A 144179-nucleotide genomic window follows, 5' to 3' on the forward strand; every position below is an offset into this window, starting at 1 on the left:
TATCTTTACAATCACTTGGCCAAAAATCATTTGCAAATATTATCTAAAGAGTTCTACTAGATCAACAAAGTGTAAAATCCACTCTTCAAAGAGAGTTGTTCTACTTCATTCATCTTTTCTATTGATCTGTAAAGGGAAAATTGTTGTTCTCCTTGGTGGTCTGTGATTCTCAACATGAGGAAAGAGAATTCCTAGGTGTTGGAGAATTTGAGTCTTGTAAAGGTTACAAGCATAGTGAAAAATCTCAAGTGGGTGACTTGAGGACTGGATGTAGGCAAGGTTGGCCGAACCAGTATAAAATCAAGTTTGCAATTCTCTATCCCTATACTTTTAATTTTTTTGTGAAGTTTTTTGCATCATTACGTGCAAATTGTTTATGATATTGATTTTATAAGAAAGAAGTTAGAAAAACTAATAAAGAGAAGAAAAATTATATAACTTAATTCACCCCCCCTCTTAAGTTACACGAGGCTACTTGACTAACAAGTAATGATGGAGCAGCGAGAATGTGTGGGAAGGGAAAGTGAGGACTACGTCACGCTTTCTCTCTTTCTCTCTGTGATTGCGATTCTTCTTCTTTCTCACAACAACACAACTTGGATCTCTCAGATGGAAAGCGCTTCAGATCTTGTGGAATTTCCTCTGTTGCTTACGCCAATCGGTTCTAACTACAGAGCATGCACCATTCCCTATAGATTCCCCTCCGACAACCCCCGCAAGCCCATTCCCACCGAAATCTCTTGGATTGATGTCTTCCTCGCGAGGGTCCAGAAGTCCCTGGAGATCGTCTTGAGATCCAACAAAGTCTATGCCGCTCAGGTTGGTGAGCTCTAGGAACTCTCCTCCTTCTCTCAGAATCGAGCTCGCAATCTTGAAGACGAAGTTTCAGCGCTGAAGGCTGAACTGGGGCAGGCTGCCGAGAAGCGTCTCTACGACGAGGTGATTCTTAGTGGCAAGGAAGAGGAGGTCGTGGCGTTGAGGGTGGATCTTGACAAGATGGCCAATGCCAAGGCGGAGTTGGAGAGGAAGCTTGCGGAGACCGAGTGAGCTGTCTTGTTTGAGCATAAGAGAGGTTTGATCAAGGCAGCTCGTCAGGCGAGGTTGCTTACACCTGGGGTTAACCTCTCCGCTATGCATGTGGAAAAAGAGGTGCGCTTCGGGAGATTGGTGAAGGAAGACGACCTCCAGGACAGCTCGAGTGACAATACCTCTGCCTAGGCTGCTAGGCTTTGTAATAGTTTAGTTTATTTCGTTCTGTTTTCTTTTCCTATGTGTTGAACATACGAACTTGCTATGTATATATTATCTGTCATCTTGTGCTTTTGATGTGTCATTTTTTCCTTTGGTTTTGCGCTCGTGTTTGAGGCTTAGTATTCGCCCCGTTTGTGTGTTTTGAAAACACGTTTAAACTTGGCTTAACGTAGATTCGTATTATGGTTTAAACTCGACCTTCGCGTAAGATGAGAGAATTCGTTCCCAAGTTCGAACTCGACCTAAGGTGAAATTTAAACCTCAAGGTTCGGACTCGACCTCGGCGAAAGGTAATTTGCACCGAGGTTCGAACTCGTCCTCGGAGTGACATAAGGTAAATTGTACCAAGGTTTGAATTCGACTTCGGCTTAATATTAAGTAAATCGTACCAAGGTTCGAACTTGACCTTGGTTTAATATAGGGTAAATCGCACCAAGGTTCGAACCCGACCTCAGCTTAAAGTATAATGAATTGTACCAAGGTTCAAACTCGACCTCGGCTTAAAGTATAATGAATTGTACCAAGGTTCGAACTCGACCTCGACTTTAAGTAAAATGAATTGTACCAAGGTTTGAACTCGACCTCGGCTAAAAGTATAATGAATCGTACAGAGATTCAAACTCGATCTCGGCTTAGAGTAAAATGAATTGTACCAAGGTTCGAACTCGACCTCGGCTTTAAGTAAAATGGCTCGTGCCAAGGTTCGAACTCGACCCCGGCTTAACATATAGCATCTTATGATAAAATGATGTAGAGTTAAGGGAATATGAATAGAGAAAGAATGAGTTCTTTTATTAAGGTTATGGGTGTGCCTCGTTAAAAACCCTCTCAGCCAAAACCCATTTTTCTATTTTTTGGGACAAAAGACTGAGGCGGAAAAAGAGTGCACAACTCATTCTTACAATTTCAGCTAAAATAAAACTTGAGATGCGTGGCATTCCAAGTTCTTGGGATGGCTTTGCCGCTAAGCTTTTCTAGACGATACGCCCTGTTCTCTAGGTCTTCTATAACTCGAAATGGGCCATCCCAGTTGGGTGCAAGTTTTCCTTCCGATGGGTCCCTCCGTGCTTCGCCTAGGAGTCGCCACACCAGGTCGCCAATTCAGAAAGAGCGAGGTCGAACTCGCGTGTTGTATCTTCTGGAAGCTCAGAGTTTACAGGTTTCTTCATGGATTCGAGCTTCCTCTCTGAGCTCGTCAATCAGGTCAAGGTCGGCTGCTATCTCCTGAGCGTTCTGTTCACTGTCGAAAACTTGGCATTGATGAGATGTCTCCCCGACTTCCACTCGGATCATGGGTCAGCTCCGTAAGTTAGCCTATAAGGTGTTTCTTGCATCGTTAACTAGAGGGTGCAATGGTATGCCCAAAGGATGCTGGGGAGTCCATCGGCCCATTGTCCTTTGCTGGTCCCTAGCCGCTTCTTGAGCTTTCGGAGTATCACCTTGTTCACAACTTCGGCTTGGCCATTGGTATGGGGGTGCTCCACCGAGGTCGGGAGGTGTCTGATACCGAGCTCACGTAGGAAGTCCTCAAAGCTTTGTGCAATGAACTGCCTGCCATTATTGGTAACAAGGGAATGAGGGATGTCGAACCTGCATATGATGCTCTTCTAGGTGAATTTTTGTACATTTTCGGCGGTGATCTTGGCGAGTGGGCACGCCTCGATCCACTTGGTGAAGTAATCAATTGCCACCAGGAGGAATTTGAGTTGACCTTTTGCGAGGGGAATGGTCCAAGGATATCCATTTCCCACTGGGAAAAAGGCCAGGATGACATCATCTGGTGGAGGGCTTCGAGTGGTTGCCGATGTGCATTGCCGAACTGCTGGCATTCCTTACACCTTTGCACGTAGGCTTGGCAGTTCGACTTCAATGTGGGCTAGTACTACCCAGCTCGGAGTACCCTAGTCACCATTGAGCGCGCTCCGGAGTGCATACCACATATCCCTTGATGTATCTCCTCGATGACATACGTAGCTTGAGGCTCGGTTAGGCATTTGAACAATGGGGCGGAGAGGCCACGTTTGAACAGTTCGTCTCCGACAATGACGAACTTAGCTGACCGTACCCTCATCTTCTGAGCTTCATCTTTATCCTCGGGCAAAGTTCCCTCCTTTAAATAATTCCAAATACCTGTCATCCATCTGAGGTCTCCATTTTCGTTGGTGTTGACGACGTTGTCGTCTAAGCTGGGTGAATGCAGGGTCTCCTGGATGATGGTTCGATGTTGCCTAGGGCGTTTGGTACTGGCGAGCTTCGATAGGAGGTCGGCTCTGGCATTTTGTTCTCGTGGTACATGATGTACGGTGAACTCGTCGAAGGACGAGATCTTCTGTGATGCCATATGGAAGTACCTCTGCAGAAGGGTTTCGTTGGTCTGGTATGCCCTATTGAGCTGTTCTACCATGAGCTTTGAGTCGTTGTTGCAACTCACTCTCCGCGCTCCGAGGTCGTGAGCCAACCTTAGGCCTGTGAGAAGCGCTTCATATTCTGCTTGGTTGTTTGTCACTTTGAAGCCAAACGTGAGAGATTGCTCCAAGGTGACGTGATTTGGCCCTTCCAGAATAATACCTGCACCACCACCTTTAGAATTGGAGGACCCATCAACATGTAAAGTCCATACCTGTTGTTCGTCGACCGATGTTGGAGTTAGTTTGGCCACAAAGTCTGCTAGGCATTGGGCTTTGAGGGGACCTCGACTTTCATACATGATACCGAACTTAGACAGTTCTACTGACCAAGTTATCATTCGTCCGGCGAGCTCCGGCTTCCTTAGGATTTGTTTGATTGGGTAGTCAGTTTTGACGACCACCTAGTGGCTTTGAAAGTAAGGTCGGAGACGCCGAGCTGCGATGACGAGTGCTAGTGTGAGCTTTTCAATCATCTGATACCGTTTCTTCGTGTCTTGGAGAACTCAGTTGATAAAGTAGATCGGCGTCTGCACTTTTTGGTGCTCTTGTACTATAATCGCGTTGATTGCGCCTTCTGCCACGGCTAGGTAGAGGAGGAGGTTGGCGTGGTGATGCGGCCTCTAGAGGATTGACAGAGTCGTGAGGAAGGCTTTGAAGCTCCTAAAAGCCTCTTCGCACTAGTCCGTCCACTCGAAATTCTTCGGCTTTCGCAGCAGGGTGAAGATGGACCATGCCTTCTCTGCCAACCTGGGGATAAAACGGGAGAGGGAAACCAACCTTCCTGCCAGGCATTGGACTTCCTTCATAGTTTGAGCCTTTGAGGGCTCTGCATCTGGATGATGGCTTTGCACTTCTCCGGGTTGGCCTCAATCCCCCTGTTAGTGATCATGAAGCCAAGGAATTTACCTCCCTGGATGGTGAAGACGCACTTCTCTGGGTTGAGGCGCATGTTGTGTTTCCTGCATGTTTCGCCCGATCTACTGGTGGAAAACTTTGTCCATCAATCACTGGTAAGTGGCCCCTGCATTTTTGAGACCAAATGGCATCACTCGGTAGCAAAAGTTGGCGTGGTCGATGATGAACGATGTGTGCACCTCGTCTGGTGGGTACATCATGATCTGGTTGTACCTGGAGTAAGCTCGAGAAAGCTGAGGAGGGCGTGCCCGGGTGCTCCATCGACCAATCTGTCAATGCTTGGTAAGGGATATGAGTCCTTGGGGCACACTTTATTCAAATCAGTGTAGTCGACGCACATGTGCCACTTCCCCGAGCTCTTCTTTACTAGTACCACGTTAGCATCTATACCTGGCATGTTGGCGCTGGACCATGCAAAGAGGTCGATGTTCTTGTAGATTTCGGCTTCAAGCTATCGCCGTAGCTCCAGGTTTAGTTGCCTGCTTATTTTGGTGCACTGTCCAGGGAGTTTGCCAATCTGGAGGTCATCGAGCTCATCAATGGGGGTCAGCCGCTCTTCGTGGGAGTCCGACCTTGGATCTAGGTCGGTGATGTCCATGTGGGCGATATGAGCCACAGTAGGAGGGTCATTTTTGCGGCGCTCCTCAGATAGCGAGACCTTCAAAATTTCGGCATAACACTGCCGAGCTGTCTTCTGGTTCGCCTTGACGGAGATGACCCTACCACTGTTCTCTAGGAACTTCATTGTGAGGTGTGGGGTAGACACCACTACTCTAAGTTGGTTCAATGTCGACCTTCCAATGATTATGTTGTAAGACGTGTTGGCTTCTACGAGGAGGTATCAGACCATGATCCTCCTTGAGTCAGGAGAGGTCCCGAAGGTTGTTAGCAGGTCCACATACCCTCGAGTGTGAACTCGTTCTCCTGCAAAACTGACTAGGGGTTCCGTGTGAGGCTGGATGAGGGAATGAGGGATGTCTAACCTGAGAAACGTCAGCCAGTATAGGACATCAGCCGAGCTGCCTTGATCGATCAGCGTCTTGTGAACCTCCCAGTTGGCGACCTCGACCGTGATGACCATCGGGTCGTCTTGATTTGGACAGATGCCAGTGTAGTCATCGTTGGTGAAGGTGATTGATGGTGAGCTTTGGTGCGGGGCCGAGGTAGCAGAGTGGACGTTGTTGATATTACACAGGTGTCTTTTTCATGCTGAGCTGCTGGAGCCTCCCCCTGCGAAGCCTCCTACAATTGTGTTGATAACTCCCCGCAAGGGAGCTGACCCTGTTTCTTGGCTTACCTCCGCTCGCACTACGCCCCCAGCATTTTGTTGAGAGCTAGAGGGCTGGTCCGTGCGAGCTCCAGAACTGCGACCTTTGTCTCGTCCTCGTCCATTGTAGCCTCCTCGGTGGCCTTGTTGCCGTTGGACGTATTGTCCGAGGTGTCCCGCTTGGACGAGCTCCTCTATACGATCCCTAAGTGTACGACACTCCTCGGTTGTGTGACCATGATTCCTATGGTATCGGCAATGCTTAGATTTGTCTGCACTGTTGGGGCTGTGTCCTGGTGGTGGCAGGGTGAGCAGGTTGTTGTTGCTGGCCTCCTTTAGGATGTGTACTCGAGGCGCATTCAGGGGAGTGTAGAAGTCGTATCTCCCCCCTTTATTTGCCCTAGCAGTCTTCTTGAACTGACTATCGTTGGTGACCTTCACTTTATCTTTGTGGCCTTGGTTCGACTTTGTCTACGATTTACCCCGAACCTGGTCACAAAAAGCAAAGTGCTCTTCCATCTAGATGTAGCCTGCAGCCCGGGCGCGGAGTTCGTCCATGTCAACAGGGGGTCACCGACACAGGCTGTCGACAAACAGTCCTGGCTTTAGTGCCATAAGCATGGCATGTAGGGCAACCTCGAGATTCAAATTTTGAATCTTAACTGAGATGCTGGCAAAACGCTCCATGAACGTTCTTAGAGGTTCGTCGTCGCTCTGTTTGAGACTGGCCAGAGCAGCTGACGTAATATGATGAGGCCAGCTCGTTGCATATTGCATCGTAAACCTTCTGACCAGGGTGTCAAAGTTGTCAATCGATCCTGTCGACAATTGGGTATACTAGGCGAGCACTGCACCCTTAAGCGAGGTTGGAAAAACCCTGCACAGAACAACATCGTCATTAGTGTATAGGTTTACCTGTGTGACGTATAAGTCAATGTGCTCGTCTGGATCTGTCGTGCCGTCGTAGTGGTCGATGTGGAGGGGCTTCCAGCCAAAGGGTAGAGGCGTCTCCATGATGTCGTCCACAAAGGGGTGGCAACGAATGCTCGTCCGATTTCCAGGGACCGGGGCAGGAGCATTGTTGACTTCATGGTCTGACCTATTTGTTGGTGCGTGCGACCGATGTGTAGCAGGTCGGGGAATCGGTGCCCTAGGTGCAGTTGGGGGTTCAGAGACCAAGTGCCCCTCCTCTTCGTGTTGACTACTCGGTTGAGGGGGCTGATCAGAAGGGCGCCGAGGAAGCTAAGCGCGAATACGCTCGTTCTCGGCGCGTAGCGCCTCCAGGTCAGCCTCGTTTGCGGTACGCAGCGCCGCTAGGTCAGTTTCGTGCATGGCACAAATGTTTTGCAGATTAGCGGTGTGTTGCTACTGCATCTGCTCAACCTGTTCGATCAGTCTCCTTAATGCCGCTTCGTTGTCCATGTTCGTTGGGCGATTTAGGTCGTCTGTTGCTTGTCTACTATGGCTTCGGGTGAAAACCATAAGCGTGGCCGATAAGAGCTGTCTTGATCGGCCCCACGGTGGGCGCCAAATGTTCTTACCGGAGATCGGTCGTAGGGGACAATCCATTGGGTAAGATCGGTGAGCCTCCTTTACTGGGTACGCTTACTATTCCAAGGCGGGGGTGGTACCTACAAAAGAGACTCTGATGCTAAAGTTAGTGTTTGTGGGTGTATGAGTCTCGTATAAGTAATGCACGTACCTTGGTGTGAATTAGGGTTTCATTGGGCCTTGGGCCTGAGATCAGTTATGACCTATTTGGATGTCAGGCTGACGTCGCCTAACGCGTATTCGAAGTCACTCCACGCTGGGATGCCGAGCTCGAACTCGGTATAGTGGTACGGATAGTACACTTTCTAACACTTACTAATATCAAATTTGTCACAACATAAATTAATGTTAGGGGTTAAAGATTCAAATTGAACTTTTAATTCTTCATGAGTGGGGGTTTGAATCTCTCTAATGTTACTTGTTCCTGCGTAGAAACACTCCTCTTATCGTTCTTCCTTCTCGATCTTCTAAGTCTTTGGTGCCGACCAGATGTTGTCTCCGTGAGGTGGGGAGGGTACCTGCAAAGGCACTCCGACGATCAAGTAAGTATTCGGTGCAGAGCAATAAGTGCTTTTATATGGAATAAATCGTACCTTTTTATGTCACATCACTTGTGTATTTATAGTGACACAATTGGGCCTGGTGGGCCTTCATTCTTGGGAGATGGGTAACACTTGAGTTAGCCTTAATCTCCTCTTAATCTGGCATGGTAATTAGCGCATAATAAGTATCTAACCTGCCACGTGTTGTTTGTGATCTGCTCTTTGTTGAAGTCCTCGGCTAGGCATAAGGCCGAAAGGGTGTTCGGCCTCCCCCAAGGCCGAAAAGGTGTTCGGCCTAGGTCAATGACGAGGAGGTGTTCGGCTTAGGTCAAGGCCGAGGAGGTGTTCGGCTTAGGTCAAGGCCGAGGAGGTGTTTGACTCGTCCTTGATGGCAGTGTTGCTTGTGATCTGCTTTGTTGAAGTCCTCGGCTAGGCATGAGGCCGAAAGGGTGTTCGGCCTCCTCCAAGGTCGGAGCGTTGTTCGACTTAGGTCAATGCCGAGGAGGTGTTCGGCCTAGGTCAAGGCCGAGGAGGTGTTCGGCCCAGCTTAATACCGAGAGGTTTTGATGGGTGTTCTAGTGGTAAGGGAGTCCTGGGGTACCCCCTTTGGCCGAGAGGGTGTGTTCAGCGCATCCTCCAGCCGAAGAGGTGGTGTGTTTTCGACGGCTCGGGCACCCCTTTCGGCCTATTGCCTGACCGAAGGGGTGCCTCCTAGTACACTACCCCCCCAAGCCCCAGGATGAATGACGAAGGGGTTTGATGTGTTGAAATGGTTCGGGGTTATTTTAGGGTTTTGTTTTTGGGGAGACGTGTTCTTCGGGAGGTGTGTCGTGTGGATAGTGACTGTTGCATGCCATGGCCTCCTTTGGGTTTCGCGCCCTAGGGTTATGACTCTTCGCGTTCAGGCGCATTTATTACGAGCCTCTTGGGTTGCTTTGTGTGGTCTATATAAGGTGTGGGGATGGGACTCCATTCCTCATGCCTTCTTTGTAATTATACTGCCTCTATCATTTCGTGTGAGTCGAGTACTCCTAAAGATTCATTTTTTGTGTTTAGATTTTTTTTTGTTGATAATGGCCACCGAAGGTGTGACATTGTCATCAGGGTCGTCGGCTAGTGATAGGGTTTCAGCACAAGATGTCGAGGCCGAGATGTTAGCCTTCAACGCCGAAGTGGAAATGATTGGGGGTCATGCTGGGTCGGGCCCTGAGCGTAGTGGGGAGTCTGGGAGTTCTTCATCCGGGTCGGATTTGCCTGACGCCGAGATGAGCCCCGGGGATTATAGGCAGAAGTACCCTCTATGTGAAATCCGGGGGTATGATTGGGTCGATGGTGAGGTGGCGGCGTACTTCTCTCGTTTTCATGAGAGGGCTGCCGTGATACGTCTTCTTGGTCTTTGCACGTTAGGCCGATGGGAAGGTTGGGATCCTTATCCTATTCTGCTGCGTCGATGCCGGGCCGAAGGCCCGGGGGAGCTTGATCTGGTTTTTCTTGCGAAGCGGGAAGGAATCAGAGATTTTTTCTACATGTACGAGTGTTTCTTTCGAGAGCTCGGGATGTCGCTCCCCTTCGAAGATTTTCAGATGGGGGTCCTTCGTGTGTTGAACGTGGCCCCGACGCAGTTGCACCCAAACGCATGGGCTTATATGCAAGCGTTCCGGGTGCTTTGTAAATACCACTACATAGAAGTTGACGTTGGAGGCCGAGGTGGCTCGGTTAAGAGAGGCTTATGCTGAGATGGAAGGCCGGGCTCTTGTGGCGGAAGATGCCGAACGGATGAGGGTCCAAGAGGTGCAGGAACTTACGGCTCGGGAACAGCAAGTGAAGGCCGAGGCCAAGGCTGCCATGGCTACTTTCCGGGCCGAAGTTGAGGGCAAAATTATCAAGGAGCACGAGGAAGGGTTTTGGCATTGTGCTCGGCAAGCGACCCACTTCGGCATTTTTCCCCAAACTTTTCCTTCGAACTCAGCAAGGACTTCTTCCAGGGGGCGTATCTAGACTTTAATGATGCCCCCGACAACATTGAGCCGGATGAGGCGGCCCCACCTCGGTCGGCTCCCATGGAAGATCCTGGTGCGACTGTGAATGACGACGAGGAGACCGAGGAGACCATTCATGCTGACTGAGGTGTTTATTGAGTGATACATCTATTTTGTTGATGATGTATAGGAATAGGGTATTTTTTGCTTTCTTTTTGATTCTTTTGGGCCGAATGAGCCATACTTGTTTGTACCCTCCGGCCGATAGTGCCGTTTTGACTTCAATGAATCTACTTCTTTCCTATTTGGACTCTTATGTTTTTGCTCTTTAAGTGGACAACCTATGTTTATCGCGCGAATTGGTTCGGACTTATGTTGGAGAATGACTTGTTTTCTTTTGGCCGATAGGGCTGGAATTTCCTTTTTGGTGGGCAAAGTAACTTTGTTCGACCTTGGTCGAGTGAAGGGGTACTCGGGTGAGATACTGTAGTTTGACTTCGGTTGAGGGGGTTTCTCGGGAAGTAAACTTTGCTCACCGTTAACCAAATAGTAAGTACTTGGAAAAAGGCCAAGTTTTCTTCTCTAGCCAAGATAGTCTTGTAATTTTGTTCGACTTTGGCAGGTGAAGAATGCTCGGGGTGTTGTTCTTTGATCGATTGAGTTCGCGGGGGATTGACTTATTCGTCCTTGGCCGAGCTAATGTGCTCGGGAGGGAATAGTTCGTTCAACCTTGGCCGCGAGGACATCTCGGGAGGGATTACTTCGTTCAACCTTGGCCGAAAGGACATCTCGGGAGAGATTATTATGTTCAACCTTGGCCGAGAGGATGTCTCGGGAGGGATGATTACGTTCAACCTTGGCCGAGAGGATGTCTCGGGAGGGATTATTTTGCTCAACCTTGGCCGAGAGGATGTCTCGGGAGGGATTATTACGTTCAACCTTGGCCAAGAGGATGTCTCGGGAGGGATTATTACGTTCAACTTTGGCCGAGAGGATGTCTCGGGAGGGATTATGTCATTCAACCTTGGCCGAGCGAGAGTGCTCGGGAGGGATTATTTTATTCAACCTTGACCGAGAGGATGTCTCGGGAGGGATTATGTCATTCAACCTTGGCCGAGCGAGAGTGCTCGGGAGGGATTATTTTATTCAACCTTGACCGAGAGGATGTCTCGGGAGGGATTATTTAATTCAACCTTGGCCGAGCGAGAGTGCTCGGGAGGGATTTAAGTTTTGGCTTACGATTAGACTGAGCACAAAAGTTTTTTGAAGAATGGCTTGTTTCATTGATATGGTGTGATGGAACTAGTTGAAGTACATTGATGTTTCTTCAAGAGTTCCATGCTAAGGACCGAAATGCCTTGAGGTTTACTCTTTAAGATCTCTGAAATCTCCTTTGAAGAAGCTTCAATGGAGGTGAAGTCTATGAAGGAGGTTCGGCCACTCCTTAAGCTTGTGAAGGAAGCTTTAGGAACCAAGCCAAAAGTAGAAGCACTTTGAGAGAATCCTTAGAGTGAGGGTTCTCTTCGATTTTTGTGACTCTTGAGTGGGAGAGAAATTCAGATTATATTTCTCAAATTTGTCAAAAGTGAGTACAAGTGTAGGAAAATCAAATATATAGGAGAGGGTAGCTTGTAGGAGAAGTTATCCCTAACCATGGTTCACTAGGAACCATGGTAGGGTAAACTTTAACTCCCACAGTTTAGGTAGCTTGTGGGAGAAGCCAACCTTGACCATGGTTCATTTAAGAACCATGGTTAGGTTGCCTAAACCGTCCAAGGTTTGAGAAGCTTGCAAAGCAAGCTTCAAACCTTGGAGAGTAACAAGTTCAATTCGGCCAAAGAACAAGGATGAAGCTAGGCGGCCTTGGGTCCAATTTGCTCCTTGAATTAATTCAAAAATGTTTGATTTGGTTTAGTTAGGTTCATCATATGATGATGAAACCTAGCTAAATCAAATCTATGAAAAATTAGGAGCAAAATGAGTCCAATATGCAAAATTTTGCCTAGGCCCAGTTCTGGCCCAATTACTTGTTACACCCACAAGCATTGCTAAATGTCACCCCCTTTTCCCTACTGAAAAAATATAAAATGAATGTATCATCTAGGGAGGTTAAATGGAGCTAAACTCTCCAAGTAGCCTACCTTAAAAACAATATACAAACACTAGGAAAAAGCAAGTAAAGTGCCTCACAAATACAAAGGCAAAATAACCTATACAAGAGACTATTTACAAAATATATGAAAAAGGTCTTTAAGATCATCCCATTCCTCTTGGTTCTTTCAGTATATCACCTCTTGGATTCCTTGGCCTTGGCCATAGTCTATCATGGTGCCTCGTTAAAAACCTTTTTATCAGGAAAACCTCTTTTCACATTTTTCTAAGAGGAGAAAACCTGAAAAAGGAAAAGAGTGCACCGAAACAGAATTACATGGTGTATGCTAACTAAAGTAATGCTTCAAGTGTGTTGCATTCCACGTCCGAGGGATAGCCTTCCCTGTTAGTTCTTCTAACTTATATGCTCCGTTTTGTAAATTGTGCATTATGCAATAAGGGTCATCCCAGTTAGGTGCCAACTTTCCCTGGGATTTGTCCCGTCGCGCGTCTCTTGTAACTCGCCAGACCAAGTTGCCGGGTTGGAATTCGCGGGGTTTGATCTTCGTTTGGTGTTTCCTGATTAGCCTGGTTCGGCAAGCCTCCATATTGATGAGGGCTTGATCACGTGCTTCCTCAACTAAATCCAGTTCGATGTTTAGTGCTTCCCCATTGGTTCATTCATCGAATATTGTTCGTCTCAAGGAAGGTTCACCTACTTCCACTGGAATCATGGCATCCGTGCTGTAGGTTAACCGAAAAGGTGTTTCTCTAGTTGAGCTCTGTGGGGTACAATGGTAGGCCCATAAGAGTTCGGGCAAACAGTCGGGCCATGTTCCTTTAACTTGCCCGAGTCGTCGTTTCAACTCTTTGAGGATGACCTTGTTTGCTACTTCGGCTTGCATTGTTGAACAAAATTGACACAATCCGTGAGTAGGGTTGGCCAATAGTATCCGGCTCGGATGACTTTGGTGGCAAGGGTTCGACCGCCCGAGTGAGTTCCACATATGCCTTCGTGGATTTGCCTGACCACGTATTGTGCTTGTTCCGGTGCCAAACATTTCAATAATGGTGTCGACATCCCCCTCTTGTACAATTCCCCAGCAATTAGGGTGTATCGGGCCGCCACGATTTTCATCTTTTTTTCCTCCAAGGGATTAGTGGGTAATGATCCGGTTGTGAGATGCTCGACTATCCCGGTCATCCAATTGGGTGTTCCCTGCTGGACCTGCAAACATTCGGCTTGGGTGATGCTGGGCTTGTGTAGTTCTTGCTGCATCATGCTGCGCAAATGACTGATCTTCTTGCTGCTGGCTAGCTTAGCCAACTGATCAGCTCTCGTGTTGAGCTCTCGGGGCGTGTGTTTAACTTGGACATCTTCAAAGTCGCTCTTCAGCTTCTGGAAAGCGTGGAAGTATAACAACAGTGTTGGTTCCCTGATTTGGAAAGTACCGTTAACTTGGCCTGTCACCACCTGTGAATCACTCTAACATTGTATTTTGGTAACACCTAGGTCCTGCGCCAACCTCAGGCCTGCCAAAAGGGCTTCGTACTCGGCTTGGTTGTTGGACGTTTTGAAGCCGAATCGCAAGGACTGTTCGATTACTACCTGGCTAGGGCCTTCCAAAATAATGTCAGCGCCACTGCCTCGTTGGTTTGATGACCCGTCTACGTGTAAAGTCCAGAGGGGGGATTCGGGGGGTATTTGTGGCGTGAATTCGTTTACGAAATCGGCCATGCTTTGTGCTTTGACAGGCCCTCTTGGTTCGAAACGAATTTCGAACTGAGACAGCTCTATAGACTAGGCCACCATTCGTCCTGCCAGTTCCGGCTTGCGCAGGACCTTAGTTATGGGGCTATCTATTCGGACAAGCACCCGATGGCTCTGAAAATAGTGTCGAAGACGGCTGGCGGTATGTACAAGGGCCAAGACTATCTTTTCGAGATGTTGATACCTCGTCTCGGCGTCTTGTAGCGCTCGACTGACGAAGTACACCGGCGTCTGTTCCGTTTTTTCTTGCACCAAAACGGTACTGATGGCCTTGTCTGATACTGATATGTACACTATCATGTCGAGACCAGGGTCCGGTTTGGTCAACAATGGTGGGGTTGTGAGCATTGTCTTAAAGTTTTGAAAAGCCCACTCACATTCCTCGGTCCATTGGAATTTGGTGGCCTTTTTTAGCAAGGACATTATAGGTCTTGATTTTTCCGCCATGCATGGCAGGAAACGAGCTAAGGAAGCGATTCGTCCGGCCAACTGCTGGACTTCTTTTATGTTATGAGGGCTTTTCATACTGATGATAGCTTGGCACTTGTCACGGTTGGCCTCTATGCCCCTTTTCGACAACATGAATCCCAAGAATTTTCCGCCGGCTACCTTGAAGGTGCATTTTTTCGGGTTCAACCGCATGTGGTGTCGTCTAACTTCATCAAAAATGGTGCTGAGGTCTTTTAAGTGGTCACTGGACGAATTGGATTTGATTACCATATCATCCACATAAACTTCTAGGCAGGTTCCTATTTGGTGTCGGAAGATCTTGTCCATGAGTCTCTAGTAGGTGGCACCGGCATTCCTCAGGCCGAAGGGCATTACCTTGTAACAGAAATTTGCCGAGTCGGTGATGAACGCCGTTTTTTCTTCGTCCGGCGGGTACATGGGTATTTGATTATACCCCGAGTACGCGTCGAGGAAACTTAATCTTTTGTGGCCCGCCGCTCCGTCCACCAGTGCATCGATGTGAGGTAGTGGGTAAACGTCCTTTGGGCATGCCTTGTTCAAATCTGTGTAATCGGTGCACATCCTCCACTTACCATTCGATTTCTTGACCATAACGACGTTTGCCAGCCAGGTGGAATACTTCACTTCCCTTATAAATCCTGCCTGAAGTAACTTCATCGTTTCTTCCTTTACTGCTCGGGCTCTGTCTCCGCCCATTTTTCTTTTCTTTTGGGCAATCGGTTTGGCGTCGCGGCACACCGAGAGCCGATGACAGTGGAAATCTGGATCTATGCCCGGCATATCAGCTGCCATCCAGGCGAAAAGGTCCGAGTACTTCTGTAGGACTTGCCTAATGTCTTTTGCTTCCGTCTCAGACAATTGGGAGCTCAAATAAGTGACCTGCTCCTCACTTTTTCTGAGTTGGAAAGGAATCGTTGTTTCTACGGGTTCGACCCTATCCTCGTCCTCCATTCTTGGATCAAGCTCCAAGCCTTCCATCGATATTCGGTTGACGTCACCGATGACGTTGACGTCTAGTCTTGGTTTCGGGGTGGGAGGCACCTTCAGGCTAGCGAAGTAGCATTCTCGGGCAGTTTTTTGATCGGCGTGCAGAGTAATGATCGTACCCTCCTCTGAAGGAAACTTCATAGCCAAGTGGGGAGTGGAGACGATGGCTCGGAGCTTGTTCAGGGAGGGTCGGCCTAATAAGATGTTATACGATGTGTTTGCATGCACCACCACATAACGTACCTTGATCCTTCTTCTATACTGCTCTTCTCCAAAGTAAGTGTACAAATCTATTGTCCCCCGAGTGTCTACTCGTTCGCCCGAAAATCCTACCAAGGGCTCATCATAAGGCGTTAGCTCTTGTTCAGGGATGCCGAGCTGCTCGAATGTTTTCCAGTATAGGATATCCGTCGAGCTCCCCTGGTCAACAAGGGTTTTCTTTACTATGCAGTTGTTGATTTCCACGCTGATGACCATGGGGTCATCTTGCACGGGGTCAACACCTTGAAAGTCCTGATCAGTAAATGTAATAGGGGGCATATGAATCGGGGTTGCTCGGCCAATGGCGTTAACCGACTTGATTGCCCTCAGATGTCTCCTGCGGGCCGAGGACGAGCTTCCACCGCTCGCGAATCCTCCGGCGATGGTGTTGATTATTCGTCTAGGTTGATCTCGGTCTCGCTGTTGGTTCTTTTCTTGAGATCGGCTGCGTTCACGAGATCATTTCCGTGGAGGTGCTCGGTCCTGATTCTCCCTTTTGTACTAGGAGGCACCCCTTCGGTCAGGACGGTAGTCGTTCCTTCTATTATCTGTCGACCGGGTAAAGTTTTGAAGGTGGCCTGCTTTGATGAGATCCTCGATGCGATCCCGAAGCGCAGAGCACTCTTCAGTAGTGTGCCCCCTATTCCGGTGAAACTGACATGCTTTCGTCTTATCCGCGTGGGGCGGAGTCATAGCTCTCCGAGGAACTGCTAGGACTTTTGTGGCCAAGGCTTGTTCCAACACTTTGGTTGTGCTGGTGTTGAGCGGTGTATAGTGCATATATCTGGGACCCCTGGCATTCTTTTCTTGATCAATTACGTCTCGGGGCCGGGGCTTGGAAGGTTCCTTCTCACTTTCTTTTTTGGCGAGAAATAGGTCGGGCCGGTTCTGACTTCGAAATTCGGCCAATTCTTCCATCTGCATGTATTTCGTGGCTCTCTGCCTCAGGTCATCCAGGTCTCGGGGTGGTTTTTTGCACAGGCTGTTGACGAAGGGTCTGGGTCGCAGCGCCGTGGTCAAGTGATGCATTGCTACGGCCGGGTCCAAGTTACAAATGGATAATGTCATTTTTCCGAACCTTTCCATGAAAGTTCTAAGAGGTTCCTTCTTTTCTTGGCGGATGTTGACCAATGCGATTGACGTGAGCTGATGAGGACGGCTCGTGGCAAATTGTATCACGAACCGAGACGATAGGGCCGTGAATGAGTCTACTGATCTGGGGGGAAGCCTCGTGAACCAATTGAGTGTCGGCCCCTTCAGTGAGGTGGGAAAAACTTTACACATAATTGCGTCATCTTCGGTGTACAAACTGATCTGGGTAACGAACGCATCAAGGTGTTCCTCTGGATCGGTTGTTCCGTCGTACTTTTCCAGGGGTCAGATTCTTCCAATTGTCAGGTAGGTGGGCTCCGGCAATGTCCGGGGTGAATAGGGTCCTTCCCTGTCGTCGCTATTGATCAAGGGTAGTGGTCGTCACTCCTGCTGTAGGCCTAGGGTCCCTCGTTTCCTTGTACCATCCGGACGATTCCCCATGATCCCGGGTTGATTGGGTGTTGAGGATATCGTGGGACGGATGCCATGATCGGTTATCGCTTCTTAGCTCTGCATTCTCCTTTCTCAAGAGCGACAGCTCGTGGGCGTCCTTTTCTCGGAGCCTTTTGAGTTCCATCATTTCGGCCTTCAGTTGCTCGATGGCCGACGACGGGTTAGGCTGTTGAGACCGGTCCACGTACGACTCTTCCATTCCATCCTCATTCTGGTTAGTTTGCCGCCTAATGGTGTCTCGGGGCATCCCGAAAGGGTAGTCGGTTGTGTTCTCCTGCTGACTCCTGGTTGTTACCATCTTGCTTTAGGGTCGAGAACCGTTCTGGTTTCGGTCCCACGGTTGGCGCCAAAATGTTCCTGCGTAGAAACACTCCTCTTGTCGTTCTTCCTTCTCGATCTTCTAAGTCTTTGTTGCCGACCGGATGTTGTCTCCGTGAGGTGGGGAGGGTACCTGCAAAGGCACTCCGATGATCAAATAAGTATTCGGTGCAGAGCAATAAGTGCTTTTATATGGAATAAATCGTACCTTTTTATGTCACATCACCTGTGTATTTATAGTGACACAATTGGGCCTGGTGGGCCTTCAGTCTTGGGAGATGGGTAACACTTGAGTTAGCCTTAATCTCCTCTTAATCTGGCATGGTAATTAGCGCATAATAAGTATCTAACTTGCCACGTGTTGTTTGTGATCTGCTCTTTGTTGAAGTCCTCGGCTAGGCATAAGGCCGAAAGGGTGTTCAGCCTCCCCCAAGGCCGAAAAGGTGTTCGGCCTAGGTCAATGCCGAGGAGGTGTTCGGCTTAGGTCAAGGCCGAGGAGGTGTTTGACTCGTCCTTGATGGCAGTGTTGCTTGTGATCTGCTTTGTTGAAGTCTTCGGCTAGGCATGAGGCCTAAAAGGGTGTTCGGCCTCCTCCAAGGTCGGAGAGGTGTTCGGCTTAGGTCAATGCCGAGGAGGTGTTCGGCCTAGGTCAAGGCCGAGGAGGTGTTCGGCCCAGCTTAATACCGAGAGGTTTTGATGGGTGTTCTAGTGGTAAGGGAGTCCTAGGGTACCCCCTTTGGCCGAGAGGGTGTGTTCAGCGTATCCTCCAGCCGAAGGGGTGGTGTGTTTTCGTCGGCTCGGGCACCCCTTTCGGCCTATTGCCTGACCGAAGGAGTGCCTCCTAGTACATTACTTTTTTCACGGGGTGGGTAATCCTATGAGAGGATTTTAATGTCTGGGAGTTATTGAATAATTATAACTTGGTCTTTGAGTGAGTTTCTACTAGAAGCACCTGTCATTGATATCCTGTACTGTAGGTAATAATTTGAATTTTGAATGATATAAGCAATTAAGTTAACATTTAAACATATTTTTAGATCTTGAAAAAATGAATAGATTTTAATTTTAATCTTTGTAAATTTTTTAAATTTTTAATTTTTCTAAAATTTGAAATTATATTTTTAATCTTTATTATTATGTAATCATATTTAACTATTTATAAGATTATTTGTAAGTCAAGTAATCGTCTCAGATTGTATTTATAATTTACTTTGTCACCATATATTATTTTTAAAAAGTTTATAGATCCTTAAAATATATGTTTATTTATATATTTTAAAATGATTATCAAGAATAAATAATAATAATTTTAAATTTTAGGAGATGAAAATAAATAAAATAAATTACAAGGATCAAAATCAATTTTTTCATTTTATGAGGATAAAAAATAATGCTTATACATTTTATAAAAATGAAAAATAGAAAGAAGATTTAAAAAAAAATCATAATCAAAACTTGTTCATTTTAAAATAACTTAAAAATATATTTAAGTCTTAATTAAATAATTCAAAATATTAATTTGAGTTAACATGAGTGTTAGATGATTTACGTCACTTAATTAACTGATTGAGCTTTGATACAACCAATCTGCAACCCCAATTTAATAAATTTATTAAAAATTCATTTTTTTTTTGGTCAAATTGGTCTGAATTGGCTCACCTTTTTTTTTTTCTTCTTTGTTTACATTCTATTTATCTCGTTTTTGCTTTCTACATAACAATATATGTTTTTATTCATTCATTTAGTCATTTTGTGTATATAAACAAAGTAAGATTTTTTAATATTATTTAAAATTAAGCTCTATAATTTATTAATAAAAAATACAAATATTAAAATATTAAATAAAAAAATGATTAATTAATTGTAAGATTTTTTTAATTTTAAAGAGACAAATTTTAACAATTTAATCTCTTAAAACTCTCTTCTATAATGAAAAATGTTACAAGCAAAATTAAATTGTTATAAAAAAAATTAAAATGGTAAATAAAATTAGAATGCGATAGTAGATTGGTTTAAATATTCACCTCTAATTTTTATAACTATAAATTGTATCAGTTTAAAAATTTTAAAATTTAAAATATTCACACACAAATATTTTTATAATAGAGTTACGTAATCATGAAATTTTCTTTTTTCACAATAATAATAATAATAATAATAATAATAATACTTAATCTTCATAAAAAAATAAATAAATGTGTATAAATAAAGTAAATATATATTATGATTAATTTATAGTGAAATAAATATTTTAAAATTAATAATTATTTTATTTAACTAATTAGAGATAATTTTTTTTATGACAAATTCCTTCCCCCATAACAGACCTCAGAACTTTCTGTTTTTTTTTAGAAAGATTATTTTCTTTTCAAGAGCTTTTAATCATTTTCACAAAAAATAAATATTAGTAATGCTTTTTTTTTTTATTCCACTTCTATCATAGTCAGAACAAATTTTAATAGATTAAATTATGTTAGTGTCCATATATTTTTTTAAAAATTGTACTTAATACTTTTTCATAATTTAAATTTATAGTAAGATTCTTTAAAAAATAAATAAATGTTACATGGAACTGTCCTGAATCCAAAGATGCATGTCATAACCTGTACATGACTTCAGTGAATTTTTTTCTCTCTAAAATATCCTTATCTTCTCTAACTATTTCTCTTACCTCTCCCTCTCCTTAGTCTCCTTCAACTTCCTTAACTACACCATTGCCACTTACACCTCCATCCTCACGTGCTTCCTCCTCTTAAGAGGGATAGTTGGCTAATTTGCTTAATTTGTAAACCATCAAGGAATTAAAACATTTGCTTTATGTGTAGGAATTGCATTTTCATGGTCAATTTTTGCTACTGAATTAGTTGATGCATCTGCTTCGGCCTTTGCTTCAAGAGTAGGATTTTCTGACTTTGCTTTTGGTTTCACAACATTAGCAAGACAATAGAGAAAAATAATATACACATCATATTAGTACATGATAGCTTTTATTCACAACTTAATGCACAATCATGTCATGAGAGCAAACCTCGGGCATTATTGCTGATTGGCCTTTCAATTTTAATGTATCTCTTTCAACAAATTTCCCCCCTGAAATATACTCAATGCATGGGACAAACAGTGTCACAACAAGAAGTAAGTATGTTAAATTTAGATAGTTCATATAATTGAAGTTGTCAGTCATACCTATTGCATGGAATAACCAATTAATTTTCCATTTTTGTATATTCAGGATCTTTGCTACTCATTAAATGATTAGAAATTGTTAACCCGACCATCTATATATTGTTACTGAGAATGATTGGAGAAGATGAGAGCATTTTCGAGAAAGAAAAATTCATTAAAAATCATATGCATCTCACCTCACAAGCATTTTTGGGGTCAAGAGATTTGCGTAACATTTTTTTTTAATAGATCTTATCATATATCTAAATTATAAAAGGATATTGAATACAATTTTAAAAAAATATAGAGAATATAAGTGTATTTTTTTTTTCATATTATCATAGAAAATAAAAATCTATGCGTAGTTTTTATATTTTATTGTACAACATTATGTATATATAACTCATGAAAAAAAAAATGAAGGTTAAACAGTTGTGCATCATCCAAAAAGACCTTTCTACTAATAAAGACAATTGTGTATATATAAATACATGTCTTTGTTTGAATGATATGAGACTTTACTTACATCCTAACATAAACAACTTCAGCCATTCTAATATTTTTGTGATTCATAATCTTACTTTATGTAATGATAATCATTATTGTAGATTTACACACCATAATTCGTTGATGTTAATTAATTATTAATTATTTTTAACAAACAAATGTTTTAAAAAAAATCAAGGTTAAAACCCTATTTTGGTCCCTTATATTAATTGTTTGTTTTAATTTAGTCTCACTTTTATTTTTGGTTTCAATTTGGTCCCAAACTAATTAATTGGTTTTAATTTAGTCCCAAATTAATTAATTAGTTTCAATGTGGCACTTCCGTCCAAATTATTTAAACGGAGTTTACTTTTGGCCACGTGGATGCCACGTAGATGCATACGTGGATGTCACGTGGATGATAATTTTTTTGAAAACACCTGGACCCAGAATGGCTCGTTCTGAAACCGGATCATCGGGCCCAAGGCCCAACGCAACCCTAATTCACATCAAGGTACGTGCATTACTTATACGAGACTCATACTCATACAAACCCTAATTTTGGCATCAGAGTCTCTTTTGCAGGTACCACCCCCATCTTGGAGCACCAACGTACCAGTGAAGGAGGCTCACCGATCTTACTTGGCGGATCATCACTACAGCAGATCTCCGGTAAGAACACATATATATTTGACAGAGCTGGTACATAACTTTTGCATGAGATCAATTTTCAATTTTTCATATTTGACAGAGATGGATATATCCGGCATAAACCAACAAGAAGGTTAATTGGTGCTCAAAATTAAAAAAAAATGAACTTTAATTTGTTGTTTCCTGACGAGATTAGGAATAATGTTTAGCCTTTAAAAAGTGATAAAAAAAAATTACTTTTAAGAGATTTTTATACAAATAAAAGTTGATTTGTAATCAGTCACGATCATAAAATATATTTTTTCAATTTTTTTCTTTTTTTTTTCTTCTTCTCATAATTAATAAGTAATTCGTGCTTACGCACAACTATTTTTCTTTTTCTATTACTTATGAAATAAACATTATTTAAAAATTTATATATTAGAATTGGACTTCTAAATAAAAATATATTTTTTTCTAGATATATATTTCTATCCCATGTAAAAAAAAATTAAATAAAAGTTAAAAAAATTCTTATAAACCCTTGAAGAATTTTTTTAAAAAACATTCTTGTACAAGATAGATGTTTGTATCTAATATATAGGGACTGATTATTTTTTATTAAGCGGCATTTTTAAGTTTTAAAAAAGAATTTGGTGACATTAGAGTTTAGATTAAAGATTTAATTATAAAATAAAATATTCTTTTTTATTATAATTTCTTTTGAGTTTCAAAAAAGATTATTTTTTAAAATTAAAAAAAGTTTTAAAAAAAAACTAAAGAGAAAATGTTACTAAAAAGACTTTAGCAACCTCAACATTTACATGTGATAAAATATAGAGAAATCTAATTATGTAAATTTGCCTATTTCATTTATATCTATACTATTAATAAAAGAGATATTCTAATTTTATATACACAAATTTTGAGCTAATTTATCCTTATAACTAATTCTAAATTACTTTTTCTTTTATTATCTTTAATCTTTTTATTTATTATCTCTTTTTTCTACTTCAAAGATATTTGGTTTCCAAATCTCTGTCTAAATAATCACTCATTATTTTATTTTTTATAACTAGAGAGTACCTCTTTTTTTCTAATATGTATAGTAGTTATTAAAATAACTTTAGTAACACACAGAGATATATAGTAGATTAAAAACTGGTTGAAATGTCTTTTTATTTTTATAGTTTCACTTTATTTTATCTTTTTAGTTTCTATAATTAAAAATATGTTAAAATATTATTTAGTCTCTATAATATCACTTACATTACCTTTTAGTTTGTATACTTTTAAGTCTCTATACTTATAATTTTTTAATTTTTTAATCTCTGTCATTAATTTTTTGTTGTTGTAATGTTGTCCTTTTCGTATTGATGTAACCAAGATATTAATTTAAAATTTTTTGTGTATTTGATGTCAATTTTATTTTGTTAGAGTTATTCTAAATTAGATTTCTTGACACTTCATGTCTTTTTTGTACCCTCATATGTAACACTTATAGTTGAAACACTTTTTTATTCTCACGAAATTAAAGTTTTTTTTATCACATCAACACAAAGTTATAAAAATATTAACGATATAAACTAAAAACATCTACCTTTAACTATAGGGACTAATTCAATTGTCTCTGATGCAGATTTTATTTTGTTAAAATTACTCTAAATTAGGTTTCTCGATATTTTATGTTACTTTCGTACGTACCTTCACCTATGACGTTAATTATTGAGACACTTTTTTTTTTATTCTCACAAAATTGAAAACTTTAACCACATCAACCCAACATTAGAAGATAATTATCAATATGGATTAAAAGGATTTACCTTAAACTATATAAACTAAAAAATATTGAAAAGGATAAATATAAAGAATAAAAAGTTTGTTTTAAACTATAAAAACTATAAAATAAGATAAGTAAAAGTATACATATTAAAAAATATATGTTAATCCTTGGAATAAATGTTTTTAGTGTTAGTACTTATCTATGATTTGTTTGCTTTGGTAAACATACTTGTTCTCATGCATCCGTTATGGTGTTAAATTCATAATTTGGCTCGTGTCTTCTATGCTTTGACCATGATTTTATTATTATGTTGTAAACCTGTAAATGACAAATCTATTGTGGATAAACAATACATCAGAGGTGTCATTTATGAGGATTTTAGTCTATATATGTTTAAAAGAAATTAGTTTATTTCATGAATAAGTTTATCTAAACTTATCTCATTCAATAACTCACATTTTACATCAAATTTTAATAATTCAACTGTTAAATTTAAAGTTCTTAATGTATACATTAAGTATGCAACTCTTTAAAAAAATTTAAAAATTATTTGATACTTTATTTCATTGATTCAAATGGTCGGATAATCATAAAATCATTTTATACGTTGATTTGAATTAATAAAATGAAGTATCAAATGATTTTCAAAATTTTTAAAAATTTGTAGACTTGATCTATGCATTAAGAACTTTGAATTCAACAGCTGGATTATTAAAATTTAATGAAGAACATGAATTATTAAATGAAGTAAATTTAGGTAAACTTACTCATAGAATAAACGAATCCCTTCTTTTATATATATATATATATATATATATATATACACACGTTATTAATGTGAAGTATTTATTGATTTTATGGATGATTATCACTAAAAAAATTCAACTCTCCATTTTTGTTGAAGTCTTGTATTTCAATTACATTTTTTTATTCATAATATTCAAACATGAGATCATATATTTTTTTTTTAAAAAATTGAATCTAATTTTACTTAAATTAATGACTTATTAATTTTTTTATAAAATATTTAATTATACACATGATCAACCATTGAACCAAATATTAAACATAATATATATGACATATGTTCTTTAACTATAGATCCTGATTTGATCTTCAATTTAAGCATGAAGTTGTGACTAAAAATACTATTCTATCCTTATAACATTAATCTAGCAAGAATGAGTTATACCTTTTTATTAGACAAAAATAATTAAATTATGTAATTTTTTTAAATTATCAATAATTAAAAATAGTTTTATTGTATCTCAATATAAATTTTTTATTATCATTTTATAATATAATAAAATATTTATTTATAATAATTTTTAATTATAATATAATTTATATATTAAAAAAATTATTATAAAATATAAATTTAAGGGAAAATTCCACTAATCTCTCCTAAAATTTCTTTATATTACTCACACATCTTCTCTAATTTTTAAGTGAATACTAATCTCTCTTATTTATTTATTTAAATAACACATATACCTCTTTATAAAATAACATTAATTATACATTATTAATAAAAAATAAATTATTCAAAATAACAGTGTGTACTTTAATCATTAAAAACTGTAGTAGTGTATTATAAAACACTACCCTTAACCACATGAAGTATCACTACCCATGCCCCAATATCTTTTTTTCTTTTTTTATGCTATTTCATTTACTTAGTTCATCCTACAACGGTGTAGTTACTTTTTCAACAAAATGAACTAAGAGATGCAACATCCTATATTAGGCTTATCATACTCACAATTCTCTATTTTTGACTCCTTCACATGTAAAATACCAACAAAATAAAATAAAAAAAAGTCACTAAATGAGTATGTAATGCAGACATAGAGATATATTTTTTTCAAAAAAAATATTCAGAAACATATCATAACTAACGGGGTGAGATTTTTTTAAAAAAAAAATTAAAGAATCATGAACATAATGCAGAAATAAAGAATAAACACATTAGTGTATTCTGAATCCATTTCTATTTTTTTTTTCTTTTTCACATGTTATCATAGAAATGAGTAGATTTTAAAAACTAGGTGAACAACTTTTTTCTGAATTTTAATTATATAAATCGTGTTTCTATTTAAACTAATATGATATGAAAGTATCTGTAAGGAGTATATTCAGCAGTTAGAAAACTGAATCAAAGGTAAATTGGGTGAATATGAATGTTGTTTTCCTTCAAAAATCAGCAGCTATTTTCTCTTTCTTAAAAAGTTGTTGTTGAATAAATATATGAATGTTCTGTTTTCATTCATAAATTAGCAGATAGCTCTTAGGGTTTGTGTAGGAGTTCACTGCAAAGCCTTGCCTAACCGCTGCAGTTTTCTCAGGTCGGGTTGAGGGCTACCGTCGAAGCCGGAACCTGTGCTATCGGAGGGCTACTCCTTCTCCGCCGTTGACTGATCCGATGACCTTAAATGCCTGGCTTCCTCCAATGTCTTTGTCAGTATTAAGGTTTAGGTTTCCAAAGTTTCTTCCTTTTTATGCAAATGCAACCTTCCACTCTCAATCTCTCAATCACGACGATGCCGTTGCCTCATTCAATCGCATGCTCCATATGCATCCTTCCCCACCCATCTTCCATTTTAACCACATTTTGGGATCCCTTGTCAAGATGAACCATTACCCAACTGCTATTTCCCTTTCCAAACAATTGGAATTCAAAGGTATTACACCAGACCTTGTTACTTTGAGCATCCTCATCAATTGCTTCTGCCACCTCGGTCACATCAATTTTGCCTTTTCTGTGTTCGCCAAGATTCTCAAAATGGGATATAAGCCAAATGCAATTACCTTCAATACACTCATCAAAGGCTTCTGTCTTTGTGGTCAGCTTAGGAAAGCACTGCAATTTCATGATTGCGTTAAAGCTCAAGGATTTCAGTTGAACCATGTTAGTTATGGGACTTTGATCAATGGTCTTTGTAAATCAGGAGAAACAAAGGCTGGCATAGAGTTACTCAAAAGGATTGAAGGGCATTCAATTAAACCTAATGTGGTAATGTATAACACACTCATTGACAGCTTATGCAAAAATAAACTTGTTGCTGATGCCTGTAATTTGTATTCTGAAATGCTTATCAAAAAGATTTCTCCGAATGTTGTCACTTTCAATAGTTTAATGTATGGCTTTTGCATTATGGGTCATTTCAAAGAAGCAATTGCTTTTTTAAATAATATGAAATTGAAAAACATCAACCCAGATATTGTTACCTTTAACATATTGGTTGATGCGTCATGTAAGGAAGGAAAGATAAAAGAAGCTAAAATTGTGATAGCTTCGATGGTAAAAGCAGGTGTGGAATTTGATGTTATTACTTATAGTACATTAATAGAGGGATACTGCATGGTTAATGAAGTGAAAAAAGCAAAGCATGTATTCAACTCTATGTCCCAAATAGGAGTGGCACCTGATGTTTATAGCTATACTATCATGATTGATGGATTATGTAAGAAGAAAATGATAGATGAAGCCATCAATCTTTTTGAAGACATGCAACGCAAAAATATGATTCCTAATACAGTAACTTATAGTTCACTTATTGATGGTCTGTGCAAATCGGGAAGGATAGCTGATGTTTGGAATCTTGTTGATGAGATGCATGATAGAGGTCAACCTGCCAATATAATTACCTACAGTTCCTTATTGGATGCTTTATGCAAAAATGGTCATCTAGATAGAGCAATTGCATTATTCAAGAAAATGATTAGTTGGAGAATTCAGCCAAATAAGTACACGTACACAATACTTATCGATGCACTGTGCAAAGGTGGAAGACTTGAGAAAGCACAAGAAGCTTTTCAGTATCTTTTGATTAAAGGCCATCATCTGGATGTCGTGACATATAATGCTATGATCAATGGACTTTGTAAAGTGGGGTTGTTTGATGAAGCATTGGCCTTGCAGTCAAAAATGGAAGAGAAAGGTTGCATCCCTGATGCTATAACTTTTGAAATAATTATTTCTTCTCTATTTGAAAAAGACGAGAATGATAAGGCAGAGGAACTTCTCCAAGAAATGATTACTAGAGGCTTATTGTAAGTGTTAAATCAGGTGAGATGCTTTCTAGTTACTAAAGAATAACTAGGTCATTTGATTTGTGGCAAAAAATAGTTAGTCATTGATTCTCTTGATTCATATTAACTATACGTAACCTATTTTCAATCACTTATATATGCAAATGTGTTCCAATGTGTCAGCAGTCGGCTTCTCTAATCTGCCGATGGTTATTTCAATTTATTTTCATTCCAATTCCATCTAATGTGCTTCATCCTATGGATATGCAAACTGCACTATGATTTTCTCTTCTCTTCTCTATATTTGTTTGCAACTGTTCTCTCTCATTAATGAGCCTCTCACTCTCAACTCTAATTTGACCTTTCTCACTTGGTTAAATAAGACATAAATAACTTATACATTTGGGCCTATTTTCCACGTATGAAGGGGGCCCAAAACCCAAGGGTGAAAATTTTCAATTAAATCAGTTTCTACTCTTATTAGTTTGCTTTTTCTATCATTCTATACTGGGACAATAACGAGGTAGATGAACCTTGTCGAATTACAAAATGATCATGGCTTCTAGATTTGGGAGATTTTCTTTTTGTATTGCTTTTGTTTTTTAATTTTAAGAGTTGGAATGTGAAAGGGTAATGATGTGCTTGTGTTATATTTTTGTATCAATTGATCCTTCAAGAAGAAAACGAAAGTTGATTCTTTGTGCTCTGAGTGAGTTGGATATTGAATTTGAAGTTAATGAGTGAATACAAAAAGTAAAATAATTCTATGTATAAATGTTCATATCGTTTATGTGATGCAGTTTGGTTGTTTCTACGTGCGTATTGTTAGTTATCCATGTGAGCTAAGAGATAAACATTGTGCAATTTGCACATGGAAATTCCCCCTTCACATTTTGTTTCCACCCAAATGAGTTTACAGAAACTTGTTCTGTTTTGTGAGTCACAACAAGAACAAACTTTGAATGTCAAGTAACATATTATAGAGGGGGTAGCATTTCTATTTTGGACTTGTTAATTCTTGAATGAACCAAGTGTGTTCATTTCTGTGATAAATCTTCTGATGCATTTTGTAATGTTGAACTAGGTTCCTCTGCCAGAGTAAAATTCTTTGGTGCAAGTGATATACCAAATGTGGAAAACCTTGATCTCCAGATGTATACACAAATGGCTGAACTCTTCATATGCAAGCTCATAATATATTCACCACCACCAACCAACAGAACTACAAGTAGGACTGATTTCTTCCCTGTACTGTTTCCATAGTTTGTGTCTTTGTTTTAATTTAAGTTACAAGGTTTGCTCTTTATGTTAATTATGTTTTGGAAAAATGATAGAAGAAGATACCAAACCCAGACTACACATTAGTCACTTGCTGTCTGTAAGGCCGGTGCTGCAGTGAAGAAAATTCAACTGTACAAGGTATGTGAGGTTTCACTAATAATAGTTCCTATTTGTGTATCTTGTATTCTCATGGTCTGCTTTCTATTTTTAATTTTTAGCGCATCGCCAATCTGGCTGGTAACAAGAATTTGGTACTGCCTGTGCCTTCATTCAATGTTATTAATGGAGGCTCACATGCAGGAAATAAGCTAGCAATGCAGGTAATGTCTATTTAATATTGCAATTGAACACGTATATATATATATATATATATATATATTATTTATTTATTGAATTACTTACCCTATGTCTTCTACAGGAGTTTATGATTCTCCCTGTCGGGGCATCTTCCTTCAAAGAAGCAATGAAAATGGGTGTAGAAGTGTACCATCATCTTAAGGTTACTGTCCTTTTCATCAGTTTTCTTTTTAAAATTAAAAATATTTGGATGAAAGGAAAAATCATTGTTACTAGTGGTCATAATTTGAGATGTTGATCTGTTCATCTCGCAGGCGGTGATTAAAAAGAAGTACGGACAGGATGCTACCAACGTTGGTGATGAAGGTGGCTTTGCTCCTAATATCCAGGTCCTTACCTGCTCCTTTTGGTTTGAGAGATCTAAGCATTATTTAAAAGAAATATAAATAATTTTTAACTGAGCTATTTATATTCTCTGCATATCAATATCTTTATTCAATAATCCAAAAATATATAAAAGATTATCATGTTTTTCTGCTGTTACTGTACAGTGTACACCGAGCATTAACTATCTATATCTGCTGGTTCAATATAATTTTATCACCCCACATTGTATGTTTTTTCTGTTAAATTTACAGGAAAACAAAGAAGGTCTCGAGCTTCTGAAGACTGCCATTGCCAAAGCTGGTTACACTGGAAAGGTTGAGTCTTCATCTACTAAATCTGTTTTAGCATCTTAATATATGGCTAATTAATTACTATTACCACAGGTTGTAATTGGGATGGACGTTGCTGCTTCAGAATTTTATGGCAGCAAGGACAAAACATATGACTTGAATTTTAAGGAAGAGGTTGAAAAATTACAAATTTTTCCCCATTTTTTCCTTAAATTTTCATCTTCCTCAGTTGAGAAGTATTTCTTTGTCAAATGCTTTAACTATAAAATTGACTACCTTATTGCAGAACAAGGATGGATCACAAAAAATCTCAGGAGACAGCTTGAAGAATGTGTACAAATCATATGTGACAGATTATCCAATTGTGTCCATTGAGGATCCATTTGACCAGGATGACTGGGAGCACTATGCAAAATTAACGGCTGAAGTTGGTCAGCAGGTGCAAATTGTTGGTGATGATCTCCTTGTCACCAATCCAAAGGAATGCTATATTAACTTCAAAACCTGTGGGCTATGTTCTGCAAACATGCATCATTTTGACAATATTCTGTCTATTATTAACTCTGCAGCGTGTGGAGAAAGCAATTCAGGAGAAGGCTTGCAATGCCCTTCTGTTGAAGGTAAATTAACTTTTTCCTTTTCCATGTTAATTAGGTTATGTTTTTAATCTGAAGTTCTCTATCAACTATAACTAGGAAATTTATTTATTTATTTATATGAATGTCAGGTGAATCAAATTGGTAGTGTAACTGAAAGTATTGAAGCTGTGAGAATGTCTAAAAAAGCTGGTTGGGGTGTCATGACTAGCCACAGGAGGTACTTGATGTCTAAAAATGTTTCATTGTTTTTCTTTATCCCCTTGTATCCATTTGTTCTGTTTTCCAACATTATATTATTCTTTGCATGTGCTTACTTGATGTCTAAAAAAGTTTCATTGTTTTTCTTTATCCCCTTGTATCCATTTGTTCTGTTTTCCGACATTGTATTATTCTTTGCATGTGCTTACTAATGTGTTCCATCTTGGTTTTTGTAGTGGTGAAACTGAGGATACGTTCATCGCTGACCTCGCAGTTGGGTTAGCAACTGTAAGTTGCTAGAAGCTTGTTTAATCGTATCATCTTCTCTTTTTGGTTCCAGTGGTGCCTTTTCGGACAAATTGTGTATATATTTTGAAACACGAATTTTTTACTTTAAGCTGATAGCTGATATAATTTGATCATCTTTTGTGGATTATTTAACAGGGGCAAATCAAAACTGGAGCTCCCTGCCGATCTGAAAGGCTTGCCTAGTACAACCAGGTAAAAACCGCCAAGATTATCATTTCTTTTTTCTTTTTCAGATGAACTGAGTTACTTGAATACCTTGGAAACAATTGTCACTTACCCTTCTCTGGGCTGTGTTATTGCAGCTTCTGAGGATTGAGGAGGAACTTGGTTCTGCTGCTGTGTATGCTGGTTCCAAATTCACCAAATTCAGAGCCCCAGTGGAACCCTACTGATTGTTGTTTAGCACAGGATCACTAAGTAGCATTTGAATAAGATTCCGTGGGGCTTTTGTATTTTTGCCAAAATTAAACTAGTCTTCTTTTAAGAGAATATAGGTTTTTTGAGCGTGGGATTTTGAAGCGAGAAAATAGGGCACTATATTTTTCTCTATGGTTTGGCTTGTTGGAATATTATCAACTATTAATACAAATCCTTATGAATTATGTCTAAACTGGTTTTCCTGCAATCACACTATGTTATCTATCAAATTTGGTTTCCATAACTTCAAATGGTAATAACTCTCGAATAAGTAACTTCTTCAACAAGATTTTAATCAACAAACATACTTTTATTAATGGAACTTTAAATTTATTAACTTGAATTCTTTAGTTTTTAATATAAACTAGCAACTTGGTTTTTAACTTGAGAATTTATTTATACCATGATTTTTACTAACTTTTGTTACTATTTTGCAACAATATGACATATATTGAACATCTTGAATTACAATTACTAACATGTTATATGTGTTCATTTGATGTTGATGTAAGAATGTAAATGTTTAATCGAAAAGAACACTAATTAAAACATGAATAAGATTATATAGAATACAGTTTTAATTAATAGAATTTTAAATGAAAAAAGATGAGAAATATAAATTGGGTTAGAAAGATGCGAATGATATATCGAGAGAAAGGAAGAAAGAAAGAAAATTAAAAGAAGAAATTTATTTGACAAATGAGTATTGAATAAAAAATTGGACAATAACATACACTTTATTCTTGGAAAAAAAACACGGTAACTATGTGTTTATTTTTGGGTTGGATGAAGAAAAAAAAAAGTAATATTCTAATAAAACAAAAAAAAATTATACTTCTAAATTTTTTTATGAATAACTAAATTAATTTTAACTATTCTCAAAATCATGATTTTTTTATCATGATTTCTAATCTTTACAAAAAAAAAATAAAAAATCATGATTTCTAAATATGTTATTTTCAAGTATCATGATTCAAAAGAAAAAAAAAACTTCTCTATTCTATTGGATAAATTTTAAATTTTGTCTCTCTCCATTGTTCCTTCAATCAAAATTTCAATTTTTTCCTTCACCCTCCAATTTCTTTCCTTCATTTCAAATTGGTCATTTGAATTCAATGTTAATGTCCTTTCACCGTAGAATAATTTTATAACAACATTCAAATCATTATATAAATACTATTTTACAAGCATAATCATTAAACTGTTTATTAAGATAATTTCCACAGATAAAAAACTACATATTAAAAAGTTATAAATTGTATAATTAACCGGTACTAAATTCAGTGTAAATGTTTAGGTTTATACTGTATCGACAATTTTATTTATTTATTTTTCAAGATAATTAGGTGGTAGAAATTCTTTTTTTTTTCTATTAATACATTTTAAGGACAAAGCAATGCATCTAAAACACTATATAAGTATTAATATGTTACTGGATTTTGAATTTCTTTATAGTTTATAATTAGATCACTAAACTAAACATTTGAAATTAGACTTTAATTTTCTAAAAGTTTTGCAACTTGTGTTAAGTTATTCAATTATAATTTTTTGTAATTACGGACCTAATCTGGTGTAAAATAATAATAATTAAGAACCTAATTTTAATTTTTAAAAAAATAAATAACTTGCTAACGTATTAAAACTTCTCGTTAAATTCGCATAAAATCTCTTCCATGAATATTCTTAAAAAAAATTTTCTTGACCCCTTAGATCTTTCGGTCTATTTTTTTTTATAAATCAAATCAAATTTTAATATTTTTAAAATGTGAATAGTTAAAAATTTGTTGTGATTTTATAGAAATTAAAGTTATTCAATTATAATTTTTGTAATTACGGACCTAATCTGGTGTCAAAAAAATTAAGGACCTAATTTTAAATTTTTTTAAAAATCAATAACATACTAATGCATTAAAACCTCTCATTAAATTCGCATAAAATCTCTTCCATGGGAATATTCTTAGAATTTTTTTCTTGACACCTTGGATCTTTTGGTCTATTTTTTAAAATTAAGTTTTAATATTTTAAAAATATGAATAGTTAAAAATAACTTTATATTAAAAATATAAGTTATTCATTATAAATTTAAAATATAATTCATATGATAAATTTTTTTTTATCATTATAAATTTTAATAATAATAATAATATACTTTATATTTAAAAATAAGCATTTATAATAAATTTTAATTATATAAAGTAAAATTTTATTATATGTATTGAACCAACAAAAATATTCAGAAACATATCATAACTAACGGGGTGAGATTTTTTTAAAAAAAAAATATTAAAGAATCATGAACATAATGCAGAAATAAAGAATAAACACATTAGTATATTCTGAATCCATTTCTATTTTTTTTTTCTTTTTCACATATTATCATAGAAGAAATGAGTAGATTTTAAAAACTAGGTGAACAACTTTTTTCTAAATTTTAATTATATTAATCGTGTTTCTATTTAAACTAATATAATATGAAACTATCTGTAAAGAGTATATTCAGCAGTTAGAAAACTGAATCAAACGTAAATTGCGTGAATATGAATGTTGTTTTCCTTCAAAAATCAGCGGCTATTTTCTCTTTCTTAAAAAGTTGTTGTTGAATAAATATATGATTGTTCTGTTTTCATTCATAAATTAGCAGATAGCTCTTTCGGTTTGTGTAGGAGTTCACTGCAAAGCCTTGCCTAACCGCTGCAGTTTTCTCAGGTCGGGTTGAGGGCTACCGTCGAAGCCGGAACCTGTGCTATCGGAGGGCTACTCCTTCTCCGCCGTTGACTGATCCGATGACCTTAAATGCCTGGCTTCCTCCAATGTCTTTGTCAGTATTAAGGTTTAGGTTTCCAAAGTTTCTTCCTTTTTATGCAAATGCAACCTTCCACTCTCAATCTCTCAATCACGACGATGCCGTTGCCTCATTCAATCGCATGCTCCATATGCATCCTTCCCCACCCATCTTCCATTTTGGCCACATTTTGGGATCCCTTGTCAAGATGAACCATTACCCAACTGCTATTTCCCTTTCCAAACAATTGGAATTCAAAGGTATTACACCAAATATTGTTACTTTGAGCATCCTCATCAATTGCTTCTGCCACCTCGGTCACATCAATTTTGCCTTTTCTGTGTTTGCCAAGATTCTCAAAATGGGATATAAGCCAGATGCAATAACCCACACAACACTCATCAAAGGTTTATGTCTTTGTGGTCAGCTTAGGAAAGCACTGCACTTTCATGATTGCGTTAAAGCTCAAGGATTTCAGTTGGACCATGTTAGTTATGGGACTTTGATCAATGGTCTATGTAAATCAGGAGAAACAAAGGCCGCCATACAGTTGCTCAAAAGGATTGAAGGGCATTCAATTAAGCCTGATGTGGTAATGTATAACACAATCATTGACGGCTTATGCAAAAATAAACTTGTTGCTGATGCCTGTAATTTGTATTCTAAAATGCTTATCAAAAAGATTTCTCCGGATGTTGTCACTTTCAATAGTTTAATGTATGGCTTTTGTATTATGGGTCATTTCAAAGAAGCAATTGCTTTGTTAAATGATATGAAATTAAAAAATATCAACCCAGATATTTATACCTTCAACATATTGGTTGATGCGTCATGTAAGCAAGGAAAGATAAAAGAAGCTAAAATTGTGATAGCTTCGATGGTAAAATCAGATGTGGAACCTAATGTTATTACTTATAATACATTAATGGATGGATACTGCATGGTTAATGAAGTGAGAAAAGCAAAGCATGTATTCAACACTATGTCCGAAATAAGAGTGGCACCTGATGTTTATAGCTATACTATCATGATTGATGGATTATGTAAGAAGAAAATGGTAGATGAAGCCATCAATCTTTTTGAAGACATGCAACGCAAAAATATGATTCCTGATACAGTAACTTATACTTCACTTATTGATGGTCTGTGCAAATCGGGAAGGATAGCTGATGTTTGGGATCTTGTTGATGAGATGCATTGTAGAGGTCAACCTGCCAATATAATTACCTACAGTTCCTTATTGGATGCTTTATTCAAAAATGGTCATCTAGACAGAGCAATTGCATTATTCAAGAAAATGATTAGTTGGAGAATTCAGCCAAATAAGTACATATACACAATACTTATTGATGGACTGTGCAAAGGTGGAAGACTCAAGAAAGCACAAGAAGTTTTTCGGTATCTTTTGATTAAAGGCCATAATCTGAATGTCGTGACATATAATTCTATGATCAATGGACTTTGTAAAGTGGGGTTGTTTGATGAAGCATTGGCCTTGCAGTCAAAAATGGAAGAGAAAGGTTGCATCCCTGATGCTATAACTTTTGAAATAATTATTTCTGCTCTATTTGAAAAAGACGAGAATGATAAGGCAGAGGAACTTCTCCGAGAAATGATTGCTAGAGGCTTATTGTAAGTGTTAAATCAGGTGAGATGCTTTCTAGTTACTAATAAATAACTCATTGAAAGCAAAAAGTAGTCAATCATTCATTATAACTCATTGAAAGCAAAAAGTAGTCAATCATTCATTCTCTTTATTCGTATTTACTATTCCTTACCTACTTTCAATTGTTTATATATGCAATTGTGTTCCAATGAATCAGCTTCTTTAATCTACTGATGGTCATTATGTTAACTATTTTCAATCCAATTCTGACTAATCTGTGTTTCATCTTGGGTTTAGGGTGAAATTTTTCAGTCAGTTTAATTTCGTCTCTTATTTTACTAGGATATTTTTCTATCATTCTGTTGTGTTTTACATTTTTCTCAACAAAATTGTTAAAGCTTTTTAAAGGACCAATTCATTTTTTTTCCACACTCTACCACTGATAGGATGAAAACTAAAGACTCTATTATTTTGACAATATCTTATAGAACTACCATTACATTCCTCACAGGGTAGTTAATTTGTCCATGTTAACAATGTGGGGTAAATAATTTATTTCTGTTTATGCAGGAGATAGTTGGATTCTAAGGAGCAGCTGCACTAAGGCAATATCTATAGTAGATGCGGACAGGTTAATTAGCAAAAAGCACTAGTGTTTGTTCTTGTCAATAAAAGCTAGGAGCCTAACATTGAAAATTTGATGGTTAAATTTTGCATATATTCAATAACCAGTAGATTTTTTTCATCTAACAATCAAATGATTGTATTGAATTTCAGTAAAATTTCCATTTTGCAAGTGATTTTTCATTTCAATTACCATGGAATGCATCATGCCAATTTGTGCTTTAAGCTACCTGGCTTTGTGAATTTGGAGGAAAGGGCTATGATTGAACTACTTGTTGGAGACAAGCTTGTTGTGGCCATGCAAATATCAATCTAGACAGAAACCAGAAGGCTGTGTTTCACTCTGTTCTTCTGTGTGGGGAGTGCTTATGACTTATTAGCTCTTTGGTTTTTGTTATTTTCCTGGTTTGTGTAAGCTACCTTTGTTGTTAGGCAATGAAAGGTGCTGATTGCATTTTCAAAAAACCTGTGGTCTAGGGTCATGAGTCTTCTGGAATTGTAGATGACATAGCATTCAAGTTAAATCTCTTAAGTAGGGACAGGGTGGCTCGAGCCTCAATTCAGTTGTCAAATATTCAATTTTTGCAAAGATGGCTGCTAGAATCTCTGTCACCTGATGGAATCTTTTGGTTTTGCTGCCTCTACATTAAACTACAGTTATCTTGCCAATAAGGTAAAGTTTTTTTTAACTCAAGAGCCATTCTTTTTATACTGTTAAATGTTGCCCGAAGATAACTTATTTGTAAAATGAAGTGCATAAATAATGTTGTATATACACTTAGGTTTCATATACACAAACCCTTGTTTCTAGCTGTGGTATATACAAGTATACAGTTGAAAAGACCTTCATTTCTAGAATTACAGTCAGTAGGTTTAATAAACATTGAGTTCACAATTGTATCAAATTAATATATTATAATAATGCTTGGCCAACTTAAGTTATGCCTCCGCTAGTGTAGATGTTAGCAACACAACCTATGAGTCCAGACCCAAAAGAGAAACTAAGCGGCCCATGAAATTGCAAGACTGTATCTAATATCATGAGGAGTATCAAATAGGATAATAGCTATATAATTTCTGCATTTCTTTGTTTTATTGCATTTTTTTATTATATTCCTCTGTTACTACACTTTATATTCTTTTTTGTTACAGAATTTTGTGGAAAGCCACATATTGACTCACTGTACTGGTTATATAGTACCAATGATTGGGAATGAATGGACCGAAAAGATAATCAATCCGTAGCCTATTCTAGAATAGTTTTAGATATTTATCAGATCATAGCAGTATCTTATCAATTGGTCTGACCTGCCTTCCCTCCAGCCGTTTATTTCATGCTTGTGCAGAAACCCTTTTTGTAGCATAGCTGGCTTCTTCACGTAAACATTGCAAGATACAAATTTAAAATCAAGGCTTTAACGTAAAATATGCTTATTGTTGCTCACAGTTACTTGCATAAAGTTGGATAGATCTTGTATTGCTGCAAAATCTATAGAGATTGTTGAGACACATCAAAGTACAAGTGGCCAGAATATTTTGATATGAAGATATTTGATTCATTGGAAAGCAATATTGACTATGACTGTCATCTGCAAGGTACCTCGTGGTGAAATTGATGCTTTTTGCTGACCCGTGTAACACAGTCTTCTTGGTAAGTGATCACTTAAGAGGATTCTGAACTGGTGAATGCCTAGTTCTATGTCTAACCTCATACGATTCATTGGTATATTTTACCAAAATGATTTTCTCACGGTTAGTTCCCAAGTTTTCATTTTTAAATTTGTCCCCCGTGGATAACAATTAGACTTCACTTAAACCTTCTTGATTGTTTCGCCTATCGAACAAAACAATATCGGTCTCCATGTGTAAGGATTTTGATTCATATTTCCCCTTGAAATGGATGTTCAATTTCAAAGAACTTGTATAGTCTTTATAAATCAACTCGAGATGGTGTAGTTGAGCTTGTGCACTGTGGAACCAAAGATCAAGTAGCTGATTTGGTGACAAAACAACTCAAACTGGAAGCTTTTCAAAAAATGTGAGATCGCCTAGGTGTATGTTTCAAAGCAACTACTTTAATCTTTATGTTATGTTCTGATTAAGATAATTATCTCGTGATTCCTGATAAATGTTAATCTTAAATTTTGATATTTTTGTTCCTTAGGCTTACCCTGTTATTGGGTGATCTTTCTTATTTGTGTCCTAGTTCTGGAACACATATTTCGTCTCTCTTGTTAGATAGATCATTAAGTAATAGTATGGCAACGTAACAAAACTAGACTAATGGACAAAATTTTAGGTATTTACAAAATGCAGAGGGGAAAAGTGAGGATTTTAAAAGTCAAGAGGAAAAATAAAAGTTGACAATTTTATTGAAACGAAAGACACCGTTAACTCAAGAAAAAATAGTAATGTTGCACAACTAAAATACAAAAAGCTAAAGTTGCCAAAGCTGGTTACACTGGAAAGGTTGAGTCTTCATCTACTAAATCTGTTTTAGCATCTTAATATATGGCTAATTAATTACTATTACCACAGGTTGTAATTGGGATGGACGTTGCTGCTTCAGAATTTTATGGCAGCAAGGACAAAACATATGACTTGAATTTTAAGGAAGAGGTTGAAAGATTACAAATTTTTTCCCATTTTTTCCTTAAATTTTCATCTTCCTCAGTTGAGAAGTATTTCTTTGTCAAATGCTTTAACTATAAAATTGACTACCTTATTGCAGAACAATGATGGATCACAAAAAATCTCAGGAGACAGCTTGAAGAATGTGTACAAATCATATGTGACAGATTATCCAATTGTGTCCATTGAGGATTCATTTGACCAGGATGACTGGGAGCACTATGCAAAATTAACGGCTGAAGTTGGTCAGCAGGTGCAAATTGTTGGTGATGATCTCCTTGTCACCAATCCAAAGGTATGATATATTAACTTCAAAACCTGTGGGCTATGTTCTGCAAACATGCATCATTTTGACAATATTCTGTCTATTATTAACTCTGCAGCGTGTGGAGAAAGCAATTCAGGAGAAGGCTTGCAATGCCCTTCTGTTGAAGGTAAATTAACTTTTGCCTTTTCCATGTTAATTAGGTTATGATTTTAATCTGAAGTTCTCTATCAACTATAACTAGGAAATTTATTTATTTATTTATATGAATGTCAGGTGAATCAAATTGGTAGTGTAACTGAAAGTATTGAAGCTGTGAGAATGTCTAAAAAAGCTGGTTGGGGTGTCATGACTAGCCACAGGAGGTACTTGATGTCTAAAAATGTTTCATTGTTTTTCTTTATCCCCTTCTATCCATTTGTTCTGTTTTCCGACATTGTATTATTCTTTGCATGTGCTTACTAATGTGTTCCATCTTGGTTTTTGTAGCGGTGAAACTGAGGATACGTTCATCGCTGACCTCGCAGTTGGGTTAGCAACTGTAAGTTGCTAGAAGCTTGTTTAATCGTATCATCTTCTCTTTTTGGTTCCAGTGGTGCCTTTTCGGATAAATTGTGTATATATTTTGAAACACGAATTTTTTACTTTAAGCTGATAGCTGATATAATTTGATCATCTTTTGTGGATTATTTAACAGGGGCAAATCAAAACTGGAGCTCCCTGCCGATTTGAAAGGATGGCCAAGTACAACCAGGTAAAAACCGCCAAGATTATCATTTCTTTTTTCTTTTTCAGATGAACTGAGTTACTTGAATACCTTGGAAACAATTGTCACTTACCCTTCTCTGGGCTGTGTTATTGCAGCTTCTGAGGATTGAGGAGGAACTTGGTTCTGCTGCTGTGTATGCTGGTTCCAAATTCAGAGCCCCAGTGGAACCCTACTGATTGTTGTTTAGCACAGGATCACTAAGCAGCATTTGAATAAGATTCTGTGGGGCTTTTGTATTTTTGCCAAAATTAAACTAGTCTTCTTTTAAGAGAATATAGGTTTTTTGAGCGTGGGATTTTGAAGCGAGAAAATAGGGCACTATATTTTTCTCTATGGTTTGGCTTGTTGGAATATTATCAACTATTAATACAAATCCTTATGAATTATGTCTAAACTGGTTTTCCTGCAATCACACTATGTTATCTATCAAATTTGGTTTCCATAACTTCAAATGGTAATAACTCTCGAATAAGTAACTTCTTCAACAAGATTTTAATCAACAAACATACTTTTATTAATGGGACTTTAAATTTATTAACTTGAATTCTTTAGTTTTTAATATAAACTAGCAACTTGGTTTTTAACTTGAGAATTTATTTATACCATGATTTTTACTAACTTTTGTTACTATTTTGCAACAATATGACATGTATTGAACATCTTGAATTACAATTACTAACATGTTATATGTATTCATTTGATGTTGATGTAAGAATGTAAATGTTTAATCGAAAATAACACTAATTAAAACATGTATAAGATTATATAGAATACAGTTTTAATTAATAGAATTTTAAATGAAAAAAGATGAGAAATATAAATTGGGTTAGAAAGATGAGAATTTTAATCGAGAGAAAGGAAGAAAGAAAGAAAATTAAAAGAAGAAATTTATTTGACAAATGAGTATTGAATAAAAAATTGGACAATAACATACACTTCATTCTTGGAAAAAGACACGGTAACTATGTGTTTATTTTTGGTTTGGATGAAGAAAAAAAAAGTAATATTCTAATAAAACATAAAAAATTTATACTTCTAAATTTTTTTATGAATAACTAAATTAATTTTAACTATTCTCAAAATCATGATTTTTTATCATGATTTCTAATCTTTACCCAAAAAAAATAAAAAATCATGATTTCTAAATATGTTATTTTCAAGTATCATGATTCTAAAAAAAAAAAAAACTTCTCTATTCTGTTGGATAAATTTTAAATTTTGTCTCTCTCCATTGTTCCTTCAATCAAAATTTCAATTTTTTCTTTGACTCTCCAATTTCTTTCCTTCATTTCAAATTGGTCATTTGAAATTCAATGTTAATGTCCTTTCACCGTAGAATAATTTTATAACAACATTCAAATCATTATATAAATACTATTTTTCATGCATAATCATTAAACTGTTTATTAAGATAATTTCGATAGATAAAAAACTACATATTAAAAAGTTATAAATTGTATAATTAACAGGTACTAAATTCAGTGTAAATGTTTAGGTTTATACTGTATCGACAATTTTATTTATTTATTTTTCAAGATAATTAGGTGGTAGAAATTCTTTTTTTCTATTAATACATTTTAAGGACAAAGCAATGCATCTAAAACACTATATAAGTATTAATATGTTACTGGATTTTGAATTTCTTTATAGTTTATAATTAGATCACTAAACTAAACATTTATAATTAGACTTTAATTTTCTACAAGTTTTGCAACTTGTGTTAAAAAATAAAAATTCGTGGTGGTTTTTATAGAAATTATAGTTATTCAATTATAATTTTTTGTAATTACGGACCTAATCTGGTGTAAAATAATAATAATTAAGAACCTAATTTTAATTTTTTAAAAAATAAATAACTTACTAACGTATTAAAACCTCTCGTTAAATTCGCATAAAATCTCTTCCATGCGAATATTCTTAGAATTTTTTTTCTTGACCCCTTAAATCCTTCGGTCTATTTTTTTTATAAATCAAATCAAATTTTAATATTTTTAAAATGTGAATAGTTAAAATTTTTTTGTGGTTTTATAGAAATTAAAGTTATTCAATTATAATTTTTGTAATTACGGACCTAATCTAGTGTCAAAAAAATTAAGGACCTAATTTTAAATTTTTTTAAAAATCAATAACATACTAATGCATTAAAACCTCTCATTAAATTCGCATAAAATCTCTTCCATGCGAATATTCTTAGAATTTTTTTTCTTGATACCTTGGATCTTTCGATCTATTTTTTTAAATTAAGTTTTAATATTTTAAAATACGAATAGTTAAAAATAACTTTATATTAAAAATATAAGGTATTCATTATAAATTTAAAATATAATTCATATGATAAATTTTTTTATCATTATAAATTTTAATAATAATAATAATATACTTTATATTTAAAAATAAGCATTTATAATAAATTTTAATTATATAAAGTAAAATTTTATTATATGTATTGAACCAACAAAAATACTGATCATAAAAAGGTTATAAAAATAAATAATTTATATAATAATCACAAATATTATGTATGTGTGTTTAAAACTTTATAATAAATAATTCAAATTCATATTAATATTAATTTTTAATTAATTAATGAATAGTGCAGTAATATTTAACATGATGTAGGGTTTAAGGTTTAATCATCAATCTAGTGAAATAATTTAACTAGTTCATTAATATTCAGTATATTAAAGTTATTTTATTTCTGAAGATGTAATAAATTGTATGTTATGAACATGTATTGGTATTACATTTATAGTATGTTTGGGGAAAAAGAACTTCCTGTAATTTCAGCTGTTTTTGAAAGGAAAAGTTGTTTGTGAAAAAAAGAAGAAAAAAAACAAAATGGTTAGGACAATAACTTAACTTTATAAGCAATTTTTTTTCTTCTAAAAAAATAAGTTGTTTTCTTTAATTAAAAAATATAAAGCTTGTAATTATTTTTTCAATTTTTTTTCTTTTACAAATAATTTACTATATAAAAGAGTTGTTTTTTTTTTTTCTTCTTTATGTACTTAAGTAAAATTAAACATTTCAAAATTATTTTCGAGTAAATTTGGTTAAACAAAAATATAATCGATAATTAAAATAAGAAAAATAAAATATTTACCTAATTTTGGTTATTTAGAAAATAATTGAATTTTTTGAGCAATGAAGGCAAAGGAAGGTGAAGATTTGGAGCAGCGAGAATGTGTGGGAAGGGAAAGTGAGGACTACGTCACGCTTTCTCTCTCTTTCTCTCTGTGATTGCGATTCTTGTTCTTTCTCACAACAACACAACTTGGATCTCTCTCTCAGATGGAAAGCGCTTCAGAGCTTGTGGAATTTCCTCTGTTGCTTACGCCAATCGATTCCAACTACAGAGCATGCACCATTCCCTACAGATTCCCCTCCGACAACCCCCGCAAGCCCACTCCCACCGAAATCTCTTGGATTGATCTCTTCCTCAACTCAATCCCCTCTTTCAAGTGCGTTACCACTTCTCTTTGCTCTAAAACTTTTTTTTTTTTTTTTTTTTGCTGCCCGATTCGCGGTTTTTCATCTTTCATAGCATACCCTTTTGCTCGTTTTAACCGCCAATGGCTTCTTTTGTTCTCGATTATGGTAAAAATTGGTGCTTTTTATTTTTTAGATTGATTAAAAAAAATGGGTCCTTTTGTTTTCTTCCCCCTGTGGGGTTTTGCTCAGGGTACTCATTTCGTGATATTTGATTATTCGTTTTTTTATTTTTATTTTATTTATTTAAGTAAGAAGGTATAACTCATTTTCACGCTAGGTAGGGTAAAGTGTTTCTCCAATTGTAGCTCCATGTCCAAACCAAAGATCGAATTTCGGTTTTTGGCTGACCGGCACATCTACTACCAAATCACTTGTGCTAACCACTTTTCGATGATTATGCAAATTTTATGATAATCAGAATTGTGCAGGGGACCATGATGAAACTCCAATTTCATTGCATACCAACTTCATAAGTACCTAAAGATCTTTACCTAAGTGCAAATTTTAATACTGCTATTACTGTTATAGTTACGACTTGTATTTGTTTATGTATGTTTATGGGTATGTATGTATACTAATTTATTTGATTTGTTTTCTAATTGCATTATAAATTAAGTCGAGCTTTCTAGTCTTGTAGTTGGATTTGGTTTTTAATTACGATTTTCATTTTTAACCGATATGTGTTTGGAATGGTTGTATATATGCTGGTGGTGACCGGTGAGGGATGAACAGCATTTTCAGGTGGCAACATTATTACCATTTGTTAGTTTCTTAGCTTTCAGAATAGCACCTTGAAATTATTTGTAAAATTTAACTTCTGCAGGGAGTTACTGCCAAAGTGGTTGGACAATTGGGGCTCCAGTTGTTCTTCCTATTTCTTATCACTGGGTTAGGGTTTGTTTTGTTCTTCTTGTGACTTTCTAGAGGTTGCAACCCAAAGTCCAAAACTTGCATATAAAGGCTGATGTTAGAGTTGTTATAAGATAAGTAATAGTAAAGATGCTTTATGAGCAGTTGAGTGTTTGGCGAACGTTAACTATGAGCGTCATTAATGTTAACAAAGGATCAAAATGTCCATGATCATAGTAAAGTCTATAGCAAATAAATGTTTCAATTGTTTTAAATTTTTAATAATAATTTGTGAATTTATTGATGTACTTTTCTTCTATTCTGAATCAACCTAAAACCACCAACTGGCCAATCGATTTGTCTGTCTCTCTTAACGCATATTTATTAGCCTGTCTTTGCTCAATTTACTAACTTTCGAGAGTTGCTTCTTTCTAATTAAGTCAATTAGAAGTACTCATAGATGGAAATATTAAAACAACCATCAATGGATTTTTTAGTGAAATATGTGATTTTTTTTTTCATATTATTGCAAGAATTTCATTATTGGTGTCTTTTGTGTTTACAATTTACATCATCATTTAGCCTTGATTTGACAGGAAGCGCGCAGAGAATGATACTTCTGTTCCTGATGCTGCAAGTAAAGCTGAAAAATTTGCTGAAAGGTGATTCCATTCTTCTTATTTCTATCACATAATAACTCATGGATTTAATAATTGTGTATTTTATTTTTGCATTCCCTACAAAAGATACACTGACATACTGGAAGATTTGAAGAAAGATCCTGAAAGTCATGGTGGGCCTCCTGATTGCATTGTATGTTCTATACTAAAGCTAAAATTATACCCTAATCCCCACTCCCCTGAAAAAGGAATTAGAAGAAAAAGCAGCAATTTGGTGGTGTGTTTAATTTCTTTCATTGTTTTTTTATTTTTATTTTTTTGTTGTCCTTTCTGGTTGGTGGTTGGGGCAATTTTCCAGCTTCTCTGCAGACTTCGTGAGCTAGTGCTAAGAGAATTGGGATTCAGAGATATTTTCAAAAAAGTCAAGGTAGATTTAACTGCTATTTGGGATGCCATTTGTTACTTCTATGCTGCTATGGATAAAAAAAAATGTTCAATAAAATTGTGTGCCTGTCTGATTGTAGTTTAATAAATTTAACATCTTGCATAAATTATGGAGGAAAATTTAATGGAATTGTTTTCAGATTTAGTTGGTTGAAAAGCTTTACAGATCATTAGCCAAAGTTGAGAAGAACTTAAACCTACGTTGTTATCAATTTTAATTAAGGAGGGCTGGGGTGGTAACATGACATTATTAATTCTCAATTTAGTTTTATTTCACCCAAGGTAGTTTACTCTTTTCTAATTGATTGCAATAGGATGAAGAAAATGCAAAAGCCATTTCACTATTTGAGAATGTTGTTCGTCTTAATGATGCCATTGAAGATGAAGGCAAGCGACTTGAGAATCTAGTTAGAGGAATTTTTGCTGGAAATATATTTGATCTTGGTTCTGCACAGGTAGGATGATCTATTATGCATTCTTTTGATAACTTTGCATGACTATATTAAGACTCTGCCAAACCAGACTACACCTACTTGTTCATTCAAAATTTCAAATGTCAATTATACTTGGTTAAGTTGCAATCTCTATCTGAATATTCTGTTATGTTGCATGTCACAGTACCAACCCCTTTATCCATTCCTTCCTCTTTCCCATCATTTGGTTTAGTTTAGTTCCTGTGATGTGTGAAGAATAAGGGCTAATTATCCTTAAAATAAAATATTCCTCATCTTTCCTTAGTTGGTTGCTGGTAGTAGTAGTACTACCACTGTCTATTTGTCACTGGTGTTATCCCATTTTCTGATATTATTTGGTTTAGTTCCTCATTGTTGTGTGAAGAATGGTGTGGCAAATTATCCTTAGTTAAAATACAATGTTCCTTATCAACTTCTCTTGGTTGCTGTAATTTTGCATGGGTATATTCTTAAAACTTTACTTTCATCTGAATTTATTTTCCTTCTAGAAGAAAACTGTTCTTCTATTTCTCACAATCATATGCATTAGTGTGTAAAAGTAAAACTTATCTATTTGTACTTTATGTATTACCTTATTGTTTTCACAATTTCTTGAAGCTTGCAGAGGTTTTCTCTAAGGATGGAATGTCCTTTTTGGCTAGTTGTCAAAATCTTGTTCCTCGACCTTGGGTTATTGATGATCTTGACACTTTCAAAATTAAATGGAGCAAGAAGCCATGGAAGAAGGCAAGTTTCATATGTATAAAGAGATACAATTTTATCATTACTTATTGAAATTTTGTCTTCTGGCATATTTTCTACTGTTGTAATATGTGCCTTTTTATCATGGCAGGTTATCATATTTGTAGATAACTCTGGTGCAGATATCATTTTGGGTATTATGCCATTTGCAAGAGAACTACTTCGGCGTGGGAGTCAGGTTTGCTGACATTTTATTTATTTATAAATGAAAAAAATCATTTAAATGAAGATAAAAATATGACAACGAGATGGATAAAAAGGAACCTTTATTAATACAAGAACAAAACATATAAAGCAGAAGAAAAAGAAAATCAACGTAGCAAAGCTGTCCAATCACTAACAAGGGTTTCCTCAATTACAAAGTGCCTTACTAAAAAATAGGACTCAAATGCATAAAATTTTACCAAATCAAGTTCTATGCCATTGAAATGTCTTTCAAAATACTAGAGTTATTGTCCACATGGACCAAACTGTAACATTGGTAGCGCACTGCCGCAAGTATTTTTGCATCTTTACATTTACCAAAGCCATTAAAGCAAATTTTTGTGATATTTTAATTCAAAATCAATCATTTGAATTCTAATATGTGAATAAAACGTGTCAATGATTGTCTTGTTGTAGATGTTCATTAGTCTTTTTCTTTTTTCATTTTAATTATATGTTTGAAATTGAAACTTCTTCTGATATGCTGTTCTTACAGCTGCCATCTTCAACGTATTTTATGTGATTCTCTATGAATGCAGGTTGTATTGGCTGCTAATGACTTACCATCCATCAATGATGTGACTTGTTCTGAGCTAGTTGAAATTATAGCAAAGGTAATGAAGATAAGTTTTATATAATGTTTTTTGAAATTGCCATATACTCTGCTAACTCTGTGGTGTTGGCTTCCACTTATCCAGTTAAAGGATGAAGAAGGACAGCTTGTGGGTGTCAGTACTTCAAATCTTTTAATTGCCAACTCTGGCAATGATTTACCTGTAAGAAAATGAGCAATGATTTTTGTTATTTATGAAAATTATGGTATTTGAACATTTGATATAAGATCATTAACCTGTATGATGATTACATCTTTCTTGATTTGTTGAATGTTGCAGGTTATTGATCTTACAAGAGTATCACAGGAGCTTGCTTACCTTGCCAGCGATGCAGATCTTGTCATCTTAGAAGGGATGGTAAGTTTTCCCCTCGATATTGTTGGAAACTTTTTCTCAATTGATGGATTAATTGATAGATGCATTGCTGAGCTTTGATACTCTAAGTTAGGCAACAAGGGAAATAGTATTAGCACTACTGAATGTCACAGGCTAGTGCTGGTCGTGGATTAAAAAATTGGCTCTGAAAAGTTAGAACACAACAGTTTTTGGACTTTGAGCAACACCTTCTGATGTTGACTTTAAAAATCTTATAAAATTGAGGGAAAGTTCTTGAAAGAATGCTGGTATGAATCATCTAACATTTCTGGTAAAAAAAAATGTAAAATCTTAGATGCTATGGAAACTCAGATTAGTTATTTTGCTCAATAGAAACATCCAATTAGAATGGAAGAAGTCTATTTACATATCATCTTGGATTTGTTAGGCATCAAATCATAGAATTTTTTGGACTACACAATTCAAGGAAAGCAAGTTTCATTCCTTTAAGGATTTAAAACTATTTTGCTAGTGTATGGAAACGGGGAAAAATGACAACTTATAAGTCTAAGATAACATAAAAGTGGTTCACAAATGGGATTAATTGCCTGTGTTAGAGATGTATTCTTGCTAATAATTGTTAGTTACACATTCTGTTAGTTTGCCGAGTCAACACCTTATTCTTATTTACACCTTCTGTTATTAGTGTGATGTGTCAGCACTATAATGTAACTTGCTTGAGACTATAAGACTCTCTATAGTCTGTATAAATGGAGCCCTCACTTTATTGTGAATAATACAATTTTACTTCAGATATATTTTAGTTTCTTTGAATCTTTTATGGCATCAGAGGAAGTTGAGGTAGAAAGATGATAAGATAATCTATGGGGCATTTTTCCTTGGCTTGCCACGGGAGATCCTTATGGCAAGACAAAAAAAAAGAAAAAGAAAAAAGAACTAACTGATCTTGAAGTTCCCGGGTGCAGTACTCGGAATTCTCTATTCCTTGGGTTTTTATAGGATAGAGAAAGGAATAGGATCAGTGTCTCAAGGCTAACAACAAAACAATACAATCAATGCGCCTTAAGCACAAGTTCAACTTGCTGCTTCCAAACAAGAAAATTCTTTTCATCAAACTTCTCCGAGATCACGTAAGAGAAGGTAACTGACAGCGTAAAACTCTAGTTAATTTCGGATAGCAAAGTAGGGCGGTCAACCTCAAAAATGGGATAACATTGTAGTTGGATATATATATATATATACAAAGTATTATATCGCTCAATAACTTTATATTAAATGTAAGTTTTATAAATCCAACCGTTAGATTGAAAATTCTTTACTCTTAGATCATATATATAAAATTTTATATTAATCTAAAATAATTTGATACTTCATTTTTATCAAATAAAATTGACGTAATATATACATTTTAAAATATAATAAAATATGAACACTTTTATTATCTTCAAATTGTTTTAATTTTAACAAAATTTTCAATGGTTGAATTTACAAAATTCACATTTAATATAAAGTTGTTAAGTGGTGTAATACTTAATAAAAATTACACTAGTGTCATTTGAATCCTCTTATATATATATAATTCAAAAATAGAAAAATAACTCAAAATTCATACATTAATTGTTTTTAATAATAAAAATTCATAGTACTTAAACAACACTTAATAGAAATAAAGTGTTTAAAGCCTTAAACCATCTAAAGTTAAAGCTTAAATTAACTAATTACTAAGTAATTGGAAAAATAAACATTAAAATTCAAATAGATAATTGTTTTTTACTTATTGTATCATATATTATTTTTAACTAATTTATTATATTTTATGTTTTACATAGCTTTTTTTTACTACATTATATGCTATGGTTATTTAAAAAACAATTAAAAAGTGTAACTTGTATATATGAAATTTATAAATAACTTATGTGAGATATAGAAAATTTAATTTTCTTAAAAAAATATAATGAGAGTATAGTTAGGTATTATCTAAAATTTATTGAGGTGATTTTGAAATTTGCAATTGTTTTTTTTTTCTTTCTATTCAATCAATAAATAAAATGCAGAAGAAATTTATTAAAAATAATGGAAAAAATTAATGTATAATAATTTTTAATAATTTTCTTTTGCCTAAGATTTTTATTTGATAAAGATGGTTTTAAAAAATCATTTTTAAATTAAAATGGATACACGTATCACGTATGGCCTCGTAATAGGTTCTATCTTAAAATGAGTTGAATGGATAATATTTGGCCGAAGATCAGACTACAACACTGGATTTGCCTTGCTTTTCGGTGAAGGAGGATCTGAGGCCATAAAAGGAGCTTCTCAAGTTATGGGTACCATAAAAGATTTAATGAAATTAAAATAGATCTGAAGAGGAAAAATATATTATTCACAATGAAGTGAGAAGGAATACATTTATATACTCTATAAAAAGTTGACACCACACACTTGAACATAAACCAAATAAATAACTGAAAGTGTAACTAACAATTATAAGCAAAACTACACCACTAACAAAGTTATAAATGTTCTTTTATCCTTCATTCTTTTAGACTAACTTCTAGAGTAGGTAGGTACGCAATAGATTTATTTCACAAAAAATTGTTAATAGCATGAAAGAAATGCATCATAAATATATTTGCACGATATTGTTGAATGCAGTTACATAACAAAATTAACTTCTATACAATTGTCTTGCATCATCATTGACATAACTTTCATCTTCCTTAACCAAATAAGTTTGACTAACTTTATCTTGACATCCATGCCAGTTTACTTGTTTCTTCTACCATGATTTGATTAAAATGAATCAAAAGTTACACAATTTTAAATCATGAACCAAAATTAAGAATATATGGTTGTTACCAAAATTTGATATTATACATTGCAATATATTATTTCATGTGCTTTCCTCACATTGCTCATGCCACCTTTAGCATTTGTTTTTAATTTTTTTGCAATTTTGTTTGTTTTTATTACTCAGTTCCTACAATTATAAAAGCAAACATCAACAAAATTGTACATAGTATAGCATATAAGAACAAGTTGAAGTAATTATTATGTAATTTCTTTGGTCATGTCGGTGTCAACAATGTTTGAACATTGACCAATGTCCTCGTTATAAAGAACATTTGTAATTATCTCCTCCTTATTTTTGTTTGGTTTGATGTGATTCCTTTTAAGCACACTCTTGTAGTCCTTCCATCTAGCTCCTAAGGTTTTTGTACCCCAAGGTTCGCCCTTGTCATAATCAAAATGGAGCTTTTCCTTAAAAAGATATCATTGAATCCAAATATGAATGTTACTAAAAAAATCATTCAGAAAAGTAGTGAGATTAAGGATTATGAAGTCTCATTGTTTATGTGTATCTAGTTTCATTGTTTGTTGTTTAATGATCTCAATATTTTAGGCCAATTATGAAGGTCAATAGAACAATATTTTGATCGTTTGGCGATCTTACTGACGAATGCATTGAACAATCATGAATTATTATTTATTCCTTATTCAATACAATTAAAGTCCACTATTATCTTAGTATCTTTTCCCAAATTTCAAACTTGATCAACATTAATATCTTGTGTTACTTCTCCAATACTAATGTATACGATAACTACGATGCAGACACCAAGTGATGTTAAACATGTGTATGAAGTAAATGCATCCACGATGCATTTAATTAATAAATATGTTCAACATCACTTGTGTTTCATCGTGTGTCAGCACCTTAGTTAGCTTGCTTGAGAGTCTATATATGCATTCCCTCTTACTTTATTGTGAATAATACAATTTTACATTTCATATCTATTTTAGTTTCTTTGAATCTTTTATCCTGTAATTACAAAATTTATATGAAAAATAAAACAAAACCGCAAAGTTATTTCTGTTCTTAGTACTTAATAGTGTGATACTGGAAAGACCTTTGAAAAAGCAATAAAATTCATTGTCAGGTCAAGCTGTTTTTTCATAGATTTGTTTAGTTTAGACTGTTAGGAGTGTCAAGTGTGAGCAGAAATCTAAATTTAGACAAAACGAGTTAATTAAGCAACATTTAAGTGTAAGGGCCCGCGTTTTTAATGTCTCAAGATTTTTGGTTGTGTGGTGTCCAGTTCATTTGTGTGTGGTTTTCACTTAGTCTATTGATAGAGATCATCTTCGTGTTTTGGACTCCTGTCACAATCCAACAGTGGTATATGATGTGAGCACGTGACTAGGTGACCGACTTTGACAAGTATTAAAAGGAAGCAGAATTGATAGTGAATTCATATAACGATTCTTGTGTCAAAAATCTTAACAACATGAAGTTTAGGAGGTGTGTCCCATTGATGATTAGCCAATGACATTACTAGCACAATGTGGCCATCAAATATCATGAATGCAAAAAACAGGCTCCTGCCCAATGGGGAGTACATGGATGGAGGTTCTCTTGCTCGATGGCGAAGATTGTTGGGACTTGGGAGTGTTAATAGTGTGAGTAAGAAGTTTTATGTAATTTGAGCCTGGGAACGTTGAATAATATTTAAATGGCGAAGACTTATACACTTAATGCCAAAGGTATAGGCTCCCTTATGTATCAACAGTTCAACACAAACACCCTTGTACCCTCTGTTTAGTGCTCCAGCATGTACATTATTTGAGTTATTTCATCTAGATTTTGACATCAACTCTTAAAAATAGTTTGGCACCATGTAGGTTATTCTAGGATATTTTCCACATTTGCAAAGACTGAAACTTATGGCCTGTTTACTTGATAAAATGTTTTCCATTTCTATTTCCTTATACAACACATTGAAAACAGAATAGAAAAAAAAAGGTAAAAATCAGGTAACGTTTGTTGGGATGCAAGCAAAGTCTCACATTATTCAAATAAGAGGATGAACATGGGTTTGTATACACACAATTGTCTCTATTGGTTGAGAGACCTTTATGGTAATGTCCAAAAGCAAAACTGTGAGGGCAGAAGGCCCAAAGCGGACAATATCTCACCAATGTGGAGACATGTGTATGCGTGTGGTAACCTCCGGTGCACAATAACGTTTTTGTTATCAAAATTAAAAATAGCCAAACAAGCAATTAGTTTCGTCATTGGTTGGATCAAAAAAGGTTTCCTCATTGGATTTCACAATTGCATTATATATCATAACCCCATCATACAAAGAAGGGTTTTCCAAATTCAAATATGAAATACTAATCTAATTCTTTTGACAGGGCCGTGGAATAGAAACAAATCTCTATGCTCAATTTAAATGTGATTCCCTCAAGATTGGAATGGTAATACACGTTACCATTCACTATTTTACCTGGCTACAATAATGAACATTTGATCTCTGATGATCCCTTATTTGTTTCTTAGGTGAAACATCCTGAGGTGGCTCAATTTCTTGGGGGGCGTTTGTATGACTGCGTATTCAAATACAATGAAGTTTCATCTTAACAAACAAGCCTTGTTCTTTTCTCTACTAAGGCTGCAATTTTTCTACCCTTAATCCTTCTACATGATACACCATTATATGCCTCTAGTTTGATACTTTTTAGAATGTCATTTTAGTGTTATAAAGGCGATATAACCCAAACTTTTAGTTGTAATAAAATTTATTCTACATGTCTTGTTATCACGCTAAAGGTAATATGCAGAAAGAAAAATGTTAACAATATACTATTTGACACCTTTTTAATGCATTTTTTTTAATTAATAGTTGAAATTCGCATAGAATTAATTAAATAGGGAATAAGGTATGCTAAAAAGGAAGTGAGACTTATTTCTTCTACTGGAGGTCATGAATTTTAACTAATAATAATAGTGTTATTACTAGTTTATAAGGAAAATTGCGTTAACTTTCCAATGTTCTTACTTTAATCCTTTATTTGTTTTTGGGTGATTTAGGAAGGTTATAACTTATAAGATATTTTCCTTGTTTGTATATTTGAGAATAGTGAAGGAGATGTAAGGAAAATCTGGGGGCTTCTCAATAATTCTTTTCCTTCTATCGTACCCGTGAATCGTGATTAGTAGTTGAGTTGAACACTTGGAAGTGTTTGTGTTTATTTGTTTTTACTTCTTTTTTGCAATCATATTTGCAGCTACAGTTCTATAATATTAGGCAGCCAATTTTATTTTAAGCCGAAGATAAATTAAAAATAAAAAAGTAGAGGATGCATTAAAGTAATTTTTTTAAAAATATGTATAAAACAAAATTATTAAGTATGTAACAGTTATCATGTATATTTCATCATAAATTAAATATTAAAAAAATTATTAAATAGAGAAAATTGTCTTTTCATAATATTTTTTTTATTTATTTTTCTTCCCTTTTTTGTATCACCAAACGAATAGAAATAAATCTTATATCATTATTTTCCAATTTCATCTATCCAAACAATATAAAATTTTGTTCCAGTCTTTTTTATAAGAAATAAACAATAATGTACTTTACGTTATCTCTTCCTGCTTTTACCTCATTTTTACTTCCTTCCTCTTTAATTCTCTCTTCTTCTTTATTTATTTATTTACTTTTAATCCGATTAAATTATAAAACACATGCAATTCTTCATGAATGGGAGCATACTTTCGAGTAATACATATGGCTTCTTACCCACAAACACGTGTGGCTTTTTATCAGAGTAATAGAAAGTTTTTTTTGTTTTTTGTTTTATACATACAAGACTATTTCAGGTAATTTGTGCATGTGAAATAGAATTACTATGATAAAACTTTTTTTCCTAAATATTTAATATACTTAAGGATTCATAGGACAATTAATTAAATTATAATAATTTAGTGTTAGTAGATAAGGTTAAATGATAAAATAATATAAAATCTAAAACAATTTATCAAAATGTATTACTTTCAGATCCAATTTTTTGTCAGTTAAACTAACAAAAATCACATCTTGCAAAAGCAAACTAGCTTTTAATGATCTGCATTGAGTCACTCCATAGATATCTATGAAGAAAAAAAACATAAATAAGATATAATTTAGCCATGAACCATTTTCCTAATGTAGAAGAATATGGAGATTGTGAGTTAGGAGAGGACAAGTGTTGATGGGCACAAGAAACAAGAAATGATCACATGTTGAGTATCTTATTTATGGCTCAACATCATCAGGAGCTGCTCTGTGGCATGCCACACCAACAACGTTCCCAATGTTTGGTGGCCGCAATAAACAAACATTCTCATATGTAATGTCAATTACGTATCATATGTATAATTGTTTTTCCTTTAACTAATGTATCACAATTCGATCTCAAATATTCATTTTTCTTTAAGAACCTCTCCTACTATAACTCAGTTTTGCTGGGTCTTTGACTGGTTGCTCAGTGTAGTTTGTATAAAAAATAACACATATTAAACAATTTTGAACCAAAATTTAATTAAGTGAATTTTATTTGATACTCTTAATTAAAAAATATCTCTAAAATAACAATTAAGAGCATAACGTATATTATATGTAAAATCATAAAAATTAAAATGTTTGTAATTAACTTTTCTGATATATGTAAAATTGGTATTTTTGTTTATATATGCATAGAAATCTTACGTAAAGTTTATGTAAGAACTAAGAAAAAGAAACCCTCTTTATCCTAATACTCGTTTTAAAGCATCACCAATTGATACCATTACTATTCACATGTGATTCAAAGCTTTTGTATATATTTATTTATAATAGTTTCCATGGAGTGCAGGTGCATATATTATTTAATAATTAGGCATTAGAAGACGTATTCCACAAGGAGTGGAATTCGTGTAAATGAATATGATTAAAGGAAGATATCCATTGAATTTAATTCTTTGATGGAAGTGTAGGACTTGAGTCTTGGCCATATTGGAGTGATGATGGGGTTATACATACAATTCTTTAATTCGTCAACTAAAACCTGTCACTACCAACAGAAAGTTGAGAGTTTATAATTTCATAATGTTCTTAAGTTGCATAAAGTTTATTACGGAATCTTCAAGAAATAACCACTAAGCTTCTATAATTAGAATTCAGCTTGTCATGTGACATGAATTAATATTTCAGTTTGTTGTTCTTCTTTCTTTTTTGGTATTTGACCATTTTGCAACCAAGAAAAGAAAACTCATTCACATTCTTCAGATCAGCTAGTAACTTGCATTTCAATTCAAATGCACATTTAATTGGATCGAGTACGATTAGTGAAAATGTATGGTTCAGACTCATTAAATTTATACGAGGTTTTTTATTTGTGTTTATGAATATGATTTATATATTTATAAAAAACAAGTAATGATTTTTTTTTTCATTATGCGTCCATGTACACAATAAAATAGATATTTTTTAGTGAGAATCTTTTCAACATAATCGAGTGAATTGCTCTTCCCAATGAATTTTTTTTTTTAAAAGAAATATATCGTTTTCACTTTTGACTCCAAAAATAAAATGAATTTGAATTTACTTTTGGAAAATTTTTACCGACCCTATAAAACTAGGGTTGGTTTGGAATCTGGATTAGATAATTGGTAAGGAAAGAGGGGACAATGGTGGGCCCAACTCCCTTCCTCAATTTTTTTTTGTCATAGAATTTTAGTTTATTTCTTTTATAACAAATGAATATAAAATGTAAATTAGTTTTATGGAATTATGATGATCACTGATCATTTAGGTGTTTAAAATTGCAAAAACAAATTGTGTAGTCCTTAAAAATGATAAGTATCATTTAGTTTACACCTGATATCAAGAACCACTCAATTTGATTTCATTTTTTTCCCTATCCTGTTCGTGAAAACTATTTATTAAATTTATTGATAATTAATTTTCATTTAAAAATTTGACTAACTATTTTTTAAGGGTGGAAAAGCACCATAACCTTCCAAAAATAGTAAAATAGGGACAAGACAGGTTGCTCCACCTGACACAAAGTGAGTTGAAAAATATAATTTGTTAAAAATTATACAAAAATAAAAATCAAGTAAAAAGAAAATAACAAAAATATTTTAAAACCACTAATTTAATTATTTTTAATACATCATTCTTTTATTCTATAAACTTGAATAAATCATGTTTTTTTTAATTATATAAAATATAAGCTTATTTATATATACATAAAATATCAGTGAATTAAACGGGTCAATCTAGCAAATTAACCTATCTCATCCTACTTTTAACCCATCTAATTAGTGAATTAAATGAAGAAGTTGTTGAATTAATTACCTAACTCATTCCAATATTTTTGTACAGGTTAGTTAAGTTAATTTAATAGATTCAACTCATTTTGTTACTCTTATTATATTTAGAAAAATCTTCATCTTTTAATCTTTTATCCACAAGCCTCAAATATAATACATTATTTAAAGAATCTAAATTCATATTATATTTGATGACATATTGGTAATTATTTTTATTTTTAATATATGTGATTATTCAATTTATTTTTATTTTAGTGTGCATTAATTAATTTAATTCCTAAATGTGTAGGGTCATATATGATTTTTAAATTCAGAGGTCAAATAAATGTTGAAGAACCGATTTATTTTTAAAATCATAATGGTTGGTCAAATTGATTCTTGGATTTAATAAATTAAATAGTTATTAAAATTGTAACTTATCAATTAATTTAATCAGTTTACCAAGTCTTTGATAAGAAAGAAATTGAATTTTATATTCTCACAAAATGTTTCGAATTTGAGACTTATATATGAAAAAAAAATAATTAAGAAAAAAAATCTCATTAAAAATAGTTAGTTAGATTTTTTGTTAAAAATTAATCATTGATAAAATTAATGAATATTTTGTATTAATAATATTATTAAAAAAATCAATCTAATTAGATTTTAAAATCACAATGATCCACTAAATTAATTATTGAAATTAAAAATAGCAACTAAAATTAAAAATTATCAATAAATTTAGTTCCTTCAATTAAAAAAAAAAAAAAAAAAGTTCTTTGTTGTTAGTTGGTGTTATTTAACACTATCAAAATGTTGTATTGGCGCATTAAGTGCTAGAGTGACAGTCAACTAAATATACGTAATTTTATTTTAGAAAAGACATACATATATGATTATAAAGTCATAATAATAAAAATGATTAAAATATTGATGAAACAATGATATATTTTTTTTCTGTCTTTCCTCAACCATTAATATTTCATTAGTCTTCTAATCTATCCGAGTGTCATAACATTAATTACTAAATTCAAGTTGTTTGAAATATACTTAATTAAATGGAGGAACGGTACCTTTTTTAAGACTAAAGAAAGGTTGAGTAATTTCATTTAATTAGGTCACATAATTTGATTTTGAAAGTTAATGTCATTGACATTTTTTTCGATAGATAGATCACAAGACTAATGAAAAATTAATTAAAAAAAAACAAAGACATAAAAGAAGGAAAATTTAAATACTATTCCACTAATATTTCAATTATTATCGTCATATATTACGTGACAACCACGTATATATGTGTGCTTAGTTAATTGTCATTCAAACACTTAACATTTACATTTTAACAGTGTTTTCTTTACACCTATTTTAACGTTGTTAGATAGTACCTACTAATAACGAATGGATTAAATGTATATCAATTATTTACTATCTTTGAAACTATTTTATAATTTTCTTTTAAAAAATAGAGAATAATTCAATCGAATATTATAATTTTAAGTATTGAATTTATTGATAGCTTATATGTTGAAATACCATTTTATCATTTGGTTCATTGGAAGAACTAATTTAATAGATTTTTGATGAAGTATATATATAATTTAGTTGGTGGAATGGTTAAAATAGTAATCTAAGCGCGTGAGAAGACAAAGCAAGTTTTTCTTTCCGCCTTTGTTTTCTTTTTGGGATATACATACCCTACCGTATCAACCTTTTCTTTGCTTCCCTATCATTCAATTATTATATACTATTCTTCACCATATATTTATCAATAATACTTCCACATTCACCTATAATTACTTCCTTCTTTAATCCTACTTCAATTCCAACAATAAACTACTTATCAACTCTTCTTAATTAATTTGTCAACTTTAGTTACAAGTTTATATTAATAAATCACTCCTCATTTGAAGTTTCCAAAGATCAAATTAGAGTTCATACTCCACCATTATTTAAGAATTACAATTAATTTTTAACTGTATCATAATAGTGTGAGTAATATATTACTCAAAATTAACATTCCTTGCGTATATATGGATTCAACTACTAAATTATGAACTCAAATAATTCTATTTTATAATAGCAACACAAGTTGTCGTGTCATTATCATTGGTCACAAGATGAAATTTTATATTGCTAGGTTCTCAATTCCTATCTAGATTATCTACGACTGTAATTCAAAAAAAAAAAAAAAAGATGGGGAAGGCCATGATAGGAATAATAACTGAAATAATTTCGAATTGCACTTTCGACTCAATAGGTTTTCAAACGCATGATTTGAAATAAAGGCCATACATGCATGACTACATGCAATACATCTCGAGGAAAAGAAAAAAAGAAAAAGAAATATCACTAAAAACCTTAATGTGATAATATGTTTTTATGAAAAAATATGATGACACCACGAGGGAGATATGAAACAATATATTTTGTTGGAAATTTGAATACATGTTGATGTTAGGAATTAAGTGTCATTATTGGTATGTGTTATGGGCGTTGATAAGTAAGGGATATCGTAGAATGAAAGACAGTTATTATTACAATATCGCAAAGCCGAATATACTGACAAGAAAGGAAAAGAAAGATTATTGATTGTGTGTTTGAACTTTTTGTGTACCCTACTTGTTGATAACAAATATAAGGCCAATATTTATAAGACACATGTGGTAATATGTATTATGTAATGATTAATCATAATGATAATTAATGATAGCTCCATATAATACGCTCTATAGAAAAAGAGAGATTGTCACATGGATGAATGAATGAATGAATATTGGATGTTGTTTAATTCACCTGCCTTAGTACGAAGCCCTAAAGTTCAAACATGAATTTCAAAAATGTGTGCGTTTGGTAAAACTAGGGCTATCTCCAAAAATAGCAACCCTAAAATTCACTCAAGGCAGTAAGTTTAACCATCATGTAATGACCAAATTAAATTAATGTAGCTTATTTATACATACTTCAGTTCAGAGTCCATCCATGATTAAATTTAGGTAATCGTTGCCCTATTATTTGTGTTTGAATGTAATATAATATTTTTGTGTGTACAATAATCACAAAAAAGTTAAAAATATAAGACCATATATTATCATACATTAAGTCTCTAGTGATTCGAAAATCCTAATGTGAATAGGGATTTTTGTTTTCAAGAATAGGAAGTATCGTGTACTGCAAACTTTGAGTGGTATAATTAAGTTTTAGATTAGTCATTGAGCCCTATAAAGGAATGAAGGATCTATATAGGTGGTTAGGACCATTCCAAACTTGGTATGTGAATTACAAGCGAGTTGTGCTAAGGTGAAAGGACTTTGAGTTAATGAAGAGCTTTTGTTGCAATTACCTAATTGTTTGTTAGTATATAGTTTAACAATATAATGGTGGTTAATTATTTGAATTGCTTGTTCAATTTTTTTTTTGAAGATTATGATGGTGTTAATAAAAAACAAATTTAAAATATTGTGTATATTATCTCAATTCTATCACCTAAAACTTAAGAACTATATGTGTGTGAGAGAGAGGTGGTATGTTAAGCCTAATAATAAAACTTGACACATAATATGTATATAAATGAAAAAATATAATTATGAAAAGTTAAAATGACACTTTTTTTTTTACATAACATTTATTATAAGACAAAGAAAGTACTTACAAAATTAATTATTTTACCATGTATATTAGGGTTTTTTCTCCATAACAATAATAACTTTATTTTAATTGGAACAAAATAGATCAATATTTTGTTAAAAAAAATAAGTCTTAAAACAAGTGTCACTTTATTTTTTTAATGTAGTATTAATTATATATTTTTATTTATATTTCTAATAATATTTTTTAAAAAAGTTGTTGTGTTTGCATATTTTTAATAAATAAATTAATTAATAATATGATTAAATTTATAAAAACATTATTAATTTTTGTTGATGCGTGGAAAACTATTTCGATGAATAATTATTTGTAAAGGATTGAAGGAGTATATTAATTGGTATCTATCTAAAAGCTTTCATCTATTATAAAGTTACTTTTAATTAGTTTTACTTTTTATAGGGCTAACCTTATATAGTTGTAACTATTTTATTATGAGTTGAGTTCGTTTGACATCAAGTATAAGTTTTAGTAAAATATTTATAGCAAATATTTACTTACATTTTAATAAAGTATTATATGTTAAAATAAAGTTTTATAATAAATAATTTATTAATTTAATTATATATTAGATCATATTTTGTATATTTAAACTATCTTATCACTAGTGCGAAAATTGGATTTAAAAGCAGAGTTTTAAGATCGGTTAAAAGGTAACCGATTTTAAAAGTGACGTGGTAGTAATTTTGTAAATAATATGAACACTTTTAAGATCGGTTAAATTTTAACCGATCTTAAAAGTACTTTTAAGATCGTTTATTTTATGACCGATCTTAAAAGGTATGTCTGACACAACTTTTAAGATCAGTTACAAAAGAACCGATCTTAAAAGTTGTATCAGACATAACTTTTAAAATCGGTCATAAAATAACCGATCTTAAAAGTACTTTTAAGATCAGTTATTTTATGACCGATTTTAAAAGTGTTACTTTTAAAGTCGGTTCTTAGATAACCGATTTTAAAAGTATCATCAGAAACCTTTTATCTTTCCCTCCATTCTCATTCTCTTTGATTTTTCCCTCTTTTCCTTTTTTTACTCTCTCGTGCTCTCATCTAAAGTCTCCAACTTTTCATTTTCTTTGCAAGACTACTATATCAAGGTAACATTCTCATGCTCTTCTCGTGTCTCTACTTTTGTTGTTGGTTTATTCTGGTAAATTTTGAATTTAGGGTTCTGCAATGAGAACGACCAATTCTGAAAGGAGAATGACCCGTTCTAAAAGAAGAATGGCCTGTTCTGCAAAGAGAATAGCCCGTTTTGCAAGGAGTAATTACCTTTTTTCTTGTAGTGTTCTCTCATCTCACACCCGACGTCACTTCTTTGGCGCTTGGTGCTAATACAAGCACAACCAATTCTCTTACCTCACACTTGGTATCATTCAAACCACGTTAAACACTAGTTCAACTTGAGGCAATTCTCTCTCTCTTCACGCTCGACGCCACTAATCTTATGTCTAACATGAGCAAGATAGAGTGTCCCTGATATTGAACCATGTTTGGCACTATAAAGATGCGCCTAACATAATGGTCAGTTCTACACTCAAAAAACCAACAAATTACGTCCATGTCACCTAAAAGTCTAAAACTCAAACAACCCAAGCATGCAACAATATAATCCACATATACCAATCATGAATCACTCATTTCCAACAAGAAATAATGCAGGCAACCCAAGATTATCTCAAATCACCAAAAGTCAATCCAACATGCTTCAATAACAACAAACTCAACATACTTTAGTCCATAACTGAAAATTCCACCATGCAATAACCATGAAAAATCATATCATCAACCAACATATGATGCAAATAATCCAACATCATACAAGTACTTTGAGTATTGGGAAACTTCCCACCACCATCCTTGATTTTTAGCTCCAAGTAGCTTTGAATCACAATTCTCTGATTCTCAAGGATCTCTTACACCATCAAGCAGCATAGAATGAAGAAGAAGGAACACTAGTTCTAGATTCTTTCTCTCTAGTTCATCTCTCTAGTTTCTTTGAGAATGAGGTTGAGGCACGAATATAAAAAGAAATCTTATATATTTTCCTCTTTCAAGATCAAATTGAACCTTTAATTAGAAAATCTTTAGAACTAATTAAATTCTTAAGAATTTCTTAACTTTCAGAGTCAATCACACCTCACATACAATTATTACAAAACCCAACAATTAATCAAAACATATAGTGTTACATACTTGATGAAAAAATTCAATTTAAATGATTGACTTGATAAAATTTGGTAATTGTATATTCTTTAAATTATCATCATTATTATTATTATTATATAATATTATTTAAATATTTTAATAATATTTTAAAAAGTTTTATATATTTCTAGTCTTTATAGTACCTAAAAATATTGTTGGTTTTAATATTTTTTTAATTAGTTTTAGTATTTATAAATTTTTTTTAAAATTTTCTATTATATAATTTAATGATGCAATACATGCATTTAATATGTTATGTCACATTTCATCTCAAAATAATTGATATAAAGGCTAAAATCAAAATCCATTATATATTTATAGGACGAAAACAAATTCAATCTTATTTTAAAAAATTCAAGTTATTGCCCCGTATATTTCTATATTGTACCCCACATTTTTTTTAGTACAATGTGGAATGAATATTTTTTTTACTAGGTTGTACAAAAAATTTATACTCCTTATTTATTGATCACTACAACAAAATTTGTTATTAATGATAATTATTTAATGGTAATAATTTAATTGCCACCATATATAAAAATATTAATGGCTAATATATAATAGTCATTAAAAATATATTTATATTACACTAAAGTTTACTATTAACGACAATTATTTATTAGAAAAAACTTAAGTCCCACATCGATTAGAGATAAGATAATTAAATAGTATATAAGTGAGTAATAACTATCACCTTACAGGTTCATTTTATAGGGTTGACTCCTAATTTACTATTCTAAATTAGTATCAAATTACCCATTGTTACCAAGTTCAATAGTACTATAAAACAATTAGAGAACAACTTTCACCTTATAAATCTCACATCTCTTAAAAGACAAGACAATTAAAAAAATAAATTTAAAAATATATAAATAAAAGATAACTCTCATCTTACAAATCTCACATCGAGTAGAGATAAAAAAGTATATAAGTTATGAATTTAGAAAAGGAAATTATAAGAATAAATTATTTAAAGTAAATGAGAATTAAAAAATAATAATTTTTAATAGCCTTTAAAATGGTTACTAGAATTGCCACTAAAAAAAATAAGTTTTTCCGACAATTTAGTAGATCTTTACCAGCATTTTATATAAATGCCGATAATAGTATTAGCGATACTGGATACACCAGTCATTATTTAAATGCTGGTAAAAAAAATAATGACTATTTATATGGCCGCTAAATAATAAATTAATTGCCACAAAAAACTAATTTTGATGTAGTGTGATAAAAATGCATGCATGGAGAAAACAAATTCTTTTTTTTTTAAATGGGGAACGATATTATAAAGTTTCTGTTCCCCATTGATTGTACCAAACAATCTCTATTTTTATTCAGAGTTTCCAGATTGAGAATTATTCTTATGGCGTCGTCATGGGAAAATTATAGCACTAGTCTTAAGTTCTACTCAACTAATTAACAATAAGTGATGAAAAAGGTCATATCTCAAGTGAAGGAATTAAAAAATAAAATGAAAACACGTCCAATTGTCTTGGTTGCTTCTCTCAGTACACATATAATTTGCAAAAGATGAGCCATTAATTATATGACATAAAATACTGTCCATGTTTACAAAAGTTCACATAAAAGAATCGATTACAATGTGTTGTTATGCCCCTTTTATTTTTCTCTTTTAAAAGGTGAATGAGACATAACACCTGATAATACATGTAAAGTCTATGCTTAACAACCACATGCTTTAGGTGAAATTATTTCATCACCCTCCTCACCAAAACCAAGTTTGTGTATACCTTTGACTTTTCATCCCAATCATATACACTGTTGATTTATTCATCCTCTCTCTCTCTCTCTTCTTTTCCCCACTTTTTTTTTTTTTTTACATAATATATACTTTAGTATTAATTATCACCAAATCATGATTTATGAGAGATTGCATTTGTGGGGTGTTTTCACTAATTAGATGATGTGAATTAAGACATATATGCCAGAAGTCATGTTGATCGTAGATTAGTAGTAAAGAAACGTATTGATTACTCCATTATATAGAAAGCAAAAACTGCTTATTTAACTCATTAACATATCGAAAATATTTTAGTTGGATGGATAATGATCAATCCTGTTCATCATTTTCCATCGATCATGACACAAATATTGCAGTAATGATAAAAAAAGATAGAGGCTTCTGATAGTTGTAACACGTCTATATGTTATTATAAATTATTATGACTAAACATTAATCAATCATGTACTGTCTCATTAAAGTGAATTTAGATTTAATTAAATCTTACAAAATTAATTTATTAGATGAAAATTCTCTTTATTTATATATTCTAGTTGATGTAGGATTGAAGTTATATTTTAATATACCCTTTCACACTAAATATTATTAGGTGTGATGCATTAATAAATAATGATGTTCGTTTTTGGAAAGATCTAAAATAATTATGGTATCATAATAATAAATTTCAAATTGAATGTAAAATATTATTGTATTCTAATAGTTATGTTTAGTAGGGGATCCAGAATCTTGAATCAATGGGGCAATTTGTTTTAAAGAATAAATTATATATATATATATATATATATATATATATATATATATATCATGACATGAATATTACATTAAAAAGGAAAAATACTCATTAAAAATAAAATAAAATGAGCTGAAAAGAGACCAAATATAAAAATGAAACTAGTCAATAAAAAAATAAAAATTTACAACAATTAAAAAATTAAAGACACTAAATTTAATATATAAATTTAAAGAAGGTAAAAACAAAATCTATAACTCAAAACACATACATCATTAGTTTTTAGAGTAGAGTGTAAATGCGTTGCCTAAGGCATATCTGTACTGCCACTTAAGTTATTACAAATGTGTTAGAATTATTGAAAATTCGTAATGGAAGTTCATTTGCTTATATATTATACAGTCAATAGTAAGGACGATACTCTAATAGTTAAATATAGAGGAAGGTAAATAAATAAATAAATTACGACATACTATGAAAATAGACTAGCTAGAGATGAATAACATATTTAATTGATCTCATTATAGGGGAAAAAATGAATAAGTAGTATATAGTGACAATGAAATTTTATTTATATAATCATCCGATTACAAATTGATTTTCATGACAAGTTTTTTTTAAAAGCATATTTCTGATAAATTTATTAACTTATAAAATAAAGGAAAATAATACTTTACTATAAATTATTTCACAAATTTTACAATGAAAGAGAGGAGAGAAAACAAAGTTTGAAATGTTATATAAATAATAGAGCAAAAGAGATATAGACACATAAATGATATTGTATAAATTGTTTTATAAATTATTATATTATTCTAAAATAAATACTTTTAAAGGCATGTCAAAATAATTTTTAATTAATTAATAATTTAAAAGTTTTTATGCTGATAATGGATATGTCTATTAAATTAAAAAAAGAATAGTGTAAAAAAAATGGTTTTACATGAGTGCCATGAGAGGAATTGATTCATTATAAAACAGATAAACCCTTAATTTGTCGTTGATATCACCAATTTCATTTAGTGGTGACATACTTTAATTCATTTTGGCAGGGTGAAAATAGAGGTAAGTATTTCGATTATAAATATCATGCAGGACAAAAAAAAATATTGTAATCTCATCTTGCTCGATCGATACATTCTTTCTCATCACCAAAAACTATATACAAGAAAAAAACAATTTTAAATGATAACAAAAAAAAATATGCTTCTTGTGAGACCCTAATTTTCTTTTCCTTCCTCCGCTCTCACTCACAACACTCTCTACTCTCACTTTGCTGATTCTCTCCTTCAATCTTGTGTTTCTTTGTTTGGATTCAAGGTGCTGATCCTTGAGGGTTTGGACTTGTTTGGTGCGGATATTCTTTTCTCTTCTTCTCTTCCCCGTTCTAGCTCGTTTCTTTCCTGGAAGCTCGGATTTCTTCACCGAGGTAAGGGAAGCTAGGTTCTTGCATATTGATTTGCTGAAATTGGGCTCAAGAAGCTCATTGTTGTTTGATGATTTGGTAATCTTGGCTGAAATGGAAGTAAACTTGACTTTGGGGTTTTCTGGGTTTTGGGTGAAATTTGGGTTTTTGATTTCTAATGGTTGCATGTGCGAAAAGATGGTATTTTTGAGATGTTTGATGAAAATGTGAACTTTTGGTTGGTTTGCATGTGCTAGATATGTCAATTTTTGCAGGATTTGGGCAAGATTTTCGAACTTGGTGAGTTGCTGCTGAGCTTCGTGCTGAGCGCCGTTCTTCGCGTCGGGCGCGTGACCACCAGGAGACTCTATTTGAGCAAGCCCGCCGGGCGCAATGGTGGGTGCGCCGGGCACGCTTGAGAATGTGGGTCTCTGGATGGCCCGCGCTGGGCGTGACTTGGACCGCGCTGGGCGCGATGCCAGTTGTAGCATGTTTTGGGGTTTTTGGTTCGGCGCTGAGCGCGACCCTTGTCGCGCTGGGCACGGGGACTCCTTGGGAGTCTCTGCCATGAGGGCGCTGGGCGCAATTCAAATTGCACTGGGCGCGAGACCAAGGGGAGGTCTCTGCCTTTCCCGCGACGGGCGCGGGTCTAGGCACGCTGGGCGCGTGAGACTCCATGGAGTCTCTGCCTGGGCATGCGCTGGGCGCAATCTGAATTGCGCCAGGCGCGTGACAGTCTTGGACTCTGGCTGGGTCACACCGGGCGCGAGCAGTCTTGTGCCAGGCGCGCTGGCCCTTGGTGCTCTCTGGTTGAGCCGCACTGGGCGCGACCATGAGTGTGCCGGGCGCGTATGATGATGTTGACTTATATGCTTATAGTTGTTAAATTTTGCTGAAATTGCTGAGAGATGTTGTTTTATGCTGAACTAAGCTGAAATAGATGTATATTACTGCGCTGAGCTGGACTGTGATTGAAGAATTTTAAATGCTAAATTATAATATTGATGTACTATAGAATGCTGAGCTAAGTTGTGAGTAGTAAGCTGTGTTGAATACTACTTAGTTGTGCCGTATGTTGATTTGCTGTGCTATATATTGCTGAGATGTTTGTTGTGTATGGACACTATTGTGGTGCTGTTATAGCCGTTATGTCAGTATCTTTATAGCCATTATTGTGGTGTTGTTATAGCCGTTAAGATGGTGTTGTTATTGCCGCCATGCGGTGCTGTTATAGCCACTAGAGTGGTGCTGTTATTGCTGCTATGCAGTGCTGATATTGTCGCTTTACGGTGCTGATATTGTCGAATGTTGTTGTATAGTATAAGCTGGTTGATGTGCTGATAGCTGTAGTTATTTACATTCATATATATTGTTATATATATATGTTGATTTCTTATCACTAGCTTACCCTTTGTTGTTTCCATGGTGTTTGAACTGCAATGATCATACTATGTATGGGAGCAGAGCAGGGATAGGTGGGTGGCTAGTGGCAGGACTGCAGAGGGTAGATTGTGCTGATGGCTGTTGATGTCTTTTTGTTGTTTTAGCTACTTGGTGTAGTAGTATTTGTTGTATTTTGTACACTTTAACTCTATCCAGACTTGGACCTTGTATATGTATATATTCTAGACCCTATATGTATACACTTGTTCCTTTCTGTGTGGTGTTTCTAGTGTGTTGTGCTGTGTGTAGTGAATAGCCGAGTCGTTACACTTCTACTTTGAAAAAAAATAATGATGAATATGATTTCTCAATTTTAAAGTTTTGGAATTTTTCCAGCACAAATTGTTAAAAGGTCTTGATATATATTGTTTTCATCTTTCTCTTTTTCTCGTTAGTCATTTCTCTTCTATATTTTTTCAGTTGTATTTTTCTTGTATATTTTTATTTTTATTTTTTAATTTAGTTTAGCCGTTGTTAGTAAAAGTTATAGTATGTTAAACGATACAAGTAACTATTATATATGGTTTTTGTTATAAAAAAAAAAGGAAGAAAGAAAAAAAAAACTCTTATATACGGCACATATTCCTGAATAGACAATTTATAAACTATATGATTTCAGTATTTATAGTATGTTGTTAGTAAAATTCACAGTATGTTAAAAGATACAAGTAACTCTTATATGTGGTTTTTTTTTAAGAAAAAAAAAACTCTTATATACGGCACATATTCCTGTATAGACAATTTATAAACAATATGATTTTAGTATTTATTAAATTTTTGAAGAAGATTGTCTCTCTACTTATAGAAAATACTAATAACCTTAAAAAAGAAAAAAACTAAACCGTATGATTTTATCTAATGCATAATTCATATGTAAAAAAAAACTAAATTTGAAAAAAGTGATTACCTTTATGATACTTGGAATCAAGGTCACGAGAGAAATTATCGATTATCATCCGCTATGCTTAATTAATTCAATTCAAAAGTTGGATTTATTTTATTTTATTGCTACTGGAATTTTTCTTTTGGAAGGAGTCCTATTTTGAGGTAAGGTAGTTTTTAAAAATATGTTAAATAATAATAAACTATACTTTATAAAGAGGATAATATATGTACAAAATATATCAAATTTATTGAATTTAAGTTGAAACACCATGTTTTAGATGTTGTAATTTAATTATATATGATATATGATTAAATGTTGTTTTAAAGCTTTGGGGTCAAGAGATTTTGAAGAGTTAAGTTGTTTTTAAGATAATTTCAAACAAAGTTAAGTTAGTTTACTTCTAGGGATGGTATAAAGGTTTTTCTTAAGACACGAATCTCATGAGTTCAAGTTTTAAGAAAAATCAGAGAAATATTCTCTAGAGCCTGAAGAAATTATCCTCTTCTTCTACTTGAAATCCTTTCTTTCTTCCTTCTTATAGTTGATCCACTTGCTTAGTAAGGGATTCTGTAACGACCCGGCTGGCCATTCCACTCATCAACAAAACACACCGGAAACACTAGACAGAATAGAACAAGTATATATATATAGAGTCTAGAATATAAGTATATACATATGTCCCGAATCCGACTAGAGTTAGGGTATGTAAAACAAGAATTACATCAGAAGTCACTATGCCTAGTGACTAAAACAAACAAAACATTCTTAGATGTCAGCTCCATCTATCAGTTGCCGACTCATCGCTATCCACCTTCTATCACTGCTCTGCTCCCGTACATAGTACGATCATAGCAGTCCAGCCACATGGAAACACAAAGGGTAAGCTAGCATAAAAAAAATAGCATATGGAAAGATTTTTAAGAAAAAAAAGAAACAAACACGACTATGTACACTTCATCAACATACATTCCATCAGTTTTCAACATTATCATCAATAAGAATGTAATGCGTCGTCACGCATATCAACTCAGAGATCTCCTACAACAACTCAGCCTTTCGGCCTACAACAACTCAGCCTTACGGCCTACAGCAACTCAGCCTTGCGGCCTACAACAACTCAACCTTGCGGCCTACAACAACTCACATCAATATTCCAACACAACATAACTTATACATCTCAACATATCAACTCACAACACAACACAAACGTACAACTCAACATATCAACTTCACAGTTCAACAAATCAGCTACAACATAACACCACTTCTCAACACATTCATCAGATACAATTTAATATCAATAATAACTTTATCTGCTAGACATCATTTCATAACCTTTTATTTCAATTCAAATCAGCACAAAACTTCATACATAATCATCCCATCTCCGCGCCCGGCGCACACGTGGCTGCGCCCAGCGCAGCGCAACCAGAGAGCACCAGGGGGCCAGTGCGCCCAGCGGGACTCAACCAGAGAACCCAAGACTATCTCGCGCTTAGCGCAATAGTCTTTGCGCCCAGCGCTGGCCGGGCAGAGACTCAAGGAGTCTCATGCGCCCGGCGCACCAAAACCCGCGCCCAGCGCAGGGAAGGCAGAGACCTCCCTTGGTCTCGTGCCTAGCGCAATTCAAATTGCGCCCAGCGCCCACAAGGCAGAGACTCTTAAAGAGTCTCACGCCCAGCGCGATAAAGGGCGCGCTCAGCGCCCAACAAAAAGACCAAAACCTGTCACAACTTGCATCGCGCCTAGCGCGGGCCAGCCAGAGAACCACATTCTCAAGCGCGCTCAGCGCACTCATCATTGCGCTCAGCGAGCTTAGCCAAATGGGGTCTCCTGGTGGCCGCGCGCCCAGGCGCGAAGAACCCCGCTCAGCGCGAAGCTCAGCAGCAACCTCACCATTTCGAAAACCTTAACCAAAACCTGCAAAAACAACCACAAATCCAACATACAAACCATCTGAAAGCTTCCTCTTTCATCAAATATCAATAAAAACGATCCATTTCCAACATGCAATCACAAAATCATCAAAAACCCTAAAATTTATCCAACCCCGGAAAAAACCCCAAAATCCCATTTTGTTCAGTAAATCTCAGCTCAAAGTCAGCGATCATTCAACCACAAATGAGCATATGCACTCATTCCTGGCCAAACACAGTAATTAACTAGCTTCCCTTACCTCGGGTGAAGATTCCGAGTTCTGGGAGCTTGAGCGGAGAAGAAGAAAGAGCTTGTCCGGAGTAGAATGTTAAACTTGAAAGGAAACACCACCCTCAACTTGCTCCACCTGCCCCTGGCTCAGCACCTAAAGCCACCAATTCAGAGAAAAGAGAATGAGAGGGAAGAAGAGAGAGTTGGAGTGGTTGGAAGTGAAGGAAGGGAAAAAGAGAGGGAAGGGGGGTCTTACAGATTCGAGCTCCTGAAGTTGGAAATTTCAAGTTAAAGTTGTACAAAGTTCTCTTCTTCTACTCCTCTTCTCAGTTGATTGACTAGAGATAAGGAAAACTTTGTGACTTGATTAACGGTGTTGAATGCTTACTATTGAATTGAATTTGTCGTTTGCATGATTGAATTAGTGAAGGTTGCAATTCAAAGGTGTTGTTAGGAGTGCTCTTGAAATGGTGTTCTTCAGTAACTTGAGTGATTTTGATTTTGGATACTTGCATGTGTTGTTTTGAGTTGGTTTGGTGTTATTTACGGTTCATATATGTTGTATGTTGGTTTGCATGTTTTCTTGGTTGGTTGGATTGCAAGTTTTGAGAATACATTTGGTGATTTTGCTATGTGTAGAAACAAGCATCGTGTTGGGCATGCCTTCATTGCACTGATTGTGGCTCAAGTTAAGGGACTCTCTACCTTGATCATGTCGGACATCAGATTAGTAGATTGGACGTGGATCAGTGATGAGTCCTCTAATTTAGTCATGTCAGGTGTGGAATGAGTGACGCCAAGCTTGAGAACTGAAGAATTCTCTATCTTGGTGACCCTAAGCCCTAGAGGCATGGTGCCCAGTGTGATCAAGTCAGTGGATCACATCAGGCGTAGGTTGAGTGGTGTGAGACATGAGTTAGGTGGAAACTCTCTCCTTGATTAAGGTCGAACGTGAGTTTTTTCTTGCTAAGCATGAGAGATTTAAAAGGTTTTATGCCTCACCCACAACGGACGCTAGAGGATTGACATTGGACATGGGAGAGGGGGACAAAAACCTCTTTATCTCAATAGTGTTGGGCGCGCTTAGAATGGCACTGGACGTGATATGTTGAAATGAAGTATGATGTTCTAAGTTGTTTACATGTTGAAGTATGATGAATTGTTTATTTTTGAATGATGATGGTTAAAGTTGTCTATGATGAGAATTGATGAAGTTGATTAAGTTGTAAGATGTATGATGTTTTAAGTTGCATTTGATGGATGATAAAATTGTAAAGTTGTATTGATGTTATAGTTAATTAAGTTGTTAAACATGTGGTATAGATACATGTCTTTGTTAAGATACTAAAAACTCGGGGAGAGTAAAAGATGTGTTAAAATGAAAATATCCCATTGTGTTGATATAAGTTGTGGTGCTTCGTAAGCCCAGTTGAGAACCCTATAATAAGTAAGCTAGTTTCTAAATGAATAGTTGTTTTAAGTTGTTTCTTCTAGTTTTATGTGAAATTTGTATGTGGGCAAAGTTGAGACATACATGTATATAGCAATCATTCAGGTAAAGTACAAGGTTGAGAACTTAGTTCCTAACTGAGTATTTGGAGGACTTAGTATTTGAAGGATAGTCGATGATTAATCTCATAGGAGACTTAGAGTTGCAAGTAGGGATGTCAAAAAATTTCAAACTTGCAAGTATCCACAAATAATATTTGTAACAGAAAGAAAATAGATATTATAAATAAATATCCATGGATAACGAGTATGAGTATTTTTTATATCCGCATGTTAATGTGGCGGGTACAAGTATCATAGTACCCATATCCACGGATATCCGTACTTGCTAATATTCAATTTACATAAATATCCTTATATATATATATATATATATATATATATATTGACTTTATTGTGTTGAGTTCTTTGAAGAGTTCTCGATCATAAGTCATATGTTTGTACAACCATTATCAATAATCTAAGCTTTTGAGTTTTTTTTTTGTCATAAATCATGACATTGAAAGTAGTTGTTCTTCTTCCTCTTCTTGTTGATCTTTAACAATGTTGGTTTCTTCTTGTTGTTCATGAGATTTGGATACATGTTTTAGGTGTCCAAATTGTCCGCACTTGTCACATTTTGAATCAGGTCTCCACCAACATCTCTGTTATGGATGATTAGTCTTTTTGCAATAAGGACATGATGGAAAATTTTAGTGCTATTATTTTGACTGTTCTCTTGGAACAATTCCTTCTTCTTATTTTTGGCACCATTGTTGTTCTTCCATTTGGCTAAATATACACCCTCCATAGATCCTTCTTCTCTCATAAGCCTTCTTTGTTCTAATGCTTGCAATGCATATAACACCTTTGTCAAAGTGATCTTACTTAGATTCTTTGTGTTCTCCAAAGCCGCTATTGAAGCTTCATATCTTTCAGGTATAGTTACTAGAATTTTTTCAACAATTCTAGAATCAAGAAATTGCATTCCTAGTAATCGTACCTTATTAGCAATGCCAAGCAGTTTGTCAGAGTATTGTTTGATTGTCTCAGTCTCCTTCATTCTCTGTATTTCAAATTCTCTCATTAAATTTAATACTTGCATGCTTCGAATCCTTTCATCTCTAACATATTCTTTCTTTAGATAATCCCAAATTATTTTTGCCGATTTGAGAGTCATAATCCTGGTGAAAACATTTTGTGAAACACAGGCAAAGATACAACTTTTTGCCTTTGCCTTCTTGATTTTCTTTTCCTTGTGAATTTTCATTTGGGCTACGGTAGGATTGTCTAGAAACGCGGAAACATCATAATCTTCTTCTACGGCTTCCTAGAGATCTAAAGCTTCTAGGTATGCTTCCATTCTCACTGTCCAAAGATCGTAACTTTCTCCATCAAAAATAGGTGGAAAAATTTGTGAAAAGTTTGTTTCTGCTTCCATATCCAAGATCGTAACCTTAGCTCTAGATACCAATGATGGAGTTATTTTATGGTATTTGTCTGAGGAGATATTTTATAAGAGTTATTTTTATCAGAGGAACATAATCTAGTTTTATTCATGAGTCTCTATTTATAGAGAAAATTTGTTATACAAAATCAAATATTAATATTATCCTATTCTAAAAATAAGGAAACAAATCCTAAAATAATCAAAACAGATTAAATATAAATATTTGAAATATAATTCTCCTACAGATATTTAGCCATATTCCCACATCAAGTAACAAAGTTAAAATTATATGTTTAGCTAAAAATATAACTTAATTCTTAAATTATCTATTTGTAAGTTATTTCTTATTCATTATTATTATATGTTATTTATATTATCATATAATTATTAACTTAAAATTTAATTTATTTAAAATGTATAAGAAAATTAAAATTATAAAAAAAAATATGATGGATTTTTCGTGAGTTTACTCAATCTCAACAAAATTTAATAGAGGATGAGAATGTATTTTGAAAACATAAATCCACATCTTCAAAATTTGAATCCAAACTTGTTTTGCCTTTTATGGAAAAAAATGGAGAAAATAAAACTTGTCCTTAACCTATCTTATTAACAATCTTACTAACAAACGAAATTATAACGATAACAATAGAGTTTGAATATAAAATTTTGTATATATCACTTCAACTCATCACATATCTATTACTACCCATTATCAATGTACAATAACAATTTTACAAGAAAAAAAAAGTTGTTTTTAACTGAAAAAAAAAATTGTGCTATCCTTTTTGCAAAAGTTTAATTAATTAAGGCCTTGATAGTGGAGCGCAATTAGAGTGGTAATGGGGGAATGAATCAAATAAGAAGACGACAAAAGTAAACAAGTAGCTTAATAATTGAAGTTAACCTTCAAAATTTTAAGAGCTTTTCTTTTCTTTTTGTTAGGGAAGAAAGTGATTTGAGAAAAGCTTTGAACCATAAATTCTTCTTCGGACGTTACTCTTGGAATAGGATCCTGTTGAAATGGAGACTAAGGTCTCCTCCATTTATAAAACCAATCAAAATCACCATATCCAACTCTTCCTCTTTCTTGGACTTTAGTTATTTCTTCATTTATGATGAAAACATCTCAGCCATTTGTTTGTATTTGTTAAAATAAAAGCTACATTTTTTAATTTAAAATTATATTTATTTTAAACATGTAATAGTTAAATAAATTTACGATGGTAAGAATAATATTAAAAAGCGTGTTAATATTCTTTTTAAGTAAATAAAAATTATATGTCATATATTTATTAAAATAATGTATAAGCACGTCTTAAGATTTTTTTTTTCTTAAAACAAAAAGGGAATGTTTTTCTTTTAATTTTGAAATATTAAATAAATTAATTGATTTAAATCTTCAACTATACTATATTATATCACTACCAACATTCATATTTCTTAAGTAAAGTCTTACGGTAAAAAAACTAACCTAGTAGTTAATATATGGTTAATCTAAAAAGTAAAAAAAAAAAAAAAAAGTTGCTTTAAAAATTGGGTAGGCTTTTGGTTGAGAAATAGAAATTTGGTTGAGTGAGTGAGAGAGTGAGTGAGTCGTAGTTGTAGTTGTAGTTGGTTGTTCCTGTTGAGCGTTGAGGTTGAGGTTGAGGTTGAGGAGGTGGAGGCTATAGTCTATAATTGTATATGGTATATGCAGGGTGTGGTGGTGTATGGCTAAATGTGAAGGCAGCGTCCTGAGCCTCCACCAGCTGCAAGCGATGAGCTCAGAAACAACAACAACAACAACAACGACGACGACAGACGCAGCCTCCCGCGCCGCCAGCAAGCGGTTCGAGGGCCTCCTGACAGTCCGCACGAAGGCCATCAAGGGGAAAGGGGCCTGGTACTGGGCCCACCTGGAGCCCATCCTCCTCCCCCACCCGGACACGGGCCTCCCCAAGTCCGTCAAACTCAAATGCTCCCTCTGCCACTCCCTCTTCTCCGCCTCCAACCCCTCCCGCACGGCCTCCGAACACCTCAAGCGCGGCACCTGCTCCAACTTCACCTCTTCGCTTCCCTCTCCCCTCCCCATTTCTTCCATCACCCCCTCCTCCAATCGCAAGCGCCCCTGCTCCTCCCCCTCCCCCTCCACCTCCCCCTCCCCCCCCCTCCTACCAGAATCACTCCTTGCCCATGATCGAGTACTCCCACCCCCTCACTCTCTCCGGCGGCAAAGACGACTTCTCCGCTCTCGCAATGTTCCAAGACAGTGTCAAAAAACTCAAAAGCCCCAAAACTTCTCCTGGCCCTGCTTTGTCCAAGGACCAGGTCAATTCCGCTTTCCACCTTCTTTTCGATTGGTTCTATGACTCCTTCGGCTCTGTCTCTCTCTCCGCCCTCCACCACCCCAAGTTTCAAGCTTTTCTCACCCAGGTTGGTTTGCCCACTCACTTGCGAAGGGAGCTTTCTGGGCCCAGGCTTCATTCTAGGTTCGGGGAGGCCAAGGCTGACTCCGAGGCTAGGATAAGGGATGCCATGTTTTTCCAGCTCGCCAGTGATGGATGGAAGAATGCTGCTGCTGCTGCTGCGGCTGCGACTCATTGCTTTCCTCTCTGTTGTGCTGAAGGAGAGGGTTTTGTCAAGTTTCTTGTTAATCTCCCCAATGGGACTAGTGTTTTTCAGAAGGCTTTCTTCACCGGGGGTGTCGACAATTCCAAGTATGCTGAGGAGGTTTTGTGGGAGACCGTTACGGCGGTTACGGGAACTGGGGTGCAACGCTGTGTGGGGATTGTGGCGGATAAGTTTAAGGCCAAGGCGTTGAGGAATTTGGAGGTGCAGCACCATTGGATGGTCAACACCTCTTGCCAGGTTCAGGGGTTCGCTAGTTTGATCAAGGATTTTAGCCGCCAGTTGCCCCTTTTCCGCTCTGTTGTGGAGGGCTGTTTGAAGGTGGGGAGGTTTGTGGATGGCGAGTGTCGTGTGAGGAGCGTGTTTCTCAAGTGCAGGGCGCAGGAGATGGACTGTGGTGGCGGCCTGATTCGCGTGCCTTCGCCCAAATGTGACCCTTTGAGGAACTTCCATGTGGTGTTACCATTGCTGGAGGATGTTTTGAGCTGTGCTAGGGTGATGCAGATGGTGGTGATGGAGGATGTGTTCAAGGTGGTGTGTATGGAGGATCCTTTGGCCAGGGAGGTCGCGGGGATGGTGCAGAGTGAGGGGTTTTGGAATGAGTTGGAGGCGGTTTATTCGCTTGTGAAGCTTGTTAGGGGGATGGTGCAGGATGTTGAGGCCGAGAGGCCGTTGATCGGCCGGTGTTTGCCTCTTTGGGAGGAGTTGAGGGGCAAGGTGAAGGAGTGGTGTGGGAAGTACAACATTGTGGAAGGACCTGTGGAGAAGATAGTGGACAAGAGGTTTAGGAAGAATTACCACCCCGCGTGGGCGGCGGCGTTTATACTTGATCCGCTTTACTTGATCAAGGATGCGAGTGGCAAGTATCTTCCACCGTTCAAGTGTTTGACAAGAGAACAGGAGAAGGATGTGGATAAGTTACTGACAAGGCTGGCTACGCGGGAAGAGGCTCATGTTGTGTTGATGGAGCTCATGAAGTGGAGGTCGGAGGGGCTTGATCCGCTTTATGCACAGGCTGTTCAGATGAAGCAAAGGGATCCGGTAACCGGGAAGATGAAGGTTGCCAATCCGTTGAGCAGTAGACTTGTGTGGGAAACTTGTTTGAGTGAGTTTAAATCCCTGGGGAAGATTGCAGTGAGGCTCATTTTTCTTCATGCGACTTCATGTGGGTTTAAGAGTAATTGGTCTTTTATGAGGAAAATTTCAGCTAATAAGCAGTCAAGAGTTGCCTTGGAGAGGGCTCAGAAAATGATATATATTGCAGCTCATGCAAAGCTTGAAAGGAGAGACTTCTCTAGTGAGGAAGAAAAGGATGCAGAGCTGTTTGCCATGTCTGGTAGTGAGGATGGCATGCTGGCTGAGGTCTATGCTGATGCTCCATTAGTGTAATGTGCTTTTTTTCAACTCTTATAGAATTGTGTAATTTTAGGATTTATTAGATTCTTTCCATAACTCTTCTATTATTCCCTTACATCTAGCGGGAAATTTTTCATGGCTTTGGGTTGAAACAGAAGGAATATTAGAGGGGCAAAAAAAAAGCATGTTGTTAGTGACTGTGTTATGATCAGCTTTGATTCTAATGAATCATCAATCTTTTTTTCCAGCAATATTTTGTAATTTTAGGGTTTGTAAAGGAAGAAGCCTTGCTCTTTTATCAGCATAACAACAATCCAGGAAAGGAGCAAGATGAATGTCACAAAAATTTTGCTTAGTGATTTTGTAATGAGAATGATTGTTGAGTCCTATTTCTAATATCAGTCTGCAACTTAAAAAGATGCGCTTCATCAATGCATGTCTAAAATTTGCCTTAACTAGCAATGCCATGTTTAATTCCTAATTCTTCTTCTACTTGTTCTTCTGCTTCACTTAGTGTAGCTCAAATACTGGAGTGGAAATAGCTTTCAGGATTTGATTAATTTTCTTTAAGACTCCGTGGTTCTCTTTTTTAGCTGTTGACATTGATATGATATAAAGCACTCGTGCAAAATATTTAAAAATTCAAAGCAAACTGAATTTTATGGTCTGAATGAAAAGTTTATTTATTTATTTATTTATTTAAAAAAAGAGGAAAGCTTTTATGTCTGGAGCAATTAATTAGTTAATTTATTTTAATGTTTTCTCAACGATAACTACGTTTAAATGACATCACGGGGTGTCATTAACATGATTTCTTCTCCCGAATGGGGAAAAGGACGCTACAAATAGTCCATGGAATTTTGATTATATATCTCAATTGATAGTTCATGTCTTGATATGCCATAACATAATACATAGTCTACAGATTCTGCTTGCCACGCTAATTTGTGTGACTGAATAGAATTGGATGAATTATCATACTGTTTGACCACCTGATTTCCATCACATCCAAAGACTTTAATGCTCCAGTTTAGTTCTAAACTGAGTTGACCAAAGAACAAAAGATGTCTCACTGCTTTCTGCAAACTGCCTGATGTGGAAGTTTCAGTTCCTCGTAGGGTCTAGCAAGATAAAGAGTTCTCTTCATGTTTCCTGATTTTTAAAACCACTTGGGTATGGACCATACTGTTGTTGGACTCACCCCAACTACTCTTAACTCTTATGTTATCCTAGGAGCCAAAAAATAAGAGAATTCTCAATTACTTGTTATATTTTCAATTGTTATCAACTATTAAGGTCCACCATACTGTGAGCCAGTAACTCAGCTTAAGTCCACTTTCAAGTAAATTTCTACTTCCAAGCTGTAAGGACAGCATTTCTATTCTAACGGTATATGTTGCTCCTTGGTCTCTCTCTCTTTCATAGGGAGGGCTATAGAAGCATGTGAGTGCCTTTAGAGGAAAGTGGAAACATATATCTGGCTGTTTTTTGGTCTCACCTTTGAAAATTGAGTCAAGATTTGGCGTCTTCTGTTCTCAACAGTTTATAAAATTGTCACAAGTCAAGCATGCCCCTTCATTTATTTTATTTTATTGTGAAAAAAGCATAGCTTTATCTATCTCTACATATGATCATAGTCATGTTTCACCACAACTAGAGACCGCATGATTGTTCATCACAAAAATGGGAACACTATACCTGAAAACCATATCAAATAAAAAATCTGATGAAATTCATTATATTCCTTCATGATGGAGGCAATCTCAAATGATGTGGTGTGGTGTGTACTCTTGTCACTAGATGCTCTCATGAATATGGAGTTGAGTTACTACAAATGTGACACAAAAATGGGGGGCTCCCAAAATTTGAATGTTACTTTTTGGTGCAGAATTGGAATGGCTTGAAGCAGTAGTAGGGTGGGGTGGCAAACACAACATGGTTTTGACGTGTGTCAACCTCGGAAGAAGATAAGAATTTTTGTATCCGAAGAAGCATTACGCATAGTCATAGATAATCTGGCATATCTCCTGGTGTGTTTGTTACTACAAAATGAGTAGGCCCACAATGGAGAGTGGATATCCATGTCAATGGTGTCATGGTCAAAGGAGAGTGAGGTATGAGTATGAGTGGCCTTCCTTCACATCGATCCACATACTGTTTCTCTCTCTCTCTCTCTCTATGTATATGTGAATGTTATTATTGTTTTTGTTTAGCTAATGTCCCACAACCTTTGGTAACTTTCGTTTGAAACATTTATTTTTGTGATAATATATTTGTTAATGGGGCCTTATGTGCCATGTTTATCTCAATGTTGAAAATTGGAATTTTGCAGAATTAACCGTTTAGGTTGCCATGATTGCTAAAAAGGCTTGGAAAAAAGTTGAAACAAGGAGTGTAGCCTCAAAAAATAAAAAAGGAAAAGGCTTGTCGGTATGAGAAGGCACATGATATGGTTTAGACCCTATCGCAATATGCAGCCTCAATGTTTCAGAGATTATTGGAGCCATGAACAGCAGGTTGGTGGTTCAAGGGTTCTGGTGGTGATGAAATTTCATATCATTTTTCACCCTTCTTGTCAGTCATATGCCATGACACCCTTTTTGTTGTTGTTGTCATGCTTTTATAAATTTCATTAAATTATGTAATTAAATTCTGATATACTATCAACCTGATGCAACAGTGTCCTAGTCAATAATACTACCTCTTCCTCTCCCTCTGTGCAAGAAGAACACATGAAACATGAACAGCAGGGCTATCGCAATATGCAGCCTATTAATTAATGGATTTCTGACATCTAAGTGCTTAATTTATTTTGTAGAAAATATTTTGATATAATTGATTTTGAACCACTAAACTCAAGTATAGATTTTATATTAGAACCTTTTGTACAATGAGAGGAATTAATTCTAGTGTAAATCAAAAAGGCCCTAATGCATCTAAGAAATAAAGAATTTGGTTGTTAAAAGAAGACAATTTTTCTGTAGTAGGCCTTTTACTACTAAGGCAATCTCTTGCTAATAAAAGATTATATATATATATATATATATATATATATATATAATATTATATTATATCGAAGAGCAATTCTTGTTTTGGTACAGAATAATCAATGAAAAGCTTCAGGATGCATTAAAACAATAATAACAAAGACAGTAAAAATTGTACCCAAGTTATTTTAAACTTGTGATTGGTGATATTCATAGATACTGCTGCTTTTGAATGAGGACTCTAGTACTACATTCCATAATAAATCATGGAACAGTATGTCCTTTTACTGCACGTACAGCAGCTTGAAACTGGCACCAAGTTAGCCTTAGCCACTCCTTTTCTCTACCAACTTTTCTTCACTCTTTCTCATTATGATGAAATTCCTACATATTATGTAGCATCACTCTCAACAATGTTAATTCGTTTTGTGTTGTATATTTAACTGCACTGTTATGTGTCACATTGAATTTACTGTTCTTGCCTTGGAGTATATTGGTTTAAGTATCTCCAACCACCTCAAGGCAAGAAATAATGAAAGTTTCTGTAGCTCCTTAATGTGTGGCAAAAAGTCAAACAAGGTTGTAAATGAAAAAGTTATGTGGCTTACTGAACTCATTAGTAGTGTAGGGTGCTGTATTGCTGATTTCTTCAGAACTGATTTATCTTTCTACTCAATTTGGTGTAGTGACAGTGGATCATGTCGGCAATGGCAAGCAATTCTGACTGCTGACCAACTAAAAGGAAAAGACCCTTTTTTTTCTTTTTCTTTTTAATTTTAAATTTAAATTTTTTCCCTTTTGCTTGTTGTATGGTATAATTTCATTTTTCATTCCAGTCTGGTTGTTCTTGTATAGAAGAGGAGGATGTTATGATTGGCATAGGACAAGGCCATCTTTTTACAAGAATCTTCACACTTTCAATGTTCCCCCATGATTAATCTTTCTTTTTAATGTCTCTCCTTTTTCTTCCCACTAAACACAACCCCCCTTATTTTAGGATTCAAGATAAATTTTTGTTACCTTGTAATTTGTGTTATGGCCTTGTATTTTGACTTTTAACCCTTCATTACCCTCATGATTTTACTGATTCTTTTCATGGCTTACAAATTCTTTCATACATGAATGAAAATCCAAAACAAAGAGCTCTTCCATTGCCATGTATCTAGTGCTTGTGGGAGTGATCACACAAGCTCCCCTTTGCTTCCAAAACCCAAAAGAAAATTTGCGAGAGTAATACGAGAAAATAAGCTATTAATTGACATTTAATCCAAATCATACATATGGAGAGTTTATTAATTTTTATAATAAATAAATATCTGTGTATAGTCATTAAATTCGAGTAATAATTTAAAAAATTATGAGAATTGATGTAGCAATTTTCTCCGGTTGAATTTTTCATATGATTTTATCTTGTTGAATCTTTTTTTCACAGATATTAAATATGAAATAAAAAAGATACACAATTTAATAGGTAAAGTAAAATCTTGTTTATATTTTTACATGTATAAAAAAACATAGATGTAAATTTTTCACATGATAAGATCATGTAAAAGGTCAACATGAAAAGATACTAATTCCCATCTCCACCAAAGAATCACATAGCTAGTGCTCTAGCTTTTACTACCTTGAATTAGGTAATTTAATATTCTGATTTCAATTACACTTTTACTCATACAAAAGTGTAAACCTTAATCTCACAAGGAATATTTTGGAGGTGATTTGAGACACAGTTGATATTCCCTCCTTCTCCTTGTCTTTTTGATGCCAATCAGCTAACTAACCATGTAAACTTTAACCTTTGGTAGTATTTTGGTAGATTTGAAAATTTTTGAGATTGTGATAATGACAATGATTACACCTTAATCAATTAATTGTTCTCCGATCAAAATGTGGACTGTGTGACAATGATTACACATTAATCAATTCATCTCCTAACAAAATCTTGACCGTGGGTTTCAAGATCTATGGTTTTTCCTTGCTACATACCAACTAGCCCTACCTTTACCTACCCCTACACAAGGGGTCCTCTAAAGTGTTAGAACTCGTAGAAACATTTTGTGTAATAATGTAAGCACGTATTATTCCTTGTTTTTTAGGGCATGGCAATCATAACAAATGTTATACACGTTGATAGAAAGAGGACAACAAAACTGGAGGGTAAGCTTGTGACTTGAGCCACCAGAAAATAGACTCTTTTTTTTTTTTTTTTTAAATATATACTTATTGTATCTAATAAAGTTTTCAAGTTTTATTTTGTATTTTTATCTAAAAGGGTTTATTTTGAAGATAATTTACATATAAAAAGAAATTAAGTTGTGGATCACGTGAATACACACCTATTCTGCTAGGTATATTGTGTGTTTAGGTTAGGATTTTCTTTTTATTTGGATTTTTCTGTTTTGCCATATTTCAGCCAAAAGGGTATTTCATGATGTGAAAATTCCATGTTTCACAGTTTTTCCTGGTATCGAGTTGGGTTAATTTGGTTTATAGTCAATATTCAAACCTGCTTACACTCTTGATTCTCAAATCAAATTTTAAATTGTTACAATGAAAGTGGCAATCTATATCTATACCCAAAAAAAATCTATACCTATACCTATATGTACTTTAAACTTTTCAAACTACAAAAATTACTATTCATTCAAGAAAAGTAACTTATTTACTCTCTCCCCTATTATTTATACAACTAATTCAGCTAACTACTTTTTACATTAAATTTTTTACAACCACATGTTCCTTCAAAAATACGTTATTATTATTCATTTATTTTACATGTCACAAGTCTTGAGGTTTTAAATAATATAATTTGATGTTAAATCTAAAATAAATATAAGACTAAATTATATTTTTTAATTCTTTTATCTTAATTTTTAGATTTATTTAGATTTTTTATTTTTAAAATATTTATTTTAGTCTTTTATCTCCTAAATTTAAATCTATTTGATCATTTTAAAATAATGATTATTTTTAATTTTGAGAGATGATTATTTTATTAATCGATTCAAGACTTAAAATTTCTTTAATCATATTCATTTATATAAAAATTATTAAATATAACTAAAGTTTAAATAAAAAAGTATTATAAACATGATAAAAAACTGTATATAAATAAGTAAAAAATAATAAAAATAATTCTAATTTTTTTTATATGATTTTTTAATTGCTCAAAGATATATTTTTCCCATAATTTTGATTATGTTTATAACTCTTTTAGATTTAAATTTTATTTCATACTTTTCATATGAGTGAATTTAATGAACCAAGTTTTAAGTTTTGAATTGGTTAATAGAAGATTAAAATTATCTCTCAAAATTAAAAATAATTATTATTTCAAAAAGAATTAGATATATCCAAATTTAAGAGACAAAGAATCAAAATAAACATTTCAAAAAATAAAAAATCAAAATAAATTAAAAATAAGATAAAGGATAATTTATCCTAAATATAATATTTATATGAATAAAGAACTAGATGAGTAATAATACTCTTAATTAATAGCTGGTGGTGTAAAAAAAAGAAATACTCTTAATAGTTGGACGATTTAAGTAACATAAATTATCTAAAATGATCTTTTGAGACCCCATATCAATTATAAAGTATAGATATGATTAAATAGACTTTATACTTTGACAATCTTATACTTTGAGTAAAATAATTATCTAGGAGGACCAAATAAACATGATTTAAAAAAAATAAACTAAATTAATTAATTTGGGAACTATTCAACACAACATCTTATCATTATTAAAAGAATTACACAACCTCTTATTTGTCTTAAATTAATTTCAGTGTTATGTTTATTATTGACATATGACATTATTTTTGCATACAATACATATAAGATATTAAAATATCTACATTTTTTTCAGAAAGAAACTATTTGTTCCATATGTCGTACGGTCAGCCAAACTATAGTTTATGAAATTACCATAAATGATTGTGACAGTGTTAGACGCAGAGATTTCAAAAAGATATAAAGCTATGCCTGGTGGGGAATAAGCAATTTTGATTTTCTAATTAACATTTATTCCAACTACAATAAAATAATTATGTAAATCACACTGAAATTATCCTCATCAAATCAACATCTGGAAATTTACAGGAAGCAATGCTTGAAATTTTTTTGAGTCAATTATATATATAATTAAAATGTATAATAAATTATATATATATATATAATGTTTGAATATATAAATTATATTTTATATTTATGATAAATAATTTATATTATAGTAAAATATTATTTTTATTTATTAATAATTTATTTTAAAATATTAAAATTTAATTTATAAATAATTATGATAAATAAAAAATTAAATTAGATAAAAAGTTAAATAAAATTTTAAAAATCCTCTTGTTGAAAAAAAATCTCTAAAAATATTATCGCGTGAGATGAATGTTTGTGTTTGATATATGGATATTGAAGTATTGATTTTTTTTCTAAAAAAAAACATAAAGATAAAGAGAAAAGAAAGAAAAATGTGTTAAATTAGTGTTTTAATAGTTCCTAACGATAACAATTCTAAGCTATCATGGATTTTAGCTTAAAGTTAATCTATATTTAAAATCAACCTTAAATGTATGTATTAACAAATTCTCATTCAAAAAACTTATAAAATATGATAAAAGTTTCTTATTTTAAAGACTCTCTCTTAAAGCCATTTGTCTTTCCTATGCAATTGCAAAACTTTAAACCAAGACTCATCTCACGTGACCAATTCTTAGTGAAAACTAGTATCATGAAGCTTCAATTTCTTTACATAAAAATATTCTATCTCCTCACCCTTTGTTTTTAATAATGCTTTTTGTGCTAATATCATAAGCTAAAATTTCCTGTGCAAATTAAAGAGACAGAGGGGGAATATCGCAAATCTGAGGCTCAGATTGACAGTGGATTATAGATATTTTGATTATATCTGAATTTGTTTTCAGCCTTACATGGTTTCAAAGAGTTCAAATATCAATTTCAAACAATACTTTGTAACAAAGACCAATGACATCATATTCATGCAAATTGCGAATGTTTAGTAGAGAGGTGTCTGTCTATTTTGGAGACAGTAATTCATACCAAATTCAAAAAGCACCATTAGTTAATATTATTTAAAATTTTGCTAATTGTAATTAACTCACTTAACATAATCATGACCCCTTCTTGTAAGGTTCAATGAATGGACATGGTATATAATGATAGATGAAGAAATAATACCATGTTAAATTAGACATTTACTGCAGTAGTTATGTCACTGCATACACTAGTTAGGCATCAAACTTTAAGTACAAGCCATTATGTGCTATTTTCCATCACATGGTGTGTTACTTTTGCAGCTCCCACTTAAAGCAGGACCCTACAAACTTTGCCCAAACAAATCTTCCCTTCATCACATTTCTTTCCTTTTCTCATTCTGTCTTCACTGTTTATATCCCACCAATCTATGGCATAATTGGCTCTTGTATAAGTGGCCCCCATTTCAACAGAATCAGGAAATTTTTTGAAATAATAATACTAATATTTTTTTATAGTCCAAACAATGTCCCAAAACAAACAATAAAAATTAATTTATATTTGTATGATGTAATTTCTACTAATTAAATATTATTTTAATATTGATAGAAATCGATATTAAAAATATTAAATTAATTTTCTATATAGCATGATTTAGGGTTTTGTAAATAATTATTAGATTAAGAGACTTAATTATTATTGTATATATTATTAGCCTATTACCTAGACATCCTCTAAATTTGCATCAATTAAAAGGTATGATGGGTCCTAGCATTGTTAGAAGATAGACATTAGACAAAGACTAGTACATAAATATGAACTTATAATTTGCAGAGAGGAGAGAGATGTAACAATCGAAGAGTAACATGTATAATAGCACCAATCAGCAAGATTTTTATTACTCAATTGGATTACTCTACTTTGGGAAAGTGACCAACCAATAATCATTCACACTTGAAAGCTAACTATACCCTCATTCTGAAAGCAATTGATGAAGTTCTTATGAGATCTCATTTCAAGATAATGCTATATACTATGTTATGATCCTTTTTTTTTTCTTGCCCTAGAAAACCCTAGAAGGTTTTTCAAGTTCAAAGCTAATAAAGCTTAATCTTGTTTAGAGAGAGAATTAATTAAAATGAATACATATCTGATGTTAATAATGATTTTTTGTCGTCTTAGTTAGAACTTTACTCTCACAGAGAACAAATTAGTGCAGCCATCAAATCTGGATTTTACCTTACCTCACCTAATAATGCTTATCGTGTATGATCATTACAAAGCTTTATTATACTTTTCTTTCTTGTATTCCTCTATTTTCATAATTACTGTTGTACTCCCAAACAATTCCTACAACTGGCCACCAAAACCTATTATTGTACTCAGCTTCGTAGCAAAAACACATGTAAGTGTAATCCCATTGGACCACTTTAAACCTAATAGCATCCTAAGATTCTTAATTAGGTGTATTGGGTTGTTAATCATATTAGTTTGTAATGTTATGCAATATCATGTTAGTCATTTTTGTTAAGTGTAAATTACTCTAACCTGTTAATTATATATTATTCATAAACACGTGTGCATACAGTTTCTTTTTATTTTTCACAAAATATTATATACAATGTATTACAAATCAACTCCAAGTTGCAAGGGGTTTGTTTTAACAAAGTCAAAGACAGAGGTGAAGAAATTCAATTTAATATAAAAATACAGATTCTCATTAGAAGTTGCGTGGTTGAATAGTGTTGTTGAAGCAAAACTTTTCAGTAACAGTTGAAGAATCTGTTCTTGATCGGTTAACCTTTTTTATATAATAAAAATACAAATTCATTGCAGCTAGTAATAGTAAATAGTAAAAGGCTAGGGAACAAAGAATAAGAAGACCTTAACAATATGCCAGTTAGTCCAAGTGTTACTCAGCTCAAGATGAAAAAATTAAAAATGAGATTAGATGATGGTTCAGAATTCAGATTAGTTGATTTTCTTATTCTCTTATAAATACATGTAATCTTCTAATGTATGATCATCATCTTTTTTCATATTAAATACAATGAATAATTTTATGGAATCTTTTTTATTTAACTTTATGATATGTGGCCACATCAAATGAGTGTTACTTGCAACGCTCATTGAGGTTGACAAATTGAATTTTCTACAAACATGAATCATCATTAAAGTCTATTAATAGTTGGCATTAATAAGATGAACTAGAAGAAATACTAATAATGTGCATAATCAGTAAGTGTGTGAAATTGGGATAAAGGCTCAAACCAAGATGGCTGATGGGTTGGACTTTCATTGGACTGAAGTGATTTTTTTTGTTTTTGAAATTTAAATTAAATGAAAGTAATTGAGTTGATCCATTTAATATGTGGGCCAATGTAAGTTCCTGTAAAGTCCTCAGAAGATTCTGTTATAACAGTATACGTTCAAGGACCTATTGGATCCATAGCCTATTTACACCCTACTGAGCAAACAGCAGCAACCTTCAGTTTCTGCAGTAATGAGTAATAACTCAAATTCCAATTTTTTTTTTTATTCATTTAAGTTGAATGAGCATGAATTTACCTGTGTAGACTGCGTCAAACTACATGAATGTACCTTTAAAGAAGTGTTTGGTACAAAAGTTTATTTTTATTTTTATTTTTTTTACTTTTTCATGAATATGTAGTTGGAAAAATTAATTTTATTCTTATGAAAGGTAGATGAGAATCTAACATTTTTAAATTAAATGGAAAGCCTTATTCCAGTAAAATGTATGTTACCTTTATTTTCCTATTTAATTTAGTAAAAATCATTGATTATTAAGTATATATATATATATATATATATATATATATATATATATATATAGAACATTTATGATTAATAAAATACATTTTAATTATTCTTAAGAATCATAATTCATTAGAATTTTATAATTTTTAGAAATTATGTTTCTCAAATATGAAAAAACTCAAATGTATCCTTAATAGACATAAGTTCCTTTTAGAAATTGTGACGCAATAAAACATAAGTTCTAAATTTTTGAACTGAAAAATTGAATAGACATGCATGAAAAGCACACAACACAAATACAATTAATTTACAATCGAAACACACCAAATAAAGAATGAAATCTACACATTTAAAATGTGTTTGGAATAACATTAAAAACTAAATTATTTCACTAATTGATTATACTTAAAACAAGAAACAATCATGAATTTTAAATTTTTATATGCAAGAAAACAATTTATTTTTCAATTTTTGTTTTACAAATTTCAGTTATTATCTCAAATAGACAAATATGCAACTTATTTTTAAATAACCTTTTTTTTCACTCAAAAACAACTAAAATTTCTAAATTTTAATCCGTCTCAAATAGGGATGGCAACGGGGCGGGGCGAGTACGAGTTTCATGATACCCGTCCCCGTCCCCGCGAGCCAAACTCATTCCCGTTCCCATATCCGTATCCGTCGAGTATGTGATTTTCATCCCCATTCCCGTCCCCATCGGGTATCGGGTATACCCGTACCCGTACCCGTACCCGCCAATTTTTTTTTTTTATAAATATAATATTTTTAAATTATTTTTTTAATTATATTATAATTATAATTAGGTTATTTCTTTATTTCATATTATAATAAATAATTACACATAAAAAAAATATTAAAATCCTTTAATAAAATTAAATTGAAAGTGGATATTAAATTAAAAATGGGAACGGGGACGGGGACGGGGACGGGTACGGGTACGGGTACGGGGCGGGTAAGTACATACCCGTACCCGTACCCGTACCCGTACCCGGTCAAACTGGGTATTTCCCGTTAAAGTCAGGACGGGTTCGGGTATTACCCGCAGGTACGGGTATATTTGTCGTCCCTAGTCCCAAATGCTCTTAATGAAACACGCATAAAAGTGTAATTAAAAAAAATTATAAAAAAAAAAAAGACTAACAAAGACTATGTTATTAGTTTTTCTCGACATATTTTCCAACCTCTTCAATAATAATTCCTTAGTCCTTAGTACAGTTACAGCCCATAACTTGGCCTTTAATTTGCCAATGCGCAAAAGGGCCCAGCCCATTTGAAATAGGCCCAATCGTGTTGAGAAGATTGGGCTAATTGTCCATTGTCCTAAGTTGAAGTCAGAATCCACACTTATTTATTACCAAAATAACAGAACCAGTACTTTTTCAAAACATGATTCGGTTCTACACGACCTCTGCAAAACCTTTTCATTCTGATCACTATTATAGACTTGTCCCTTTGATTGACTCATGCAAATCAATGCAACAAATTAAGCAGACCCATGCCCAATTAATAACCACAGCTCTAATCTCACACCCTGTTTCAGCCAACAAGCTCCTCAAGCTTGCTGCTTGCGCCTCTCTTTCGTATGCCCACAAACTGTTTGATCAAATTCCTGAACCAGACTTGTTCATTTACAACACCATGATCAAAGCACATTCTTTATCACCCCATTCCTGCCACAACTCCCTTGTGGTGTTCCGCTCGTTAACCCGCCATTCAGGCCTTTCCCCGAATCGGTATAGCTTTGTGTTTGCTTTTGGTGCCTGTGGCAATGGGTTGGGCGTGCAGGAAGGGGAGCAGGTTCACGTTCATGCCGTGAAAGTTGGTTTGGTGAACAATGTGTTTGTTGTGAATGCATTGATTGGAATGTATGGGAAGTGGAGACTAGTGGAGGAGAGCCAGAAGGTCTTTCAATGGGCTGTGGATAGAGACTTGTATTCTTGGAACACCATGATTGCCGCCTACGTTGGATCCGGTAAAATGAGTCAAGCTAAGGAATTGTTTGATGGAATGCAAGAGCGAGATGTTGTGTCATGGAGTACTATAATAGCTGGTTATGTTCAGGTATTGCTGGATTGGAAAGTAAACAAAATAATTATACCAACATTTTACATGATTGTCTTGTTCCTTTGAAGTGGACATTTTACTAGTATGCAGTTGAAAGTATATCATATTTTGTTGTATTAAACTTAATTTTTTATGGACTATGTCTAAAGTTGCTTCATGCTTATTATAGGTTGGTTGTTTCATGGAGGCTTTGGAATTCTTCCACAAGATGTTGCAAATAGGTTCCAAGCCAAATGCATATACCCTTGTAAGTGCTCTTGTAGCCTGTTCAAATCTAGTAGCCTTGGATCAAGGAAAGTGGATCCATGCTTATATTGGGAGGGCTGAGATTAAGATGAATGAGAGGCTTCTTGCTAGCATCGTTGACATGTATGCAAAGTGTGGAGAGATAGAATCAGCATCGAGAGTTTTCCTTGAACACAAGGTAAAGCAAAAAGTTTGGCCTTGGAATGCCATGATCGGTGGGTTTGCGATGCATGGAAAACCCGATGAGGCCATAAATGTCTTTGAACAAATGAAGGCTGAAAAGGTTTCTCCTAATAAAGTCACTTTCATTGCCTTGCTGAATGCTTGTAGTCATGGATATATGGTCGAGGAGGGAAAATTATATTTCAGATTGATGGTTAGTGATTATGCAATTGCTCCTGAAATAGAGCATTATGGATGCATGGTAGATCTACTTGGTCGTGCTGGTCTCTTGGAAGAGGCTGAAGACATGATATCAAGTATGCCCGTGGCCCCAGATGTTGCAATTTGGGGAGCACTGTTGAATGCTTGTAGAATTTACAAAGATATGGAGCGGGGATATCGAATAGGCAAGATCATTAAAGACATGGATCCTAACCATATAGGGTGTCATGTTCTATTGAGTAATATATATTCTACATCTGGGAGATGGAATGAAGCAAGAATGCTGAGAGAGAAGAATGAAATCAGTAGTGATAGAAAAAAGATTCCTGGTTGCAGCTCAATTGAATTGAAGGGGACGTTCCATCAATTCCTTGTTGGAGATCGATCCCATCCTCAAAGTAGGGAGATTTATTCATTTTTGGATGAGATGACAATCAAGTTGAAGAGTGCTGGGTATGTACCAGAATTAGGAGAACTTTTGCATGATATTTATGATGAGGAAGATAAAGAGACTGCTCTGTCTGTACACAGTGAGAAGTTGGCTATTGCTTTTGGATTGATGAACACAGCACATGGAACTCCAATTCGCATTGTAAAGAATTTAAGAGTTTGCGGGGATTGTCATCAAGCAACAAAATTCATCTCCAAGGTTTACAATCGAGTAATTATAGTTAGAGACAGGACAAGGTATCACCACTTCAAAGATGGATTCTGTTCTTGCAAAGACTACTGGTAGATAAGGGAAGTGCTACATATGTTAAATATGTTCAACATTCCTCCTTCCCTTTTTGCCCATCTTTGACACAATGGAGCATTTATTTATATGGCAAACTCATTCACATGTTGAGTTGGCAAGACAGAGGTATGATGAGAGGCTTTTTTAGCTAGCGCAAAAAGATAGGATAAGTTCCTTTGATTACATACAAATAAGAAAGCAATGATCACGGAAGGAAGAATTCCCTTTATGCTTAAAGGGTGCCCTCTGAGTTGTTTATTTGCATTGATGAACAGTTCTGCAATTGGCTTATTAAAGGGTGCTCTTGCTTTTTAATGCTTTTGTCTGATTCTTGAAGAACGCCCTCTATGACCGTCAATTATTTACAGTTGCCTGAGGTTTGTACACTTTCATTTCTATTATTATGTAGATGTACTGAACAATCAATAGCTTGATTATGCTAAATTGCTGTATAGCTCTTATTGACTATCTTGTATAGATCTCATTTTTCCAAAAACTTCTATTCTAACTTGGATATGTATCACTACCAATAGCTTTTTCTTTGAGGTTATTTCCTTAAACCAACATTATTTCAGTTTTATCATATTTTTTGGGTTGTATTGAACAACATAAAGCAGTAGTTTTCCACAATATTCATCCCTTAATTGTCGTTTTTGAAGTTGAAGTTTTCAGGTATTCGAGCATGTTACAGGCTGGAGAATGAGCAACTCAAAACTCCGGACAAAATAGATGTAGACGTTGGATGCTACGTATGGGGATGATTGGCTTGCTACGATGTCTATTTTAAGATTGTTTCAATAATGTTTAAATATTATACAATGTCGAAAATTATAAAGGAGAAATTATTTATTTAAAATCTTGTTATGAAGCTGTACTAGGGATGGCAACGGGGCGGGGCGGGTACGGGTTTCATGATACCCGTCCCCGTCCCCGCAAGTAAAACTCATCCCCATCCCCGTCCCCATACCCATCGGGTATGGATTTTCATCCCCATCCCCGTCCCCGTCGGGTATCGGAGATACCCGTACCCGTACCCGTACTCGTCAATTTTTTTATTTTTTATTTTTTTTTAAAAAATAATATTTTTAAATTATTTTTTTATATTATATTATAATTATAATTAGGTTATTTTTTTATCTCACATTATAATAAATAATCATACATAAAAAAATATTAAATTTTTTTAATATAATTAAATTAAAAGTGAATATTAAATTAAAAATGAGAACGGGTACGGGTACGGGGCGGGTAAGTACATACCCGTACCCGTACCCGATTCAATATATCGGGTTTTACCCGTACCCGTACCCGGTCAAATCGGGTATTCCCCGTCAAAGTCGGAACGGGTTCGGGTATTACCCACGGGTACGGGTATATTTGCCATCCCTAAGCTGTACTGTTTAATACATTTAATTTAAGGAATAATATTCTTTCATTTGCTCTCTATTTTTATCTGAATCTGGAAAATAGAAGCTGAAACTGTTTCCAACTTATAATATATTGAAACCAGACACTTTCCAACCTTAACAATGTGGGGCACCACAAGTTACGCGGGCTTGTCCACAAGCTTAAATACATATTAAAACAGGAAAGCAAAAAATAAAAAATTCTTATTGTTTTTTTAATTCCTATAAATCAGATTGCATGTCATTGAATTTCTAAAGATTATATAATACGACTGAAAAATATCTTACAGCTTCCAACTAATCAAAACTTTTCTTCTACAAAATTAAGCAGAAATATCACATACACGAGTTATACCACTATAATACCATTATGTACGTGTAAGACTGAGATAGATATACTTTCGGAGGCAATATTATAAAATCACACCATATTTACTAGAGCACTCAGTACTGACTGTTTCCATCACAATACAACTGAAAAGCATCTTATTTTATAAATTCCAACTGATCAAAACTTTTCTTCAAAATTAAGCATAAACATATTAAATACACGAGTATTATTGTGTGTGTGATTGTTAGACAGAGATACTTTCTAAGGCAAACTTTACAAAATCACTCCTCCATATTTACTTGAGCACTAGATGCTTCCATCAGTCCATTGCGTATCTGCTCACCAATATCCCTGACGTGGCCAGGTCCATGGGGTATAAAAACAGTGGTGTTCTTTGATGAGTTCCCAAGGTCTTTGATTGTGTCAAAGTACTGAGTAATCATGATAAGATCCATCACCTCCTTAGCGTTAGTGCCCTCTACCTTGTGAGAGAAGTTGAGGATGTTCTCTCTCAAGCCATCTGTGATAGCCTGTCGCTGCCTGGCCACACCAACCCCACCCAAATACTTGGCTTCGGCTTCAGCCTCTGCTTTTTTAACTAGCAACACCTTTTCAGCTTCTCCTTTGTACTCGCTAGCAAGTTGCATCCTTTGCGCTGTAAAAATATAATAAATCCTCAATAAATACTATTGCATGCAATAAAGTGTATCAAAATCTAAACCCAGTAATGTTTGGATTGGTGAAAAAGAATGGAATGAACGGAAATGGAATATAATGGTATAACGCTCCATGAGAAATACTAGTAATATATTCTCTGACATGCTATTTTGAACACACCTCTTATTGGTTGAGATTTATTGAAATACAAAATTTGGTGGCTCTCATATCTTATTTAATGAATCTCTATCATAATTTTAACTAGTAAGAGAGTGTGTTAAGAAGTGTGCGTTGCTAACACTCTTCTATGTTCCATATTTTCATTGTTTGAATTGATAAAATGAAGGTGGAATATAATGAAAACTAGTAAAATTTATTTCATCTTATTTCATTATTTATCTTTTCATTTTTCTTTCCCCACAATTCGGGAGGTATAAGATGGAACATGTATGTGCTATTCCATCATAACAACTCCTTTTAAACTAGAGAATTTTGATCTATTTCATCATAACATCTTCAAACAATGAAACGGAGGTTTTATTTTATTATTTCCCAATTTATTCCATCCTATCTATTTCCATCAAATTCAAAGGCTCTTGATCACTTTTATAGACAAACTCACCTAAGAGGAGTATTTTCCAAGGGAGAAACTATGATATAAATACATACATGTCACTGCTTGATATTTCCATAAAAAAAGGGCTCTGAAAACTATGGAGTAGTAGTATTACCTGCATTGATCTCATTCATTGCCTTACGCACAGCAGGATCAGGTATAATATCAACCATGAGTATGTGCTCTATACTATATCCATATTCTCCCATCACCTGATACAGAAACTCAGGAGATAAAGACATCAGTACGCAGATAAATAATCAAGCATATGTGAACAATCTTACAGTTATATCATATTTCAAAACAGATGCTTAAACATAAACTCTCATAGTTTCATTTATCAAACCAGCAATTTATAGTTTTAAAAGGAAAAGAAATAATTTTATACGTCACAAACAACTATGGTTCTCTTCACCAGCCAGTTTTTACATATTTCATTAAAAATGGCCAAAACTTTTATTTTTTTTTTCGTATTTTTGTGTGCAGCGGGGATATCTTCCAATTGATAGTTGGAAAATAATTACTTTCAAAGTATAGAGATCACAAAAGTAGGTTTAGTCTCTTCTAATTAAATATTTTCCGTACATACAACCAAGGAATCGACAGTATAAACAAAGCTTGCCACGTATTTCCTTCTCTCATCTTGGCGATTGATGAGTTTTATCTAAATTACTTCTGATCCAATGATTAAGATAGTCCAATTCGCATACAAAATAAGTCACTCACTTTTTTCAATAGAATAGCCATGAACTACATAAACAAAAGAAGTATGTTAACCTTTTCAAGCTCCTCCAATACAGCTTTGGCAACCTCACCCTTCTGCTCAAATAGCTGATCCAAGTTCATTCTGGGAACAATCGCACGCGTGACTGAAACACCAAACCACATAATTAAAACAATGAATTGACATGCATGCGTATAGAAAAAAGAAGCGTTAAAGAAGCAGAACCATCAAAAACATAAGCCTGGATCTGCTCCTGAGGGTTTTGCAACTCGTAGAAAGCATCGTCCGCGTTTTCCTTAATGACTCGGTATTGAATTGAACACAGCAACTGCACAAACACATTGTCCTGCACCGCAATTCGAAATTAAAATCAACTTGTATTCCTCTATTGTCCATCAACGTTCATATTAAAAAGGAAAAAAAAAAAAAAAAAAGAAATTGAGAAATTGAATAGGTTAGGTTAGGGACCTTGGTTTTGGTTTCGATGCGGACGTCGAGGGAGGAGATCCTGGTGGAGAGGATTCCGGCGAGGCATTCGCCGGCGAGGGGGTTGAAGAGGTGGAAGCCTGGTTGGGCGAGGCGGTGGAAGCGACCCCACTGTTCGACGACGCCGACGCTGGATTGACCGACGCAACCACAGAAGAGGCAGAACGTGTTTCCCATCGTTGCTTCTTTTGCTACTCCAAAACCACGCCTTCTTATTCCAACTCCCCAAATTAAAATAATTATATGTCAACACATTTTTTTATTTTTTTATTTTTAAAATTGTTTTTATGACAAAAATATCTTCACGTTTCAGAAAAATTTAGTTATTAAAACTGAAAATGAATCAAAATTTAAAAGCTAAAACTAGTAAATAAAATATTCATAAATCAAAATAAAAATTGACAAAAATTTAATAATTAAAAATGAATTTAATTTTAAAAAATTATGAAATTTTGGTTATTGTCCACAAAGTCTTATATTGGAACATTTTTATTGATATAAAATAAACTTATAATAAGAAATTCAGAATCAGCAGATGTTCCTTTAATTTAAACAATATTTTTTTTAAAGTTTAATTATCATTTGGTTTTTATAGTTTTATAAATTTTATCTTTTAATTTTTATAGTTAAGACATATTGGTTTAGTTTTTACACATACTATTTTTTATTATTTATTAGTTTTTATTATCTATTTTTATAGGAAATAAAAAAAATTATGTAACTATAAAACTAAAAAAATGAATTTACAAAATTGACAGAGATTAAGGTGGTCCATCTTTATAAGTGAACCACCATGCTCCACTAATTTTATCTTTTAAATTAATATGAGACTCAGCGTATTAGGGGGCACCATTCTCACTACATCTTAGCAATCTCATTTTCACATGATCACTGGTGTCTATGTTGGAAATTGTTTTGACTGAAAGTTTGCTGATGTTATTAGAATCATCGTATATGAGGTATTGTCTGCTTTAGTACTCGTTGAACCACTTCAATTTTGTCCTTTAAAAGACGTTTTAATGGGATAAGGAAAGAGGTATTAATAAACTACATTTAAACATACTAGAATAGAGACTATTCTCCACCATGCAACGTCGTGAGAGAAAATTTTTAACGATGGCACCATTTTTTCCCTTTCCCTCTTTGGGTCTGGTTTTTGTTTCGTAGGTTTGATGCAAAGGAGACAAGACAAGACAACACAAGTGAAGATTGCATGTAGCGATAGATGCAAACAAATGAATCAAGTGTATACCACTTGCAACAAAAGTGAGAGAATGCAAATCACAAAGTTGCATGGACACACAATGGGTGCGAAGGCATGCAACTACAAATCACAGTGGAGGCACAAAGGTGGATGGCAACACAAAGGTGCAACATGGTTGTGCAAGTGCGGACCACAATGTGGCCACACAATTGTGGACCGCAACTTGGTCTTGTGAGTGGTAACTACGACATAATTATAGACAAAGCAAACTATCCCACCATTTTTTTTCTCTTTTAGATTCAGATTCATGCCTCTACTCAATCTCTGGTTTGTTTGTTCTTAGTCTCATGTAGCCTTAATAAGGTTGCAATGATAGTAAATACAATCACGAAAATGGTGGTGACAGATATGGTTGCGGGCAAAGTTGGTCAATGGTCAAATGAAGTGAATAGAAAGTAATGATTTGGTGTAGAGTTTATGTTATTGATTTTAATATAACGAATGTTAATTGTTGTGTAACGACCCGCCATGGTCCCTACACTCAGTAAAATCGCACTACTAATAGTGAACAAAGAGAAATATTAAAACTAGATAACTCATACATACAGGTATATATATATATATATATATATATATATATATATATAAAATAAAATTATGTTTCTATGTACAAAATATAACACTAAATATGTACTGTCATCCAAATAATATCACCTTAATACCGGTCAAGCACGACTAGTCAACACTCCAACTGACTCCGACACTGTGACAAAACACCTGATCTCGTCAGCAATAGCCCCACCAACACTAACCTAACCCTGACCTGCTCCCATCGCAGTCCATCCACATGGAAACAGAAGGGTAAGCTAGAGTTCAATAAACAACCATGCAAGCATAATAATAAAATATCTATGCTACTCAACTATCAAATCATCAAATCATGAAGTCAAATACCATACACTTCATCATAACAACAATCATGCAATTAAACAACACATGAAAGATATCAATGCATATCTATCATCTAATGCGTCGTCACGCATACACCTAAGAGATTTCCCTAACAGTAGAGCAGTATAAGTGACATCCCAATCCTACCAAAATCACCCCAACTGTTTTCACGTCCAATACCCCCGCTTGGTCACAGCTAAACAGGATATAAATCATCACTCGGGTTTACTCGGATGATGTCACTTACACAATTGGAAGTCTGGTTTCACCGTCAGGTATAGCACAGCTGCGTATAGGTTTACCACGACCTTGGCATGCATTACCAAGTCACTTGTGGAGTTCGCCCACCGACTATCCGCAAAGAACCACGCACCTTCCCCAATACTTGGTTAAGGGAATAACCTTCAATCTCATACCCCGCTCCAACACTAGCTAGGGACTTAGAGGAGACTCACCCAAACCAGTAGCTTATTCAAGAACCACTCTCACCCAAAACAAGGGCCTATCTAAACACCACTCTCATTTATATTACTGGTCTATCCAAGCACCACTCTCAAGAAATTCTATGTGAGTTCTTCTAGTTCAAAAATATTTCCCTCTTCTTAAGTCCTAGGCTAGACACATGCCATAAGGCATCAACAATAATGCATCATACATCACACATGGTTAATCCACCATCATGATCAATATCATCCTCATATGAACATATACACATGTCATATCATATTTAAACATTCATACATGCCATTATCAAGCATACATATGAATCATACATCATATATCATCCATACATGATCAAATCTTCAACTTTAAACATGCATAAACATAATTTTCAATCAAAAACATCAAGTACATTCACGCCCGGCGCAGCCCACTCACGCCCGGCCTAACATCCAACCTGAGACTAGAGCTGTCAAAACGGGCCAACCCGGCCCACATGGACCGGCCCACCTTGACCCACTTTAAAAACGAGCCAACCCAACCCGGCCCACTTTTAATTTTCTCAAAAAAAAATTGGCCCAGCCCGGCCCACCACGGGTTGGTGGGTTATACGGGCCAGCCCACCAGCCCACCAAAAATTAAAAAATAAAAAATATCAACAAAATTTTAAATTTTAAATTAATTATAAATTAACATAATAGTCATAAATTAGCATAATTAATAGTCATAAATCATAATTCATCTTACAAAATTAAATGCAAATCATGATAAAAGTCTAAAATAAAAATTTTCAATATCCCATCATACAAAATTAATTACAAATCATACTTAAATTTTTATTGCAAAAAAAAATGGTGGGTTGGTGGGCTACCCGGCCTACCACGGGTTTAGCCCGGGTGGGCCGGGATGAAAGTGGGCCAGGTTGAGATATACCCACCTACTATAAAACTTCAAATTTTTTTTGCCTGGCCCGGCCCGTTTTCAAGGTGGGTCGGGTTGGCCCACAGGTCCCGGCCCACTTTGACAGCTCTACCTGAGACCCCTAAGCTCTTTCATGCCCGACACGATCAGCTTGTGCCCGGCCTAAACCCAACCCGAGAGTCCAAAATCTCATCCACGCCCAGCGTGAAATCCCCATGCCCAGCGTCCTTGAAGTAGAGACTCATAGGAGTCTCCACTCCCGGCGCACCCACCCTACGCCCGACGCCATCCAGACAGAGACCTCCAGAGGTCTCCACACCCGGCGCTTACCCTGGGCCCGATGCCTTATCAGTAAAACACCCACCAAGCCACTATTTGATATCACGCCCGGCGTGGTTCTCCTCACGCTTGGCGCGAATTCATCCAAAGACTCTCATTTACAATCGCACCCGACGCGACTAACCTCGTGCCCGGCGTGATCAATAAATGGTTTCTCTGATGAATGCACGCTCGGCGCCAAGAACATGCGCCTGACGCAAATTCATATAGCAACCTCCCAAAACTTAGAATTTCGCCTCGAATACTTGAAAATCAGGAAATCCAACCACATGCAATCCAAGAATTGAAACACATAGACTCCATACAACTAGAAAACAACCTCTAATTCAATATGGATCTACGAGACGCATCAAAATCACCAAAAATCCAATTTTTCGCAAAAGCCGTGAAAAATGAGAAATCCTTCAATTCAGCCATTGATTCCCAAGATTCGTGCCCCCATTGAGTTCATAAACTCACATGCACCCAATCAATCTACATTTTAGCTTCCTTCACCTAAAAAATTAGCTTAGAATCTCCAAGAACAGAGAAGAAGAAATTCTCTCAAAGCTCGACTCGCGAACTTCAATCCACCAATAGCAAGCTTCCTAGCCTAAATTTCAAGAGAAGACAGAAGAGATTAGTAATCTAGAAGAGAAAAGGAATCAAACAGATAAATTTGGGAGAGAAAGGAGCTCACAGACCCAGAGTCCTTCTCTCTAAAACTTCTATCTAATTTTCTTTGAGAATGAACTTATGAAGTTCCCTTCTCAGAGAAATCCTATATACTATTTTCTCTAGAGTCAACTAAACTCTGAAATCTACTCACTACGTTACAGTTGAGTATGATAAACCACTTGTTTAGGTTAACCCCCTAGGATTCATTTATAAAACTATAAAAAAAAAAAACTAAAAGGAGATGTTTATGTCGCTATAAAGGTTAAAAGTTAAAAAAATGACATGCATAAGAATTAAAAATGAGAAAAATTAATTATAAAAATTAAAAAGTAAAATTTATAAAATTATTTGAATAAAAAAATGTAATTAAACCTTTATTTTTAATAGCTTAAAAAAGAATGTAAATAAAATAGAATATAAAAACATCTTCAATTATAATATTAAAATCGAGTTATTAACCACTTTCTAGAGTGCTCCTTATTTACATCTAAGCTTTAAGAACACATGTCAATTTTCACTCCAATGCTAAAATTTATTTTCCCACACTTATATGCTTCGATTTACTGTTGAAATCCAATAAGATTTAGTTCTTATGAAAAAAATTAGTTCTCCATCTAAATGTCACATTAATTCACTTTAATGGAATAGAAAAATAACAACCATTCATTCATTTGAGATAGTTTAATAAAATAAAAAAAGTTATGTTTCGCCTTTTCTTTTATAATAGATTATAAAATTATTTAAATAGAGACTACAATGTTCCATCTCAAAAGGCTTGTATGTGTTTTTAATTAGGTGTTATAAATTGAAGATTTTTTTCTCCATATTTTTTCATTTTACTTTTTTAAATTATCTCATCATATATTATATAATGTTATACATAATTTACCAAAAAATATAATATTATATGTTATTATTTATAAAGCATTATATTATAATAATATACATTATATTCTAGTTAATTTCATGATTGTTTCACTTATTTTGCAAATGAAATTATTCTAACGTGACAAGTTGATGTATAATCGTTATACTTCAGATGAAAACTCCATTGACCCGTTATTTTTTTTCTTTTTATTTAATTAGTTTAATTCGATCCTATTATTAATTTTTAAAAATTATACCTGTCCAATTTAAAATATTAACTTCTCGTTACATGACAAAAAAAATCGCTATAATGTTGTTAGTTTAATTAGAAAAAATGAAAATATTATATTAGTAGATATATAGTTGAACTTTTTAAACATGTTATTAGAGTTATGTGTATGAAAAAAAAATTGTTAAAAGAGATAAAATTCACTTTGTTTATCTCTACTAATAAAAAAATTTAATTTCCAACTATTGATTCAATAGTATCCTTATATAGAAAGGAAAGGGAGAGAGATATTTTTATGTGACTCTCTTAATATGTAGATGATTGTAATGCAAATGTTTTCTCTAAACTTTGTTATGCATGTCTGAATTATTGTTTGAAATTTAAGTTGAGTTGAACTTAACTCTCTAATCAATTTTTAAAAAAATTAACACTATTCTAATTTTTTATTTCAAGTAAGGTTTGTTTGTAATTACACTCAACAGAATGTGAAAAAATATCAAATATATGAACGTTACGTTTGAAGTTGACTAACTAAGATTACAGATTTCCAATGTGAAATCAAACATAGTTACTATTGTTGTGAAAGTTCGTTAGAATAGCAACATCTTTCTCCCTTCCATGTTTAGTTTCTTTTAGGTACATAGCACCAATTGTCCTTACCATCTATTTTACAAATAATTTTCTAACAAATGTAAATAGTTTTTAAGACTATAAAGCAATCTAAATATGTTAAAAATTAGAAACAACACACGTCATAGCTGGAGTTAAAAGGGAAAGGGGTTAAGAAAATCAACCTCCCACCATTGTTTTTCATCATACTATAACTCAAATTTTGTTGGAGATTCTAAATCGAGCAAGAAGATGGTTATACTAATGTTTATAAATAAAAATAAAAAACAATAATTATCTAATAATTAATATTATAAGATTAAATTAAGCTCTTAATCCATTTTCTAACATATTCCTTTAATATAGTTTTAACTATTACAAAACTGAACTCATGTTATTGAAATAATGAATTAAATCTAGGCAAAATGTACCACATTAAAAATAAATTTCTCATTAAAATTGGAAGACATTTCAAACTAAAATCTTCCTACAACTAATATAACATGTTTGCTCCGATTTGAAGGAAAACTTTATCATAGTCCATGGAAGTCTATTTTATCATGACTGTGTGAGACAAGGTATAATTATTGAGCTTTCATTGATAAAAATGTCAAATTATATATATATATATTGGCCACTTAGTTCATTATTTTTTTAAAATTATAACATCTTCCTTTCTATTAAAATTATTTAGACACTTAGCAAACCATGACTTAGCTTATTGGGCACCCTCATTTGGTACCTCCATTGGATCAATTTTGAAGCCCACCCATAATCTCAAAATCTTATTGAGAATGACCCCTTTCAAGCCTTGTACTTTCAAACGATGTTCTCACAATTGGATCAGCTTAAATGGTTGAATTGGTTACACCAAAAATTGAAACCATATATATTTGAAATATTTTTGTATTTGACTCAATAAAAAGGGGTCAACTCGGTCTTTTAGCTTTGTTTTCAATCTCCGGTATATGAACACATTACACAAGGGTCACAAATGGTGGCAATTATACAGGTTTGTGTTATTGTTAGAAAATCAATTTAATATTTCTAATTTCTTTAATAAAAATGTAGGATTTAACATAATTTTATTTGGTATTTAAATTATTGATTTAAAAAATATATATATATAGTCTCTTTTTTAAATCAATAATTGTTTTGTTGCGCTCTTCCTTTTTCATTGTGACTCTTGGTCCTTCATGTTTAACTACTGCTACTTCAACATCCACCTTCCACAATATCCCTTCACATTGTTTCCCATCGTCATGTTCACCATTTCCACCACAACATTTTCATTCCTGCTACCACACAATATCAATAGAAAATGCAAAAACAAATAAAAGTAAAACAGAAAAATAATTTAGCTGGATGTGCCAGAAAAATCTAGATTCAAAATGAACAAATTATATTTTGTGACAGTTGCTTAATGGTTATAAAAAGTGCTTTCTATATTATTTACTTGTTAAACCAATATATAAAATTTTACATTATTTACAAAAATGCCTCAATTTTTTTAATATTGGTTAGTTGTCTATTTTTTATATAGAAAATTTTATATTATCTACAAAAATATCATTGTGTCATTCTTTTATGGCTAGTTGATTGGAATTGTCATAAAAAGTCATCATAAAATACTATTCTACATTAATAATTACAAATTTAATTAATTTAACTGTTATATTTATTACTTAAATTAATTAGATTAAATATATAATAAAAAAAAGTCTAAATGTATTTAAAGTATATGTAGATATCTAAGATTAAATTATATATCTAAAAAAGTTTAAATCATGTAAAATTTGATATATGTAATAAAAATCTAATATTCCACATAATTCAATATTTGAATTAATTACATTTTTATTATACAAAAAATATAATTTCACACACTACAAGAAAAATATCATATAATGATACACACTTTATAGTGACACAAAAATTGTCACTAAAAACTACTTTTACTTACATAATAAATACAATATATGTTGATATATTGTTAAAAAGTGTGGACATAGACTATAGTGACACAAAATATATTGTTAAATCTGATTTAATATCAACACTAAAATTGTGTGTAGCTATATATCAAATAGATATATACATATATATAATGTACCTATAGTAACACTTTATATGTCACTATATGTAACATTTCTTATAGTGACAAGTTTCAACTCCTTGAGATCCTTGAGAACGATTCAAGGAGATGATCCAAAGAAGAAGAAGGAGAAGTGTTGCTCAAGCTTGAACCAAGTTCCTCAGGTAGAATAAGCCTAAGCTTAAAGCTAAAAAGAGGATAGCTCAAGACAATCTGGAGAAGAGCTCTCACAAGAGGACTTTCGGCTAGGGAGAGAGTTGCTAAAGAATGCTTTCATATAATACTCTAAAGTGTCAAATTACACACCTAAGTAGATATATATATATATATATATATATATATATATATATATATATATATATATATATAAGCCTAAGAAGTGTGTGGAGGAAGTTAGCCTAACCTAAGGTTAAGCTAAATCATGGTATGGTTTAGATTAACCTTAGGCGTCAAATTTGAATTCAAAATTCAAATTTGGACCATCCAAATCCCCACCCATGTGCTACCACCATGTGCCTACTTCATTTAAATGTGATTTATAATGCATTTGAGTGGCATTTGGAGCATGCCATGTGCACTAATCCACATGGTCGATCACATGGTCCCAAATGCAATTCAAATGTAATCTAAATTACATAATAATGAAGTTGCACATGCACATATTCAATTCTAATCCTAAAATGATCGAATACATGACCCAAAAATAAGCCTATTTTACTCGGTCAAAATACAAGGCCCGTAACTAAAATTACAAACCCAAGTGGGCCAACCCTAATCTACATGAACTTTAGTATACAGTTAGCTAAAAAGCACTATGAACTTTTTCCTGGAGTTAACTCAATCCTTCTCTAATCTCCTGACTATCATAGCCTTAGTAATTGGGTCCTTGGCCCATAGACCTCCATCACTTAGTAAGACAAATTTAGCTACGAAGCGACACCAATAACAAGAGCAAAACATCGGTGATCACTTAACTACAATCCAATGTCCAAGTCATTGAATATTTAATTTAATAGAGTAACAAAGAATTAGAGAATGTGTGTATACCTGTGATAGCATGAAACTATTTTATAGTTATCAAATAGATAAACTTACTATCCTATGTAGACAATAATTAGTTAATCTTAACATGACTAGATCAACTTAAATGTGACCGAGTTGGTCCAAATGTGACTAAATCTCTTAGAATAGTGGATTTAAGTCTAATTCAACTCTACAAAACTGGCTTGTAAGGTGGGGGTTGCTTTCCACTTATATACTATTCAATTGCCTAATCTCTAATCGATGTGAGACTTAAATTTTTCTCAATACACTCTTTCACGTCCAACACTACGCATTGCATATGGGAATTCAATCTCGAGAAAAAAAAATATAATATGAAAAAAGGTTTCATTTTATTTTTTGTCGTTTTTGTGTCCACGATGTCTCAAAACTAAGATCAAATGCATGAATGCATACGTAGTTTTTACGTGTTTGAGATAATGAACCTTATGGATACGCCATACGAAGTTTCTTTTTTTTTTTTCTTTCTGCATACTTTGTATGCTTGATTTCGTACACAGAAAAACAATGGTACAGTATAAATTGTACGTACGACAAATTTTATAAATGAGGTATGCTGATCCATACTATAGCATGCACCCTCCATCTCCATGGATGCACGTACCCAAAAAGCATCGACCACAATCTATATATAGTCTAAAGACACACATTTATTTAATTATTTCCCCCTTATTAATCAGATTCATCATGTTATCCTATTGGAGCTTGCACGGAAAAGGGGAATGGTTATTTGAATTATTAATTTTTATGGGATATTAAATATGGAGAAAAGTTAGATTGAACACTTCCCACGAGGTCCAGCAATTAATTGCATTGCACAGAAGCAGACAAATGAGTATGATCATATAATGGAGACCATTAGACAGAAAATTAATCGATGGGGTTCGCATTGTTAACAATGTTTTTGGTAGGGGAAGCAACTTGATGTGATCTAGATCTGTGTTAGGGTTTCCCAGAGCATAAAGAATCAAACAAGGCTTCTAGATGTACCATAGCAAGCTATTTTCACCTTCCAAACAATTATGTATGCTACCTTTAATTTAATGTTTGGCGTTGGCACGTCTCTAGGGTCTTCCAATTATATATATTTGTTTGCATGTGTGTTTCTTTTGGGTAATATATATAAGAGATTTATTATTGATTCTTATATTACATCATCTATATTATTTGTATATTTTTTTTCATTTTATCTTTTTTTATATGCAAAAAAAATAAAGAATAATAAATAGTATACTATTTATTATTCTTTTTTAACAGCCCGTTCTCCAAGCAGAACGACCCGTACTGAAAGGAGAACGGGCTGTTCTGACTCCGTTCTTCAAAAATTCTTTTTTAATAATCTGGAACGGCCCGTTCCAGTTTAATTTTTTTTTCTCGCCCAGAACTTTTAAAATCAGTTGTAAACCAACCGATCTTAAAAGTTAACTTTTAAAATTAGTTAAATAACCGGTTTTAAAAGTTTAATTTTTAAAATCAACTCTTTTAAAATTGGTTACAAAACCGATTTTAAAAGTAAAAAATAATCGATTTTAAAAAAATTATTTATTTGTTAAATTGCATGTTCTTGGCCGTCAAGATATTTTAGATAAAAAATTAATACTGAATATTTTATATTCTAAATATGTTAAGTACTTTTTAAATAAAAATATTTTAAACTTTTTATCACATATTTATAGATATACAATTTAGACGTATAGATTAATTAGTGTGGGATTATATAATATCATTAAATAAAAAATTTAGAAAGAGAATTTTGTTATATATAGTAATCATAAGTTTTTTTTAATGGAAATGATGATACATATATCGGACATTACAGCTCAGCTACAATGGTAAAATATTTTGGAAGCCATACAGTGACGAAGATATTGTGTTTGGGCATTTAAATTATGCTTTTAAATGATTGTTTTATTATTGAATGGAAGCTCAAATTATTTGGGGCAAAGCCGCGAATTAGGGAAGACTTATGTCTATTGTCAACATTTTAAAAGGTTTAAATATATTTTTAATTTTTTTAATTTAAAATAAATTTTTTTAAAAAATTAAAATTATTATTTTTAGTCTTATTAATTTTAAAAAAAAATCTTATTTTAATCTTTATATTCAAATTTTGTTAGAAAACTTATCAAATATTATCATATAAAATCTTGAGTTGTCAAAATGAGTAACCCAGCTCGATTCGATCCAGTCTGACCCACCACGGGTTGGGCTATAAGTCGACCAACTTAGGTCGGCTCACTTTTAAGTGAACTTAAAAAAAAACCTGGCCTAGCTTACTATGGACTAATAGGTTAAATGGGTTGACTCACTTAAATTAAAAAAATTAAAAAAATTATTAAATTTTATAAAAATTATATATTATAATCCTATATTTTAGAATTACAACTATGTTAACAAATAAAATAAATAAAATGTCAAAAAGGAATTAGATATTATCCACAACCAACTTATAAAATCAAAGTTGTTACATAAAATATTGATAAATAATATCAAATCGACACTAATTATCATAATTCACAACTAGTATGTACAAAATTTAGTAAATAGTATAAATGTATAATCACATAAATTAACATTTAGAAATATAAAAAGTAAAATAAAAAATATAAAAATATATTAGGTGAGCCAATTCATGAGCCAAGACAAAATTTTCTGGCTCAACTCGATTCAAACTCGTGATGGGCCAAGTTGACTCATAAGTTTTAACCCACTTTGATATAGCTCTAATAAAATTTATCTATTAATGTTCCTATTAGTGAAAACATCATAATAAATTCAATTGATATTGTATAACTATCTCAATTTATTACTTTCAAATATGTTATTGATGATCTGATAGACTAAAATAAGATTTTTTAAAATTACAAGAACTAAAAACAATTTTAAATTTGATAGACAAAATAAATTATCCCAAATTTGTGGGACAAAAAATATATTTAAGTCCATTTCAAAATTAGATTTTTTATTTGAAACAAATTGAATATGAAAGACTAAGTAATGTTCTGTTTAAGACTTATTTATTAATATTTTTAATATTATTAATTAAATTTTTTAAATCACAAATTTTATAAATCAGTATCTTGTTTAATAAATCTCACTTAATTTAATGGTAATATATTTGCAAAAGTATGTGACTTTTAACTAATAATAAAGAGTATTAAAAATATTAAAATCAATTATTAACATTTCTCAAGTTAATAAATTCAAAAGTTATGTATTAACACACACAAATAAGGATTATAGTTTAGTAAATATAGTTTTGAAACTTATTACATGGACACTTATTTAACGAAAGCTACTTAAAAAAAAATGAAAAGTTGTAAGTTTATTCTTTTTAGCCAAACTATAGATTAAGAATCGACTATTAGAATAAACAGCTAACTTACTTAAATATTTATTTGATAAAATTTCTCAAATAAAATTGAATAATGTTATAAAAAGAGATAAAATAGAGAGAATAAATAAGACAATATGAGAAGGAGAAAAAAATTTGATTGATACATTGTCTATGGGAGAGGACTAGTTTATTTATAAATACATATATTAACTGAACAATTACACAAAAAGAGAATAATACATAATGAAAATATAAATTATAATAATGTATATTGAATATTGGTATCCACTAATTGAGTCATCAATTGTTACTCATAAAGAAGCTCCTTTAAATAGTCCCCAAATTATATTTATAAGTTTTAAACATATGGTTTTAAGTATTTGCATCGGTATTAGTTAATAAAGGTTGCTCTAGTTGGTAAGGAACAATATATATATAAAATTTGGATTCGATTTTTATTGATCTTAGAATTTTATTAGTGGATAATATGTAAGTATCTATATAAGCGTTCATAAAGTTTCGAGACCTACCCTAACTTGATAAGTTCTCGTAACAAACTCACTTAAACTTTATATATATATATATATATATATATATATATATATATATATATATATATATAAGTAAATTTAAACTTATTGAAGAACTTTCTAATATCATAAAAGCTCATATCTGTAAAGAAATGTGAAACCTCACACACTTAGAATAAAACTTCATCTCTAATTCATTAATAATTTTTAGTAAATTTGAACTTATTAAGGAAATTTTTAATATCATAAAACATACATTTTTAAGACAATGAAGCCTCACACACTTAGAATAAAATTTAATCTCCAATTCAATTTATTGTGTAATGGTCTATATTCAATCCATAGTTTTAAAACTTGAATCGAACTAGTCAGTCTAATCGGTTGAATTCAAACCCACACCTATGTTCGATTCGAATATGTTTTCAGATTGTTTATATAATCAACCCATGTTGATGTCAGCAATTTGGTTAAAAAATAACTTCTTAGTCCAACCAACTTGCTTTTTTTTTAATTATGAGGAGGGCCAAAAAAGACCCTAAATTACATTATGCACTTTATGAGTGGAACAAGCATCCATAACATCTTTCAAAAGAAACAAAACACTTCTAATAGAAGGTCTATTAATCACATGCATACCAATTGCTTACATATGTGCTAAAGAGGAAAGAAAATCCAAAACATCATTAGCCTTCCTCAGTACATGAAGGATTAACATCCCATTCTTTTTGCATCCAATGATGAATAATGCCAACAATAGGAAAACATGGATGGTGTGGTAGAATACCAACATTAACAAGGTGAATTGATAAGGAAAAATCACTCTCAATGATCATCCTTCTAACTCCTTTATCCTAAGCAACTTGAAGGGCAAATAAAATACCCCAAAGCTTAGCCAATAACACATTAGAAGACCTCAACTTCTTGAGAAACCCAAACTACCATTGCCCTAGATGATCCCGAGCTACACTCACACAAGTCACATGCAATTTTATCATTCTCACTAATATATTTGTATTAAATTTTAGAACACCTTACACTAGAGGGATCCAAACCACATCCCTCGTCACAAAATCATTGGCATGACTGAACTAGTGCCTTGCTACAGTCATACAAGAATAAGAGGATAGCGCAAAAACCACCTTGTTTTGAGTTGGCCAAATAGAATTGCTAGTAACAGAAAACAAAATACTCCATGGAATCCCTTTGATCATCCTATGCTCATCTTTCAAATTGTGTATGATTCAAGTACTCAAATACCCATTAAAAAAGTATCGAGGGGAGGTGTTGCACCCAATCACGGCCTCTAAGTAGATGAAGAGTATTTTTGACACTCTACACAAAGGATAACTTGCATCCAAGCAAGATTTCTCTATTATCTATAAACATATTAGTCATAATACTATCATGAAGGGCCTTCCAAAGAAAACAACTCTCTTGGCTTGATATTTAGGGACCAGATAAGCCGCTATATTTCAAACCTTCTGCTTGAAAAATTCCCCTCCAGCAACCTATACACAAATTGAGTAGAAAAGCTATCATCAATTGTAAGGGCCCACACAAACTTATCCCTACCAAGAGTTGAATGGGGACCTACCATTCCCAAAATTTCCTCTCTATAAATATGTGGAAGAAAATACTAAAATCATGAACATCTCACATACCACCAACCAAACAATAATCACAACCAATGAGAAATAAAGTATTGCCCATAATATCCTAAAGTGCCATATCTTTCAACACTATACTAGAAGGTAACCAACGATCCAACCAAAATCTGATGGTAATCCCATCCCCAAAGGAAATCAAATTGCTTTTTAAAAAATAGCAACATACCTCTCAAAGTGATGCACTTTGCATGTCTGCCAAAGGTGCTCACTCTGTCCAAGAGTGTGCTTACAACATGCTTCATTTCATTCAAATCATTAAAAAGGGAATTGATTCTTAAGTTTAAAAAATTCGTGCTTACTTTGTCCAAAAGTTTGCTTTAATTAATTAATTATATTATTAATTATAATGACTAATCCGATTTTTAAAACATTGATTAAATCTATATGCTATTAGTATTGGTTAAGATAGAATTAGTTGCTAGATTAGTGGAGTTGTGCTTTTTGTTATTTGTTGGTTAATTAATTTTGTTTTAGTAGTTATAAGAATTAACAGGTCTTCTATTCTTGTTAGTATCAATCTCTCTTGTATAAATTCATATTTTTACATTTCAATAAAGTGAGGTTAGTTCCAAAAATATACTTCAATTCTTTGAATCCCATTCACAACAAGTGGTAGCAGAGCCTTGTTCGACCAAGTGACTAATGATCGACTCAAATGAGTATTGAGCAATGGAATTCATTGTAGATGCCAAGAGTGAATTGACTATTGGGTTAGTGAGTTTTACATCGGGGAACACTTCATCCAAAGGTAGTGAGTAAACCACACAAGTGAACTTGACACCGCATCATAACCCAAAACCTTAAGGTATTAGGTAGGTGGATCTTCTCATTTATATACTACTTAACATACCAAACTTTAATTGATACGGGACTCACTTTACACTTGAACTCCAACACTCTCCCTTAACTGTGAATCTCTTCTAGATGGTCTGTTTTTTCCTCAAGCAAAAGTCTTTTTTTCATCCATGAGTATTTAATGGTGACCTACTTACACCACCGTTGCACATCAACGAGACACATCTTCCACATCTCTAGGGAGAATTTTCAATACAAGGATGATCTCATTCTTGGATCCTACACCAATTCACTATTGGCGTCTATAACTAATTCCATTGCTTAATACTAGTTTAATAAATCAGTCATCAGTCATTTGTTCGAACTAGACTTTGATACTATTATTGTGCACCCAGGGTTTTCTACACACATATCTCCACATTGGTAAGATATTGTCCACTTTAGGCCAAAATCCTCGTGGTTTTACTTTTTGTCATCTCCCAAAAGGTCTTTTAACAATGAAGATAATTGTGTGTGTATATAAACCCATTTCTATCCTTATGTTCTAAGGACATGGGACTTTGATTGCTTCCTAATAACCTTTTTCTCAAACAAAAGATCATGATTTACCTCCTTTTTGTAGTAGAAGTTATATATCAATCTATGAGTATATTCGATTGTGGCCAATAAAGCTTAATTGCACTCTAAATACTTGCATTATTGCTCCATTATTAATTCACGATAGCAGAACACGCCTTCTAACCCTCTATGTTATTAGGTAGACTCTCTTCCATATATGGACCCACCTTTAAAAAGGCTTTCAATACAAGGATGATCCCACTCTTGGATCCTACGCTCTTAAATCTCATTCCAATTCCATTATCTAAGCTCTAATACCATTGTTGTGCACCCAAGGATTTCCACACACACATGTCTTAACATTGGTAAAATATTGTCTACTTTTAGACTAAGCCCTCATGGTTTTATTGTTGGTCATCACCCAAAAGGTCTCTTAACAATTGAGACAAGTATATGTGTATATAAACTCATTTCTATCCTTATGTTTTAAGTGGGACTTTAATTGCATCTCGACAACCTATGTAAGGCTATTAGCATAAGATCTTTAAGGTTCAGAATGTACAATGGTGAAGAAAGGGTCCTAAGTGATGTTAGGCATGTTCCAAAATTGAGAAGAAATCTTATTTCTCTAGGTACTATGGATAGAGAAGCGTATGACTACAAATGCAATCATGGTAGTCTTGATATCCTCAAGAAAGGGCAACTAATCATGAAAGTAGTGAGAATAAATTGGCTATATTCCCTTATTGTTGGTCAAACAATGGTAACATACTTTGCCAACATTGCCACTAATGACAACATGAGACTTTGGCATCACATATTGGCTCACATAAGCCAAAGAGGGATGGAAGAATTGACCAAACAAGGTACCTTTGGTCAATGTTGAATTGAACCCCTAGAATTTTAAGAGCATTGTGTCATTGGAAAGGCAAAAAGGATTAGGTTTCCAACAACAACCACATCATTAAGGAACCTCTTGATAATATACATCTAAACCTATAGGAACTAGCTAGGACTGAGTCACATGGAGGAGCAAGGTACTTTCTTCCTTTGGTTGATGATCATTCACGAAAAGTTTAGGTTTATCTCCTTAAGTATGAGAATGAAGCTATAAATATGTTTAGGTTATGGAAAGTCTTAATTGAAACTCAAATTGGGAAAAAAAAACTCGAGACAGATAATAGACTTGTTTTGTGATGACAAGTTCAAAAATTTATGCAAAAAGAGTGGGATAGCTAGGCATTTAATCCTGAGGGGAACTCCACAGTAGAATGGCTTGGCAAAAAAGGTTCAATAGAACCATTCTTTAGAGTTTAAGGTGCATGTCGAATCATGCTAGATTACCAAAGACATTCTAGGCTAAGGTAGTAAGTATTGTTGTATACTACATAAACAAAAGTCCCTTAAAAGCTTTGGGGTTCAAAAACCTCTCAAGAAACTTAGAGTGGAAGGAAGACCAACTATGATGAGCTAAAGACCTTTGGATGCATTACATATGTCCATCTTAAGTAGGATAAGTTGGGGCCAAGGGCTCTAAAATGTGTACTCATAGGCTACCCTACAGGAGTCAAAGGTTACAAGCTTTGGTGCCTAGAATTTGGATACAAGAAGTTCATAGTAAGTAGAGAGTTAGTCTTTAATGAGTTTTAAATCGCAAATTTAATTGTCTCATTAAAGCCCATTGAACTATAGAACATTCAAGCAGAAATAAAGACTAAAGAATCTATCCCTAGTCAACATAATTCTACTATTGATGAAGATGAAACTAAAGGTGCAAACAAGATCCTAGATTAGGAGCAAGCAAGAGATCTTCCACATTAGGACTACTACCTTGCTATAAATAGAAAGAGGATAATGATCAAAGCTCTTATAAGGTGTGGCCATGTTGACCTAATCTCTTTTGTTTTCATAGCTGGAAAAGTGATTGAAGAGCAAGGTGAACCTCAGACCTATGAAGAGGCCACTACCAACATAGGTAAGGCTAGATGGATTGCTATAATGGAGGAAGAAATGAATTCTCTAATTTAGAATCAGATGTGGTCCCTTATTGATTGTCCAAAAGGACAATCCATTGTTGGATGTAAGTGGTTATTCAAGAGGGAAAAAAGTATAAAAGAGGTAGAAAATGCTAGATTTAAAGCAAGACTAGTTGCAAGGGGCTTCACATATAACAAAGGGGTTGATTCATTGAAATCTTTTCTCTTGTGGTCAAGCACAACTCCATCAGGATTCTTCTTGCCTTGGTTGCACATGGAATTGGAACAAATGGATGTTAAGACAATCTTTCTACATGAGGAATTAAAAGAAAAGATATATGTGAGGATATTAGTTGGTTAATTCTATTTTAGCAATTATGAGAATTAACATGTTGTCTATTCCTACTAGTATCAATCTATCTTATATAAATTTATATTGTTATATTTCAATAAAGATGTGAGGTTAATTCCAAAACAAACTTCAATTCTTTAAATCTCATTCACAACATAATTAATAATTTTTAACTACTTAATTTCTTTTAAATCATGTATACTTTTATTATAAACATCCCTCATTGAGTCACATATGATCACCATACATGATAAAACTCCCCCTCGAAGTACTTAACACAACTATATATTGGTGACTCTAATTTATTATTATATATTAGTTGAACTAAAATAATCTCGCACTAGTTGATCTATATGTTTAATAGTAATTATTTAATAAACAATATTTTAAATTTCAATTAACTTTACTAAGAATGATTTTTATTTCTTTTCATAAAATATTTATCCATGAATGTTTGTTTTAATGGAAATAAGATGAAAAAAATTAAAAATAAAATAAGGTAGTGGAAAATTTGCATGTCACTTTATTTAAAGCACAACAAATAAAGAAAAAATAATAATTTTTTTTTATGACATCACACTAAAAATTCGCTCCTCAGATGGAGACATATTTCTTTCATTTTTTATTTTATTTATTTATCCAATTTATAAGATTCACACACATATATATTCATTAGAATTACGATAACCATACTAAAGTTCGAAGTTTTATCTCTATTCATCTCAACAATACATTTTACATTTTTCTCTTATTAATCTTTTTAAGAGTATAGTTCATTTTTTAAATTATAACATGTGACGTTCTCAATTTCTTTTTCACAGATTTAATACAACCAAAAATTGATAAAAACACAATACTTAGTTGATAAGAATTTTCTTGAGACAACCAAAAACTTAATCACCAAGAATAAACTTCAATATATAAATTATCGAATTGCCCACGAACAAAATCCAAACTGGAAACTAGCTACTAACATTTCCTAAATAACAATTTGGTTTAAATCCAAAACGTTATTCCCCTTTATTACAACATAAAACAAGTCAAATTAGTGCAATTTTAGGCTATCTTTTTAAAGTTTTAAATCATTGAATGCTTTTTATTCATGTCATGTCAATATCTACGAAGTTCAACTTTCCATTATGTCAACATAAAGATTGATGAAATCGATTAAATATGAATACCGTATCTTATGTATTTTATAACATATACCAGCATAGTTGTACTTGTAAATAAGATTTTTTCATTTTTTTTCTTGTCTATTTTATATTTTTTTAATTATCAATTACATTAATTATATTTTATCTAAAATACTTTTATTTAATAAATAATTTTTTATACAAAAGATAATAAATTTTTGAAATTAATTTAATAAAAAATTTCTCTTGTTAGAATTAAAAAAAAAATTAGATAAATAGATAAATATCTCTTTTACAAATATTAATTAATTAGTTGAAAAATGATTAAGTGAAAAGAAAAAATAATTTTAAAAAGTAATTGAAATTATTGAATAATTCAATATTTTTAACTAAATTAATTAAATTTTTTAAAGGGTGTAATTTAGTTGAAAGAATTTTTTAATTAAAAACGAATGTAGGAAGTAGTATATATTCCGCGTGAAAAATAATCAAACCGCGTGCTTGCCCTTTAATTTTCTTCATCATTTTTTAATCAAATTTTGTATTTTCTTCTTAGTTAACCAACTTCTATAAGGAAAATTAGCAAAAAGTGACTTTCTTATAGAGTACACGAATCATAACCGAATAAATAATGATTTTTTAATGAATGAATCCACCTAAATTGAGCATATAAATAATTTTATTCCTTTTTGGTGTGAAAAAAAAAACATTTTTTGTTTTGGTATATATTAAATTCCACTATCACACATATTTTCCATATTTTGAAATATGACACGTTTGAATGAACATGACCCACCACATGTGTCCAGCGAGATCTTTGCATATATATAACCTTCCAAGGCACACAACATTTGCATCAAAACTTTGAAGAACCTCTTTCATTCAATCCAAGAAAAAAAAAATAATCTCAGGGACCTAAAAGAGCCTTATAATTCAAAGTCATGGGTTGCTGGTCTGCAGAAAATGCCACAAAAGCCTTTCTCAACACATTGAAACTGGTGAGTATGTATATTCTCTTTATGTCTTAACCTCTTAACCAAAAAAGTTTCTTTCTAAACTTCTCAAAATTTGCAAAACTTAAATACTGTTTCTATCGAATTTCTTCGTGCCTATTATGTTGAGCAAATTTTGATGTTCCCTTGCTAAAAAACCAACCACATGAACATGGATTATTTTTCCACATTCATTTTCTAAAAAATGGTAATGTTGTACATCTAACACACTAGCAACATGTTATGGTTGTTAGCAGAGGGTCACCAAAACCATTTTAACACAACGAGCATCGAAGGAAAAGTCCTTTTGTATTGTTCTCCAATTAAAATATAAGTTTTATTGTTGATTTTTAATGCAAAACTTTTATTACGAGAGTTACTTGGAGAAAACCCCAATTCTGATAAATAAATAAAAAAATTAATCCCAATAGTATTTGAGAAACTGTGCATAAGTTTTTTCCATTTAATATTCTCTTGTTATACAATTTTTTTCCTTAACAATCTTTTTTGATATTGATTTTGGAATATTCTTTTGAACAGGGTCAAAAGGCCAAAGAGCCAGCTGTTGCAGAATTCATATCAGCACTGGCAGCTGGCAACAATGCACAACAAATGGTTATGGCATGTGCTGGTGCAGCAGACTCCACCACACTAGCATTGGTCACTGCTGCACACCAAATTGGTGGCCATGTTTGTTGCATTGTCCCTAGCCATGAATACTTAAGTGCCTCAAAAAATGCCCTTGGAGTCAATGCTAGCCAAGTCCAATTCATAGTTGGAGAGGCTCAACAAGAGCTAGTGCTGTTAAGCCAAGCAGATTTTGTGCTAATTGATTGCAACCTTGTGAGCCATGGAGAGATTGTTGGAGCAATCCAATGTGGTGGCATGAAAAATGGCGCAATTGTTGTTGGTTACAATGCACTTAGCTCTAAAGGGGCTTGGTGGTCTTGTGGATCAAAGACTCAGTTGTTGCCTATAGGAAAAGGGCTTCTTGTGACAAGATTTGGAGCAATTGGTACTAGTCCAAAATGTGGATCTGGCATGAGTAAGACCAGAAGTAGTCGTTGGATTGTTAAGGTGGATAAATGCACTGGTGAAGAACATGTGTATAGGATTAGAGTTCCATAAGGGAAAGTGATTCAAGCTTAGTCTTGTAGTTGGTTTATTGGGATGCAAATTGACAAGACTAGGATTATTTAGCCACCATGGGAAAATGGAGTACTTAAATTTTGCAATTAAAAAGGAACTTGGAGTTGGTCTTGCTTCAAATGTATATAGCAAATTATAGAGATATATTAGATAGAATTCGGATTTGAAAATTTTTGTTGTTGTCTTGGATGTACTTCTAATCTAATGAAGAGAGAACAAAATAAAACCATTGTAGACTCTAGCCCAAACTTTATTGTCCCATGTCCTCTTTGTAGCACATGAAAGGACCATAACAAAAAAAAAAAAAAAAAAACCTCCCCAAAAAGTTTTCTTGAGAACATTTGAAGTCATTGAGAGCATGTTTTTAAATATTTAATTTTTTTAAACACTTCATTTAACACTTTCTTTCTCGATTTCTCTTCGTATCACATCATGTTACCTAAACATTTTATTTAAGACATTTTTTTCTGTCTTTTTTACTATCAAATCACATTATCTTATATGTATATTTTTTTTCTTTTATCTTTCTTTTTTTTTTATGTTTCAAATAGGCTTTTAAGTATCTAAAAAATATTTTACAGATATAAATATACGCGTAAATCTTAAAAAGAATCTCTTTTTCTTCTTATGAGTTTGTCCCAATTTTTCTATTTTTTGAATTTTTTTATTTTTCTTTAAAAGAAAGAGCTGGGACAAATATATTTTTTAAAATCCACTTAAAAAATTAAAAAAAAAAAACTTTAGTTTTATAAAATAAAAAAGTAACTAAAAAAATTGTTGAAAATTTCAAGAAAATGTTCACTTCTCTTTTCTCTTTTCTCTTTCTCCACCCTCTCTCTCTCTTACTTTCTTATCATTTTCCTTTTTTTATACTACATATGTTACTTACCTAAAACAATCGTATTCAAGTCAAATACTACATATGTTCTAGGATGAGTGAATTCTTGGAGAATCTTCATATTGCACCTCTTTAATTAAAGAATGGATAAAAAAAATACTACACATGTTCTCTATCAAAAACAATTATATTCAAGTCAAATATAATCATTATAGACAATAAAGTTCTTCCAAATATTTAACATAATTGCATATTCTAAGATTTGAACTTGAAATCATTAATTAAACTAAAATAATCATGTATTGGTTTATCCACATATCAATATGTCTCTCTTTTATCATCTCTTTTAAATTAAAAAGAATGAAATTTTTTTAATAACTTTTACTCTCTCTTTTTTTTTATACCATTTTTACTCTATTTTTAAAACCTATATTTTAAATTTTAATTTAAAGTAACTTTTAAGCTAAAAGATCAATGAGGTTTAAGTTTGGCGAAAGGGAACTAGTTAATTGATTCTAGAGGAAGAAAGAAACTAAAAAAAGAAAGAAAAAAAGTCAATCAAAACCTTGAACATTTATATTATAAAGCTATATAATTACAAAAGAATTAATTATTATCAAACGTACACCATTTCTTGTTATCTTTACATATTACATGATAAAATATTAAAATTTGAATGATGTTAAAAATAGAAAAAATGAGGAGAAAAGTGTAAAGGAGGTTCCAGAATATGCCTATGAATAGACAAACTTTTTTTGCTTCCCCTTAATGTTCATTCATTGTTGATAAAAGCATAAACACACTCTAGTCTTTAAGTTGTTTAATAAACTCTTCTAAATTGGCCTTTGATAGGTTCTTATCCTAAGTCTTCAATCATTCAAGGATGTACTTTCAATTTTCACTTGGAATAAAATCATGGCAAGGTTTCCTTCACGAGTCTTCGCTCGACCAAAGATGTACTTTCGATTTTATTGTTCAAATTGTCACACATTTTCCTTCTCGAGTGACCACTCGGCCAATGATATACCTTTGACATTCATTTCCCCTTAGTTACTACAAGGTTTCATATTGAACTTTAGTACATGAATGTGCTTTGGGATAACTTAGAAAATTTCAACATATATGCATAATCAAATGTTAAAGAAAATAAGAGAACTTTATTAAGGGGTAATATCATCCCAACGTACAAAATATTGCATCAGAATGCCTAACCCAAAAACAAAAAGAACAAAAGGGCAAACTCGTCCATTACATCAAAATTACTAGTTAACTGCATCGTTCTCTTCTTCACCATGGCTCTCGGCCTGATCATCCTTAACATCAAAGTTTGTTTCTTCATCACTGTGGCCGAAGGCGCATTCTTTTTGTGAAGAGGCCTTATTGTCCGACACGACCCCTTTTAGCATGTCGACAAATGACATGAATGTTCATTGGTAAAAGTCTTACCCCAAGTCAAATTCAAAATCTTCTAACAAGTTCCAAAAACGTTTCACTTGTCAAATGGTCAAATTAAAACCAGTCTCATGCTATTCAACAATCCTCTTCTTCACATACTTCTTATAAGCAACATAATCGGCATGAGCTCGGTTGGCCTTGTCCCCCACTTTTCCTCTTATCCTTCTCTCTAATTTTCATGTTCAATTTTAGGGTGTCAACCTTTTAGTGCAACCTATATATTTCCCCTTTGTACTTTTTTTCCTCCACAATGCCATTATTTGCAACCAAGGCCTCAACAACAACCTTTTGATATTCCTCAAGTTTCTGATTCACCTTGGTGCTCTCGGCAATCAACTCCAACACCATGTTTGGGAAAGCACAATTGACCAAGATTGCAACTCATAAAAAATCCCCCACTCAAGAGGATATCATTTCCTACTTTATAACATCGAGGAATCTATGACTGCATATGGTTAGGGGGATGGCCAAAGTCCCACGGGAGGGGTCATGAAAAGTTTGTTGTTTCAACTTCTTGGGCTTTTCTTCGTGACCCCGCTCTTCACCCCTCCTCTTATGATGACCACTTCGATAAGGCTCTTTCTCCTTGTGAACTTTCTTCTCCTTGTGCTTCCTATGTAGCTCTAGTGGAATCTTATTATTTGTCGGGACCCAAAAGATGGTGAACTATGCATGAGCTAGGCGAAGCTAGAGGAAACTCTGGTGGAGGCCAATAACGATACTAACATTCAAATTGTTCGTCTACTTGGGTATTGGGACAAAAGACTAATCGAACCGTCTAGTAATTGGTTCCCTTCAAAGTTTCCTTAGGATAGCTAGAGCCTACGAGCGAGTTTTATTGAATAAAGCCAATGATTAGAGGCATCGGGGGCACAATGCCCTCGACCTATTCTCAAACTTTAAATAGGTAAGATGGTGTGGTTGCTTTATTGAGCCACTCCACAAAATCGAGAGCTCCAAGTGGACCATTTATGGTAAGATAAATTGGCGATGAGGGATGAACCGGAAGCTAGATTATGGTGCCCAACTGTGCGCTAACCTAAGGTTAGCCTTATTTATACATGAAAGACCCTTATTTAGTATTTTGCTATGCATGAGTCCATATTTGTATATTTAGAGTGTAGAATTCAGGAAGGTAGTGTATAGGGATGAATAAAATAGAAATTTTAATTAAAAATGAGAAGTAGGAAGATAAAGAAAAGGATTGTGTGAAAATCAAAGGCTGAAATATAAATTTTAATTAAAACAAAATATCGAGAAGTGGGAAGGCAAAGAAAAGGATTATGTAAAAGTCAAAGCCCAAATTGGTTTTGGTTAAGACACTAGGCCCACTATTCCTGCAAGGCCCACTATTTTGGTGAGCTTGTATCGTCCCGGAATCAACGCCAGCCCACTAGCACTGTGCATCCTTCACAATGACGATAATGAGATATAATATCCACTATTTATTTTGATAAATAATATATCAATTTGTATTTTTAGCATGTGGAATGAATATGATAAATATTTATATATATAACTAACATTTAAAATAAATTATGTACACAAATAAATATTATATTTAAATATATTAATTATATTTAAAATTTGAATAAATAAATATTTTTAAATAAATGAAACATATTTTAGATTTATGATAAATAATTTATATCATAATACAAGATTATTTTTATTTATTAATAATTTATTTTAAAAATATTAAAATTAAATTCATAAATAATTATGATAAATAAAAATTGAATTATATATGAAGTTAAAAGAATTCTTAAAAATTCTCATTGATAAAAAGATCCTAGAAACACTCTCACATAAAATAATTGTTCATGTTTTATATGTAGGAGTTGATAATATATAGTATATGTACAAATGGTACTGATTTAAATAAAACAAAAAACCTTGAAAATTTTACTATTGTTGTTTATAAAATTGCAAATTACATAAAATATAAATCTATAATACAATTTTCTGTAAAATCCGAGTTTCAATCAATTAAAACAGTTATATATAAAAATCTGGAATATTAATATAAATTAAGAATAAAATTTTTAAATATTTATGATTAATAATTATAAAATTAAAGTAAATGAATACTATATTTATATTAAATATGAATTAGTGAAATTATACAATTTTATAAATTTTTAAAAAATAGATATAAAATATGTTTTAAAAAACTTTGAATATAGGAAAACTTTGAAAATAAATTTAATATATGAACAATATATAATTACGGAAATACGAAAAATTACTTAATAAAAACAGTTTCAGTTTGCAGATATATAAGTACATATTGATTTAATATTATAAATATTATTAGTTAAATAACTAGAATTATTTATGTTTTATTATAATAATTGAAAATTATATTATTTTGATGAAAAAGCCAATTGGTCGAAATATAAATAGAAAATTAATAAAAACAAAATAGATTTCATAACATAAAACATTCTCTTGTTGATAAAGTTTATATATAATATTGGTGTATCATACTATTAGTATGTTATATCATATTATTAATATAAATATATAATGTTTATGTTCATAATATACCTTATAATAACAAAGACTATACTACTTACAGCAAACCTAATACTTAACATGTCTTTTTTAGATTTCTTTTGGTAGTGTATGTTAAAAAAAATGATGTTGATCCCTCTTTTTCATATTTCTAGATCTGTTCCTAAAAATGTGACAAGCTAATTAAGTTTTCTATACAGTTTGATATTAGAAATATCCAAGACCTATTTGGTTGACTAATACTAAATACCAAATGTAAGTACCTCTTTCATTAAAGATTTAAACTTTGATTTGTGGGGTAAGAGATCAGTCTCTTCTCTATATTATTGGATCATGCTTATTGTGAGACCCCTTTTCTGACTTTTTCCTTTCTTCCACCAGACCTCACCCTCTCCCTCTCATTTTGAACTGAAGCCTCTTTCCTTCAATCCTCTAAAACTCTTTTCTCTCCTTATTTGAACTCAAGGTGGTGGTGCTGAGTTGTGAGGTGTGCTAGCTGGTGTCGGGATCCCCTCTCCTTCCTCTTGCATTCGAAGCTCATTAGTTCTCTTTTCTCCTCTGTTCAAAGCTTCCCGGAACTCGGAATCTTCACCCGAGGTAAGGGAAGCTAGTATTTTTGCTCTTTTTCGCTATTTTTGGTTGTGGACGAGTTCTAGAAACTCGTTGGATGCTTGTAGATGGTTGATTCGTGGCTGGATTAAGAGAAACTTGTTGTTTTTGGGGTTTTCGGGGTTGTTGAGAAATTTTGGGGAATAGCCTTGATTGTTGTTGCATGTTGGAAAAGGCAGTACTTTTGGACTCTTAGATGAAAATGTAGTGTTTTGAACCTATTGCATGTGAAGTTTCTGCTCTTTTCGCAGGTCTTTGATGAAATTTTTCGAAAAAGGTTGGCTGCTACTGAGCTTCGCGCTGAGCGGGGTTCTTCGCGCTTGGGCGCGCGGCCATCAAGAGACCCCATTTGGTCAAGCTCGTTGAGCGCCATGAAGAGTGCGCTGCGCGCGCTTGAGATTGTGGGTCTCTGGCTGGCCCGCGCTGAGCGTGACTTGGACCGCGTTGGGCGCGATACCAGTTGTGGCAGGTTTTGTGATTCTTCCTTTGGGCGCTGAGCGCGCCCCTTGTCTCGCTGGGCGCGAGACTCCTTAGGAGTCTCTGCCTTGTGGGCGCTGGGCGCAATTTGAATTGCGCTGGGTGCGAGACCAATGGAGGTCTCTGCCTCCCCCGCGCTGTGCGCGTGGTTCGATGCGCCGGGCGCATGAGACTCCTTGAGTCTCTGGCTGGCCAGCGCTGGGCGCAATGGCGATTGTGCCAAGCGCGAGAGGGCCTTGGGTTCTCTGGGTGAGTCCCGCCGGGCGCGGGTACACCTGCGCTGGGCGCGTTGGCCCCTGGTGCTCTCTGGTTGCGCCGCGCTGGGCGCAACCACGTGTGCGCCGGGCGCGGAGATGAAATTATTGAATATGATGCTTATGTTGAGTTGAATTGAATTGGAAAGTTATGACATGACGTCTAGTAGATAACGTTGAAGTTGATATTAAATTGTTCTGGTGAACAGACTAAAAAGTAGTTTTATATTATAGATGATATGTTGAACCGTGAAATTGATGTGTTGTCGGTATAGTTGTGTTGTACTGTGTGTTGCTATTGTTTGTTGTAGGCCGAAAGGCTGAGGTGTTGTAGGCCGAAAGGCTGAGGAGTTGTAGGCCGAAAGGCTGAGGTGTTGTAGGAGATCTCCGAGGTGATATGCGTGACGACGCATCTTGTGTGTATTGGTGAATCTGTGTGGAAATAACTGACTGGATGCTAATTGACGATTCGTTGGTGGTCGTAATTGCTGTTATTGTTAAAAATTTTCCATATTTTGTTCCTTTTTATGCTAGCTTACCCTTTGTGTTTCCATGTGGTTGGACTGCTATGATCGTACTGTGTACGGGAGCAGAGCAGGGATAGGCGGTAGATAGTGATGAATCGGCAGCTGATAGATGGAGCTGACTCCTATGGATGCTTTGTTTTGGTTTGGTCACTTGGCATAGTGACTTTTGATGTAATCCTTATATATTGCATACTCTAACTCTAGTCGGATTTGGAACATATGTATATATTTATATTCTAGACACTATATCTATATACTCGTTCTATTCTGTCTAGTGTTTCCGGTGTGCTATAATTGTGAGTGTTGCGGCCTGCCGGGTCGTTACACTTATCAGTGTCTAAGGGCACTAGTTAACAAATCAATATGTAGATACAAAGATAAGGTTACAAGGAAAATGTGTAGATACATTTTTCCACGAGAAAAAAGTAAGTTTAATGTTATTTGGGAAGAGTGAGAAATGAGGAAAGAGAAAATATTCGTACAGTCCACATTAAAAAAATTTTAAAAAAAATCTCTTCCATGATGAAGAGATTTTGGTGCAAGCAAGAAAGAAAATAGTGAGGCCGATGGTTAAAATGACATTTTTATCTTTTTAATATGAATTATATAAATATTTTTTAAGGGTAAATATATCCTTTTAAAACATATTCACACTTCTTTCTTTTCTACTTCTATTATACTTCTATCATCCAAACAAAAAATAAAGACACTAGTTAGCATTTTTCTTCATTATTTTGTTGGTAGAAATTTTATCCAAAATAAGAAGTGAGATAATAATAGTTTAGAGTGGTGTGACAACCCTACACCATTTATGAAATTATGGGAAAAATGTTACCTGTTAGTGTAGATAAAGAATTAGAAGTGAGTTAAATAAATAAGTGAAACCCCACAAGAATGACAGGACTTTATTCCTGTGAATCATCAATTCAACAATTCGCAGGCATGCTTTTACTAGCATGGGGTCTCCAAATATCAATGGTTACAGTTACATATGTACCAAAAAGAAACTTGTAATAATAAACATGCACAGCAAGGTTTGTGAGTTGGATCCAGCACCTATTAATGGCCCCTAATGTTTGCGGGTAGGCTGGTAGTGGTAACTAACAGCAGCCATCACATAGTGAAAATACAGGAAAAATTAAAATGCTACAGAAACACTTTTCTAGAAACACTTGATGTAATTGGAAAGAGAATTACTTGAACAATTATTGTTTAACTTGCTCCATATTTAATAAGCTTTTTATAAACATTAAATTACATTAAAGTTGCACGAGCACGTGCCAGCCTCAAATTCCTATTTATATCACATATATATTCATATACTAGAGGAAAGAAATGTCTAAGCCATAGCACTAAAAAGCACCACTACAAAGTGAACAACCCAAACTAATCGTCTAGAATCAGCATTCCACAAACTAGAAAAGGAAATGGGGGCTTTACAAAGTGCTAATACTAATAGTAGCCAAAAAAGTATTGTAGCACTAGGGAATTAGATTCATTGCATTCATGACGTGCATTTCTATTGATGGAGATATAGCTTTTCCTTTATGTCCATGGTTGGTTGGAAAGGGATGAATTAAAATAAGAGAGCATTCAATCACAAAACCCAAAAGAAAGAAAAAAAAGAAGAAAATAAAGCCAACAATAACATGTGATTAGAGAAAATAAATGGCTGAAATGAAATAAAAAAATTAAAAATCCCTTCCTTAGGCTACAACCTAATGTGAAATGTCAAGGCATTCATTCACATAAAAACTAGTCCTTACTCCTTAATTAAGGACATGGAAAAATGTCAAGACTTACAAGGTCACCACCACCATGACCATGAGCTAGTGGCCAAATACTAGAAAACTGGTGTGGTTTTGATGGTTAAAGTAGTCAAAGTAAAACTCAAATCAGAGACAGCTACTACAATTTCCAAGTTCTTGAACAATGGCTTCCAAGTTTGGCCTCTCAAATGGAGACTCATGGGAGCAAAGTAAGGCCATTCTCGCCAGTTTAGCCGCCTCATATTCAAAAAACCTGCCATGCAGATTCGGGTCGATGAATTCTGGGAATCTGAAGGACTCTGCAGCAAGGCGCATCGCGCTTGTGATCTTCTGCTTCCCAGTGAGGATCTGGAAAAGAAGCACCCCAAATGCATAAACATCGCTCTTCTCGGTGAACCGGCCAGTGGTGGTGTATTCTGGAGCCAGGTAACCCTTTGCTGCACTACCCTTTAGCGCTGAGAAGACAATGTCATTGGTGAGAAGCTTGTACAGGCCGGAATCTGAAAGCAACGGGTTGTACCGCTGATCAATGTGCACTTTCTCCGCTGAGATGTTTTGGTGAACAAGGGCTGGTTTGTTTGCTTTGTTTGCATGTAAATATGCTATACCTGGTCAAGAAAACAAGGTTTCAGCATACACATGAAGATTGGAAATCATGAGAATATATCACTTGATTCACTTCTTATTAGGATCCTAATGAATATTAATTCAAATGAATGCAAATCAATCGCAACAATTTTAAAGGAAAATTAATCTTACAATGAAGCTAGAGGTTTGTCACTAAGCTGAGAATAATAGGGGGAAACCAATTATGTGTTTATTTACAGCACATGATAACATGTAATATAATATAATATATACTTTGTAGTGGTGTTGGCATCTCTTGAAGCATCTGAGTAGTAGTGAGAAAAGAGATGCTCAGAGTTATTCGCTAACCACTGCCTTTTATCTAATGATTTCTAAAAATAGTTGAAGTATCAAACTAAAGGAAAGTAAATTATTTTTAAAAAGGGCATGATGGAAGAGTAACCTTTAGCAATCCCTTTCGCAATAGAAACTCTAGTTGACCATTCGAGGACTTCTCCATCACCTTCTTTCACGTCAAGGTAGCGCATCAGATTTCCATTTGAAACAAAATCATAGACCAGGAAGCATTCACCTCGTCCCCTTGAACAACAAAATCCTCTCAGCCTCACTAAATTCTCATTCCTCAGTGAGGTCAAGATGTTCAATCCCTTCAAAAATTCAGCTTCGTCCGATTTGCAACTAGTTTTACTGATGCTCTTAACAGCAACAACAGAACCGTCTCTCAAAACTCCTTTATACGTTGCACTAAAGTTGCTCTTACCCAACAAATTCATCTCTGAGAAATACTGAGTAGCAGACTCCACTTCTTCCAAGTTGAATCTGAAACTCTGGAACACATCTTGCCTATCCCCATTGAAATTCTTGCTATCGGCCAAAGGGTCCCATCCATTAGAGTACTCAAGGCTGACCAAAGGAGATCCATTTTTCCTGTATATACCCTTGGCTTGATCTGTACTAAGACGGCCTTCAGAGATATCAAATGCACTTCCAAGCCTTTGTTTCCGCCGACGATACATAGTGAACGTCAAAATACCAATTGCTGATACTGCAATCGTAGCTAGAACTATGCCAACTGTAATAGATGTTGCTTGTTTGGATTTTGATGGATTTTGGCACTGAGTTGTATTACAAGGCAACTTTACATTAGCAGTTTCAGGGATATCTCTAGACAGACCACCGACTCCTGCTCCATATGGTTCTGGTTGAGTGAGATTGACATGTTCTGAAGCAGTGCAAACTTTCAAGGATGAAAACCCAACCCCACATAATCCCATGTTTTCTTCATACACAAATCCATCCTCTAGTCTCTTCAGAGCTTCATTAAACCAAAGAAAGCAAAACAAACATATATCAGATTTGATAATTTCTGATGAAAAAGAAGACAAACATCAATGAAAAAATGGACAGATAGAAAAGCAATAAAGTAAAATGAAAGTGTAACATCAATATTACCAGGAGGTACATTCCCAGAGAGAGTATTGTTGTGAACATCCAAAACTTGCAGAGAAGGAATATCAGCTAGTTTGGTGGGAATGGAACCAAAGAGACTATTAGAGCTCAAATCTAGCCTCATCAACATTCCCAAATCACCTAGACTAGCAGGGATAGCTCCAGCCAACTGGTTTGACTGAAGAGCAAGAACACTAAGCTTTTTCAAATCACCAAGCTGTGTAGGTATGCTTCCGGTTAACTGATTATAGCAAAGCTGCAAAACTGCATAGCAAGTAAAAAAATTCCAAATAAGAAAACTCCCAAATCTGAACCACCAAACAAACATTATTCCTCAGGAAAGCCAAAGAAAACAGTACAAACAAACAAACAAATTTTCGGGTTGCATTTTCAGCTCTAATGAACAAATACTAATCTTGGGAGAAGGTTAGTAATAGTCATCAAAGTTCAAAGTGGTAGCTGTCAACAGTAATATGCTTAGATTCCTCTAATGAACACTTTGTAAAATGCTGGTGTAGAATTCATTGAATTAAATCCTTCATTTATCCAGAAAAGAAAAGCAGACAATTTCAAGAAAAACCATTAAATAGAGTTCAGAAACTGGGCCAAGAGATTAATAACACTGTAACCCTTTAATTTTCTAGTTCATACCTACCTCTTGCAATTAAACCAGTTAACATCAGGTTGTTCAAAATCAACTTTTAGTTACACAAAGCGCCTTCTAAAGGAGATTGCACTAAAAAACATGCCCATAACCATATACTGTAAAAGCATTTAAAGCTATGATTCCTTTTTCCTTCACGTGAATTAACTATTCTGGAAAATCACAGTGCGAGAAAACTTAGAAAACCAACAATAAGAGGGGTAAAAAAAGTCAATCAAATGAAACGAAACTAAATGGCACAGCAAATAAACAAAATCAAGCTCAAATCTTTCAGCAAAACCCACAACCACACAACATTCAAAACCCCACAAAAGCTTCAACAAGAACCACATGAAGCCAAATCAGGTGCAGAAAACTGAAAGTTCCATTTTTTTTCAATCAAAAACAACCAAAGCCAAATCAAGGTGCAGAAAACCGAAAGTTCCATTTTACCTTGAAGATTCTCCATCTTGCCAACCTCGGGTGGGATTTCTCCAGAGAGGTGATTCACATTCAAGTACAAGTCACTAAGTTGGGTCATGTTTGCAACTTCCCTTGGAATCTCTCCATACAAAGAGTTATAATGCAAGTAAAGTCCTGTCAAGTGCTTGAGTCCACCAATGGCTGGTGAGAGCCTCCCAGAGAGGCCTTTTCCCTGCAAAGACACATTTGCCACCTGACCCTTCTCATTGCAAGCCACTCCCTCAAAGGAACCGCCACATGGGTTGCCATCCATGGTCCATGAGGACAGAAAATGCCCCTCTGGATCCAAACTGGATTTCAGGTCCAAAAGGGCTCTAAGCTCATCATTACCAAAAACACATGGAGGGTGTAAGAGCAAAGCCAGGAGGAAGAAGGTGAGGAGAAGGAGGTGCACTGAACAAGACATGTTGAGACGGAAATGGTTGAGGATACAACCAACAGAGTTGTTTTTTTAACTCAAGGTTTGTTGTTGTGGAGAATGTTTTAGTTGCTTCTGTAACACAAGTCACAGGTGTGTGTTCTTTCTTTCTAACTAGGCCAAAGAGAGAAGTGGTGGTGGGAGTGACAAAAGATGCAGGGAAGTGGACTTGTCAGAAACTAAAGGGTGATATCAGAAAGAAGAAAATAATAATGATAAAGAAATTTTTTTAGTAGAGGTTATTTTTCACATTTTAATTTGGGTGTTTGAATTTGAATTTTTAACGTAAATAATATTTTTTTTTTAAATTTACCAAAATAACACATGTGTAACTTTATTTACACAACTAGAACCATTTACTGTTCATACTCAGAATTCGGTTCCTGGAGACCCGAATTCTGAGCTTCAAAATTTTTTTTTTCTTTTTTTGTGCTCAGAATTCGATTTCCGGGAACCGAATTCTGAGTTTTTTTTTTTTTTTTTTGTTTATGGCTGATTTTCCGCGAGTGTGGGAAGTGGAACAGGCCGTTCTGGAAGCAGAACGGCCCGTTCTGCTTAAACACATTGAGTGTTTTTTTTAACATTAGAACGGGCCGTTCCAATTTAAAAAAAAACACTCTGTGTTTAAGCAGAACGGGCCGTTCTGCTTCCGGAACGGGCCGTTCTGCTTCCCAGACTTGCGCAAACTAGCAGAAAACGCAAAAAAAAAAAAAAATTAAAAACAACTCAGAATTCGGTTCCCGGGAAACCAAATTCTGAGCACAAAAAAAGAGAAAAAAAAATTTTGAAGCTCAGAATTCGGTTCCACGGAAACCGAATTCTGAGTGTGAACAATAAACGGTTCTAGTTGTGTAAATAAAGTTGTACAGGTGTTATTTTAGTAAATTTTAAAAAAAAAATATTATTTACGTAAAAAATTCGTTTGAATTTACGTCAAAAACATTTAAAATTATCTTGAAATGTCACTTCTTTGTTTGTTTGTATAGAAGAAAAAAAAACTTAACTCTCACTTTAATTAAAAATAAAATATTAAAAAATATATAAATGGTGAGTAATTTTTACTTTATAAATTAATTTTATAAAATTGAATTAAATTCAAAGTTACTAGAGTTTGATTATGAGAATGGAGATTTATTTCACTTTTTGTAAAACGTAATTTTAATAAAAAAAATATAAATGTTTAGTTGTTTTAAAGTAAAATCGAAGTTTGGATATTATTTCATAGTATTAAAATGTATATTTTTACTTTTTAATGTATAAAATTTAAAAAGAATAAAATTATTATTTTAAAATAAAAATGAATTAAATTCAATTCAATTTTTATTCAAACACACAATAAATTTTAAATATATATTTGAAAAATGGCTCAATACCGGTTAAATAAACTTCTTTCACTTTCCAATATATAAACGGCAAAGTAAGTAGTGAATTGCTTTTTTATTAAAAAAAGGTAATTGCAAAACAAATAAGCCATAAATACTTGGAAATTTCAAAACAGGTTTTAAAATTAAAAAAATTAGGTCCCTGTTCTTAAAAACAAAGTAATTTTTTTAGGATTAAGTTCTGACAGCTAAGTGCATGTTTACTTCAGCTTTTATACGTGAAATTTCATGTTTATGAGAATTAAATAATTGAAATTTTCACGTAAATTTACTTCTAAACGTAGAAAGAGAAAGAAAAATTACGTTTATAAATTAAAACCAAACACGCACTAAAATTCTCATAAAATAATAATATTATGGCAATTTTAAAACTTGATTAAAAAGTTTACATCATAAATATAAAGAATTCAATTAAAAAAATAGATAATCATTCACTCTCTATCATTTTAAACATTAAAACATTGCAAAAAAAAGATATCTATTAATTATTTTAAATTTACTAATAAATCTACTCACTAATTTAACTTAAAATTATATTTTCTTTTAAATTTCAATTTTACTAAAAGTAATAAAAGAGTATATTTTACATTAAATTAAAATTTACATTATAATTAAATCAAACTTCAAATGATTTTATTTTTTTTCGACAATAGTTTCGTTTAAAAAATTTTGAGGTATCGTTCATTTTTATGTTAATTAAACGGTGACAATTTTATTGTTAAAAAGACGTGTTGTAAAGGTTGTGGATAGAATGTATTAAGAACTTTTAAGGAATTATTTGTTTTGACGTCTACCGGACTATCACGATTTTGTTATTGAAACAACACATTTCGAAGATTAAAGAGGGAATGTGTTTATTAATTTCAATTAGTCTAATTTCTAAAATTTTTAAAAATACTTAAATAAGTCATTGTGTCTTAGATATTTTTCGTTTTAGTATTCGTTAGACAATCACAATTTTATTATTAAAAATGTGTCTTAGAAATTAAAGATAAAGTGTTTATAAATTATTTTTTATCTTAATTTTTAAATAATGTAAAATTTTTAATCACATCAAAATAAATTTAAAATCACTTTTAACTAATTTTGAAAAATTACAAATACCCACTCAAATAAATATTAAGCGATTTTTTACATTGGATAAAAATTATGTTAAATTTTATTATTAATTGTTGAGCAAAAAATTAGGTATATCTTTTATATATATATATATATATATATATATATATATATATATATATTATTCGAATCTTTATATGAATAGTAAAATCAACCCCCAAAAAAGAGTACTAAATTTTAAAATAAAAACACAAATCACCTTATTATAAAATTAATTTTATAAGTGAGTTTTATTCGAAATTAGTTTAATAAGTCGTTCAAACACACTTAATTCCAATTCTAATTCTAATAATAAGAAGAAGAAAAAAGAAACCGTTTTAGTGTAGTGTTGCATTGCACTTGCATGCAACTTATGATGCACTGTTGGCCGTTGGATTGATTGCACTTTCACAACATGTGTGATGATTCTTAAGTAGCATTGGGGTACTCCAAATTCGAAGCAAATTTTTTTCTTTTTATATTATATATAAAGTTGGAATTGGAAGTGATGTGTATTGGGATGGAAGACATGAACATAACCTTTGTCCTATGATATTGCATGGCCATTCTTTTTGGGGTGCTGAAAAAGTAAGATAGTGTCATAGTTTGTGTGCCATGCCAAGATTATCATAGCTAAAATCAATACACAGATTCTACCACCTACCAAGAAAACTCACTCAATTGTTTCAAGATACTATATTAATCTCTCTCAACTTTATGTTTTATTCAAATATTTATGTAAATTTAAATGTTAATGAGGTCTAAACATGTAAATATCAAGTTCATTACTTTCAAAGTTTAGGTCGTTAAAAAATATTTAAACTATTCAAATTAGTTTTGTCCATCTAATATGTGACTTAACTGTTATAAGTTGTTTTAATTTAACTGATGTTGGATTTAAATTTTAGATATATAGTGATATTAAATAGTCAAAAGAAAATTTTTATAATCTAAAATAGTTATACAAAATTCAAATTCTTCAGTGAAAAATATTTAACATTAAAAAAATGTTTGACATTCTAAAATTTGTATAAAGTTTAAAATTTACTATATCTTAGTATCTTATATTACACTATCGTTTAAAATTTAGACTAAATTTTAAATAGAATAATCTAGTTTGATTAGTTATCTCTTATTATGAAATATTTCATTTTAACTTGAGTCAATTAAATCATGAAATGAAAATTTTACTAATTTTATATTCAATTTATTTTTAAAATAATGATGCATTGGTTACTTCTTTTTTCTCTTTGCATAAAATTATACATTACTAATCAAATACACTTATATTTGTTAACAAAGAAGGAGACATGTCACATTGAAGCTAATATAACTGGTTTTTGGATCTCTATCACAAATTTGACACAAAAATGCTGAATTACATGGATTTTAGATGATATTTAGACATGCACTACAATAATTTGAGATTCCAAATAATAACAAGAACACTAGAATGAAATGTATGCAACATAAGATCAAGGCCTTGTATAGTATGCTGATCATAGTACAGCGTGAATAATCGCTATTGGTACCAAACTCACGTCAAAGAAAATAATCATTTCAAAGTTATTATTGCCAATAGTTATCATTATTTGTTGGGTAAATCGGGCAAGTCATATATTTTAACAATGTTACTTCACATGTTAAAATTTTGTTACTATATAGTACTTTCTCTTTTTGGTGACTTGTTACTAGTATCATATTTCCATTAATCATTATTACATGAAGTTTTGAATGAAATTATACATTAAATATTAATATTTAATTTGTTCATAAGTAATGTCTTCGAAATTTTGTCCAAGTAATATATACAATTATTAATCTATAATTTTTTAAAAAAAATATTAAATGCATTTAAAAATTATGATTAAAAAAGTGCTATGTTGTTGTAAAAGTGTTGATTTTATATAAAAAAAATGATTTTTATTAATAATTAGAAATAATATTTAAATATTATTGACATCTAGCAGAATAAAATATTTTAAAAAAATAAAAGTATCAACTTTAATTTTCAAAAATGGTCAAACCAGGATTATTGGGCCTAGTTCAGTACTGATTACTGAATAAGAACAGAGCACTTGTACTTGTTACTTCACTTGAAAGATTACTTTTTTTTTTAAGAAAAAAACAACTTTAAAGCTTATTTTCCCAAACGATTTTTTTATTACATATGTAATGTTTTTAATTAAGTTTAGGGTGTATTAAGTAATTTAATTAATGAAATTAAATATTTAATGAATTTTATGAATATAAAATTATTAATTATGTCAATCAATTATAAATTATAATATCTATGACTATGAAATAGTTATTATAAAAATTAATATATTTAGTAAATTTTGTGAGACCCCCTTCTGATTTGCTTCTTTTCTTCCACAAGGCCCTACCCTCTCCCTCTCATTTTTGAACTGAACCCTTCTTTTCCCCTTCGCTTGAACTCAAGGTGGTGGTGTTGGGTTGTGAGGTGTGCTAGCTGGTGTTGGGTTCCCCTCTCCTTCCTCCTGCATTCAAGCTCCCTAGTTTACTCTTCTCTTCCGCTCAAGCTTTCCGGAGCTCGGAATTTTCACCCGAGGTAAGGGAAGCTAGTGTTTTTGTTTCTTTTTCGTTGTTCTTGACTGTGGACGAGTTCTATAAACTCATTAGATGCTTGTTGGTGTCTGATTCATGGCTGGAATTGAAAGAAAGCTTGTTTTCTTTGGGGTTTCGGGGTTGTTGAGAAATTTTGGGGAAAATCTTTGAATTGTTGTTGCATGTTGAAAAAGGTGGTATTTTTGGACTCTTGGATGAAATTGTGGTAATTCGAACCGATTGCATGTGGAGTTCTGGTTGTTTTGCAGATTGTTTGAAGAATTTTTTCGAAAATGGTTGGCTGCTGCTGAGCTTCGCGCTGAGCGCGTGGTCACCAAGAGACCCCATTTGGCCAAGCTCGTCGAGCGCAATGATGAATGCGCTGGGCGCGCTTGGAGATGTGGGTCTCTGGCTGGCCCGCGCTGGGCGTGACCTGGACCGCGTTGGGTGCGATACTAGTTGTGGCAGGTTTTGGGTGTTTTGTCGGGCACTGAGCGCGCCCCTTGTCGCGCTGGGCGTGAGACTCCTTGGGAGTCTCTGCCTTGTGAGCGCTGAGCGTAAAATGAAGTGCGTTGGGCGCGAGACCAAGGGAGTCTCTGCCTTCCCCGCGCTGGGCGCGGGTTTAGGTACGCCGGGTGCGTGAGACTCCTCTGAGTCTCTGCCTGGCCAGCGCTGGGCGCAATAGCCATGGCGCCAAGCGCGAGAGAGCTTTGGGTTCTCTGGCTGAGTCCTGCCGGGCGCGGGCACACCTGCGCTGGTCCCCTGGTGCTCTCTGGTTGCGCTGCGCTGGGCGCAACCACGTGTGCGCCGGGCGCGGAGATGAGACTGTTATGTATGATGTTTCATGTTGAGTTGAATGGAAATGGAAGGTTATGAAATGATGACTAGTAGATAAGTTGTTGTTGACATTGAGTTGTATCTGGTGAATGTGTTGAGAAGTGGTGTTATGTTGTAGATGATATGTTGAACTGTGGAGTTGATATGCTGAGTTGTACATTTGTGTTGTGTTGTAAGTTGTTGTGTTGAGATGTATAAGTTGAGTTGTGTTGGAATGTTGGTGTGACTTGTTGTAGGCCGCAAGGCTGAGTTGTTGTAGGCCGCAAGGCTGAGTTGTTGTAGGCCGTAAAGGCTGAGTTGTTGTAGGCCGAAAGGCTGAGTTGTTGTTGGAGATCTCCGAGTTGATATGCGTGACGACGCATTGTATGCTTATTGATGATAATGTTAAAAACCGAGGGAATGTATGTTGATGAAGTGTAAATATTCGTGGTTGTTTATATTTTCTTAAAAATCTTTCTATATGTTGTTTCTTTATGCTAGCTTACCCTTTGTGTTTCCATGTGGTTGGACTGCTATGATCGTACTATGTACGGGAGCAGAGCAGGGATAGGAGGTGGATAGCGATGAGTCAGCAGCTGATAGATGGAGCTGACTTCTATGGATGTTTTGTTTGTTTTAGTCACTTGGCATAGTGACTTCTGATGAAATTCTTGTTTTGCATGCCCTAACTCTAGTCGGACTCGGGACATATGTATATATTTATATTCTAGACTCTATATTTATATACTCGTTCTATTCTGTCTAGTGTTTCCGGTATGCTGTGATTGAAGTGTAGCGGCCTGTCAGGTCGTTACACTTTAGTTGTATCAGAGCAGGTCGAGTCTAGTGGACACTCTTTGGGGGTGGTTCCTTTAGGCTTTTGTTGTGTTAACTCTGTGTTGTGTTGCCTTGTTGTGTTGCTTGCTATGCTAATTGATGTGATGAACTACTGTGTTGATAGTTGTTGTTTGGGTGAGTGGTAATGTACTAAAGATGCTGTTATTTTGTAGACGATGACTAGAACCAACGAACAGATAGCCCGTGCCATAGAGATGATGGTTATGGCTATGCAGCAGCAAAATGCATATTTTGCTAGGATGGAAGCTGAGAGAGCTGCAGCTGGTGCAAAAAGACCCACGGGGTCACAGGAAAGCCGGGACCTGGCTGAGTTCCGGAAGTGTCATCCCCCACAGTTTACAGGTGAAGCGGATCCAGAGGTAGCTGACCGCTGGATACGTGAGCTAGAGAAGATCTTTAATGTTCTGGGGTGTTCTCTAGATAAGAGGTTGGCATATGCTGTGTATATGCTAGTAGGAGAGGCCGAACATTGGTGGAGAAACACTTGCCAGATGCTTGCTGCTATGGGAGTTACAGTGGATTGGGAGTGTTTTAGGACAGTGTTTATCGAGAAGTATTATCCGGAGAGCGTGAGGTATGCCAAGGAGGCCGAGTTTTTACGATTACATCAGGGTGGGATGTCTGTATCAGAGTATGCATTGAAGTTCGAGCACTTGGCTCGTTTTTATTCACAGGCTATTTCTGAGGCCTGGAAGTGCAGAAAATTTGCTGAGGGGCTGAAGTATGAGTTGAAGAAGGTGGTGGTGCCTATGGCCATCATCGAGTTTCCTGCCTTAGTAGAGAAGGCGAAGATTGTAGAGAGGTTAGAAGGGAGTAGCAGGGTAATTAGAGCTGTTGAGGGACCAGCTGGGTCCAAGAGAGGAAGTGGAAGTCAGGGGAAGCCGTATGATAGGCCCCAGCCACAGCAAAGGGGTCCTATTATTAGGCAACCTGCTGAGACTGCCAGAGGAGGAGGACAGGGTGGAGGTGCTGCCCTTAGGTGTTACAGGTGTGGCGGATCCCATTTGATCAGGGATTGTCCACACATTGAGAGCAGATGTTTCAGATGTCAGCAGATGGGCCATGTGTCTTTCAACTGTCCCACCAGGAGTAGACCAGAGAGGAGCACACCGAGGAGTGATGCACAGAGGGCTGATACTCAGAGGTGTAGTGTGCAGAGGACTGAGACTCAGAGGGGTGACAGACCCACTACAGCTGGTAGGGTGTTCGCTTTGACTGGTGCTGAGGCTTCGACTTCTTCTGACCTAGTGAAGGGGAAGGGCAAGGCTGCTGGTAAGGATGTGATGCTTTTGTTTGATTCTGGGGCTTCCCATTCTTTTATTTCCTATGCCTGTGTTGCTATTTTGGGGAGTTGTTAAGTCTCAATTTTACCTCTTTTTGGATGAGACTTATTGAACAAATTCCACTCATCCTTTGAACCATTGCAATATAATTGTTCTCTTTTTGGTTCTTTTTGTGTGCAGATATAACTAACCCAAATTTAGCTAACAATACCTTAATACACCTCATTTTTTGTGCAGGTATTGAGCTAGGGACTTGAGGATTGAAGATCCATAGGATTGGAAACCAAAGGAGCTAAGGAGCAGAGAAGAGGTTATGCGCCGGGCGCAAGGTGATCCGCGCCGGGCGAGCAAAACAGAGCATTTCACCTCTGGAAGCTATTGAGCCGGGCGCAATATGAATTGCGCCGGGCTTGTACTGAAGACAGAGGGCATTTGGAAGGCCATGCGTCGGGCGCGAAGACTTATGCGCCGGGCGCATGAACCCTAATCTGACTCCCAGGCTCGTATTTGAAGCCATTTTCGGGGGAGAAACCTCCATTCTCGCATTGGGCGCCTCCAGAAGCTGCGGAAGGGATTCCCAGGGCTTGGGATCGTCTGTGTGCGGATCTTTCCTTCGGTTCTTCACTTCCTCTTCCATCTCTATTTTGTATTTGCCCTCATTGTTGTGAGTGGTTTCACCCATTTTGTGGGGTTAGATGTAACCAACGTACTCTATTGTAATCTTTACGGTTTTAATGATATATATACATGTTGTTTTATTCTTTGTTGTGTTTGTTTCTATTCGTAATGCTTGCTTTGGATTGATCACCCTTTGCATGATTTAAGGTTCCATGGGTATTGGAAAATAACCTTTGAAACTAGTTCTGAAACATATGCCTAGTGGTGATTGTATCTAGGGATAGAGCTTGACCCATTAGTAGTCTTAAACCCTAGCCCGTAATGCGGGTGTAGATATTGGGTACTCAAGGGATTGATATTCAATATCCGCACCTAGGCTCTTTCTCTAAGGGATTAGGTTTGAGTAAACTCTTGGGTTGACTAAGCAATGAATTCAACAAGAGATTAAGGATACATTAGTGTTACGTTCGGTGAAATCTTACCCCCACAACCTCACAATACCACAATACCATTCCTTACCTTTTCCACTCACAAAACAATATTTATTTACAGCTTTCATTCCAATAGTCACAACTTTGAATTCACTGCACAAACTATGAAATTGGAATTATTCTTTAGTCACGAATAGTCAATAAATGCTTATATTACCTTCTAATCCCTGTGGATACGATATTTTTACTACTTGAACGGCCGGTATACTTGCCGTGTTTGAGACCGTTGATAGAATTACACTGATTTACAATTATAACAAAAGTACTTCAACGGAAATCTCAACAGAGTGCCTGTGTGTGATTTGGGGTTGAGACTGCTAGTGTCGACGCCCGCTTCTGCTTCAGTAGTCGCTTCTGAGCTGTGTGCTGGCTGCCCCATTGTTGTGAATGGGAAGAAGTACAAGGTAAACTTGATTTGTTTGCCTTTGGTTGATATTGACATAATCTTGGGGATGGATTGGTTATCTGCCAATCGTATTCTTATAGATTGTGCCAATAGACGTTGATCTTTCCACAGGAGGAAGATGAGTTATTGATTTCAGCTGGTCAAGCTGAATCATGGTTGCGAGATGGAGCAGAGTGTTGTCTTCTGCTTGCCATGATGAGTGTGGAGACTGAAGGAGTCATTTCTAAGATGGATGTGGTGAGAGACTTTGCTGAAGTATTTCCTGATGAAGTGTCTGGGTTGCCTCCTGTAAGGGAGATGGAGTTTGGCATTGATCTGGTTCCAGGTGCGGGGCCAGTGTCGGTGGCTCCCTACAGGATGGCTCCTGCCAAGCTGATGGAGTTGAAGGGTCAGTTGGAGGACCTATTGGCAAAGCAGTTAGTGCGGCCGAGCGTTTCACCGTGGGGTGCTCCTGTGTTGCTGGTGAAGAAGAAGGATGGGGGTAGTCGTCTCTGTGTGGATTACCGGCAGTTGAACAAGTTGACCATTAAGAACAAATATCCTCTTCCCCGGATAGATGACTTGATGGATCAATTAAGAGGAGCATCGATATTTTCTAAGATCGATTTGAGGTCAGGCTATCACCAGATTAGGGTGAAGGAGGGTGACATACCGAAGACTGCATTCAGGACTAGGTATGGTCACTATGAGTACGTCGTGATGCCGTTTGGTGTGACCAACGCCCCTGCAGTGTTCATGGATTACATGAACAGGATCTTTCGGCCATTCTTGGACAAATTCGTAGTAGTGTTCATTGATGATATCTTGGTTTATTCAAGAACCCGGGAAGAGCATGGAGAGCATTTGAAGATGGTGCTGGAGGTTTTGAAGGCGAAGCAGCTGTATGCTAAGCTTTCAAAATGTGAGTTCTAGTTAGATGAAGTGAAGTTCTTAGGCCACGTGATTTCAGCTGAGGGGATTGCTGTTGATCCGGCTAAGGTGGAGTCGGTGTTGTAGTGGGAGCGTCCGAGGACTGTCAATGATATTCGGAGCTTTGTGGGATTAGCAGGCTACTATCGTCGGTTCATTGAAGGATTCTCCAAGATAGCAGCGCCTCTGACCCAGTTGACGAGGAAGGAGCAGCCGTTCATTTGGACAGATGCCTGTGAGCGAAGTTTTGAGGAGTTGAAGAGGAGGTTGACTACTTCTCCTGTGTTGGTGTTGCCGGATTCTGGTGAGCCCTTTAATGTGTATTGTGACGCTTCTCACCAGGGTCTTGGGTGTGTGCTGATGCAACATGGGAAGGTGGTGGCCTATGCTTCAAGGCAGCTGAAGAACCATGAGAGGACTTATCCCACTCATGACTTGGAGTTGGCAGCTGTTGTTTTTGCCTTGAAGATATGGCGACACTATTTGTATGGTGCTCGGTTCAGCGTCTTTAGTGATCATAAGAGTCTGAAGTATCTATTTGACCAGAAGGAGCTGAACATGAGGCAGAGACGGTGGATGGAGTTTCTGAAGGACTATGACTTCTAGTTCATGTATCATCCTGGTAATGCCAATGTTGTGGCGGACGCGTTGAGTAGGAAATCCATCCACATAGCGAGTATAATGGTGAGGGAGTTGGAACTAATTGAGAAATTCCGAGATTTGAACCTCGGTGTGGAGTTAGCTGAGGATCACATTAGTTGTGGGACAGTTACCGTAACTAGTGAGTTCTTGAGGCAGGTTGGACTTAAGCAGTTACAAGATGCCGAGCTGGTGAAGCTTCTTGGGTTGTTGGGTACTGAGAAGGCTGTTGGCTTCGAATTAGGAGGAGATGGAATCTTGAGGTTCAAGGGCAAAGTCTGCCTACCTCAGGATGCTGAAATTTCAAAGTTATTATTGCCAATAGTTATCATTATTTATTGGGTAAATCGGGCAAGTCATATATTTTAACAATGTTACTTCACATGTTAAAATTTTGTTACTATATAGTACTTTCTCTTTTTGGTGACTTGTTACTAGTATCATATTTCCATTAATCATTATTACATGAAATTTTGAATGAAATTATACATTAAATATTAATATTTAATTTGTTCATAAGTAATGTCTTCGAAATTTTGTCCAAGTAATATATACAATTATTAATCTATAATTTTTTTTAAAAAATATTAAATGCATTTAAAAATTATGATTAAAAAAGTGCTATGTTGTTGTAAAAGTGTTGATTTTATATAAAAAAATGATTTTTATTAATAATTAGAAATAATATTTAAATATTATTGACATCTAGCAGAATAAAATATTTTAAAAAAATAAAAGTATCAACTTTAATTTTCAAAAATGGTCAAACCAGGATTATTGGGCCTAGTTCAGTACTGATTACTGAATAAGAACAGAGCACGTACTTGTTACTTCACTTGAAAGATTACTTTTTTTTTTAAGAAAAAAACAACTTTAAAGATTATTTTCCCAAACGATTTTTTTATTACATATGTAATGTTTTTAATTAAGTTTAGGGTGTAATAAGTAATTTAATTAATGAAATTAAATATTTAATGAATTTTATGAATATAAAATTATTAATTATGTCAATCAATTATAAATTATAATATTTATGACTATGAAATAGTTATTATAAAAATTAATAAATTTAGTAAATTTTGTGAGACCCCCTTCTGATTTTCTTCTTTTCTTCCACAAGGCCCTACCCTCTCCCTCTCATTTTTGAACTAAACCCTTCTTTTCCCCTTCGCTTGAACTCAAGGTGGTGGTGCTGGGTTGTGAGGTGTGCTAGCTGGTGTTGGGTTCCCCTCTCCTTCCTCCTGCATTCAAGCTCCCTAGTTTACTCTTCTCTTCCGCTCAAGCTTTCCGGAGCTCGGGATTTTCACCCGAGGTAAGGGAAGCTAGTGTTTTTGTTTCTTTTTCGCTGTTCTTGACTGTGGACGAGTTCTATAAACTCATTAGATGCTTGTTGGTGTCTGATTCATGGCTAGAATTGAAAGAAAGCTTGTTTTCTTTGGGGTTTCGAGGTTGTTGAGAAATTTTGGGGAAAATCTTTGAATTGTTGTTGCATGTTGAAAAAGGTGGTATTTTTGGACTCTTGGATGAAATTGTGGTAATTCGAACCGATTGCATGTGGAGTTCTGGTTGTTTTGCAGATTGTTTGAAGAATTTTTTCAAACATGGATGGCTGCTGCTGAGCTTCGCGCTGAGCACGGTTCTTCGCGCTAAGCGCGTGGTCACCAGGAGACCCCATTTGGCCAAGCTCGCCGAGCGCAATGATGAATGCGCTGGGCGCGCTTGGAGATGTGGGTCTCCGGCTGGCCCGCGCTGGGCGTGACCTGGACCGCGTTGGGCGCGATACTAGTTGTGGCAGGTTTTGGGTGTTTTGTCGGGCATTGAGCGCGCCCCTTGTCGTGCTGGGCGTGAGACTCCTTAGGAGTCTCTGCCTTGTGGGCGCTGAGCGCAAAATAAAGTGCGCTGGGCGCGAGACTAAGGGAGTCTCTGCCTTCCCCGCGCTGGGCGCGGGTTTAGGTACGCCGGGCGCGTGAGACTCCTTTGAGTCTCTGCCTGGCCAGCGCTGGGTGCAATAGCCATGGCGCCAAGCGTGAGAGAGCTTTGGGTTCTTTGGCTGAGTCCCGCCGGGCGCGGGCACACCTGCGCTGGGCGCGCTGGTCCCCTGGTGCTCTCTGGTTGCGCTGCGCTGGGCGCAACCACGTGTGCGCCGGGCGCGGAGATGAGACTGTTATGTATGATGTTTCATGTTGAGTTGAATGGAAATGGAAGGTTATGAAATGATGACTAGTAGATAAGTTGTTGTTGACATTGAGTTGTATCTGGTGAATGTGTTGAGAAGTGGTGTTATGTTGTAGATGATATGTTGAACTGTGGAGTTGATATGCTGAGCTGTACATTTGTGTTGTGTTGTAAGTTGTTGTGTTGAGATGTATAAGTTGAGTTGTGTTGGAATGTTGGTGTGAGTTGTTGTAGGCCACAAGGCTGAGTTGTTGTAGGCCGCAAGGCTGAGTTGTTGTAGGCCGTAAAGGCTGAGTTGTTGTAGGCCGAAAGGCTGAGTTGTTGTAGGAGATCTCCGAGTTGATATGCGTGACAACGCATTGTATGCTTATTGATGATAATGTTAAAAACCGAGGAAATGTATGTTGATGAAGTGTAAATATTCGTGGTTGTTTATATTTTCTTAAAAATCTTTCTATATGTTGTTTCTTTATGCTAGCTTACCCTTTGTGTTTCCATGTGGTTGGACTGCTATGATCGTACTATGTACGGGAGCAGAGCAGGGATAGGAGGTGGATAGCGATGAGTCGGCAACTGATAGATGGAGCTGACTTCTATGGATGTTTTGTTTGTTTTAGTCACTTGGCATAGTGACTTCTGATAAAATTCTTGTTTTGCATGCCCTAACTCTA

At 34.2% G+C, this 144179-nt stretch overlaps 11 protein-coding genes and 1 non-coding gene across 24 annotated transcripts; 8 read left to right on the forward strand and 4 right to left on the reverse strand.

The window, feature by feature from the left end:
- Positions 1-14558: 14558 nt before the first annotated feature.
- LOC145956441 (uncharacterized) lies at positions 14559-15773 on the reverse strand. Its single transcript, XM_083072054.1, has one exon. The coding sequence runs from the start codon at positions 15771-15773 to the stop codon at positions 14559-14561; it is 1215 nt and encodes a 404-aa protein (XP_082928180.1).
- Positions 15774-15995: 222 nt separating this feature from the next.
- Positions 15996-16778, reverse strand: LOC109793671 (uncharacterized). The gene has a single exon (XM_020353130.1). It carries the CDS (start codon positions 16776-16778, stop codon positions 15996-15998), a length of 783 nt encoding a protein of 260 aa, XP_020208719.1.
- An 8820-nt stretch (positions 16779-25598) lies between these two features.
- On the forward strand, positions 25599-31006 carry LOC145957402 (enolase). Of its 4 annotated transcripts, XM_083073661.1 has the most exons (10): positions 28788-28872; positions 28953-29054; positions 29153-29233; positions 29346-29420; positions 29670-29732; positions 29802-29882; positions 29995-30328; positions 30436-30524; positions 30742-30793; positions 30950-31006. In XM_083073661.1, the coding sequence occupies exons 2-8, from the start codon at positions 29049-29051 to the stop codon at positions 30450-30452; spliced, it is 657 nt and encodes a 218-aa protein (XP_082929787.1). In that variant the 5' UTR covers positions 28788-28872; positions 28953-29048; the 3' UTR covers positions 30453-30524; positions 30742-30793; positions 30950-31006. The 4 variants fall into 4 exon arrangements, with proteins under 4 accessions (XP_082929781.1, XP_082929783.1, XP_082929786.1 ...); XM_083073660.1 differs by lacking the exons at positions 29153-29233; positions 29346-29420; positions 29670-29732; ... (3 more) ...; positions 30742-30793; positions 30950-31006 and adding exons at positions 25963-26102; positions 26270-27474; positions 28538-28681; XM_083073655.1 differs by lacking the exons at positions 29153-29233; positions 29346-29420; positions 29670-29732; ... (3 more) ...; positions 30742-30793; positions 30950-31006 and adding exons at positions 25599-27474; positions 28538-28681.
- A 2727-nt stretch (positions 31007-33733) lies between these two features.
- LOC145957409 (uncharacterized) lies at positions 33734-36642 on the forward strand. 3 transcript variants are annotated; one of them, XR_014433560.1, is made up of 3 exons: positions 33735-35661; positions 36190-36250; positions 36397-36642. XR_014433560.1 is itself a non-coding variant. In XM_083073667.1 (2 exons), the coding sequence occupies exon 1, from the start codon at positions 34015-34017 to the stop codon at positions 35647-35649; it is 1635 nt and encodes a 544-aa protein (XP_082929793.1). In that variant the 5' UTR covers positions 33734-34014; the 3' UTR covers positions 35650-35661; positions 36397-36642. The 3 variants fall into 3 exon arrangements, 2 of the variants coding, with proteins under 2 accessions (XP_082929793.1, XP_082929789.1); XM_083073667.1 differs by lacking the exon at positions 36190-36250 and having other exon boundaries at positions 33734-35661; XM_083073663.1 differs by lacking the exon at positions 36397-36642 and having other exon boundaries at positions 36190-36364.
- Positions 36386-40302, forward strand: LOC145957415 (enolase). Of its 4 annotated transcripts, XM_083073673.1 has the most exons (9): positions 36386-36916; positions 37840-37894; positions 38782-38862; positions 38975-39169; positions 39258-39308; positions 39416-39504; positions 39629-39680; positions 39837-39893; positions 40004-40302. In XM_083073673.1, exons 2-9 carry the CDS (start codon positions 37859-37861, stop codon positions 40082-40084), a joined length of 642 nt encoding a protein of 213 aa, XP_082929799.1. In that variant the 5' UTR covers positions 36386-36916; positions 37840-37858; the 3' UTR covers positions 40085-40302. The 4 variants fall into 4 exon arrangements, with proteins under 4 accessions (XP_082929799.1, XP_082929812.1, XP_082929808.1 ...); XM_083073686.1 differs by lacking the exons at positions 36386-36916; positions 37840-37894 and adding an exon at positions 37916-38297; XM_083073682.1 differs by lacking the exons at positions 36386-36916; positions 37840-37894 and adding an exon at positions 37916-38281.
- A 2745-nt stretch (positions 40303-43047) lies between these two features.
- On the forward strand, positions 43048-53365 carry LOC109807550 (damage-control phosphatase At2g17340). Of its 2 annotated transcripts, XM_020370093.3 has the most exons (12): positions 43049-43369; positions 44846-44911; positions 44996-45062; positions 45228-45296; positions 45628-45768; positions 46384-46512; positions 46619-46705; positions 47271-47345; positions 47430-47507; positions 47625-47702; positions 52881-52943; positions 53026-53365. In XM_020370093.3, exons 1-12 carry the CDS (start codon positions 43200-43202, stop codon positions 53104-53106), a joined length of 1104 nt encoding a protein of 367 aa, XP_020225682.1. In that variant the 5' UTR covers positions 43049-43199; the 3' UTR covers positions 53107-53365. The 2 variants fall into 2 exon arrangements, with proteins under 2 accessions (XP_020225683.1, XP_020225682.1); XM_020370094.3 differs by lacking the exons at positions 52881-52943; positions 53026-53365 and adding an exon at positions 51860-52346 and having other exon boundaries at positions 43048-43369.
- A 22155-nt stretch (positions 53366-75520) lies between these two features.
- LOC109808227 (uncharacterized) lies at positions 75521-80642 on the forward strand. The gene is made up of 2 exons (XR_014433561.1): positions 75521-77959; positions 80263-80642. It is a non-coding gene; the product is annotated as an uncharacterized LOC109808227 (transcript).
- A 9404-nt stretch (positions 80643-90046) lies between these two features.
- On the forward strand, positions 90047-93595 carry LOC109806938 (pentatricopeptide repeat-containing protein At3g62890). Of its 4 annotated transcripts, none has more exons than XR_014433562.1 (3): positions 90047-90782; positions 90955-92528; positions 92811-93595. XR_014433562.1 is itself a non-coding variant. In XM_020369468.3 (2 exons), exons 1-2 carry the CDS (start codon positions 90108-90110, stop codon positions 92149-92151), a joined length of 1872 nt encoding a protein of 623 aa, XP_020225057.1. In that variant the 5' UTR covers positions 90047-90107; the 3' UTR covers positions 92152-93007. The 4 variants fall into 4 exon arrangements, 1 of the variants encoding a protein (XP_020225057.1); XR_014433563.1 differs by having other exon boundaries at positions 92817-93595; XR_014433564.1 differs by having other exon boundaries at positions 92824-93595.
- A 375-nt stretch (positions 93596-93970) lies between these two features.
- LOC109808204 (SPFH/Band 7/PHB domain-containing membrane-associated protein family) lies at positions 93971-96588 on the reverse strand. The gene is made up of 5 exons (XM_020371096.3): positions 96354-96588; positions 96111-96231; positions 95939-96030; positions 95277-95373; positions 93971-94543 (listed from the first exon to the last, which is right to left on the reverse strand). The coding sequence occupies exons 1-5, from the start codon at positions 96546-96548 to the stop codon at positions 94170-94172; spliced, it is 879 nt and encodes a 292-aa protein (XP_020226685.1). The 5' UTR covers positions 96549-96588; the 3' UTR covers positions 93971-94169.
- A 20375-nt stretch (positions 96589-116963) lies between these two features.
- LOC109809906 (uncharacterized) lies at positions 116964-118479 on the forward strand. The gene is made up of 2 exons (XM_020373324.3): positions 116964-117095; positions 117630-118479. Exons 1-2 carry the CDS (start codon positions 117039-117041, stop codon positions 118215-118217), a joined length of 645 nt encoding a protein of 214 aa, XP_020228913.1. The 5' UTR covers positions 116964-117038; the 3' UTR covers positions 118218-118479.
- Positions 118480-126570: 8091 nt separating this feature from the next.
- LOC109807464 (Leucine-rich repeat protein kinase family protein) lies at positions 126571-130448 on the reverse strand. The gene is made up of 4 exons (XM_020369992.3): positions 129818-130448; positions 128725-128985; positions 127715-128587; positions 126571-127292 (listed from the first exon to the last, which is right to left on the reverse strand). The coding sequence occupies exons 1-4, from the start codon at positions 130251-130253 to the stop codon at positions 126811-126813; spliced, it is 2052 nt and encodes a 683-aa protein (XP_020225581.1). The 5' UTR covers positions 130254-130448; the 3' UTR covers positions 126571-126810.
- A 6265-nt stretch (positions 130449-136713) lies between these two features.
- On the forward strand, positions 136714-141107 carry LOC145956490 (uncharacterized). Its single transcript, XM_083072104.1, has 5 exons — positions 136714-136753; positions 137234-138205; positions 139701-139783; positions 139897-140266; positions 141037-141107. Exons 1-5 carry the CDS (start codon positions 136714-136716, stop codon positions 141105-141107), a joined length of 1536 nt encoding a protein of 511 aa, XP_082928230.1.
- Positions 141108-144179: the final 3072 nt, after the last annotated feature.

Source organism: Cajanus cajan, chromosome 1 (assembly GCF_000230855.2).
Source record: "Cajanus cajan strain Asha chromosome 1, NIPB_CcT2T_4, whole genome shotgun sequence".
In the NCBI taxonomy this organism is placed as follows: Eukaryota; Viridiplantae; Streptophyta; class Magnoliopsida; order Fabales; family Fabaceae; genus Cajanus; species Cajanus cajan.

What these genes read in the sequence shown, in the direction of transcription:
- LOC145956441 (XM_083072054.1), bottom strand. Translation starts at nt 15,773, where the DNA reads ATGCCCCCTATTACATTTACTGATCAGGACTTTCAAGGTGTTGACCCC.
- LOC109793671 (XM_020353130.1), bottom strand. Translation starts at nt 16,778, where the DNA reads ATGTGTAAAGTTTTTCCCACCTCACTGAAGGGGCCGACACTCAATTGG.
- LOC145957402 (XM_083073655.1), top strand. Translation starts at nt 25,844, where the DNA reads ATGACCTTAAATGCCTGGCTTCCTCCAATGTCTTTGTCAGTATTAAGG. An exon ending in ATGATTACTAGAGGCTTATT is followed by an intron (nt 27,475 to 28,537) that starts GTAAGTGTTAAA and finishes ATGTTGAACTAG; the next exon opens with GTTCCTCTGCCAGAGTAAAA.
- LOC145957409 (XM_083073667.1), top strand. Translation starts at nt 34,015, where the DNA reads ATGACCTTAAATGCCTGGCTTCCTCCAATGTCTTTGTCAGTATTAAGG.
- LOC145957415 (XM_083073673.1), top strand. Translation starts at nt 37,859, where the DNA reads ATGCTTTTTGCTGACCCGTGTAACACAGTCTTCTTG. An exon ending in ACTTGAATTTTAAGGAAGAG is followed by an intron (nt 38,863 to 38,974) that starts GTTGAAAGATTA and finishes ACCTTATTGCAG; the next exon opens with AACAATGATGGATCACAAAA. An exon ending in GTCATGACTAGCCACAGGAG is followed by an intron (nt 39,505 to 39,628) that starts GTACTTGATGTC and finishes TGGTTTTTGTAG; the next exon opens with CGGTGAAACTGAGGATACGT.
- LOC109807550 (XM_020370093.3), top strand. Translation starts at nt 43,200, where the DNA reads ATGGAAAGCGCTTCAGAGCTTGTGGAATTTCCTCTGTTGCTTACGCCA. An exon ending in TTGATCTTGGTTCTGCACAG is followed by an intron (nt 45,769 to 46,383) that starts GTAGGATGATCT and finishes AATTTCTTGAAG; the next exon opens with CTTGCAGAGGTTTTCTCTAA. An exon ending in GCAAGAAGCCATGGAAGAAG is followed by an intron (nt 46,513 to 46,618) that starts GCAAGTTTCATA and finishes TTATCATGGCAG; the next exon opens with GTTATCATATTTGTAGATAA.
- LOC109806938 (XM_020369468.3), top strand. Translation starts at nt 90,108, where the DNA reads ATGATTCGGTTCTACACGACCTCTGCAAAACCTTTTCATTCTGATCAC. An exon ending in TAATAGCTGGTTATGTTCAG is followed by an intron (nt 90,783 to 90,954) that starts GTATTGCTGGAT and finishes TGCTTATTATAG; the next exon opens with GTTGGTTGTTTCATGGAGGC.
- LOC109808204 (XM_020371096.3), bottom strand. Translation starts at nt 96,548, where the DNA reads ATGGGAAACACGTTCTGCCTCTTCTGTGGTTGCGTCGGTCAATCCAGC. An exon ending in GCATCGAAACCAAAACCAAG is followed by an intron (nt 96,232 to 96,353) that starts GTCCCTAACCTA and finishes ATTGCGGTGCAG; the next exon opens with GACAATGTGTTTGTGCAGTT. An exon ending in CCAGGCTTATGTTTTTGATG is followed by an intron (nt 96,031 to 96,110) that starts GTTCTGCTTCTT and finishes TTGGTGTTTCAG; the next exon opens with TCACGCGTGCGATTGTTCCC.
- LOC109809906 (XM_020373324.3), top strand. Translation starts at nt 117,039, where the DNA reads ATGGGTTGCTGGTCTGCAGAAAATGCCACAAAAGCCTTTCTCAACACA. An exon ending in TTCTCAACACATTGAAACTG is followed by an intron (nt 117,096 to 117,629) that starts GTGAGTATGTAT and finishes TCTTTTGAACAG; the next exon opens with GGTCAAAAGGCCAAAGAGCC.
- LOC109807464 (XM_020369992.3), bottom strand. Translation starts at nt 130,253, where the DNA reads ATGTCTTGTTCAGTGCACCTCCTTCTCCTCACCTTCTTCCTCCTGGCT. An exon ending in CAAGATGGAGAATCTTCAAG is followed by an intron (nt 128,986 to 129,817) that starts GTAAAATGGAAC and finishes CTTGCTATGCAG; the next exon opens with TTTTGCAGCTTTGCTATAAT. An exon ending in TGCGAAAGGGATTGCTAAAG is followed by an intron (nt 127,293 to 127,714) that starts GTTACTCTTCCA and finishes TTTCTTGACCAG; the next exon opens with GTATAGCATATTTACATGCA.
- LOC145956490 (XM_083072104.1), top strand. Translation starts at nt 136,714, where the DNA reads ATGAGTCAGCAGCTGATAGATGGAGCTGACTTCTATGGAT. An exon ending in TGGAGCTGACTTCTATGGAT is followed by an intron (nt 136,754 to 137,233) that starts GTTTTGTTTGTT and finishes CTAGGATGGAAG; the next exon opens with CTGAGAGAGCTGCAGCTGGT. An exon ending in TGAATGGGAAGAAGTACAAG is followed by an intron (nt 139,784 to 139,896) that starts GTAAACTTGATT and finishes ATCTTTCCACAG; the next exon opens with GAGGAAGATGAGTTATTGAT.